This window comes from Coptis chinensis, chromosome 5 (assembly GCF_015680905.1).
Source record: "Coptis chinensis isolate HL-2020 chromosome 5, ASM1568090v1, whole genome shotgun sequence".
NCBI classification, from domain to species: Eukaryota; Viridiplantae; Streptophyta; class Magnoliopsida; order Ranunculales; family Ranunculaceae; genus Coptis; species Coptis chinensis.
In genome coordinates, this window is record NC_141460.1 from 47,720,973 (window position 1) to 47,865,151 (window position 144,179).

General features: G+C 36.4%; 7 protein-coding genes, 5 long non-coding RNA genes and 1 pseudogene across 21 annotated transcripts in view; 6 read left to right on the forward strand and 7 right to left on the reverse strand.

Moving 5' to 3' along the window:
• The window catches only part of LOC147497718 (peroxisome biogenesis factor 10-like), a 4,547-nt pseudogene extending 3,305 nt beyond the window's left edge, over positions 1–1,242 (reverse strand). The window contains exons 1-4 of the transcript XR_015195221.1: positions 1,044–1,242; positions 869–900; positions 248–336; positions 1–61 (exon numbers count right to left, since the gene is read on the reverse strand). The exon at positions 1–61 is cut by the window's left edge and continues 34 nt beyond it. The product of XR_015195221.1 is annotated as a peroxisome biogenesis factor 10-like (transcript). The remainder of the gene's footprint in view (positions 62–247; positions 337–868; positions 901–1,043) is intronic.
• Positions 1,243–8,556: 7,314 nt separating this feature from the next.
• On the forward strand, positions 8,557–9,614 carry LOC147497719 (uncharacterized). The gene is made up of 3 exons (XM_086562987.1): positions 8,557–8,640; positions 8,814–8,855; positions 8,931–9,614. Exons 1-3 carry the CDS (start codon positions 8,557–8,559, stop codon positions 9,240–9,242), a joined length of 438 nt encoding a protein of 145 aa, XP_086419113.1. The 3' UTR covers positions 9,243–9,614.
• A 371-nt stretch (positions 9,615–9,985) lies between these two features.
• LOC147497720 (long chain base biosynthesis protein 1a-like) lies at positions 9,986–14,403 on the reverse strand. 4 transcript variants are annotated; one of them, XM_086560063.1, is made up of 7 exons: positions 12,732–13,287; positions 12,586–12,658; positions 12,362–12,483; positions 12,114–12,178; positions 10,923–11,064; positions 10,744–10,839; positions 9,986–10,493 (listed from the first exon to the last, which is right to left on the reverse strand). In XM_086560063.1, exons 5-7 carry the CDS (start codon positions 10,989–10,991, stop codon positions 10,428–10,430), a joined length of 231 nt encoding a protein of 76 aa, XP_086416189.1. In that variant the 5' UTR covers positions 10,992–11,064; positions 12,114–12,178; positions 12,362–12,483; positions 12,586–12,658; positions 12,732–13,287; the 3' UTR covers positions 9,986–10,427. The 4 variants fall into 4 exon arrangements, with proteins under 4 accessions (XP_086416189.1, XP_086416192.1, XP_086416191.1 ...); XM_086560066.1 differs by lacking the exons at positions 12,114–12,178; positions 12,362–12,483; positions 12,586–12,658; positions 12,732–13,287 and adding an exon at positions 13,294–14,403; XM_086560065.1 differs by lacking the exons at positions 12,114–12,178; positions 12,362–12,483; positions 12,586–12,658; positions 12,732–13,287 and adding an exon at positions 11,684–12,015.
• A 3,074-nt stretch (positions 14,404–17,477) lies between these two features.
• Positions 17,478–28,546, reverse strand: LOC147497721 (uncharacterized). 4 transcript variants are annotated; one of them, XR_015195223.1, is made up of 7 exons: positions 27,898–28,546; positions 23,537–23,680; positions 23,349–23,413; positions 20,467–20,519; positions 20,343–20,377; positions 18,280–18,435; positions 17,478–18,174 (listed from the first exon to the last, which is right to left on the reverse strand). It is a non-coding gene; the product is annotated as an uncharacterized LOC147497721 (long non-coding RNA). The 4 variants fall into 4 exon arrangements; XR_015195224.1 differs by lacking the exon at positions 27,898–28,546 and adding an exon at positions 24,216–25,353; XR_015195225.1 differs by lacking the exon at positions 23,537–23,680.
• On the forward strand, positions 25,447–30,143 carry LOC147497722 (replication factor A protein 1-like). 2 transcript variants are annotated; one of them, XM_086560067.1, is made up of 6 exons: positions 25,447–27,519; positions 27,613–27,646; positions 29,264–29,423; positions 29,488–29,764; positions 29,841–29,916; positions 29,993–30,143. In XM_086560067.1, exons 1-6 carry the CDS (start codon positions 27,435–27,437, stop codon positions 30,126–30,128), a joined length of 768 nt encoding a protein of 255 aa, XP_086416193.1. In that variant the 5' UTR covers positions 25,447–27,434; the 3' UTR covers positions 30,129–30,143. The 2 variants fall into 2 exon arrangements, with proteins under 2 accessions (XP_086416193.1, XP_086416194.1); XM_086560068.1 differs by lacking the exons at positions 25,447–27,519; positions 27,613–27,646 and adding an exon at positions 28,657–28,933.
• An 871-nt stretch (positions 30,144–31,014) lies between these two features.
• Positions 31,015–33,773, forward strand: LOC147497723 (uncharacterized). The gene is made up of 3 exons (XR_015197184.1): positions 31,015–31,184; positions 32,015–32,194; positions 33,294–33,773. It is a non-coding gene; the product is annotated as an uncharacterized LOC147497723 (long non-coding RNA).
• Positions 33,774–41,014: 7,241 nt separating this feature from the next.
• Positions 41,015–44,423, forward strand: LOC147497724 (uncharacterized). The gene is made up of 7 exons (XM_086563726.1): positions 41,015–41,666; positions 41,741–41,813; positions 41,916–42,037; positions 42,221–42,285; positions 43,410–43,478; positions 43,562–43,657; positions 43,916–44,423. Exons 3-7 carry the CDS (start codon positions 41,959–41,961, stop codon positions 43,979–43,981), a joined length of 375 nt encoding a protein of 124 aa, XP_086419852.1. The 5' UTR covers positions 41,015–41,666; positions 41,741–41,813; positions 41,916–41,958; the 3' UTR covers positions 43,982–44,423.
• A 413-nt stretch (positions 44,424–44,836) lies between these two features.
• On the reverse strand, positions 44,837–52,813 carry LOC147497725 (uncharacterized). 2 transcript variants are annotated; one of them, XM_086560069.1, is made up of 6 exons: positions 52,730–52,813; positions 52,241–52,323; positions 51,379–51,502; positions 45,777–45,956; positions 45,562–45,603; positions 44,837–45,486 (listed from the first exon to the last, which is right to left on the reverse strand). In XM_086560069.1, the coding sequence occupies exons 4-6, from the start codon at positions 45,912–45,914 to the stop codon at positions 45,163–45,165; spliced, it is 504 nt and encodes a 167-aa protein (XP_086416195.1). In that variant the 5' UTR covers positions 45,915–45,956; positions 51,379–51,502; positions 52,241–52,323; positions 52,730–52,813; the 3' UTR covers positions 44,837–45,162. The 2 variants fall into 2 exon arrangements, with proteins under 2 accessions (XP_086416195.1, XP_086416196.1); XM_086560070.1 differs by having other exon boundaries at positions 52,241–52,343.
• A 2,913-nt stretch (positions 52,814–55,726) lies between these two features.
• Positions 55,727–56,405, reverse strand: LOC147497726 (uncharacterized). The gene is made up of 2 exons (XR_015195227.1): positions 56,287–56,405; positions 55,727–55,960 (listed from the first exon to the last, which is right to left on the reverse strand). It is a non-coding gene; the product is annotated as an uncharacterized LOC147497726 (long non-coding RNA).
• Positions 56,406–57,616: 1,211 nt separating this feature from the next.
• LOC147497727 (uncharacterized) lies at positions 57,617–60,153 on the reverse strand. Its single transcript, XR_015195228.1, has 3 exons — positions 60,077–60,153; positions 59,896–59,965; positions 57,617–57,762 (listed from the first exon to the last, which is right to left on the reverse strand). It is a non-coding gene; the product is annotated as an uncharacterized LOC147497727 (long non-coding RNA).
• Positions 60,154–66,969: 6,816 nt separating this feature from the next.
• Positions 66,970–70,757, reverse strand: LOC147497728 (protein NO VEIN-like). Its single transcript, XM_086560072.1, has 6 exons — positions 70,560–70,757; positions 70,228–70,340; positions 69,661–69,942; positions 69,266–69,581; positions 68,707–68,967; positions 66,970–67,429 (listed from the first exon to the last, which is right to left on the reverse strand). The coding sequence occupies exons 1-5, from the start codon at positions 70,644–70,646 to the stop codon at positions 68,737–68,739; spliced, it is 1,029 nt and encodes a 342-aa protein (XP_086416198.1). The 5' UTR covers positions 70,647–70,757; the 3' UTR covers positions 66,970–67,429; positions 68,707–68,736.
• A 25,891-nt stretch (positions 70,758–96,648) lies between these two features.
• On the forward strand, positions 96,649–97,337 carry LOC147497729 (uncharacterized). Its single transcript, XR_015197186.1, has 3 exons — positions 96,649–96,736; positions 96,832–96,960; positions 97,234–97,337. It is a non-coding gene; the product is annotated as an uncharacterized LOC147497729 (long non-coding RNA).
• Positions 97,338–97,358: 21 nt separating this feature from the next.
• LOC147497730 (uncharacterized) lies at positions 97,359–103,030 on the forward strand. Its single transcript, XM_086563727.1, has 8 exons — positions 97,359–97,547; positions 101,404–101,469; positions 101,566–101,820; positions 101,901–102,124; positions 102,203–102,364; positions 102,488–102,595; positions 102,680–102,749; positions 102,828–103,030. Exons 1-8 carry the CDS (start codon positions 97,362–97,364, stop codon positions 102,990–102,992), a joined length of 1,236 nt encoding a protein of 411 aa, XP_086419853.1. The 5' UTR covers positions 97,359–97,361; the 3' UTR covers positions 102,993–103,030.
• The last annotated feature ends 41,149 nt before the right edge of the window (positions 103,031–144,179 follow it).

A 144,179-nucleotide genomic window follows, 5' to 3' on the forward strand; every position in this document is an offset into this window, starting at 1 on the left:
GGTATATAATGAAAAGAGCACGCCTTGCTGGTGTAGGAGGAAGCCCATAAGGACCTGCAACCTGCCAAATCAATTACAAACATAAAAATAAAGTTCAATTGCTAGGCAAACACACCCTTACTGGAAGCAGGTTTTAAGACACACGCTTAGATAGAGGAATTAAAAAAAAATGGTAATTTTTCTTAATTTCAACAGCAAATGAATGGTAAAACTCAGATACAGATAGTATGAAATTCAGACTATGTACCTGAGTTATATCACAGTATTCTTCTCAAGTGTTTGCTGTCCTGAACCAGTTGTTATAACATAATAAAGCATCTGACCTAATAATTTTGTCTGCAAGAAAATGAAGTACATCAAACAACAATACCAGTATGCAATGTCTGTAACACTTAATTTGAGTATCACATGCAGCTCTCAACTAGAAGCGGAAGAAATCAACCCCGCAAATCAGGGCATGAAGTAAAGGTCAAATCCAATGAAATATTTCTAGCATTCTAGAAGCAGGGCCAGTTTTTAAGTTTTGGTCATCTTCAAACCTAGGTTACATGGACCGCCATATTTTGAAATAAATCCGTGTCGGATAATGATCCATCGTGTCCGTGTCCGTGTCGGACACATATTGTATATAATTTACCTCAAATTTTGATATTTTGCCGTGTCCGACAATTCATTATCCGTGTCCGATACGGCGTGTCAATGTAACCTAGCTTCAAACAATGTCAATTTGTACCACGATACTATGGAAGCAATTGAAACACTTTTCTAACCAAAACTGTCCTGCAAACTTTTTTCCAATACTAAGCACTACTATAAATGCAAAAGAATCACAATGCACTATTGCACTGTAAGCGTTTAAAAGGCTAACCTCATTCTGGTATGCTACAGAAACACGTGTACCTGAAATGAATAAGCAAGTGCACAGAGTTAATGAAGTAATAAAGTTAAGCCATTGCAATTGGTTAGTTAACACTTATAAAACATAAAGAAACATAATTTCAACATCAGTTCAAATAGAAATTCTAAAGAATTCAAATTCCAACCAAATATATGGCGAAAGGCGTCACGACAAGCATCGTAGATGTAAGACGCGTATTGGTCATCTTTCTCGGCAGCTCTCATGACTTCTGGTTGTGCAGCTAGAGGAAATCTCCTTCCTTCTGGTGGATTTGAGGATGAGGAAGAAGTGGAGGCATGTAATACATCTTCATGACCATGTCTTCCCATATCTCCCAATAAGTATTTTTAGGTGCAGTCTCTTTTTTAACGTTTCAATTCACTTCAACAAAACAGACGACCTCTCTCTCACTCTCTCTGTCTCCGGCATGAACTGCTGTTCTTTTGCTGAGGATAAAAGTTAGGCTGGGCTGGGACTATTTATATTTGGACCATTTAAGAGTTGGGCTTAGAGAGTCGAGCTTATTGGGCTTGTTTGAGAGCCATAAGCCCTGACCATGTCATTTGGGCTTCGTGTGGGTTTCTGTTACGACTGTTCTAAAAATCGGTCTAGGCGGTGCCAACCCACTGACTCCCCGGCCCTAATCGTTTAAAAATCGATTGGGTGGACTGGTGGCTAGGGCGGCCTAGACGGTCTTTTTTTTTTTTTTTTTTTTTGAATGATTAAATGCCGAAAAATAAAGACCCGTTTCGACTTAAGATTTGAACGAGTTTAAAAGACTTAAGTCTAATCTTTATATATATATAATAGCAGTCCCTTTTCCTGCTCTCTGAGGGTGTCCACGTAGGCTAATTTTAAGTACCCTTTTACTCACGAAAAAAACGGAGAAAATATTAGCGAACAACTTATAAAAAGTAAAGTGTCCAACTTAAAAGCGTATTAGAGAAAAAAAAGAGTCCCAATTAATTAAAAACACTAAAAAAACCCATTCTTCTCGCCTCAAATCTCTCCTTCCTGCACATCCGAAATCCTATCTTCTCCTTTCTCTCAAAATCACATCACCCATTTTCACATTTTGTTTTCAAAGCACAAAAAGCTATGTTGCTTTTGATTGAGGGAAGTTTTTATCATCTACACAAATAGAAACTAACTCTTCTACCAATCCTTCAGTTTTACAAGGTTTTTGGAGAGTTCCCTTAAACCCCGTATCTAAAATTGCTCTAAGTAGAAAGAATGTGAAGGAAAACCGAGTTTTCTGTGCAGTAGTAGCCAATGGTTTGGCTGATAGTGGAAAGTTTATTGAGAAACAGTTTGAGTTCAAACCTACTTTTGATGATTATTTGAAGGCTATGGAGTCTGTTAAGACTGGTAGGGAGACAAAACCTGTTGGAAAAGACGTTAGGAGGGTGTCGGAGGCGTTTGAAGAGGGCAAAGAGAGAGTGGAATCAGGTTCTGAGGGGTATTCACATCGAATGGGGAATAGAAAGCGAGAAGGGTCGTATGAAAATGGTGCTGAAAACTCCATGTGATGCACCATCTCTCAATTTCATTGCTGTTCTGTGGAATGCTCAGACACAATAGGCTCCTCAGTCATGGATTCCTGCTCCACCAGGAGATATGCATGCTCTTCCGGCACTGCCTCACTATCTAGGTTTGACTCCTGGCTTATCTCAGTGGCTGGAACAACCTTCTGGTCCATACCATGATTTTCCAACTGTTGGGTAGAAGTAGCACCCTCCCTTGAATTGGCCAGGGTGGACTTTTGAGACGGCAATTTGGGGAGAGATTTTCGAAGTGGGTTCTTAAAATGTTGAGGGGATGGTCCTTGCGTGGTGCCGTTTTGGGAAGCTTTCTCATCAAGACTCAAGCGACCTGATCGAAATCCACGACTGCCATTTCCTTCAGAGTTGGGGTTTGGGGAGGCCTTATTGCGGAGTGTGCCCAGTTGCCCGTTACCTTCAGCTTGCCATATCTGCTATGTGCCACGATAGCAGTAAGAATGAAGTACTATATCTAATATGGATATTAGTTGCTATGTTGCTATTCTCCACCACCACCCTCAGTGTTAAAACCTTTATCGACTGTCTCTGTTGTGGCGTCTTCGGTCCATTCTGCTTTTGATTGAGGGAAAAGAGCAGTGGCATCGCCTTATGAGTTGAGTGTGGAATTGACTTCAGTAGTTGGAAGTGGACCGTTGGGGAGAGCTATTGCGAAAGATGTCGAGGCGGCTGCTGCTGCTCCTGCCCCTGTAATGGAAGTTCGAAACCAACTCTTTCTTTGAATGTGGAATTGGGTTTTGTTGTTCGACTATGCCTGAGTGTGGTGAGTGTGGTGAGTATTGGCACAGTACTGTATTTCTCGGATTTGATTGTCCTCCAACTTCACACAATCCACAGGTGAGATCACTCTCAATGCATTTCATTTTGTATTTAGTTATTCTCTGATGCATATTGTTATATATGTATATATGGAGAAGGACTCTCTATGAACTATTTGGTAGAAGCTTTAATTTTTTTTGGCAATAGCTTTAATTGCTAAGGTTGTATGTATATTTTCTTTTAGTGACGAAATGGGGGATGCCATGCATGAAATCTTTGGATATTTGGGCACTCTTTATTTCTCTGTATTAAAAGTGGGTTTCTTAATCTTGGCCAATATGCTTTTTATGTGTGACAAAGTGATTATAATTCAAGTTGGATAGTCTTTATTTTGCAAGAATAGAACTTGGTATTGCTTAATTTTTAAAGATATGCAAATTATCTTTCAAACCATTGATTCTTGGCATGGGAAAGACAAGGCTTGATGAAGATGATAAGAGAATATCGATTCGATCATAGAATGAATGGGCGTCCATTTCTTTCTTCACTTCTAATTCCGTGTATTCATTATTCTTACTTCATATTGAATTATATTCTTAAAAGATTGTTAAGTTTTGAATGTTAAATTGTTATGTTTATGTACTTTTGACTAATTTCAATTTGTTTATTTAAGTTTATTTGATCTCATCATTTTTATGCTATTGAATTTATACAATTAATTACTCAGAAGTTTAATGTTTGAATGGATGGATGTAGACCAAGCCTCTGTAAAGAAAAATTTGTTAATCACCATGAGGAAACTTTCGACATCTTCCCACTTAACGAAATTTTGATTTGTGAGGTTTTCTTATTCCACAAACCCATGCATGGGGCATCTTGTTCTCCTTCTCTTTTTTGTGTTTTCACCACCTCTATAATTTTTTACTTTGTTGGTTTGTTTAACTTCTCATATGAACACATTGTGTTACAAAATCAAGTAGTTTAACTTCTCTTATTGAATTGTTGTTTAAATTTGTGAAATATTTTCTCTGACGTTCAAATTTCCTTAACTCGATGCCTATTATTACTTCACAGTTCCCTCAAATGGAACGGATGTACCCTAACTATTTATTCACTCATCCATAGTGTCTTTCTTTTTCTTTTATTCAATCATCCGTTACATAAATAATTTAGAATGCCTCTCATGGTCATTATGGGATTGTATGTACAAAAAATTCATTGGATGTGGGCTGATGCTCAACATGGATTTGATCATTGTTTGATCGTTTATTCTATGATTCTATCTTTTAATTTTGCGTTGAAATATAATATGACTCTGTCACCTCTCCCCTATCTCTCTCGCTGCGATTTTGTTTTTAAAATACGACAATTGGGGATTGTGAAGGCATCTAGGACCGTTAACAAGATTCTATTTCGACCAATTGGTAATAATTTCTTTTTAATTAATTATTCTATTATCATTTTAGTGTTGTTTATTACATATAGTGTTCTAAGTGGATGCTTTTTTCTTGCCCACCTTATAATTTAGTAATGCAATAGATTTTAGACGCACAAAATATGGATAATGAGAGGTTCTAATGTGATTTTGACCTCGATCAACTAGATGAGCCCTTCATGCGGTGTCTCTTTTAGTTTGATTAATGTCGAAGTAATAGATGGTGGGTTGAATAGTGAAATTGTAGATGAGGTTGGGCATATGATGAATAGGGCGAGAAGATATAAGTAACAGTTTTAAACTTTAAACAATTTTGATTATACGTTTTATTAAGAAGGTGATAAATGGGATGTTTAACAAAGAGTCGAGGTTATAATGGTTGGTATTTATAGGTATTGGTGATAACAAACTTGGCAAATAATAACATTCTATAAACCGAAGATGGGATATGAGAAAACTAATTGTATGTAATAGCTATGTTCATGCATATTGCTTCAAAGTTTAAGTTTTGGAAGTTTAGTGTTTTGGTTTACTTACCAAGAGTTGGGGATTCAACCTACTTGGACCGGTTGGATGTGCGAGGCGAGTAGTGTAACATAACATCACGCCACAAGATCTCAACCCAACTTGGAGATTGGAGTTCCATTTTGGCGACCAAGAGTTGGGGATTCAACCTACTTGGACCGGTTGGATGTCTTAGGCGAGTAGTAGTGTAACATGACGCCACAAGATCTCAACCCAACTTGAGATTTGGAGTTCCAATTTTTGGCGACCAAGAGTTGGGGATTCAACCTACTTGGACCGGTTGGATGTGCGAGGCTTGAGTAGTGTAACATGACGCCAAGATCTCAACCCAACTTGGAGGTTGAAGTTCCAATCTTTCTTTGACGAACACTTTCCAAGCTTATAATTATTTTGTATAATTAATCATTAGTTAATTAGTTAAGTGTACCACTCCCCTCATATCCTCTGCTCTCATAAACAACGTAAGACACCAATTGAATTGTAGAATTCTTAGAATGTATAAAGCCCGCACAAAGTTTAAGTTTTGGAAGTTTAGTGTTTTGGTTTACTTACCAAGAGTTGGGGATTCAACCTACTTGGACCGGTTGGATGTGCGAGGCGTAGTAGTGTAACATGACGCCACAAGATCTCAACCCAACTTGGAGATTGAAGTTCCAATTTTGGACGACCAAGAGTTGGGATTCAACCTACTTGGACCGGTTGGATGTCTTGGCGAGTAGTGTAACATCATGCTCACAAGATCTCAACCCAACTTGGAGGTTGAAGTTCCAATCTTTCTTTGATCGAACACTTTCCAAGCTTATAACGTACTTTGTATAATTAATCATTAGTTAATTAGTTAAGTGTACCACTCCCCTATCATATCCTCTGCTCTCATAAACAACGTAGGACACCAATTGAATTGTAGAATTCTTAGAATGTATAAAGCCCGCACAAAGTTTAAGTTTTGGAAGTTTAGTGTTTTGGTTTACTTACCAAGAGTTGGGATTCAACCTACTTGGACCCGGTTGGATGTGCGAGGCGAGTAGTGTAACATCACGCCACAAGATCTCAACCCAACTTGGAGATTGGAGTTCAATTTTTGGCGACCAAGAGTTGGGGATTCAACCTACTTGGACCCGGTTGGATGTGCGAGGCGAGTAGTGTAACATGGCGCCAAGATCTCAACCCAACTTGGAGATTGAAGTTCCAATTTTTGACGACCAAGAGTTGGGGATTCAACCTACTTGGACCGGTTGGATGTCTTGGGCGAGTAGTGTAACATCATGCTCTCAAGATCTCAACCCAACTTGGAGGTTGAAGTTCCAATCTTTCTTTGACTAACACTTTCCAAGCTTATAATGATTTTGTATAATTAATCATTAGTTAATTAGTTAAGTGTACCACTCCCCTCATATCCTCTCTCTCTCATAAACAACGTAGGACACCAATTGAATTGTAGAATTCTTAGAATGTATAAAGCCCGACAAAGTTTAGGTTTTGGAAGTTTAGTGTTTTGGTTTACTTACCAAGAGTTGGATATTCAACCTACTTGGACCGGTTGGATGTCGCGGTGCGTAGTGTAACATCACGCCACAAGATCTCAACCCAACTTGGAGATTGGAGTTCCAATTTTTGACGATCCAAGAGTTGGGGATTCAACCTACTTGGACCCATGTTGGATGTGCGAGGCGCAGTAGTGTAACATGACGCCTTCAAGATCTCAACCCAACTTGGAGATTGAAGTTCCAATTTTTGGCGACCAAAGAGTTGGGGATTCAACCTACTTGGACCGGTTGGATGTCGAGGCGAGTAGTGTAACATCATGCTCACAAGATCTCAACCCAACTTGAGGTTGAAGTTCCAATCTTTCTTTGACGAACACTTTCCAAGCTTATCATTATTTTGTATAATTAATCATTAGTTAATTAGTTAAGTGTACCACTCCCCCATATCCTCTGCTCTCATAAACAACGTAGGACACCAATTGAATTGTAGAATTCTTAGAATGTATAAAGCCCGGAAAAGTTTAAGTTTTGGAAGTTTAGTGTTTTGGTTTACTTACCAAGAGTTGGGGATTCAACCTACTTGGACCGGTTGGATGTGCGAGGCGAGTAGTGTAACATCACGCTCGCGCATCTCAACCCAACTTGGAGATTGAAGTTCCAATTTTTGACGACCAAGAGTTGGGGATTCAACCTACTTGGACCGGTTGGATGTGCGAGGCGAGTAGTGTAACATCATGCTCGCGCATCTCAACCCAACTTGGAGGTTGAAGTTCCAATCTTTCTTTGACGAACACTTTCCAAGCTTATACGTATTTTGTATAATTAATCATTAGTTAATTAGTTAAGTGTACCACTCCCCTCATATCCTCTGCTCTCATAAACAACGTAGGACACCAATTGAATTGTAGAATTCTTAGAATGTATAAAGCCCAGACAAAGTTTAAGTTTTGGAAGTTTAGTGTTTTGGTTTACTTACCAAGAGTTGGGGATTCAACCTACTTGGACCGGTTGGATGTGCGAGGCGAGTAGTGTAACATCACGCTCGCGCATCTCAACCCAACTTGGAGATTGAAGTTCCAATTTTTGACGACCAAGAGTTGGGGATTCAACCTACTTGGACCGGTTGGATGTGCGAGGCGAGTAGTGTAACATCATGCTCGCGCATCTCAACCCAACTTGGAGGTTGAAGTTCCAATCTTTCTTTGACGAACACTTTCCAAGCTTATACGTATTTTGTATAATTAATCATTAGTTAATTAGTTAAGTGTACCACTCCCCTCATATCCTCTGTTCTCAAAGGTATGTGTGTGGTGTGAGCATTTAAAGTGGTAAATATGTTTCCCTATCTGAATTCAGAATGCTGCCCAAAATCCTAATTCCTGTCAAAGGGCCAAATACTAATTATGATTTGTTCTGTTTTTGGTTATGTTCCAATAATTGTTGTTCCCTTTTTTACCATTTATCTTTTGAATAAGAATTAAACGTGGTATCTTAATTTTGAGAATTGAATATGACAGTAATGGTTTGGAGAATTCCTGAATCTATAATCTCGAAAAATTTAGTTCGAACTTTGACAGAAGGGGTTTAGAATTCATGAATCTACAATATAGAGAACGTACAAAAAAGACACACACATACTTACATTGGGGCAAATACAAAAATCAGCAAGATACAACCTATACAACATCATTGATCTGAGAGAGCTAGACTATTGCAATACAGAGTGTAGATTTTCACTTCCTCAAGTTCCACCTCGAGCTGCATGCCATGTATGTCTAAAAGAAACTTATTAAGATTTCCCTTTCATCTTTTTGATCCTGCAGGCATTGGTATTTGCTGATGCTAATGTAATAAAGCAAAATAGCATGAAATTGGGTGCTGGAGAAGATCTCTATGAGGCCATGGAATAGGGTCATTGACCCAGCTGCTGATCAGTTAGTTATAAAAGGCAATGACAGTGACCGTTCAGAACTCCAGGTTATTTGCTACTGCTACTATTCTTTATCAATTAAGTTTTTGGCTTTGAACTATTTAAATTACTATATCAAGCATGTACACTGGAACGAGAGTTTTGAGTTTTCACACTGTGACCTTGATAATAAGTTACATTGTACACCTTATTACTGAATACGGTTATCCTACCCATGCAGGAAGTTCGGGAAGGCCATCCTACATTGTGTTACCAGGTTGAGGTACATGTACATCCTTAGTTGAGTCAGTTATTAACAATTGAGCGCTATTTCATGTCTTTTTTTTCATCTTAATAGATTGACATGAATCCAGAAACGGAAGAAGAATATTGGATAGACAACATGCCATTGCAGAGCATATTTGATTATGTGAAAATCTTTGAGATTGGAGAACTAAGAATGTGTACGGATCCCCTAGCATTTATGGAGGTTTTGCTTAAGAGAGCCATAGTTTTGAAGAAACTGATTATCAAAAGGGTAACTAGAAAAAGATGTGGCATGGACATGGAAGAATTCAAAAGGAAGCTGGTAGAGCTCCCGCAAGCCTCTTCAGGTGCCTCTTCAGGTTCATTGAAAGTGAAGACAAAAGAACTATATACTCCAAGCTAACGTAATTATGAAAAAAAGTCATCGTAGTGGTTGGTGAAGTCTTCTTCTTATTATGCAACATCAAGCCGGTGTGTACCTGTTCCAAACTCCAAAGCTTTCAACTCATGAACTGATAAGCTCCAAAGAAACTATGACACAGTCATCACACGTTCTATTGACCCCTCAGGTGTCCTGTTATTATTTCCAAATCTGATAATGGATTTCTTAAATTCAAAGTGAATACTATCAAATCCATTATCTTGCTGATTTTTGTAGTCGACGTAAAGGCAGTTATGTAATACCGTTGAGAAGAGACAAATAAACACAGACGACTATTTCTATTGCAATTTTCAAATAGACAACTATTGGACAAAAGAGATTAAAAATATATAATGACTCACTCCATGATGAAAACTTTCAATCTCTATAGTGCAAAGTACAAGAAGTTGGATTCCAATTCATCTAATGGAACTTAATTAATTTGGTCACATCAACTGTTTTGAGAAATGTTATAGGAGGGTGGGTGCACCAAGAGAATGAAACTGCACTGCGTCAAACTTACACTATAGTGCATTTCTGAGAAGATTTTTGTGGTGATTATACAGACTAGAAGCTCAGTGCCATGCTGCTTTATCTGTGTCACGAGACAGATAACAATTGCATCTATAACAGCTTTTGACAATGTTAAGAAAAACGGAAGTCGAAAAATAGTTAAGGAAATCACTGTATTTTTCCTGAAAAAGTACCAATTAAAGAGTAAGATATAGGCAATGGATGGCTTTCCGAAAGATACTAGATTACAACAAGAGATAGACATTGGTCACTGAAAAGAATTATACAACAAAATAAGTTATAGCACGAAATACAATTAACTTAGTGACATCTACAAGTGCTCCCACTGCAATGTGTTCCACAAGTTGCAGATACATTAAAGCACCTCAAGACCTTGAATAAGGTGGGTTAATATCTTGGATACCAGAACATGCCTTTAATGCCTTCTGGATCTGGTTGGAATCCTAAATTTCTATAGAATTCCACAACTGCAATGATAATGGAACATGCAAAGTTAATGACGGTGCATCTAAAGAACTAAGGTTATGTCCCCAGTGTAGAATTAGTGTTACATCATAAGAGCTATCAACAATTTATTTAGCAATACAGAAATAAAAAGGACTGCAAATCTTTGACAGCCTTGGTGGATGGCTTTCACAGAAAGAGGAATAGCTGGTCTAGAATGATCACTGGTTTGCAACAAGGAATCTCAAGAGAATCCTGCCAAAGACAATGAAACTTCATAACATCAAAGAAAAAAAATTATTCATAGACCAATAGATAGGAAAGTCGGGGAAATGACAATAACAACTTCAAAAGAGACAATGGACAACCAGAAACCGCAATCACACCCTCTATAAGACAAAACCTAAATAGAGGAAAGTTTTGAATAGCGATAAAAAATTCTAAGAAGATTCAAAGTTCCATTTCCTGTTTGCTAGACGTTAATCAAAACTAAATCAGCACATACTTGATGATCAACCACTCTAACACTTCCAGTACAAAATCCACCATCCGTAGCCAGTGCATATCCCATGGAAGCGGTTATAATATCAATCTTATCAACCTACAATAACAAAACAATAAATATACTAAGAGCACCATTGAGATATCAGCTTATCAATTGAACCAAGTGAATTTCAAACTTACTGGAACACCGTAATGTTCAGTCAAGATCTCTACCAAAACTTCCAAGCACCCCAAATGAGTTGCTCTCATCTAGCAAGACACGAAAACGAAATTTCTCCTTCAGTCTGATAATCACATCCAAAGGAGCTATCTGTCCAGAGTTCTGTAATCATTTGCAAACAAAAAAAAGGCATGTTCATATCGTGAACCACCTAAAAGTACAAACCCTCAAGAACATAACACCATGTTGTTTAAAATAAGATATGACTTGCAAGGTTATGTTTTATTAATAGTTTTCAAAAGAAAGCATTTGCAAGATCAGGAACTTGCACCATTTGCAAGATCTGTATGACGTCAGTGGTGAGAAACAGATGTCGTGAAAGAGATTAACCCCTTTTGAGACTACTACTAAAAGTTATTGACTTATTTATATATTTTCCCACAGGTAGTTGTAAGTTTTTGGAGAAGATATCATTAATAACAAATTTAACATATCAAGTCTTATTTCAGCGAGTTCTCTTAACAACTTTACATTAACGATTAACAGCCTTATCTCTTTCACACCAACATGATTTTGAGTTCTTCTTACTACGTAGCTATGTCTACAAGAAAGCGATGGTCAACCAAAACACAAACGGGGTGTCAATCAACCCCTCCCACAAATTCAACCAAAACAAACACAATTCCTTTATAAGACACTAGAATCACTGGACACCCAATCAGGTCAAGAATAAAAAGAATTTTTTACACCTTATTCAACATGTTTGCTTTATTACACTTACGTATGGCATATAAGACAAGATGTATCTGCCAAGGTCTCTCTCTTTCTCAATCTACGATAGTGTGAGTGGGATGACAGCCATGAGGATGAGGGAGGTGGTTATTTCTTTAGCAAGAGGAAAGAGGAGTTAATTGACTCAACCCAAAAACCTTAAGCCACTAGGTGCCAAAAAGTGCAGAGGCACAGTTGATAAGCTCGGAAAAGGAGAAAAGACTTTAAATTTTCATCACAAAGTTATGGGCTCAACTCACTCAGATTCGAGGTTAGTTAAATCAAGAAGTGGAAAGAATCTTTTTCAGAAGTTGGATCAAAAGCTGAACCCTGAGTAAGCCAATGCCCCTTGCTTAACAATTTAAGGAAATGGTAAAACTAATTTCTAAGATACATGGACCACATAGAAGATATAAGTAAAGAAGGAAAATGGATGTTACCTGTGCCAAATTCGAAAACATCCTCTTCTGAATAGCAGAACCCTCCCCTTGCTGTGTAACAGAATCTGATAGGTACCAGAAAAAAGAAAGAAGATGGAATGTAAATGAAATCAGTAAGCCAAAAATCAGTGACAGCGTATCATGCTCTCCCCCGATAAGGTCATGTCACTATCTACAATGAAAACAGCCCTTCCAGAAAAATGTTGCTTACTGCAAGTAACTGAACCCCTAACTCATGGTGGTCTTACCCGCTGTATACAAGATGCATATGAATTTTTGCAAGTGCATATGCCGCAGCAGGCAAGATAGCTTCAACTTCCTCATCATTCACCTATAAAGATGTTCGTAATTCTTCAAGATCTGAACAGACCTGCATGAGTAAAGTCATCGATTACAATTTACATAAAAAAGAAGTGGCATAGCTGCTCTAGAAACAAAACTACTTATGTATCAACTGGGCACAACAACATACAGTCATCCCCTTGAGAACTTCTGAACACTCTCCTTATTACACACTCCAATGGCAAATTGTTTGTAGAGTCAACCTGCCAATAGTAGCTTATGTATTAATCAGTAACTACGAAACTTATATATTTAAAAAAAAAGAAAAAAACTTACAATGGTAACTATCCGCTTCGACGACACCAAAACAACCTTTCCATTGGGGTCCAAAACAAAGCCAGCAGGTGGGTTTGGTAAAGAAGCAGGATGGTAAGATTGGGAATGAGTAATTAAACCACCAGAACTCTCATCATCCTCATCATGATTTAGGGTATATATGATTTAGAGTAGTAGTAAAAAAAAAATTACGATATTATGGAATTCAATTGTCAAAAAGGGGGGCGGGGTTTAAAAGATCTTTTTCCTAAGATTTAATTTGGTCCATTTCTGTCATACTACCTCCAATAATATATTTCTTTTTGTTCACCCAGCACATTCTACACAAAGATTCCAAAAGAATAGATGGGCAAGCAAAGTGTGAAAAACAGAATGGCTTAAGCACGCAAAGATCATTATCAATTAAATATGCCCCAAGGCAGCACATTCGAGCAAACAAAAGCAATCTTTTTAAGACAAAATCAAGATAATAGAGTTCGCATTGTATTAGACTTCTAAGACAAAAACACTTCATGTATATATGTCCATATATAATAGAATTTCCATTATATTAGACTTCTACCTTGCTTGACAATTTCCCTAATTTAATTTTTCAATGCCTTAATTTGTTAGATGACGACAAAAAAACGTTGGAGTCCTACAACGATGCAGATTCAAATACTGGAGCAGACCTTCAATCATTTCAATCAACCTACTAAACTGCAAATCCAAGATATCACAAATCAGTTGAAAGAACATAGTGAGGTTACAGAAACAAATGTGCATAAGTGGTTTTATAACAAACGGGAGAGATCCAGAAAGAATGGACCAGTGGAAGGTCTTCCATTATAATTTTGTCAACATATGTTAAGACATTCTTTATTGTTAATTGTTACTTAAGTTATAGTTGTTTACTTAATATGTTTTATTCTTATACAGTGGATGACCATATTGAAGTTGAAGTTTCTTATGAGAAACGTTGGTCCGCAACAGCGATGCAGCTTCAGATACTTGAAAGTGCATTTAATAAAAAAAAATCATATTATACTAAGGAAGAAATCAAACTCTTGACAACTGAACTGTCAATACATGGTCAAATTTCAGAAGATAATATAAAGAATTGGTTCAGGAATCGTCGAGTCAAATACAAAAAAGATAAACACAGTTCCCAGTCGTTTCCTAATGAACCTGGTAAGACATTCTTCATTGCACCAAAGTTTCATGGCAATCAAATAAGTATAAGTCTTTTCTTTACAATGTTTTTTAATTTTGTCAACAGATGCTACATCCACTAAATATCAACTTGATGGTTTTTTTCCTTCACCGTCTTTTTCTAATGAACTTGGTAAGACATTCTTCATTGTTCATTTTTACTTGGCTTTAAGTTGTATTTAACATGTTTTATTCTTATACAGAGGATGGACAGCAATCGAATAATGAAAAAGCAAAAAATAGCCGATATAAAAGGAGACGTATATTGAGTAATAGAGAAATCCACCCAGTTGAAACTCATGGTTATGTTAATTGTGATGGTGAAACAAGCGATGACAACCATTATTCCCGAAAAAATCACTTATATCAACCGGCGGTGTTGGAGAAAGTGACGATGACTACGATTCTCAAATCGGTGGGAATGATTCGGAAGTAGAAGATGAAAACGATACAAATGACCATATGGAAATTGCAGTTTCCCATGAGAAACCAAGTGAAGTTTTGCATGAAAGTAAGTAATATATTAGTTATACTATTAGTTATAGTTTTAATATTATTTTATTTTTTATATTATTAGTTATAGTTTTTAACATTCATTTTAATTCAGTATGTTGTTTCCAACCATTGGATTTTGGAGAACCAACATTAGTGTGTCCTTATTGTGATGCCATTGTTTGGTATGAAGAAAGGAATGACCGAACGAAAAATCCTAAAAATCCAAAGTTCTCTATATGTTGCGGTGGAGGGAAAGTTCAGCTACCTTTTTTTTTGAAAGATACACCTGATTTTTAAATGAGCTTATGGACTGCAATTAAAACCGGATCCAAAAAGTTTATGAAAAATATCAGAGTATATAACAGCATGTTTGCTTTCACATCAACAGGAGGTGATGTTCAAGAATCAATAAACAATGGTCATGGTCCTTACGTCTACAAGATAAAAGGGCAAAACCACCACAAAATTGGCACCTTGCTTCCACCTGAAGGTTTACCCCCTAAGTTTTCCCAACTTTACATATATGATACTGATAATGAAGTTGTGAACAGAATGAACTCTCTTAGTAAGAAAATTTTGACAAACGGGTCCGAAGAAGAGTTGGATTCAAATATTGTGAAGGGACTGATAGATATGTTAAACAATACAAACAAACTTACTTGAGACTTATAGAATGGCAAGGGGACGAGTTTAAAGAGTCCGGCGTAGGTGATTTCAAGATAAAAGCTTATTAGTACAAGACAAAAGGATGGAAGACTTTATAACATGCCGACATCATCCGGTTGCTTGCACTAATTGTTGAGGAAGAGAGTGAATTTGGTAATTACCGTGATATTGTGGTGGACAAAAAGGATATGGCCTGAAAAGAATAAATGAATTGCACCCAAGTTTCATGGCCATGCAATATCCTTTTTGTTTCCTCATCTTCAAGACAGTGCAGGATTGATATCCCTTATCGGAATAATGTCAAAGTTGGGAAAAGGACAAACATAAGCATGAGGGAGTTCTATGCTTCCAGGTTGCAAATGAGACTACAAGAAGGAAAAACAATTGTTCTTGGTGGGCGCTTGAAACAACAACTTATTGTTGATTCTTACCGTCTTCAGAGAACAGATTAGAGTTGATTGGGTTAGAAATAACCAGCCAGACTATTCGTCTTGAGCTTTATCAAGGATTAGTTGATCAAGATTTTACGGAGATTCAAAACCAGGTTTTGTTGGAAGGCTAATAGTTTTACCATCTTCTTTCACGGAGGTCCACGTTATATCTTTGCAAAAACTACCAAGACGCTATTGCGATTTGTCGATGGGCTGGATCTCGATCTATTCATAACTTTTACTTGCAATCCTAAATGGCACGAAGTTCAAAAATGTATTGACAAGATTGCTCCCGATATTCACACGCCGATTTCCCCTGAAATTGTCTCTAGAGTTTTTGAGATCAAGCCGCATGAACTTATGACGGATTTGCAAAAACGTAAAAGGTTCGGAAAAAGCTTGGGCAGGTAAGTAATTTACTAATTTAGTTGTTTTTATAACTTATTCTTTCGTAATTTTTAATTTACTAATTTAGTTGTTTTTATAACTTATTCTTTCGTAATTTTTAACTTTTTAGTTAATTTGTAGACTTTATGACTATCATATTGCTAAGAAAAAAATATCTCCCCCTTCAAATATATAATTAATCTATAAATAGATGCTAAATATTGAAAAAAAAAATATGCCTAAATGATCCAAACAAGAAACCTATGAGGGTGTCCACGTAGGCAAATTTTAAGTACCCTATTTACTCACGAGAAATCAGGATGGATTAAGAAAAAAAAAACAGAGAAAAAACACTGGCGAACAACTTAAAAAGTCTGCAAAACCAACCGAATCTTTGTTTCGTTTTAAAACACCGAAAGAATGTCTCCGTTATCAAAATAAAGTACGAGTCAATGTCTTTTTAGCCATGGTTGTGCGCTTTTCCTTCTCAAGGCTTTCAAGCCACTTATAAAGTTCGACTGTTAGAACAAACTTTTCATCCTGCATGAAAAGCAAAAAAGAGACAAAAAAAAAAGCAGGTTCCAAACGATTAGATTAACTCAGCATAAAGATATAACATACAAGCTACAATTAAGGACATCCACTTGAGTAAATGGTAAATGACCTGAAGCCGTTTAAGTATCATCTTTTCCCTTTGAGAACTCTCTGTAACCAAGCTGAGGCATGGGTGCCTTGGATAGGATTGACGCTTTAATTGATTTGATGGAGTGGTGGTTGGTGTTTCTGATGGAACACTAATTGATTCAGTAACCATATTCACCAAATCATGCTCTTCACTGCCATCTGTAGCATCACAACCTAAACCATGTGGGTTGCTTCCACAAATTAATAATTGGCAGCTCGCACCATCTCCAGGAGAAGTGTAGGTAAGTTCTAATCCCCTTTGTCCATATTCTGTTTCTTCAGATTATCTAAATTCGTCTTTGGAAGCTCGAGATTCTAAGAGGTGGATTGTTTGATCTTCTCTTTCACCTATATCATTCACACTTCTCATAGAAAGCATATCTCCAGATTTACCAGGAAGAATGTCATTCACTTTCTGAAACTCAAGTCTGATGTCCCTCAAATATTAAAACACAAAAAAGTTGGAACGAGAATTACACTGATCGAAGCTTACCTTGGTACAACTTCAAAAGTTCAGGAGCTCTGCCCTCATACTTGGCCACATATTTCTGGATGAACTTGGCATCAGTCAGAAATAATGGACTAACAATGTGCATGTCTTTCTCAAGTAAGCACTTTGATATAAGAAATTCAATAACATTTAACTTCGGAATAATCCTCTTCTCCATGCTAAGACCAAGTATGTTTGGAGCTTTGGCAAGACATGCAGGCTCCCACTTCTTTATGTTGAAAAAATCCAATCCAATCCTAACCTTTTCCTCCAAAATAGCTAAGCAAATGGGCTGACGTCTGAAGGCCAAAAGGATTTCCTCATCCAACCATCCAAAACTCTTATAAATTCCCATCATCTCGCTACCAAAGCTTAGCCTTAGTCATCCCTAACAGGCTGACACTATACAAAGTGCATGTGCAAACCCCTTGCTTGATGGACCGATTCCCATTGCAATAACTTCCTTAACCACGTCATTAAAATCATTGTTCTTTACACCCAAGTGTTGAAATTCAATTGAAATGAATCTAGAGATATTTGAGTCAAGTACACCATGATCCCGCAAGATTTGAATTTTGGTTTCTAGAAACTTATGAGGTTCCAAACGTAGAATATTCACACCATTGCTAGCCTTGATTGCCGAAACGACATTCTTTTCTATTTGAAGTAACATCTTAAGCGAATTGAAAGACGGGATTATATTGTGTTCTAAACTGGCAAAGAGATAGGTATTGCTTTTCGAAAGGAGCTTACCTATGTCAGTGTCAGAAAAACCAACCTCTTTGAGAAACTGAAGTTTGGGTTCAAGGGTTTTGTTAGGATCAGACAAGAGAAGCAACGGTAATTAACTGATCATGGTTGATATTTGAGTATTGGTGAATCCGTGTTGTTGAAAAAACTTCAAAACTGAGTCAGGATTAGTTTCGTTCTCAAAGTGAACTCTTTTAGAAGCTTTAAGAGCTGCTTCATGAAATTGGTATTAAGAATTCTACATAACAAACAAATAAATCTTTATTACAGCACAAAGTACCTGTAGTCATAAGGGCAGACTTGATTGCTGAAGGTGACCAATCAGGGTGGAAAGTCTTCACGTAAACACCTGCACCACTAACATAGGGACATGACATAGAAGTCCCAGATATGATGTTATACTAGAAAAGCTACAAACAATACTCGAAAAGCCATACAAGAGATTAGTTCTTGCCTGTTTAATTTTAGTTACTTTTTCAGACCAGGAAAGATTAACCATGATCCTTGCCTCAGTAGTGCTCTTACGTCTCACAATGTCACCCATTTAGAGTCCCCAACAAAGAGCAATATTTGCAGAAGTCTCTTTTTATTCATTATGAACTAGGAGAACCTAATAGTAAACATCACAGTGAACATCAAACAAACAGATCAAGAGAGGAAAAAATAAGTCATGAACACATTAAAATACATTCAAGATATCATCAAGCATAAGAGTATAAGTTTTCTCCTTACAACTGAATCAGAATTTTTATGTTATTACCTTTCAAGTCATCATATGAAAGACTATTGACACCTATGATCCAGAAGTCTCGCGCATCTGGATGTGTGTACCTTTCAATATAGATACACACAAATTCATCCTAATAAGTTTACAAATTGTTTTTGTTCTAATGTACTTCGTATATGGCTATGTGGAATAGCATCCTAGGTTTCCATCCCCTTAAAAGTCCTATATACCAAAAGGAACAGTCAATCAAAGAGTGGTGAAGTGGTCCACTTTTTAGTTTATTTCCATTGCTTCTGTTAGTTTGCAACTTCTTTACATAGCATCTGTAAACAATTTGTTGGAAAGTCTTTATATTTACTGTTAAGTTTTAGTAAATATTATATTATTAAAGTATGAAAATCTGATACTAACTTCCAATTAATTGCAGCTCTATACACAATAGAGTTCCAAAAGAGAGGCTTGCCCCATGCTCATATCTTGCTGTTTTTGGAGAACTCAGCAAAGCCTTCCACCCCTTCGCAAGTCAACAGAGTTATATCTGCCGAATTGCCTGACCCTGCTGACAAAGTTGCGTATAATGCAGTTGTGGAATTCATGATTCACGGTCCATGTGGCCAGTCTAAACCAGATTCTCCTTGCATGGTAAAAACTGATGATGGGAATCAAAAATGCTCTAGGCACTATCCGAAACCATTCTGTAGCGAGACAACGATTGACGAAAATGACTTCACAGTCTATATGAGGAGAGACAATGGTCGAACTGCACAAAAAGACGGAATAACTCTTGATAACAAATGGGTCATTCCACACAATGTGGACTTGATTGTGAAGTTTCAAGCCCACATAAATGTTGAACACTGCAACAAAGCAAGGTCAATCAAGTACCTATTCAAGTATATTAACAAGGGAAAGGATAGAGCATCTGCAATGATTGTTGAGAATGTAGTAACTGACAGTAACAGTAAGGAACAAATTGTCAGGGATGTTGATGAAATATCAAACTTCTTAGACTGTCGATTTCTTTCTTCTTCTGAAGGAGTTTGGAGGCTTTTAAATTTTGATATCTGATCTGAGAAATCCGAAAGTGTCGAAGGTTGCCATTCCATCTTGAAGGTCAGAATATGGTATACTACAAATGAAAAGATGATCCAAAAGTAGTAGTCGTCGTGAAAAAGCGTCCGAACAAAGTTCTGAGAATGGTTCAAGGCAAATGAAGAGTATGAATTAGCCAGGACACTTACGTATGTTGATTTCCCAACTAAATTTGTTTGGAAAAAAAAGTATAATAAGTGGACTCTACGAAAACGGGGAATATCAGTTGGACGAGTTTACTACGCACATCCTACATCAGGTGAAAGGTTCTACTTAAGAATGTTGCTTAATATTGTTAAAGGACCTAGGAGTTATGAAGATATTCGTACAGTTAATGGAACCCCACATCCAACTTTTAAAGCAGCATGTCAGGTAATCTTTCAACTACTTCAATTGTCCATCTACTACTAACAGCTTTTTTGTAATATATTAAAGTCTAGGAGATTGATAGCACCTGTAAACAGTTGAGATCGAGGCCTCTCTATATTTCACATATAGTATGGACAATCTATGCCTAATCCTCTAGAGAGTACTAAAATCCTACTAGAACCTTTAAGGAACGATTTCGTACCAGCTAAACTCATGCAAACCTCAACAAAAGCTGTTAACTTAACAAATCAGTAGTAACATCACAGATTTAGTATGCAAGTTCAATACCAGACCATGAGGTTGAATGAAGAAAGGATGAAGTGGCCAACCTCCATAACTGTCCTTTGTCAATGAGGCTGTTAATCTGTAGACATAAATACATAATATACTTATGAATCTTAGTGAGTACATAGAAAGGAAATTATAAATGCAAACCAATTTTCTTATTCAAACCTTAGCTCCCCAAAGCACCAGCTTTCCATGGCTTGCAAGTTGTGCGACATATGCTTTGACCAAAGAAAACCATCAAATAAGGTACTGTTCTTATTGCCCGTAAAATAAAGGGTACACCTAAATGATCATTACTTAATAAAAAATTTATATCAATAACACTATCCGGATTAACACATAGGACCTATTTGATTCAATACATTCCTGTGGATAATATAGGTTTTCTGAGAATACACCATTTATTCATTCATGTGTGGTTGAACGAAAGTAAGGTAGGAAATATTCTCAATTTTTTTTTAAGACATCCCAAGTTAAAGCCAAGTGCACTTCAATTTTTATTGGCATTCCTGAAGAGTCTACTTTAAGTCCTGTTAATTTATTTCTTAATATCAAGTTTTTCATTTTATATTATGTAATCCTTCATTTTTGGATTACAGGCATACGGTTTGCTAGAGGACGATAGTGAATGGAATGATGCTATGAAGCAAGCAAGCGAGTGGGCAAATCCAGCTTCTTTAAGAGAACTTTTTGTCACTTTAATCTTGCTGTGTGAGGTTACATCTCCAGAAATACTTTTTGAAAATCATCAGAAAAGCCTTGGTGAAGATATTTTGTTTCGTTACAGAAAAACCAACCACAACCAAAGTCTCCAGCTAAGTGATGACCAGATAAAGAATGATACTCTTTGCGAGATTGAGAATATCATGGTTCGTAGGGGGAAAACACTTACAGATATTGAAGGTTTTCCTAAATTCAATATTTCTTCACAAGCATCCTATGGTAACAAATTGATTGCTGAAGAATTGGATTACAACTGCTTAGAGTTGCACAACGAACATATCAAACTCTATAACGGTCTCAACAATGAACAGAAAAATGTTTACAACTGTGTAACTGATGCAGTTGAGGCCTTGTCTGGAGGTGTTTTTTTTGTCTACGGAAGTGGGGGAACTGGGAAAACATATCTCTACAAGACTATCATTTCAAAACTCCGTTCTGAAAGTAAAATTGTTCTTGCAGTTGCTTCTTCGGGAATAGCATCACTTCTTTTACCAGGTGGACGAACAACGACATTCAAGGTTTAAAATTATGATACCTACAGATGAGACCACAAGTTGTGACATTTCTCATGGTTCAAAACTACACAAGCTTATTTCAAAAGCTGACCTTATTGTGTGGGACGAAGCTCCAATGACTCATAGGCACGGCTTTGAGGCCGTTGACCGTACTCTGAAAGACTTATTGAAACCAAATACTAGAGATTTTGGTGGAAAGACATTTCTCATGGGTGGAGATTTCAGACAAATTTTGCCAGTCATACCAAGAGGTAAAAGAATTGATGTTGTTAAAGCTTCGATTAACAAATCAAAACTTTGGAAAAAACTGCCAAGTTTTTCACTTGAGTGAAAACATGAGACTCAAGAGTGACGTGATGGACTATGACAATCATTAGTTACGTAGATGAGTTTAGCAAATGGGTTCTAGATTTAGGAGATGGGAACCTACCTGCAAAGGCGATGAACGAAGAAATAGAGCCGACTTGGATCAAAATACCTGATGACTTACTCATTTCAGAAAGTGACAACTCAGTTGAAGATATCATCGGTACCATTTATCCAGATTTGGTGAATAAGTATACAGAAGTTAAGTACTTGAAAGAGAGGAGTATTCTAGCAATCAAGAATGAATGACCGCGGTAGACGAAATAAATTCTGCAGTTGTTTCAAAAATTCCTGGAGATTTAAAAAGCTACTTAAGTGCAGACTCTCTATGTCCAATCCCAGGAAAGTGCGCAGAACAAGATGTTCTGTATCCAACAGAATTTTTAAACAGCTTGGAATTTTCCGGAGTACCAAACCACAATCTGAAGCTTAAGCATGGAGTCCCTATTATGCTGATGCGAAACATGAATCAAAGTGAAGGACTGTGTAATGGTACTAGACTCACAGTGACAAATATTGCTCCAAAAGTCATAGAAGCAACAATTATTACTGGAACAAAGATAGGAGAACCAGTTTTTATTCCCAGAATGATTATGTCTCCAAGTGACACAAAATGGCCTTTCGTCTTCAGGAGGAAACAGTTTCCTGTCAAAGTTTGTTTCGCTATGACTATAAACAAAAGTCAAGGTCAGACTTTTGATAAGGTTGGTGTTTATTTACCAAGACCAATTTTCACACATGGCCAGTTATATGTTGTTTGTCTCGCGAACCACCTCAAGAAAGGGATTGAAATTCCTAATAAAAAGGCGGAAAATGAACCCGGCGGTGCACAAAGAACATCGTGTATAAAGAAGTTTTCAATTCAATATGAACATATCAACTCAAGGTATGTCCTAATATAGCTATTTTACATTCAAGATGAATCACATACAAGATTAAAATAAAAACAAGTTAAATAAATATATATTAATTTCTTGCATAATACAATGGCATGGCAGCAGATCTCCTGGGAATTAGATTGATTGTCTCTTCTGTAGGTCTAGGATACAATTTGTAAAAAAGTGTTTACTTTAATCTAAACAGGTCTACTGGCGTTGGATATGGTGGTGCTGCAAGCGACCATCTAGGTGAAGTTGTCTTGGCTTTTTGTGGTGGTTCTGGAAGGAATTATGTTATTTTTCAGGAGCTAGAAGCTATAGAGAAAGGGTTGCAAAGATGTCAACTACATGGCTTTTGGAGAGTTGAAGTTAGTTCTAACTATTTGTTCAGAGAATATCAGTAGTTTGAATAGTTAATTTTTCCAGTCAATTATATTGTAAACCCTTATTGTAGCTGTTGTATTATTATAACGATTTGTTATTTCAAGTTGGAAGCCAATGCCCCTTGCTTAACAATTTAAGGAAATGTTAGAAGATATAAGTAAAGATGGAAAATGGATGTTACCTGTGCCAAATTCGAAAACATTCTCTTCTGAATAGTAGAACCCTCCCCTTGCTGTGTAACAGAATCTAATAGGTACCAGAAAAAAGAAAGAAGATGGAATGTAAATGAAATCAGTAAACCAAAATCAGTGACAACGTATCATGCTCTCTCCCGATAAGGTCATGTCACTATCTACAATGAAAACAGACCTTCCAGAAAAGTGTTGCCTACTGCAAGTAACTGAAAACCCCTAACTCATGGTGGTCTTAACCGCTGTATACAAGATGCATATGAATTTTTGCAAGTGCATATGACGCAGCAAGCAGGATGGCTTCAACTTCCTCATCATTGACCTACAAAGATGTACCACCACTAATTTAACTTCTACAAAGTGCATATGCCGCAGCAGGCAGTATTAGTGGTACTTTTACACTTCTTTACTGAACGTAACAGTGAATTCTGCTCTAATTGAATTAATAACAAGCAGATGATTACATAAGGTCGAACTCAACAACCTCCAGCTTCTTATTCAACTGGCAGCGAAACCAAAATGGTTCCACTACTTTTTGTTTTATTATTTTCTCCCTTTCATGTTGCAGTGGATAAAAGCACAGTTCTAAAGCAAAGAGCAAGAAAACATTCTAATCAACTTACTTTTTATAGCTCCGAAAGATAGTTAAGGACAGGGCCAGGTTATTATGGTTTCTAGATAATCAAAGAACTCAAAAGAGTATTTCAATAACATGACCAGGTACTCAACTGAGCCTTGCCTAATCCAATTTAGACATCAAGAACTGTGTTTTCAAGGTGCTATGCATATCCAAATAAAGAAACTTAAATTTAACTGGGTAATGAGAAAAATTTCTAAACTAATCTACTTGGTTTTACCTTCCAGGTCTCAGAATCTTGAATTTCCCTGGCACTGACAGGACCACAAGAGTTGGTCCAGTACGTCCCAAAGGTAGCAAACCACCATCATACACACATGCACAGTGCTCCCAAAGGTTTACGAAATCTCGGATGCATACACTAGCTGACCACTTACATTCGCACCGGTAAGGACTAATGCACTCCTCGAACCACGGGCAATGGCTCAAAAAAATTTAGAATCTGGGACACAAACTCCTATGCTGTCCAATCCTGGGTTCAATGATTTCTCAACTATACTAGATTAATGGTAAACCTTAAGTAATTACTAAGTAGAGTCTTTCCACACACTATGAGCAAAATATTAGTGTGCCATGTAGTGACACACTCTTATTAGAGTAGCAACTGACAAGTACATGAGGCAGATATACAGACGTGAAAACCGACCAGAGCTGACAAATTACTGAGTTTTCACGTGTGGTCAAAATGATGGGTTCGCACAATTGCTCAATTTTAGTTACATTTACAGCGATAGTCCAAGTTTACCATCTTATACAAGGTTACCATATTTTTCCTTAAATCATAGCTCTGCTGACAGCAAATGATCTATCCTCTGATTGTAACTTCGCAGCAACAACTACTTTTCGCTGTCGAACAGCCAAGTAGCGGGTCTAAGGCAAGAAACATTACACTCAATACAGTATATACTGTATATAAAGGGACTCAGTGAACATCATATATATACTGTATATATATGATGCATCAGATATTGTATTTAATGTGACATAATGTTGAGTTTGCCGAAATCGGTACTTACTGTTTTTCATGTCCACACATATTAGTTCTGATGATTTTCTGTTGTGTAAGATTATTCTCAAGCTTGAAACACTCCCAAAATTTAGAACACCGAACACAGGCAATATCACAATATACATGCTAAGAATTAAGAACAGCGTATGCATATATGTTAGATAATCTTAAGAATAGTTCCATAAGCTTCCTCCATCCAAAATTTCTACGCAGTCTTCAGATAGAAACAAGTTATTTCTTGGAGGGCTGAGCAGCATTCCTAGGGCCATATCCTCCAGTAGCATTGGCATGTCAAACAATGCCTCTTCATCCACAAATGCCTCTCCATGACCACCAACACCGAAGTCATTTCTTGACCCACTCTGTACTAAATATGATTCGGTACTAGAAGTTGTGTGCAGTCTCATTGCTGCAGCTGCAGAGTGCTGCTTTATCTGATATCTGAGGGCGATCTAGATTTGGCGACTGGATATTGAGGAATCAGTTCAGGGAAGTTGAGAACAGCATCTTTATCTCGCTCACTTGATTTTTTAATGTTTGTTTATTTTATAGCTCCGAAAGATAGTTAAGGACAGGGCCAGGTTATTATGGTTTCTAGATAATCAAAGAACTCAAAAGAGTACTTCAATAACTTGACCAGGTACTCAACTGAGCCTTGCCCAATCCAATTTAGACATCAAGAACTGTGTTTTCAAGGTGCTATGCATATCCAAATAAAGAAACTTAAATTTAACTGGGTAATGAGACAAATTTCTAAACTAATCTACTTGGTTTTACCTTCCAGGTCTCAGAATCTTGAATTTCCCTGGCACTGACAGGACCACAAGAGTTGGTCCAGTACGTCCCAAAGGTAGCAAACCACCATCAAATATCGGATGCATACACTAGCTGACCACTTACATTCGCACCGGTAAGGACTAATGCACTCCTCAAACCACGGGCAATGGCTCAAAAAAATTTAGAATCTGGGACACAACCTCCTATGCTGTCCAATCCTGGGTTCAATGATTTCTCAAGTATAATAGATTAATGGTAAACCTTAAGTAATTACTAAGTAGAGTCTTTTCACACACTATGAGCAAAATATTAGTGTGCCATGTAGTGACACACTCTTATTAGACTAGCAACTGACAAGTACATGAGGCAGATATACAGACGTGAAAACCGACCAGAGCTGACAAATTACTGAGTTTTCACGTGTGGTCAAAATGATGGGTTCGCACAATTGCTCAATTTTAGTTACATTTACAGCGATAGTCCAAGTTTACCATCTTATACAAGGTTACCATATTTTTCCTTAATTCATAGCTCTGCTGACAGCAAATGATCTATCCTCTGATTGTAACTTCGCAGCAAGAACTACTCTTCGCTGTCGAACAGCCAAGTAGCGGGTCTAAGGCAAGAAACATTACACTCAATACAGTATATACTGTATATAAAGGGACTCAGTGAACATCATATATATACTGTATATATATGATGCATCAGATATTGTATTTAATGTGACATAATGTTGAGTTTGCCGAAATCGGTACTTACTGTTTTTGCGCGCTTCTTTATCTCGCTCACTTGATTTTTTAATGTTTGTTTATTTTATCAGTTACTCTAACCAATAACCTAGCTCTCTAATCGTAATAAATTTGTTCATCTTAAACAAGTTAGTCAACAATGCACATCACTCCTGTAAGTGAGTTTTTATTTAAATTTCTTATCAGTATTTGGAATTTTTAGCCCAATGCAATGCTAGAAAAGCCAAGGAATCCAACCCAGCCTGTCAACTTCAAGTGCAAAGATGAACCGATGACCATCCACCAGAAATCAAAGTCACATTTGTTAACGGAGTTGAGCAAGTTTTTGATGCTGCCAACACATCTACACAGAGCATTAGATAGATGATTTTGGAGAAGGGGCAGTATTTAGAGACTGAGCAAATGTATCGTGATAATAATGAGACTTGGCCTGTTATGATTCCTGAAGAAAAGATTAATCAGAGCTTTCCTCGAATCATAATTGTTAGGCACTTATTTGTTACATAGGGCTTAGGCATCAATTCAGGTATCTGGTCTGTTGGTTGTAATACAATTTACTCTCATGTTCACATTATGTTTGAAATACTGATAACCGATTAATTAAGCATAATTTATACTAATTGTTCAGTTCCAGTGTTGGCCCTTTTATTTTGGACATAATGTCTTTATTATCGGTTCTAGGTCTTTTACTATGCCTTGGAATGATTTCTTTAGGTATTACAATTGTAAGCTGTCCTAAATTACAATTGAATCGTGAGTTTTTCCAGATATCTATCGCTCAGTTTTCCAGATATCTATCGCTCAGTTCTTAGACAATTAGAAGTCTTAAACAATTAAAACTCTAAAACTAACACAACACTTCACAGTCTTAGAAGTATTAGAACTCTATTACTACCTACGGATGTTTATCCAAAAAACAACTATAAATCACAACCAAAAACCATACTCCACTAATCTACAAAGCTTCTCTCCTCAAATTAACAAAGGTATTATTAGAAAAAACAAGAACTATAAATATAAATCCTACGATTAATCAAAATATTTTGTCAGTTTCTAAATTCTTCTATTGTATATTGCAGGTTATTCTATAATTCAAGTTAAGCAATCATACAGGTACAACATATTCCTCTAATTAACAAAATTTATAAAGTAACATGTTCCTCTTTTGTTTCTTCAACTTTTGTTTATGTAACTTCTATGTAACTTTTTTTATTTAGGATAACATATGTAACTTATTTTAAATTTCTAATAGACTTTGTATCATACCTAGATTTAATTACACGCTACAGCCACAATTGCAAGTGTAGATTGTAGTAAAAATAATATCTCATAACTAGAAAATAACAAGGATAAATTTTACATACCCGTTCAAAGCATCGAATTCGTAATCCTTTGGGAGAGACACACTTGCTACCTCCCCACAGGACGCAAAGTGCCCCTGCAATGTGCTCTCAAACTGCCAATAAAGGATAGGTGAGAATAGTATCAAATTAAGCCCTATAACTTTCTTACCCTCAGGAAGAGGAACCAGATCCCGGGTCTGTGTCCACTATAACGCTGATCACTTTTCTGCCATTGCTTGCTGCCAATGAGGTATAATGGATGCCTCACAATCACCATTGCTAATTTTACATTTGCATTGTTTAGAGTATTTGTGCTCACAAGCCGTACGCAGCTGACTATTGTCTTACTATATTAAAAGCATTAGTTGGATTTCGTAGTCATGTTGTTATTGTGGTTTTTCTATTTTGCCCTATTGTGCCATCATTTTTTTGTTTTTACCGATGCCTCAAAATGTAGTTTATAGACTTCAGGTAACCTCCCTACTCAGGCCAAACACCCTAACCATAACATTTGTTTTACTACTCTAAGTGGTCATTTTTGAGTTACTTGGCTATATCACAGTAGATAAAAAAAAATGACTAGACCGCCTAGAGGTCGTCTAGACCCGCCTAATCAGTCGACCTAGACCCGTCGAATCGGTCCACAAATTTTTTAAATAATTTGGGCATAGGCAAGTCGGTTGGACACCGCTAGCGCCAAGAGACCACCTAGACCAATTTTAAGAACAGTGACCTTAGTAGTTTGCGTCACTCTTACAAACTGTGTGTGGGCGTAAAAAAGAAATATCAAATTAAGGCCCAATCGAACGTGTCAGATCCAGTTGTAATATGACAGCTGTAAAAAGCTTACTAGCTTCGCTTCAAAGCAAAACCGTGAAACACATATAAATACCCGTGTTAGAACTGACTGTATACTGGGTGGCACATCAGATGCAGTCTTTGAAGGTACATCAGGTGTAAAAGGAGTCACATCAATCCCAGTTGCAGTTCTGGAAGCAGTGAGTTTTATCACAAGACTGTGGCAAGCAAGACACAGTCAGTTCCAGTACCACGCTGGGTAAACTCCTACTCCTGCCTTCCCCATACCTCTGCCACTGATGATGATTCAAATATAATTAGCTCAATCTCTTCTGGTGATGCGACCCTGCATCTCAATCCAGTTTGACTACTTTCCCTATGGTCAAGCTGTTTAACTCCTTAGCACAAGCACTAAACAATAATAATACCTTTTTGAACTGGACGTGAATCTTATGCCAGTCATCAAACTTCAAGATGGCGGTGCCCAAGTGTCTATTTGTGATTTATTACGCAATAATTTCTCAATCAATATATATTGATATTTTTTTGTTAAGGAACTAATTCACAATGTTATAATATTGTTTCGCAGGCATTACACTATGGAAAATAAATACACAGGACTTGCCGAGCTCAACCAAAAAACAGACAAGTGTATAGTGAAAGCACGTGTCAGCAGATTGTGGTTCCCTTTTAATCCGTTGAACAGAAAACAAACTTTTGGAATAGACATGCTTCTCATTGATGAAAAGGTCAAATATACATTTAATTAATAATCACTTTTTTTTACTTAATAATTTAATTTTGTAATCATAGGGAGATCAAATCCATGCCAAGGTACATGACAGCCTAAAAGACAAATTTAGAGAAAAACTGGAAGAGGGAAAAATTTATACTTTTGAGAAATTTGAAGTGGACAAAGAAGACAAGAGTTACCGTCCTGTACGATTTAACTGCAAAATTTTGTTTACAAAAGCAACTATAGTAACTCCTACCAATGAAGATGACAAGAGTATTGAAAATTACAAGTTCACTTTTGTTGAATTCGAAAAATTCCTTGCAACAGAAGATGCCTCAGCATGTGACTTGAAAGGTATTTTATAAACTTATTATCTGTTGTATATTTTAATAATGCATATTCGAATGATCTAACAATATTTGTAATACAGATATCATAACAATTTTGAAAAAAATTGGTAATAAAAAACCACAAGGTTTTAGAGAAATTACTTTGGTAGACGAAAGGTAAACATTAATTCATAAGTACACAATTTTTTCTTCTATTATTAAATTGTATTTGACAATTTGAGATAATTAACAGGGGTTATGAGAAGACCGTGGCTTTATGGGGAGAAATGTCTGATACAATTGCTAATATAAGCAATAAGGAAGAAAATGTTATTGTCATTCTGACATCCCTATTTCTCAAAAAGATTGGAAGTAAGTTTAAGCTTTAACATCATCTTTGTATTAGTTTCCAAAATAATTCTTATCATACTAAACTATTTCCAATTTAATAGTGCAATTCCAAGTATGTGTCTCATCAAAGAACAAAAGCTTTACATAAATTTGGATTTAAAATATGTTCATGAAATGAGAAAAAAGGTAATTTATGATCAGTTTTATTTACAAAATTTTCAATTATTCATATTTTCTATAATGATTCTCTTTTTCAATTGTGAAGATTTGAAGACCCTGATAAAAAAATTGGAATAGAAGAAACAGACAACGAAGAACCAATTTCATTAGAGGAAAAAAAATGAGCAAGGACAGGGATAACAATAGAAGAACTCATAAGATATGGGATGGAACCAACAAATCAGGTTAGCCATTTACTATTACATTATTTGTCATATATTTTCAATATCATATGATTTATATAGTTAGTTTTGTAATCTATGACTTTTACAGGGGAAAAGGTCTTCACATGCAGAGGAAAATTTGTTAAGTTGTTAGGGACCAACTGGTACTACTGAAACTTTATGTTAAATGTACTATAAAACACGTTGATAGTGGTTCGAAACATACATGCACAGATTGTGGAGCCAAATATTTAAGACCAAAAAAAGGTAAGTCTTCCAACAAATGTCTAATAAAAAGGATATTGAGTACAAATATTCTAAATGTTTTAATTCTACGATACCTTTTAAAACTACGGGTTGAGGATGAAACCTGAAATGATCAAGCTTTAAGTAGCTTTTGGTAACAAAGCGGAAGATATTGTGAAAGTACCAATTGCAAAAGTTCTTGATTTAGAGAAAAAGGCAAGTAAAGCATAAACACATTTAATTTTATTTCAATATTAAATTATTATTAACTATTTATTATATAATTTGCAGGGTCAAGATTTTGATGACATTCGAAAAGAACTTGAAAAAAATACTGGTAGTCATTGGATATTTCAAGTCAAACTCAATAAATATAGTATGCATGAAAAGTTTCCATCATTTACCATAACAAATATGGTATCTGAAGATAATAAAGATGTTGAATCAATGACAGAAAATGCAAAGGTATGTTCAAATTTTATTAGAATTCCTCTTCTAATATTTTATTTACTATTTTTAAGAAAATAAATAACCAATATATTGTTATGTTAAAATGAAGCGTGATTTCCAAAGAAATTACTTGAAGAAATTCGACCATCAAAGAAAGCTAAAAAAATAAAGAGTAAAGTGATGAGGACACAGAGAGTATCAAGCAAATGAAGAATCTTTTGGAGAGGAATAAATAATTCTCAGTAGTTGAATAATTGTTTTTCTTTTATTAGGATTTTATCTTAATCATTAAGATATTATAATACATTCATTACTTTTTTGATAATAATGTCAGAGTCGAGATCATTATATAGAATGAAGATAATGCAGTTCAGACTCCGATCCCATTATGATAAGTAGCATACATCTTTGACAATAAAGATGTGTTATCTATCACACATAAACCTTGGAAAATTATGATATAAATATTCAATATCAAATAATCCAAAAAATAATCCAAACAATGCTCAAACAATATTTAGCTTTTTTATTGTTAAATCTATCTTTTACCAATTGATAACCTCTAATTTTGATATCTATCTAATTTAGATTAGTATTAATTAATAAGACTTCTAATCAAAGTGAAATATCTAATTTTGATATCTATCTAATTTAGATAAGTATTAATTAATAAAACTTCTAATCAAAGTACAAGTCCAACCAAAAATAAAAGCTACAAAGCAAAGGTACCAAGATTTTTTTTTTTTTTTTTTCGTGAATTAATAATTATTATTGTACTAAGATTATAGTATTATAAGATTATAATTTTCTATCAATAGCTACTAAGATTATTTAAAATACTGCAGGTAAACCACATGGATACCATAGATGTGGACGCAACTAATTGCGGATCAATAAATGCTGGAATGATGATTAGTGAAACATTAAATGATGCGTGGAATACAATTGAGCAAAATAGACTCTGTTACTACAAGAAAAACCAGAATACTATTTCTTATGAAGACTACATGGGATTGACAGATAAGGTAAGTTGACGTGTGGTATAAGGATTTCAAATAAATAATTAAGTTAGTCTATAAATTATGATTAAAATTGGCAAGAAATAATGCAGGTCAATACACCACTACGACATTATTCAATGATACTTGAACAAGAAAAAATCGATATTGACTTCCCAAATCATTATATTTGGAACAAGAAAACAAAGATATGTCAAATGTTTTTTAAACAATTTTTTTTTATATAGTTTAATTTTTATATAAAAGATAAGTTACTTGCCGTAGTATTCTAAGGATGGCTTCTTCATCGGGGATAACTCATAAGTGAGTCCCCTATTGGGGTACAGGTCAACTATGAAAGATAAGAAATTCATTCCTCTTATAGATGCAGTTGCCTCTTATAAACATGCATGTACAGTAAAAGTCTTATTCAGTTCACCAGTTAAACATAATGACAGAACAAAATTACCGCATTAGCATTATGTTTGTCAATCCCAGGTATGGAAGTCACCACTCTGAGAAATGAATCCATCCTCTTGCTCCCTCTTTTGAAACAACATATCACATTTTTCAGATACTCCTTATACAGTAAGAAAAACGAAAAATTAGGTTAACCCACTAACCTCAACTTTCAATTTAGAGATAGCATCCTGCCGCTTACAAACTGCAATACAAGTTTTCATTTGGGAATTTTTAGGTGAATAATTAGTAATAAAGATTCATTTACAATAAAAACATCAAGGGACACCATCTTACATGTATATAATAACTGGAATGAGATAATAATTGAAAGCTAGCAACTTATAATTGGATGCAGAGCAACTAATGCAAAAACAAACACAAAAATCAGAGTCATTGAGATAAAGAAGATTTTGAGTCTCAAGCCCTGCTATACAAGTTTCCTAATAAATTATTTATCAAGCGGAATAAACTCTCTAATTCCAACATGTTTACATGCTTGGGATTTTCAAAACTACAAACCATGTCCACAGATCTGCACCATTCCTGTTATATGGCTTCACAAATGACAAATCCTATAGTTTGTACGAAACTGTTGACTGCATTGTAAGTTTTTATAAGAAACTAGCATTTTTCCTATATTTCCTAATGAATGCATCCTTTTCAGGTTTGATGCTTCCTTAACAATGGGAACTGGATGGGCTGCTGCTGGGAGCATAGTAGGGAACAGTGGAGACAAATGAGTAGGGGCAGCAGTTAGGACGTTTAGAGTTACAAATGCTAAAGAAGTAGAAACGTAAGCAGCCAGAAGTGGTAGTAAAGCTAGCTAGACAGTTCGGAGGAACAAAATTTGCTTTTGAGGGAGTGCGTGGAGGTCATTACGGCTTTTAATGAACCAAGATGTAAATGGGCACTGGAAGCCCTTAAAAACTCCATTCAGTATTTAGTTTCAATAATTTTAGTCTTTTTAGATGCGTGAGTAGAGACTTTAATAGGGACGCTACTCTGGCTGACTGGGCGAACCATCAGCTAGGGAGAGATGATCTTTCAAAGTGTATGCTTGAAGTGAGTCTAATTTATAGGATTAACTATTATTACACCTTAATTAGATGAGCTATAATAACTTAAGAATCAAGCAGAATTAAAACGTTTTATGGTTTATAGACATATCAACAGTATAAAGAAACTCCACTAACCAGAATTGCTCATCTTTTTTAACCCATGCGTCGTTCCATCCGTGAACGAAATCCAACAAGAGAACAACTTGAACAAGCAAAAACATTCCTGAGCCAAATTTCGATCCCGATTCTGCATTTATAAAAACTAACAGTAAGCCACAATCCAAGCAATATAACATACTTGAATACATACTCTAACTAAAGTGGTAACAGAAAAGTCAATTTGTAATAGAATATATGTAAGAGAAATAGAGGTTGTCTCATGTAATTCCTGCCACAAGTTTTTAGTGTGCAACTTCTAACAAATGTTTGTTCTTATCGAAACTTACAATTCAAATGCTTGATTTAGTCTGACTCATTGTAAGGTCATTAGTGTGCAGTAAGAAATGCTATTTTGAAAGTAAAGTTAAGGGATGCTTTAAGAAGTGATATGCAATTCAAACTAAAAGAGGGTGCCCTGGTGGAGGTTGCACAGGTAAGATCACACGTCTTACTGTCAAACTGTATATTATCATATTTATGACAGAATGCCATTTTGCAATACAATCCTCCATTTACACGTCGCAATGCGATTGCACTGGAAGTTGAACGGAAGCAAGACTAGGGGCCTCACCTGTACAAATATCAAGTGCCTCATCCCCAATTCAACGCACTGAATATACATATGAAAATGCATACGACACACTTAGACTCAATTAGCTGGGATGTATCTATGTACATAAGTACCATGCCCCAGGGCTGGGGGTGAACTGAAGGAGCTCTTTACTATAGCTGGCATGTTTATGTTTCTTATATGTTTAGAATTTTTGTGATTGTGATTCATAAGTCTTCATAGAGCATGCATTGAGCCGTAAGACAATTCCTATTTCAGATATTGATGGGACTAGGATTTCAATTTTTCCAAAAACATTTCATCTGGGAGTGCAATGTGTGAAGCTTGGTATAACTCTAGAACACCACCTGTGTCCTTTTGATATCCTTCAAGTGTATTCTTAAATACCATCACTTTCCAGTTTATTTCTCACACGAATTTGAAATACTTCTGGATCCTCTGTGAGCAAAGGAACACCAGGAAGCATTTTATAAATCAACGCTGAAAAAAGGTTCTTGCAGGCAAAAATGTGAATGACTGTAACACTGGTTCTATTACAGGTTAGTCAACTTCCCCTGTACATGGTTGTTCAACCAAGTAAGGCCGTATCCTCTTTTTCTCTCTTTTATCACCAACCTTCTTCACCATTAACAACTATATAATATTAGTGTGGTTACATAAACAACGTAGTTAACTCTTCAGTTAAGAGCATGGCATCTAAATCATTTTTGAAGACAGGTAGCTCTATGTGCGTATGAATATTTGAGATATTTTTTTTTATGAAAGTACAGAATCAGCATAATAGCGATCAGTACCAGGTATGCCATCCAAGCACCCTTCCCAGAGATCAAGCATAGTGCCATGAAAGGGTGTCTGGGTGACTCAGTGTTTGTAGGGAAACAAGTTACGATCTATCATAGATTATTATTAGTCATAGACTTATATCCATAAAAAAGATATAGTTATTGGTTTATAGCACTTTTCAAGGATAACCCAACAAAAAGAGAGTGAGAGTTTAATGCAAACCTTAAGGAGAAAATAGAGCGATGTTGGAACTAACAATTCCCACAAGCAATTCATGACATCCACTTGCCTAGAAACCAATATCTACAAAAGCCCAGTATCAGTTCACAAAAAATACAAAGGAAATCTACAAGAGAGACAAAAATTAGAAATAATCACTTCAGTGGCTTAATTTCAATGCAAGTCATCTCCATGCCATACCTTACCAAACCAACATATCCAAGTTCCTCAAAAACATAATTTTGTCATGTAAAAACCAGTTTGATAACAGGTGATTGGCAACTCACTTGAAATAAGAACGAACAAAGGAATCATTTTGCTCTGTGGTCGGGGGCGCGATAATCACATAGAGATTTCCGAATTGCCCTTTCAGCTTCTGTACCTTGAGTAACATCATGATGTCAGACCGAGCTCAAGGAAAAACGGTTAGAATAAAAGAAATAAACATATTACCTGCTAAAGATGGAGAACATGCAGTCAGAATCCCAGTACGTCACAAAAACAAATGCTACTGATAGTCTACCACAATTGAATATGAAATCCTGTAATCTTAATTTCCACAACTATAAATGAAAAACAAATTTGACATATGTGAAGAGAAAAAAGAAAAAGCACTTACTGGCGATATAGGGACGATGTTAAGTCGGAATGAATTTTCCCTGAGAAAGGAGAATATCATAAAGAAATCCTTTTCGCAACAAAGAATCCTATATGACCTTTAAATACTGTGAGGAAGAGCTTACCTTGACATAATGAGCAATCTTAACACAATAAACAGGAAATTCAGTGTAACATTTTAAGGCTCCTCCTGCTTTCCAAGTTTTAAGGACAAAGTCCAAAGAGCCGCTGTAAGGGTACTTTCCAGTCGCATTTTACTGCATCTTTTGTATTTGACTTTTAACGTAATCAAAGGGCAGACTGCAAGCCGAAGCGAAGAATCCCAAAACAGCACTTGCTCCTAGAGAAGCAAATGAAACAGGAACAGTTCAGCAAACAAAAAAGCGTTATGCATGAATATCGACTTGAAGTCAAGCAATTGTTTGACACCGGTGTCTCGCAAGTAAGACTTTGTTTCAAATTTGCATGTAGTTATATTTCTTTGGTTTATGACCTGTTTTGTCAAGTTAAATTGTTGTACATTTACTACACTTGGTATTAAGGATATTGATTTGGAAGATGAATCTATAGATGTCGAGATACTTATACAATGAGCAAACTGACAGAAAATTTGATGATGTTTCTTACGAGTTTGATAATCTTATCAAATGTGCAAAACAGAAACTTGACTGAGTAATAAATTATTATTAGCAGACATATATTTTCTATTTATACTACCATACATTGAGAGTGAAATCCCACCTTTCTGCCAGAAAGTTCACTTATCAGACAATCGATGCGCTTTTGGACCTCTGGAAGTGCAATACGTTTAATGAATCGATCAGGATCTATCCCAATAGGAAACTGAAGAACAAAAGCAAAACAACCAAGGAAAATAAGAGCTGGGAATAAATAAGTAGATATTCCATATACCATTTGAAATTCTTGAAAAATGTTAGTTCCTTTATAAGTAGAACGGCTATTAAAAAGAAATTTGATCATAAGAATCATAAACAATCGAGGAAAAATGTATACTGAACTTACTGCTGCCACCCGAGTCAGTTTCACACAATCGTCTACTCCTTCAGGTGTGCCTTCAAGCCCAAGAATACGATTACAAGCACTTACAAAGTGTCTTGCATAATCATATGTCTGGAAGCTGGAATAATATTTATGAGTTAGAATCATTGATGCCCTACAAGCTTGAGTATAAGGAAACTAGATAGAGTAACACATTCATCCACATAACTCACGTTATGAAGAATAGATCTAAATGGAAGCATGAGATGCAGTGAAAATTAGAGCAAGGAACTCTACGTTAAGGGCCTTCTGCCAATATAACTATATATTAGAAAACTATATTTATATGAACACATAAAATGAGATGCAATTATGCTATAAAGTTTATAGATATTTTACATATCTATCCCAAAAATGGACACTTCTCATCTTGGAACAAAAAAAAGTTATCCATGCAAAGGCATTTCTAATCAAAATTAGAGCATTGTCGTTGAATATACCAAACAGAGTACATTAAATTAAACAGTACAAACAAGGTTTAACAAACTTTGAAGTTCGTGTGAAAAAAAAAATCATGACATACCCAACCAAATCAGCGTGGAGAACAGCATAAAGCAGCTCTTTTCAATGCGGAAGTATTATATAGACTTCTGAAGAAGGAAACGAAGTATGAATAAACCAACCAACTTTCATTTCACTGTTGTGCTTCTTCAGGTATTCAGGAAGAAACATGAGATGGTAATCATGGCACCAAACAATGTCCCCTGCTTTATAGTTTTCAATTACCACTTCAGCAAAAAATTTATTTGCAGTCTCATATGCCTCAAATTGAGACTGGATTGTGTCAAGACGAAAGTTCTCACTTGAAATTTCTTACTCCCTCTGCTCTGCGCGAGACGGTTGTTGAAGTGCCTAACGTAACCTACAAGGATACGCATTTAGAAAATTTTGAAATGGACGAATTTAGAAAACAAGCGAACAAGTTCAAAGAGATAGTAATACATATATAAACATATTTCTTCTACACAATTTATGGATCACTTGGATGTTTTTTTTTTTATTATTCAGGAGTTTCAAAGAGATATAGTGCGAGCTACTGAAGCATTTACTACACTTGGTATTAAGGATATTGATTTGGAAGATGAATCTATAGATGTCGAGATGCTTAATTCTATGGATGTTACAGGGATAAGGCCTCAAGAACTCTCCCATTCCCGCATAGACCTTCTATAAGAGTGTTGTTTTATAGATTAATCATATATTTGAAGTGGGATATTTTTTCTTAGCAATATGATAGTCATAAAGTCTACAAATTAACTACAAAAAGTTAAAAATTACGAAAGAATAAGTTATTATAAAAACAACTTAAATTAGTAAATTAAAAATTACTTAAAAGAATAAGTTATAAAAACAACTAAATTAGTAAATTACTTACCTGCCCAAGCTTTTTCCGAACCTTTTACGCCTTTTGGCAACCGTCATAAGTTCATGCAGCTTTGATCTCAAAAACCCTAGAGACAATTTCAGTGGAAATCGACGCGGTGAATATCCGAGATAACCTTGTCGTCGCCATTTTGAACTTCAGGCCATTTAGGATTGCAAGTTATGAATAGATCAGAGATCCAGCCCATCGACAAATCGCAATAGCCTTTGGTAGTTTTCGGCAAAGATATAACGTGGACCTCCGTGAAAGAAGATGGTAAAACTATTCGCTTCCAACAAAACCTGGTTTGAATTCAAAGTAATCGTATCAACTAATCCTTGATAAAGCCCAAAGACGATTAGTCCGCCGGGTTATTTCTAACCCATCAACTCTAATCGGGTTTTTACAAAGACAAGAAGAATCAACAATAAGTTGTTGTTTCAAGCGCCCACCAAGAACAATTGTTTTTCCTTCTTGTAGTCTCATTTGCAACCTGAAGCATAGAACTCCCCTCATGCTTATGTTTGTCCTTTTCCCAACTTTGACATTATTCCGATAAGGGATATCAATCCCTGCACTCGCTTCAAGATGAGGGAAACAAAAGGATATTGTAATGGCCATGAAACTTGGGTGCAATTCATTTATTCTTTTCAGGCCATATCCTTTTTTGTCCACCACAATATCACGGTAATTACCAAATTCACTCTCTTTCCTCAACAATTAGTCAAAAGAACTTCGGATGATGTCGGCATGTTATAAAGTCTTCCATCCTTTTGTCTTGTACTAATAAGCTTTATACTGAAATCACCTACTTCAGACTCTTTAAACCTCGGTCCTTTGCCATTCTATAAGTCTCAGTGAAGTTTGTTTGTATTGTTTAACATATCTATCAGTCCCTTCACAATATTTGAATCCAACTCTTCTTCGGATTGTTGTCAAAATTTTCTTACTAAGAGAGTTCATTCTATTCACAACTTCATTATCGCGATCATATATGTAAAGTTGGGAAAACTTAGGGGTAAACCTTCGGTGGAAGCAAGGTGCCAATTTTGTGGTGGTTTTGCCCCTTTTATCTTGTAGACGTAAGGACCATGACCATTGTTTATTGATTCTTGAACATCACCTCCTCGTTGATGTGAAAGCAAACATGTCATTATATACTCGATATTTTTCATAAACTTTTTGATCCGGGAGCCTTAATTGCAGTCCATAAGCTCATTTAAAAAATCAGGTGTATCTTTCAAAAAGGTAGTGAACTTTCCTCCTCTCCGCAAAAACATATATAGAGAACTTTGGATTTTTAGGATTTTTCGCTCGGTCATTCCTTTCTTCATACCAAACAATGGCATCATCACAATAAGGACACACTAATGTTGGTTCTCCAAAATCCAATGGTTGGAAACAACGCCTGAATTAAAATGAATGTTAAAAACTATAACTAATAATATAAAAAATAAAATAATATTAAAAACTATAACTAATAGTATAACTAATATATTACTTACTTTCATGCAAAACTTCACTTGGTTTCTCATGGGAAACTGCAATTTCCATATGGTCATTTGTATCGTTTTCATCTTCTACTTCTGAATCATTCCTAATCGATTTGAGAATCGTAGTCATCGTCACTTTTCCAACACCGCCCGGGTTGATATAAGTGATTTTTCGGGAATAATGGTTGTCATCGCTTGTTTCACCATCACAATTAACATAACCATGAGTTTCAACTGGGTGGATTTCTCTATTACTCAATATACGTCTCCTTTTATATCGGCTATTTTTTGCTTTTTCATTATTCGATTGCTGTCCATCCTCTGTATAAGAATAAAACATGTTAAATACAACTTAAAGCCAAGTAAAAATGAACAATGAAGAATGTCTTACCAAGTTCATTAGAAAAAAAAGACGGTGAAAAAAAACCATCAAGTTGATATTTAGTGGATGTAGCATCTGTTGACAAAATAAAAAAACATTGTAAAGAAAAGACTTATACTTATTTGATTGCCATGAAACTTTGGTGCAATGAAGAATGTCTTACCGTGTTCATTAGGAAACGATGGGAACTGTGTTTATCTTTTGTATTTGACTTCGACGATTCCCCGAACCAATTCTTTATATTATCTTCTGAAATTTGACCATGTATTGACAATTCGGTTGTCAAGAGTTTGATTTCTTCCTTAGTATAATATGATTTTTTATTAAATGCACTTTCAAGTATCTGAAGTCGTGATCATTTGCCAAGGACCAACGTTTCTCATAAGAAACTTCAACTTCAATATGGTCATCCACTGTATAAGAATAAAACATATTAAGTAAAACAACTATAACTTAAGTAACAATTAACAATAAAGAATGTCTTAACATATGTTGACAAAATTATAATGGAAGACCTTCCACTGGTCCATTCTTTCTGGATCTCTCCCGTTTGTTATAAAACCACTTATGCACATTTGTTTCTGTAACCTCACTATGTTCTTTCAACTGATTTGTGATATCTTGGATTTGCAGTTTAGTAGGTTGATTGAAATGATTGAAGGTCTGCTCAAAGATTTGAATCTGCATCGTTGTAGGACTCCAACGTTTTTTTGTCGTCATCTAACAAATTAAGGCATTGAAAAATTAAATTAGGGAAATTGTCAAGCAAGGTAGAAGTCTAATATAATGGAAATTCTATTATATATGGACATATATACATGAAGTGTTTTTGTCTTAGAAGTCTAATACAATGCGAACTCTATTATCTTGATTTTGTCTTAAAAAGATTGCTTTTGTTTGCTCGAATGTGCTGCCTTGGGGCATATTTAATTGATAATGATCTTTGCGTGCTTAAGCCATTCTGTTTTTCACACTTTGCTTGCCCATCTATTCTTTTGGAATCTTTGTGTAGAATGTGCTGGGTGAACAAAAAGAAATATATTATTGGAGGTAGTATGACAGAAATGGACCAAATTAAATCTTAGGAAAAAGATCTTTTAAACCCCGCCCCCCTTTTTGACAATTGAATTCCATAATATCGTAATTTTTTTTTTACTACTACTCTAAATCATATATACCCTAAATCATGATGAGGATGATGAGAGTTCTGGTGGTTTAATTACTCATTCCCAATCTTACCATCCTGCTTCTTTACCAAACCCACCTGCTGGCTTTGTTTTGGACCCCAATGGAAAGGTTGTTTTGGTGTCGTCGAAGCGGATAGTTACCATTGTAAGTTTTTTTCTTTGTTTTTAAAATATATAAGTTTCGTAGTTACTGATTAATACATAAGCTACTATTGGCAGGTTGACTCTACAAACAATTTGCCATTGGAGTGTGTAATAAGGAGAGTGTTCAGAAGTTCTCAAGGGGATGACTGTATGTTGTTGTGCCCAGTTGATACATAAGTAGTTTTGTTTCTAGAGCAGCTATGCCACTTCTTTTTTATGTAAATTGTAATCGATGACTTTACTCATGCAGGTCTGTTCAGATCTTGAAGAATTACGAACATCTTTATAGGTGAATGATGAGGAAGTTGAAGCTATCTTGCCTGCTGCGGCATATGCACTTGCAAAAATTCATATGCATCTTGTATACAGCGGGTAAGACCACCATGAGTTAGGGGTTCAGTTACTTGCAGTAAGCAACATTTTTCTGGAAGGGCTGTTTTCATTGTAGATAGTGACATGACCTTATCGGGGAGAGCATGATACGCTGTCACTGATTTTTGGCTTTACTGATTTCATTTTACATTCCATCTTCTTTCTTTTTCTGGTATCTATCAGATTCTGTTACACAGCAAGGGGAGGGTTCTGCTATTCAGAAGAGGATGTTTTCGAATTTGGCACAGGTAACATCCATTTTCCTTCTTTACTTATATCTTCTATGTGGTCCATGTATCTTAGAAATTAGTTTTACCATTTCCTTAAATTGTTAAGCAAGGGGCATTGGCTTACTCAGGGTTCAGCTTTTGATCCAACTTCTGAAAAAGATTCTTTCCACTTCTTGATTTAACTAACCTCGAATCTGAGTGAGTTGAGCCCATAACTTTGTGATGAAAATTTAAAGTCTTTTCTCCTTTTCCGAGCTTATCAACTGTGCCTCTGCACTTTTTGGCACCTAGTGGCTTAAGGTTTTTGGGTTGAGTCAATTAACTCCTCTTTCCTCTTGCTAAAGAAATAACCACCTCCCTCATCCTCATGGCTGTCATCCCACTCACACTATCGTAGATTGAGAAAGAGAGAGACCTTGGCAGATACATCTTGTCTTATATGCCATACGTAAGTGTAATAAAGCAAACATGTTGAATAAGGTGTAAAAAAATTCTTTTATTCTTGACCTGATTGGGTGTCCAGTGATTCTAGTGTCTTATAAAGGAATTGTGTTTGTTTTGGTTGAATTTGTGGGAGGGGTTGATTGACACCCCGTTTGTGTTTTGGTTGACCATCGCTTTCTTGTAGACATAGCTACGTAGTAAGAAGAACTCAAAATCATGTTGGTGTGAAAGAGATAAGGCTGTTAATCGTTAATGTAAAGTTGTTAAGAGAACTCGCTGAAATAAGACTTGATATGTTAAATTTGTTATTAATGATATCTTCTCCCAAAAACTTACAACTACCTGTGGGAAAATATATAAATAAGTCAATAACTTTTAGTAGTAGTCTCAAAAGGGGTTAATCTCTTTCACGACATCTGTTTCTCACCACTGACGTCATACAGATCTTGCAAATGGTGCAAGTTCCTGATCTTGCAAATGCTTTCTTTTGAAAACTATTAATAAAACATAACCTTGCAAGTCATATCTTATTTTAAACAATATGGTGTTATGTTCTTGAGGGTTTGTACTTTTAGGTGGTTCACGATATGAACATGCCTTTTTTTTGTTTGCAAATGATTACAGAACTCTGGACAGATAGCTCCTTTGGATGTGATTATCAGACTGAAGGAGAAATTTCGTTTCGTGTGTCTTGCTAGATGAGAGCAACTCATTTGGGGTGCTTGGAAGTTTTGGTAGAGATCTTGACTGAACATTACGGTGTTCCAGTAAGTTTGAAATTCACTTGGTTCAATTGATAAGCTGATATCTCAATGGTGCTCTTAGTATATTTATTGTTTTGTTATTGTAGGTTGATAAGATTGATATTATAACCGCTTCCATGGGATATGCACTGGCTACGGATGGTGGATTTTGTACTGGAAGTGTTAGAGTGGTTGATCATCAAGTATGTGCTGATTTAGTTTTTGATTAACGTCTAGCAAACAGGAAATGGAACTTTGAATCTTCTTAGAATTTTTATCGCTATTCAAAACTTTCCTCTATTTAGGTTTTGTCTTATAGAGGGTGTGATTGCGGTTTCTGGTTGTCCATTGTCTCTTTTGAAGTTGTTATTGTCATTTCCCCGACTTTTTCCTATCTATTGGTTTATGAATAATTTTTTTTTTTTTTCTTTGATGTTATGAAGTTTCATTGTCTTTGGCAGGATTCTCTTGAGATTCCTTGTTGCAAACCAGTGATCATTCTAGACCAGCTATTCCTCTTTCTGTGAAAGCCATCTACCAAGGCTGTCAAAGATTTGCAGTCCTTTTTATTTCTGTATTGCTAAATAAATTGTTGATAGCTCTTATGATGTAACACTAATTCTACACTGGGGACATAACCTTAGTTCTTTAGATGCACCGTCATTAACTTTGCATGTTCCATTATCATTGCAGTTGTGGAATTCTATAGAAATTTAGGATTCCAACCAGATCCAGAAGGCATTAAAGGCATGTTCTGGTATCCAAGATATTAACCCACCTTATTCAAGGTCTTGAGGTGCTTTAATGTATCTGCAACTTGTGGAACACATTGCAGTGGGAGCACTTGTAGATGTCACTAAGTTAATTGTATTTCGTGCTATAACTTATTTTGTTGTATAATTCTTTTCAGTGACCAATGTCTATCTCTTGTTGTAATCTAGTATCTTTCGGAAAGCCATCCATTGCCTATATCTTACTCTTTAATTGGTACTTTTCAGGAAAAATACAGTGATTTCCTTAACTATTTTTCGACTTCCGTTTTTCTTAACATTGTCAAAAGCTGTTATAGATGCAATTGTTATCTGTCTCGTGACACAGATAAAGCAGCATGGCACTGAGCTTCTAGTCTGTATAATCACCACAAAAATCTTCTCAGAAATGCACTATAGTGTAAGTTTGACGCAGTGCAGTTTCATTCTCTTGGTGCACCCACCCTCCTATAACATTTCTCAAAACAGTTGATGTGACCAAATTAATTAAGTTCCATTAGATGAATTGGAATCCAACTTCTTGTACTTTGCACTATAGAGATTGAAAGTTTTCATCATGGAGTGAGTCATATATTTTTAATCTCTTTTGTCCAATAGTTGTCTATTTGAAAATTGCAATAGAAATAGTCGTCTGTGTTTATTTGTCTCTTCTCAACGGTATTACATAACTGCCTTTACGTCGACTACAAAAATCAGCAAGATAATGGATTTGATAGTATTCACTTTGAATTTAAGAAATCCATTATCAGATTTGGAAATAATAACAGGACACCTGAGGGGTCAATAGAACGTGTGATGACTGTGTCATAGTTTCTTTGGAGCTTATCAGTTCATGAGTTGAAAGCTTTGGAGTTTGGAACAGGTACACACCGGCTTGATGTTGCATAATAAGAAGAAGACTTCACCAACCACTACGATGACTTTTTTTCATAATTACGTTAGCTTGGAGTATATAGTTCTTTTGTCTTCACTTTCAATGAACCTGAAGAGGCACCTGAAGAGGCACCTGAAGAGGCTTGCGGGAGCTCTACCAGCTTCCTTTTGAATTCTTCCATGTCCATGCCACATCTTTTTCTAGTTACCCTTTTGATAATCAGTTTCTTCAAAACTATGGCTCTCTTAAGCAAAACCTCCATAAATGCTAGGGGATCCGTACACATTCTTAGTTCTCCAATCTCAAAGATTTTCACATAATCAAATATGCTCTGCAATGGCATGTTGTCTATCCAATATTCTTCTTCCGTTTCTGGATTCATGTCAATCTATTAAGATGAAAAAAAAGACATGAAATAGCGCTCAATTGTTAATAACTGACTCAACTAAGGATGTACATGTACCTCAACCTGGTAACACAATGTAGGATGGCCTTCCCGAACTTCCTGCATGGGTAGGATAACCGTATTCAGTAATAAGGTGTACAATGTAACTTATTATCAAGGTCACAGTGTGAAAACTCAAAACTCTCGTTCCAGTGTACATGCTTGATATAGTAATTTAAATAGTTCAAAGCCAAAAACTTAATTGATAAAGAATAGTAGCAGTAGCAAATAACCTGGAGTTCTGAACGGTCACTGTCATTGCCTTTTATAACTAACTGATCAGCAGCTGGGTCAATGACCCTATTCCATGGCCTTATAGTGAGAATCCCAGCAAACAGCGCATACAGATCTTCTCCAGCACCCAATTTCATGCTATTTTGCTTTATTACATTAGCATCAGCAAATACCAATGCCTGCAGGATCAAAAAGATGAAAGGGAAATCTTAATAAGTTTCTTTTAGACATACATGGCATGCAGCTCGAGGTGGAACTTGAGGAAGTGAAAATCTACACTCTGTATTGCAATAGTCTAGCTCTCTCAGATCAATGATGTTGTATAGGTTGTATCTTGCTGATTTTTGTATTTGCCCCAATGTAAGTATGTGTGTCTTTTGTACGTTCTCTATATTGTAGATTCATGAATTCTCGAAACCCCTTCTGTCAAAGTTCGAACTAAATTTTTCGAGATTATAGATTCAGGAATTCTCCAAACCATTACTGTCATATTCAATTCTCAAAATTAAGATACCACGTTTAATTGTTATTCAAAAGATAAATGGTAAAAAAGGGAACAACAATTATTGGAACATAACCAAAAACAGAACAAATCATAATTAGTATTTGGCCCTTTGACAGGAATTAGGATTTTGGGCAGCATTCTGAATTCAGATAGGGAAACATATTTACCACTTTAAATGCTCACACCACACACATACCTTTGAGAACAGAGGAGGATATGGGGAGTGGTACACTTAACTAATTAACTAATGATTAATTATACAAAATAATTATAAGCTTGGAAAGTGTTATCAAAGAAAGATTGGAACTTCAACCTCCAAGTTGGGTTGAGATCTTGCTTGAGCATGATGTTACACTACTCGGCCAAGACATCCAACCTGGTCCAAGTAGGTTGAATCCCCAACTCTTGGTCGCCAAAAATTGGAACTTCAATCTCCAAGTTGGGTTGAGATCTTGAGGATAAGCGTCATGTTACACTACGCCGCCGCACATCCAACCGGGTCCAAGTAGGTTGAATCCCCAACTCTTGGTAAGTAAAACCAAAACACTAAACTTCCAAAACTTAAACTTTGTCCGGGCTTTATACATTCTAAGAATTCTACAATTCAATTGGTGTCCTACGTTGTTTATGAGAGCGAGGATATGAGGGGAGTGGTACACTTAACTAATTAACTAATGATTAATTATACAAAATACGTATAAGCTTGGAAAGTGTTTCAAAGAAAGATTGGAACTTCAACCTCCAAGTTGGGTTGAGATCTTGAGCATGATGTTACACTACTACTACTCGCACATCCAACGGTCCAAGTAGGTTGAATCCCCAACTCTTGGTCGTCAAAAAATGGAACTTCAATCTCCAAGTTGGGTTGAGATCTTGTGGCGTCATGTTACACTACTCGCCTCGCACATCCAACCGGGTCCAAGTAGGTTGAATCCCCAACTCTTGGTAAGTAAACCAAAACACTAAACTTCCAAAACTTAAACTTTGTCGGGCTTTATACATTCTAAGAATTCTACAATTCAATTGGTGTCCTACGTTGTTTATGAGAGCAGAGGATATGAGGGAGTGGTACACTTAACTAATTAACTAATGATTAATTATACAAAAACATTATAAGCTTGGAAAGTGTTTCGTCAAAGAAAGATTGGAACTTCAACCTCCAAGTTGGGTTGAGATCGAAAGCATGATGTTACACTACCGCCTCGACATCCAACCGGTCCAAGTAGGTTGAATCCCCAACTCTTGGTCGCCAAAAATTGGAACTTCAATCTCCAAGTTGGGTTGAGATGCTGAATGGCCATGTTACACTACTTCGCCAAGACATCCAACCGGTCCAAGTAGGTTGAATCCCCAACTCTTGGTAAGTAAACCAAAACACTAAACTTCCAAAACTTAAACTTTGCGGGCTTTATACATTCTAAGAATTCTACAATTCAATTGGTGTCCTACGTTGTTTATGAGAGCAGAGAGGATATGAGGGGAGTCGTACACTTAACTAATTAACTAATGATTAATTATACAAAATACATATAAGCTTGGAAAGTGTTCGTCAAAGAAAGATTGGAACTTCAACCTCCAAGTTGGGTTGAGATGCGCGAGCATGATGTTACACTACTCGCCTCGCACATCCAACCGGTCCAAGTAGGTTGAATCCCCAACTCTTGGTCGTCAAAAATTGGAACTTCAATCTCCAAGTTGGGTTGAGATGCGCGAGCGCGAGCTTCATGTTACACTACTCGCCTCGCACATCCAACCGGTCCAAGTAGGTTGAATCCCCAACTCTTGGTAAGTAAACCAAAACACTAAACTTCCAAAACTTAAACTTTGTCTGGGCTTTATACATTCTAAGAATTCTACAATTCAATTGGTGTCCTACGTTGTTTATGAGAGCAGAGGATATGAGGGGAGTGGTACACTTTAACTAATTAACTAATGATTAATTATACAAAATACGATAAGCTTGGAAAGTGTTAGTCAAAGAAAGATTGGAACTTCAACCTCCAAGTTGGGTTGAGATCTTGTGAGCATGATGTTACACTACTCGCCTCGACATCCAACCGGTCCAAGTAGGTTGAATCCCCAACTCTTGGTCGCCAAAAATTGGAACTTCAATCTCAAGTTGGGTTGAGATCTTGTGAGCGTCATGTTACACTACTACCTCGCACATCCAACCGGTCCAAGTAGGTTGAATCCCCAACTCTTGGTAAGTAAACCAAAACACTAAACTTCCAAAACTTAAACTTTGTCCGGGCTTTATACATTCTAAGAATTCTACAATTCAATTGGTGTCCTACGTTGTTTATGAGAGCAGAGGATATGAGGGAGTGGTACACTTAACTAATTAACTAATGATTAATTATACAAAATAACGATAAGCTTGGAAAGTGTTCGATCAAAGAAAGATTGAACTTCAACCTCAAGTTGGGTTGAGATCTTGCGAAAGCATGATGTTACACTACCTCGCACATCCAACCGGTCCAAGTAGGTTGAATCCCCAACTCTTGGTCGCCAAAAATGGAACTTCAATCTCCAAGTTGGGTTGAGATCTTGTGGCGTCATGTTACACTACTAGCCTCGCACATCCAACCGGTCCAAGTAGGTTGAATCCCCAACTCTTGGCCGTCAAAAATGGAACTCAATCTCAAGTTGGGTTGAGATGCTGGCGTCATGTTACACTACTGCGCCTCGCGACATCCAACCGGGTCCAAGTAGGTTGAATCCCCAACTCTTGGTAAGTAAACCAAAACACTAAACTTCCAAAACTTAAACTTTGTCCAGGGCTTTATACATTCTAAGAATTCTACAATTCAATTGGTGTCCACGTTGTTTATGAGAGCAGAGGATATGAGGGGAGTGGTACACTTAACTAATTAACTAATGATTAATTATACACAAAGCATTATAAGCTTGGAAAGTGTTCGTCAAAGAAAGATTGGAACTTCAACCTCCAAGTTGGGTTGAGATCTTGTGAGCATGATGTTACACTACTCGCCGCGACATCCAACCGGTCCAAGTAGGTTGAATCCCCAACTCTTGGTCGCCAAAAATGGAACTTCAATCTCCAAGTTGGGTTGAGATCTTGCGCGTGATGTTACACTAGCCTCGCCGCACATCCAACCGGTCCAAGTAGGTTGAATCTCCAACTCTTGGTAAGTAAACCAAAACACTAAACTTCCAAAACTTAAACTTTGTCCGGGCTTTATACATTCTAAGAATTCTACAATTCAATTGGTGTCCTACGTTGTTTATGAGAGCAGAGGATATGGGGAGTGGTACACTTTAACTAATTAACTAATGATTAATTATACAAAATAATGATAAGCTTGGAAAGTGTTAGTCAAAGAAAGATTGGAACTTCAACCTCCAAGTTGGGTTGAGATCTTGTGGCGTCATGTTACACTACTAGCCCCGCACATCCAACCGGTCCAAGTAGGTTGAATCGAACTCTTGGTCGCAAAAAATGGAACTCCAATCTCCAAGTTGGGTTGAGATGCGCGAGCGTCATGTTACACTACTCGCCTCGCACATCCAACCGGTCCAAGTAGGTTGAATCCCCAACTCTTGGTCGTCAAAAATTGGAACTCCAATCTCCAAGTTGGGTTGAGATGCGCGAGCGTGATGTTACACTACTCGCCTCGCACATCCAACCGGTCCAAGTAGGTTGAATCCCCAACTCTTGGTAAGTAAACCAAAACACTAAACTTCCAAAACTTAAACTTTGTCTGGGCTTTATACATTCTAAGAATTCTACAATTCAATTGGTGTCCTACGTTGTTTATGAGAGCAGAGGATATGAGGGGAGTGGTACACTTAACTAATTAACTAATGATTAATTATACAAAATACGTATAAGCTTGGAAAGTGTTCGTCAAAGAAAGATTGGAACTTCAACCTCCAAGTTGGGTTGAGATGCGCGAGCATGATGTTACACTACTACTTCGCGACATCCAACCGGTCCAAGTAGGTTGAATCCCCAACTCTTGGTCGTCAAAAATTGGAACTCCAATCTCCAAGTTGGGTTGAGATGCGCGAGCGTCATGTTACACTACTCGCCTCACACATCCAACCGGTCCAAGTAGGTTGAATCCCCAACTCTTGGTAAGTAAACCAAAACACTAAACTTCCAAAACTTAAACTTTGTCTGGGCTTTATACATTCTAAGAATTCTACAATTCAATTGGTGTCCTACGTTGTTTATGAGAGCAGAGGATATGAGGGGAGTGGTACACTTAACTAATTAACTAATAATTAATTATACAAAATACGTATGAGCTTGGAAAGTGTTAGATCAAAGAAAGATTGGAACTTCAACCTCCAAGTTGGGTTGAGATCTTGGCGTGATGTTACACTACTCGCCTCAGCACATCCAACCCGGTCCAAGTAGGTTGAATCCCCAACTCTTGGTCGTCAAAAATTGGAACTTCAATCTCAAGTTGGGTTGAGATGCACGAGTGATGTTACACTACCAAGACATCCAACCGGTCCAAGTAGGTTGAATCCCCAACTCTTGGTAAGTAAACCAAAACACTAAACTTCCAAAACTTAAACTTTGTCTAATAAATTAGTAGTAACCAATAGATTATGAGCAAGAAAGCAATATGCATGAACATAGCTATTACATACAATTAGTTTTCTCATATCCCATCTTCGGTTTATAGAATGTTATTATTTGCCAAGTTTGTTATCACCAATACCTATAAATACCAACCATTATAACCTCAGCTCTTTGTTAAACATCCCATTTATCACCTTCTTAATAAAACGTATAATCAAAATTGTTTAAAGTTTAAACTGTTACTTATATCTTCTCGTCCTATTCATCATATGCCCAACCTCATCTACAATTTCACTATTCAACCCACCATCTATTACTCGACACTGAAACTAAAAAGAGACACTGCATGAAGGGCTCATCTAGTTGATCGAGGTCAAAATCACATTAGAACCTCTCATTATCCATATTTTGTCTGTCTAAAATCTATTGCACGCCCCTAAATTATAAGGTGGGCAAGAAAAAAGCATCCACTTAGAACACTATATGTAATAAACAACACTAAAATGATAATAGAATAATTAATTAAAAAAGAAATTATTACCAATTGGTCGAAATAGAATCTTGTTAACAGTCTAGATGCATTCACAATCCCCAATTGTCGTAGCTTAAACAAAATCGCAGCGAGAGAGATAGGGGGAGAGGTGACAGAGTCATATTATATTTCACTGCAAAATTAAAAGATAGAATCATAGAATAAACGATCAAACAATGATCAAATCCATGTTGAGCATCAACCACAAATCCAATGAATTTTGACTGTACATACAATCCCATAATGACCATGAGAGGCATTCTAAATTATTTATGTACGGATGATTGAATAAATAGAAAGAAAGACACTATGGATGAGTGAATAAATAGTTAGGGTACATCCGTTCCATTTGAGGGAACTGTGAAGTAATAATAGGCATCAGTCAAGGAAATTTGAACTGTAGAAAATATTTCACAAATTTAAACAACAATTCAATAAAAGTTAAACTACTTGATTTTGTAACACAATGTGTTCATATGAGAAGTTAAACAAACCAACAAAGTAAAAAATTATAGAGGTGGTGAAAACACAAAAAAAGAGAAGGAGAACAGTATGCCCCATGCATGGGTTTGTGGAATAAGAAAACCTCACAAATCAAAATTTACGTTAAGTGGGAAGATGTCGAAAGTTTCCTCATGACTGATTAACAAATTTTCTTTACAGAGGCTTGGTCTACATCCATCCATTCAAACATTAAACTTCCTGAGTAATTAATTGTATAAATTCAATAGCGCATAAAAATGATGAGATCAAATAAACTTAAATAAACAAATTGAAATTAGTCAAAAGTACATAAACATAACAATTTAACATTCAAAACTTAACAATCTTTTAAGAATATAATTCAATATGAAGTAAGAATAATGAATACCTGGAATTAGAAGTGAAGAAAGAAATGGACGCCCATTCATTCTATGATCGAATCTGATATTCTCTTATCATCTTCATCAAGCCCTTGTCTTTCCCATACGCCGCTTCAGTAATCAATGGTTTGAAAGATAATTTGCATATCTTTAAAAATTAAGCAATACCAAGTTCTATTCTTGCAAAATAAAGACTATCCAACTTGAATTATAATCACTTTGTCACACATAAAAAGCATATTGGCCAAGATTAAGAAACCCACTTTTAATACAGAGAAATAAAGAGTGCCCAAATATCCAAAGATTTCATGCATGGCATCCCCATTTCGATCACTAAAAGAAAAATATACATACAACCTTAGCAATTAAAGCTATTGCCAAAAAATTAAAGCTTCTACCAAATAGTTCATAGAGAGTCCTTCTCCATATATACATATATAACAATATGCATCGAGAATAACTAAATACAAAATGAAATGCATTGAGAGTGATCTCACCTGTGGATTGTGTGAAGTTGGAGGACAATCAAATCCGAGAAATACAAGATCTTTGTGCCAATACTCACCACACTCACCACACTCGAGGGCATAGTCGAACAACAAAACCCAATTCCACATTCAAAGAAAGAGTTGGTTTGAACTTCCATTACAGGGGGCAGGAGCAGCAGCAGCCTCGACATCTTCGCAGAATAGCTCTCCCCAACGGTCCACTTCCAACTACTGAAGTCAATTCCACACTCAACTCATAAAAGCGATGCCACTGCTCTTTTCCCTCAATCAAAAGCAGAATGGACCGAAGACGCATACAACAGAGACAAATCGATAAAGGTTTTAACACCGAGGGTGGTGGTGGAGAATAGCAACATAGCAACTAATATCCATATTAGATATAGTACTTCATTCTTCTGCTATCGTGGCACATAGCAGATATGGCAAGCTGAAGGTAACGGGCAACTGGGCACACTCCGCAATAAGGCCTCCCCAAACTCCAACTCTGAAGGAAATGGCAGTCGTGGATTTCGATCAGGTCGCTTGAGTCTTGATGAGAAAGCTTCCCAAAACGGCACCACGCAAAAGGACCATCCCTCAACATTTTAAGAACCCACGAAAAAATCTCCCCAAATTGCCGTCTCAAAAGTCCACCCCGCCAATTCAAGGGAGGGTGCTACTTCTACCCAACAGGTTGGAAAATCATGGTATGGACTGTAGAAGGTTGTTCCAGCCACTCGAGGCAAGCCCGGGAGTCAAACCTAGATAGTGGGGAAAGATCTTGGGAAGAGCATGCATATCTCCTGGTGGAGCAGGAATCCATGACTGAGGAGCCTATTGTGTCCGAGCATTCCACGTAACAGCAATGAAATTGAGAGATGGTGCATCACATGGAGTTTTCAGCACCATTTTCATACGACCCTTCTCGCTTTCTATTCCCATTCGATGTGAATACCCCTCAGAACCTGATTCCACTCTCTTTGCCCTCTTCAAACGCCTCCGACACCCTCCTAACGTCTTTTCCAACGAGGTTTTGTCTCCCTACCGGTCTTAACAGACTCCATAGCCTTCAAATAATCATCAAAAGTAGGTTTGAACTCAAACTGTTTCTCAATAAACTTTCCACTATCAGCCAAACCATTGGCTACTACCGCATTTAAAACTTCGGTTTTCCTTCACATTCTTTCTACTTAGAGCAATTTTAGATACGGGGTTTAAGGGAACTCTCCAAAAACCTTGTAAAACTGAAGGATTGGTAGAAGAGTTAGTTTCTATTTGTGTAGATGATAAAAACTTCCCTCAATCAAAAGCAACATAGCAAGTAATATCCATATTAGATATAGTACTTCATTCTTACTGCTATCGTGGGATGTAATCAATTCTTTCAATCTATTTCTTCCTGCCTGCTCTTCTTTTTCTCTTGCAATAGGTCTTCTTTCAAATATGGCAAGCTGAAGGTAAGATTGCGGGGCACACTCGCGATTTTTTTTGTGCTTTGAAAACAAAATGTGAAAATGGGTGATGTGATTTTGAGAGAAAGGAGAAGATAGGATTTCGGATGTGCAGGAAGGAGAGATTTGAGGCGAGAAGAATGGGTTTTTTTAGTGTTTTTAATTAATTGGGACTCTTTTTTTTCTCTAATACGCTTTTAAGTTGGACACTTTACTTTTTATAAGTTGTTCGCCAATATTTTCTCCGTTTTTTTCGTGAGTAAAAGGGCACTTAAAATTAGCCTACGTGGACACCCTCAGAGAGCAGGAAAAGGGACTGCTATTATATATATATAAAGATGAGCACTTCATGTCTTCGAAAGCATGGCTACCTTTAAAATAACTATGAACTCTTCATGTCTTTTTTTTTTTCTTTTGCTTGGTGAACACTTCTTGTCTTGGTATATGTAGTTCAACGAGATGATAAGTTGGTGTCTGGTTGACATGAAAAGCTAGACATAATTTAGAATTTGTTCTTCAAAAGAGTATGGAATACTTCCTTAAACTTTAATAGCACAGGATCACGGTAGGGGTGTGCACGGGTCGGTTTTGGAGTAAAACCGACCACCAAACCAACCCTATCGGTTTATATGCTACAACAACCGATCCGAACCGATATTGTACACTTAACCGATCCGAAACCGAACCGACCAACTTCCAACCTACCCGATATCCGATCCGAACCGATTGTTTTAAGGTTTTAACCGTTTTTGATCGAACCAATTCCCTCAACTTGTGGATGAAACGATGAATTCCAAAAAAAAATTAAGGGCTGTATAAAAAATACAAAAAGCAAACACAATTAAAATGAGATGATGAGAAAAATAAAGCAAAAGAGATGGAGTAGAGAAGAGAATAAGATATAAAGGAAATTATAGACTGGTGGCGGCATGGTGGTGTACCGGTGGTGCAAATTGAATGAGAAATGGAGGACTGGTGGCAGGTGGTGGCTATGCCCTAACTAAAAAGTCAAAGCTCAAAAGCAATAAGGACATTAGGGTTGGACGTTTCTTTATGTTATTTATTAGTTCATTTATTTATCATATTAAAGGTCGGGTTACACACTTAAACGTGGGGGTTTATAGATCTATTGGAAACAGATGAAATTACATACACGTGTATGCTATATTATTCTGGTCGGTTCGGTTATTTTCGGTTTTGCAAATATTAACCGACGTCGAACCGAACCGACATAGTCGGTTATGCAAATTAACTATCCGATATTCCCAATCCAAACCGATTCTAAATGGATAACCGACCGCATGATTTCGGTTTGGGTCGGTCGGTCGTTATGTCGGTTAAGGCGGATTTTTGCACACCCTAGATCACGGTGATAATTCCTCATTATCTCAAAGATCTTTCTTTATATAGATTTTACAAAATCACAGAGTGGTCTGCACCCAACACATACAAAGAAAACCACTAAGTACGCACCCGAGTTTAGATCTCATTGGAACAATATATTAATTCTAATCGAGAGGAAGAAGCTTTCTAGATTCAAAGGAAGTAAACCAGATAATAAAGTTCGATGATTTAGAATTAAGAACTAAAAGATGGTGCCTATCAACATAGAAAAAAAATCTTAAAGTAAAGGAACAGACATTATGGCACTTTAATTTTAATATCTGCCATTAAACAAATGTCTCAGAAAACTGGAAACCATGACATATACATTACCTCCTGTAGAACTCAGTTGCAGATCGCGATCCATTGTAGCACACAAAATACAGCAAGACCAAAATCAATATGTCTACCATAGTTAAGAAACCTTCCAATTTACAAAGCTATATTGAAAATGGATATATATTTCACAGAGCACCGGAGAAAAAAAAACAGCTTTATTCAACACTTTCAGTGTTCTCATACCAATGAAGTTTGCTCATTAAAGGGGGGGAAATGACAGGTAATCTACAGAACTACAACTCGTAAAGATGAGTTTGAAGACCTTTAAAGCACAATAAAATTAAGTTTCTAAACATATATGCCGAACTACAAATTATCCATTTAATGTTGGAAATTAGGGTTAACATAACAGATAGTAAAACACGTCAAATCCGATAATACATAAAAGGATACTAAAAATATAGCGCTCCCACCAATCCAACATGTAAAGCCCAAAAGTGACATTGTAAAGGTAGATCTTGCGCTGAACCCAGTTCATTGCTTTAAAATTAAACAGAAAAGTGAATAATCACTTGACCTGTCAAAGAAAAAGGATTACATGAGTATTTGAGTTGGCATAGTAGCCATGTGAGTGGAATATGTTTGTGGACAAGTTCGCATAAGGAAAAACCGTGTGTGTGTGGAATATGTTTGTGACTGGGAAAAGAAAATCAGTCAAACTTTAAATAAATCATGAGACCAAAAGATAAAATATGATACGCACTAACAATGCACAACAGGGGTAGAATTTCACAACCAAACATTAGTTATTTTAAGATCACATTCACGGTGATTGTATAAAGATCGAACTTGCTGCTGATTGATGAAATAATGGAAGGGATAAAACAATATCCCCCTAAATAAGCCAAGGAGTCAACTAAAACATTGTTATAAACTTAAAATGACCATTAGTTAGACATCCTGAGTAACCTCATAATTCCGCAAAATATCAATGTGTAGTAATTGTTGATACATAGCATCTTCGAGCCACCCATCATCAAGAAACAGTGAAAGCTAGTACACTAGATAAATTTCTTTGAAGGCATCTGATCAGACAATGAGCTAGCGTGCTCAATACTGCAGACCTAATTTTACAACCCAGTTTAAAGGATGACGGCATGAACTTGTCACCTGAATCAGGACCAATGATGAGAGATGAACTTTAATTGGTGTCAAGTTCAATTAAGAAAGGAAAATAAAATAAGGAAGAAGAACTGGGATTCGTGAGAAGAAGAAGAAGAATCGTAACTGCGTCAAACTGTGAAGGGAGAAGAAGAAGAAGAATCGTAACTGCGTCAAACTGTGAGGGGAGAAGAAGTTGTGGGACAGAGAGAATGGAGACACACAGTAAAATACCTTTTAGCCTCCTACCCAAAACTCCTAAAGTTGGTCAACAAACATCACACGGGTGCTTATAAATTTTATCTTTTTGGCTCTGTAAAATTATTTCATTAGTAATATAAAGCAGGATAAGAAGGCCTACAAGAGAAACAGGAAAACAAAACAACCCTACGAATCCCAGAAATACAATCACAGTGCTTAGAATCACTACGGTACCATAAACAGTAACAATGAAAAATATGTGTGGGTGTATGCTTAGTATGTTTGTGCTGATTAATTCTTCAGGTTTGCAAACTATGGGCAGTTCTATTTGCTCATTGCATATCAGTGTGCTAGTATAGTGATTTAATCTAGTCACTTACTTATTGTTTCAAATATTAAAAAAAGATGAGCCTAGTCACCTTTAAACAAACAGTCCTCGTTTTGCTTGATCGAGTAACCCTTCTTAAAATGCTTTGTAGTTTCTGCTTCTGTTCCTGGTTACAGACCATAGGGTGGCTGCAAGGCACAAGGGCCTGAAGATTGACCACTCGATGCCATTAAACTATCCTGCAAATAGTGGCAACTAGATGCATATAGTAGGTACAACACATGTTAATCTTTAAGTGAAATCACTACACCTTCAAAACGTAAAACAAATTAAATCACATTCAACTTTGAAGCACAACCATCAAATTACAGCATCCAATCATCAAATTTGCAGCACAAAATCATGTAACTCACGCAATATAAAACGAAACACAAATGGATGCATCCATAGTAAAAAGTTATATTAACAGATTAGACAATAAGTTAGCGTCATCTTTCTAGCAAGGGTTTCAAATTGGGTTGGTCTTCAAGAGGGATCTATACCGTTTAGGTTCAAATAATCTTCGACCACATCATATGTCAATCGGAACCTATTCGTACGTACAGTTTTTACATGGGCAAGGACAAGCAGACCCGCCCAACTTTGATTGGGCAAACAAAACAAACTGCTTAGCCCCATCATACTAAAGTGTGGACCTCGTGTTTTTTTCGTCCATCCAATCTTTCTTAATTCGCTCAGACATTCTACATTACAACAAAGCACTTATGGTATGTTTATAGTTAAGGAATTTAAGACAAAAATAAACATAAAAGTTAACCTACCCATGAGGAGGGAGGGGGCTTCTAATTTTTATACCCTTGCAAACAATCCTGAACTGGACAACTCAAGTTCCAATCATCTAGATTGGTCCTCAAACAGGCACATGGATTACGTCAATGAGCTGATCATATGATTAGTACATCAACCGAGCTCTTGTCAATAGAGACAACATTATCTCAAGCACTTGGATATGCAATTTGTAATTGCATATCAAATACACAGACTAGAAAAATTACCTATCAAATACATACACTAGAAAAAAATAGTTCCTAATAAATTAAGTATGCAAGGCATGACAGATTGCTCGATTGCTACGAGTTAACAATAAACCAGTTTCAGTTCATAGCATAAAAAATATCTACAGTAACATGGTGTTAGTGAATCGATTTGGAGAATAAGGTTTGACGAGGTATTTCTATATATCATTTGTAGCCTTTGACATGAGGTCACCAAATAAATCATGCAATAAAGCCAAAAAAAATTAACTAGAGAATACACCCGACATGGTATCTTACATGATGATCCTAAGTTATTGTGAATGGTGAGATTCCATTTGACCCTTACCAACACCTCATGAATGACAAAAGGCATAAACCAAAAAAAAAAACCCTCATATACCATTCCTTTTTTTAGTTATTCGATCACTAGGTGAACATTTCTCAAAAGCAAGTAGACATAAAAGACCTTAAATAAATAAACTTTATACAAAACTTCAGTATGCCATACAAAGCAAAGCAAGCAATAATCTTAAACACAATTAAATCTGCAAAACTCGTCACTAAACTCAACAAATCATATAAGATGAAAATCCAAACAGTAAATAATAATGAATAAATGGAAGAGAGAGAGAGAGAGTATGTAGTACTCCACTCAAATCCCTAAAAACAGTTAAAGTAATAAGAGCACAACACAAGTGGGACACATTCACTAAGAACAAAGATAATAAAACTCATACACCATCACATACACAAAAAATAGTCCTGAACTATATGCTATCAAGATACGGATTAGTTGAAAACAGAACAAAACAGTCCACCGCAGAGTTTAAAGGGTGTTGCTATTCTCTAGGTGGGAAAAAATTGGATTCCAGACTTGTTCGGATCTCTACTCATTTTAAGGTAGTTGAATGAAAAATTCGAAGCTGTTAAAACGTTATCTCTTTACTAAACAAAAAGTCATGGAAAGTTTTTTTAGACTTATAGCTTGAAATTAAAGAGGAAATGAAAAAGTGAAATCACGAGATATTCATGCTTTTTTATTAACAAACATCACCAACTAACATCACTATTAAAAACAGAGATCGGTCAGTCAATGAAATCACTTTATGAATCTAAATGCTTACTATAACAGATTTTGACTTTGAATCAATCAAATCAAAAAAGAAAACACAGACAGACATAATTTTCATCATCGTCATCAAGTTTATTACTAATAATCAAATCAAACAACTAATATATCCATAAAAGATGCATCTTTGACCCAATAATTCAAAGTGTAACCAACCCCACGACCTAAAACCCAAACTTGCAATAAATCATACATAAATTTGCTACCTTGAGCAAATTGAACCCTCAATCCGCAAAGCTTGTTTGATATTTGAGGCGAATTTATACCAAATTGCACCTTAGAAATCAAAAACCAAATAACTAAGAGTTAAAATCACAACCAAAGACAGATTGTTGAAAATGAGATAAGAGAAGGCGGAGAACAAAGGAGTGAGAGAGGACGACTTACCAAGAGCAATCAAAACCCTAGCGGCGGCAGCGAAAACACCACTCTTTTTCCCTCTTCACTCGTTTCTGTTTTCTTTTCCTTTCTTCCTTTTAAGGCGGGAAGGCATGCACGCGCTATTGGCACCCCATAAAATAGGATTAGCACCCGTTTTAGATGTTATATAGACATATAGTGTCTTGAGGAATCACTGTTTTTACACGGCTGTTAGCTGTAGAAACTAGTAACTCGGGGCTGCGAGATTATGCGCACCCACCCACTCAAAAAATATTCTATTTTTATATATATAATTTTATTCTATTTTTTTATTTTTTTTATTTTTTTGTCAGGTGATTTAAACAATAAAAATTAATAAAATTATGCATTTATTTTAATTTACAAAACTAAAATTTAACTACTTAAGCAATTAATCCATTAATTGATACTACTATGTCTATATATATCTACATAATTTAGTCCACAAGTCTACAACAATTTAATAAATTGTTAACTTTCTATAATACTATAAGTCTATATAACCCTACTATCATGTGGAGAAAACTATAAAATATTAACATTAAAAGTAAAAAATTATCTTATTTTGTTTTATTTTATTTTTTTTAAGTGAAATTTTTATTGATAATAATAACGAGTTTTACAAATAATTATGATCGGACAAGCATGCAACAAGGTTTCTTACATAAAGTCCTTTATAAATTTGTTTTTGTGTTTTTTGTTTTTTTGGGGTTAAGGCCTGACGGCTTGTTTAAAAATTGAAAGTGAAAGAAATAAGGGCTACAACAATTTAACAAATTGTTAACTTCCTATAATGTTATAAGTTTATATAACTCTACTATCATATGGATAAAACTATAAAATATTCACATTTAAAGTTAAAAATTACCTTATTTTGTTTTGTTTTATTTTTTTTAAGTAAAACTTTTATTAATAATGATAACGAATTTTACAAATAATTAAGATCGGACAAACATGCAACAAGCTGTGCCGCAAGTTCTTTCTGAATTTGTTTTTTTGTTTTTTGTGTTTTTTGCTTTTTTGCTTTTTTGTTTTTTTTGGGTTAAGGTTTGACGACTTGTTTAAGAATTGAGAGGGAAAGAAATGAGGGAGAGTAAGGGTTTGTTATAAGTGATTATAATTATACAAAATGACTGGTTGGGTTTTGGATTTTTGGCTATTTGTTTTAGTCTCGTAAACTCATTAAACATTCAAATACACATTTGTACCTCTTTAATGATTTTGGATTCAAAATAACTGATAAATGATAATTTTATAAGGGCAAAGAGAAATAAACGTTGGTTTATTTGAATGTTTTTTATTAGTCTTTTTTCATACTTTTTTTTTTTTTTTTGTTGATTATATTCTCACTATGAAAATTTTAGGAGTGCGGTAGTGAAAATTTGTTAAAATAATTGGGTTGCGAGTCCTTATAGTTTGAAGATTTTTTTGGTAATTAGTTATGTGGTAGTGAAGTTTTTTTAATTTCAGGTGGTGGCACCCCCACACGCGCACCTCCCTTATATCCCATCTATGCTAGTAGCACAATCAAAAAAAGCGATGTCGAGAAAATGTAAACCCCTACAGCGGAACAACATAAATCATGGTGAAATTTTCCACCCTAAAGCGACTCACGAATAATGCTTGGCGTTGAAAGAAGTGGTGTGTTGCGGCCGAGCGAAAATATCAATATATCGGCAATATATTTCTCGGGTTTCGAGGTACATGATATGGAGATATTAATATATTTCGGATTGATATATTAATACAATTTCAACCCGATATATATGATATATATTGTTGACTTAGACCGTCTTTGACTGAATTTTTATAAAATCTCGATATTACCGATATATATCGGTATATATCGATGATATTTTCGATATATCAACTTATCCAAAAAAATTGACTAATCAACAAAAACACTATATATCAACCGATATATCGATATATCCGATATATTTTGGTTTTTAACCCCTCTTATATATTGACTACGGCAACAAGGGAATCCTCGAATCAGCTTCATTAGCTGGAGAGTTGTACGCCTTTTGGGAGTCCTCTTCTGGGCCTGGGACCTCTTTCTTCAAACTCTCGTGTCTTCCGTTACTACTTTTGCATGTTCTGCCGCCAAGTAGTTCAACTTCAGGAAAGTCATGATCCCAAATAGAGTAATGCCAGCTAAGCTCCTAATCGTAACAATCTTCTGTCAATGTCTTGCACTTTATCGTGGGCCAACAAACACACAAAAACGATGCTCCTAACAGCAAAATGTTAATTGAACCCTCCGCTTTCTTTTCGATATTCTCGACCTCTTTTATGAGGCCGTCCTTTCTGAGACGTAAATCATTTATGTTCTCTTTCTTTTGTTTTCCATTTCTGTTCTCTTTCTTTTGTTTTCTATTGAATTTATTTTCTTAGTCTACCAGTTGGCCCTATGCTAGCAGCATAATCTATGCTGAAACAACCAATAAAACTACATCAACCTTTTGCTAGCGTTTACAGTACATACGACAATAGGTGTTAATTTTAGGGAAAGTTCACCAATAAACCAAGATAGATAAATGACAATCTCTTATTTGCATAGGTGTTAATTTCAGTCACAATATTACACATGGCTATCGGACCCTGAACCACTTTGTCCGAAGGATTATCCTACAGTAAGAGATATAGATTTGTAACTTGCATAGATACATCATACATGAAATTGGCAAACCTGAAATTGGCAAACCACTGTTACATCCTTAATTCAAATATACATAGCGTTGGAAGAAAATGCATCAACCGCTTATTTGAAATAGTTAAATTAACAAAAGTCTGTAATATTGTGGATCAACTCTTGTTAGGAGATGCAAAGACAGAAAAAATGACACTTGCCTTCATTTCCATGTGATTATACTCATACAGTTCAACCAAAAGATACAATTTCCAATCGAGAGATGAAATCCACCCTTGTATTAAATCCTTCTACAAAAACAATTTGGAGCAATTATGATAAGTTATTGCGAAGGCTTCTTTGGGAGCCTCATTTTGTTCTCGTTTTGATCCACGAAATCGCCAAGAAGATCATAGCGGTATTCTTTGCACCCACCTTTAACACTACGGCGAGCTTTCATTACACCACCACTTTGGCAAATACAACTATTCCACTGCAAATATAGCCCTCGAGCAACTGTTGGTTTTACCTCCATTTTTCTTCTAATACCTATGACCACAAATCTTCAGAGGGGTTAGGATGGCATATGACATGGACCCAGTTCACTGAGAACAAAATAGACTTGAAAGCATGAATGTAAATCAATATCAATATCAGTCTAAACTTTTTTACCCATTATTTTCTGAAAAAGAAGATCACATGTTCACTAATTTTGAATGACATGCACAATGGGAATCACCCCGGTGAACAAACATCATATGCCTCCTGCATCTTAGTCACATTCTCTAAACTCAACATAGCAATTACAACTCTAACAGATTCCTAGCTAGAATTCCGTTTTATACCAATATACTTTAGACTTTGGAGCTTGGCAAATCCCAGGCAGATTTCCCACCTTCACCCAATACATCCTCAATGCACAACCAGTGATGAATGGAACGAAGACTATTGAAGCTTGAGATCATACACGGTGGTTAAAACATTGCAGCAAAAGGACTTCTTTTATCGGTATCACTAATCTTATTTTCTTGAAAAGAGTTCATCTCCATGCATCGTTATCTTCCAGCAATCAACTTGAAATATAAAAACACAAGCCTGTTTGGGCACCACTCTAAATTTATCATCACATGTCACTATTCCGAAAGTCTCTGCCGTTTCTCGAACCATTATACCACTTACTCCCAAGAAAGAACTTATTTTATACCGCAGAACTAGAAAAATCGCACCATGTAGGTGTGTGGAGAAGACATCGAGCTATTTGTTGTGTGTTCTGGGACTTTTAAAATTTTCGGACATAGAGTTTCCATGTATCATGCGATTGGCTTGAAAATGTCAAACCTCGGTAACTCTTGAGGCAAATCAAATGAACCACCGCTCCTATATTGTTTCAAGGACATGTGTCTTCTACAACGCTTTAAATGACTCACGAAGACCTAAAACATGCAACCGATGCACCACGTCCTTGTATAAAACCATCGATTATAATCCTATTTTCAATCGACATGCTTCTAGACCCACGCATGTACTACAGTGCTACATCGCCATTTTGGAAAAGCTCATGCAGAACATTATCAACCATTTCAAGCGCTTTAACCCCAACTATTAACAAATTTTCATCAACTGGTTGACTGATCGAGAATATGTAAGATCATTTGCTTCATCTGGTTTCCCAGAACTTCCCACCCCTGGCATATAACCAACAAAAGCAACGCACCCTTTCTTTGAGACTGGAGTTTTGGAGGTCTCTTCTTGCAGAGGAAAGCTCAAGGCATCAGTATCACATGCCAGAAGAGTAAGTGAATCAAAATTCTGTTTTTGGTCTCGGTCATGTTTGCGAAGTCTCTTTTTCATCTTCTGTTCTTGTTGTTGGAGAACCTCAGTTTTCGCAAGTGTGAATCTTCACTCTAATGCCTCTATAGTGCGTGTATTTTGGTCACTAGTCATGAGCTTTCCTTGCAGCTCACTTGTGTACGTGGGAAGAATTTTAAATATGGATAAACGTTTGAATCTAATAAAATGCATTTGGCAATCAGTTTTCTGCTCCACATCATACATAAACTAATTCCTAGCAGCTGTAAACTAAATGTGCCCACTCTAATGTCCAAAGGTCATACTAACATAGACACATATCACAGGTGCAAAAATTTATCAAAATAATGATATGCCCAAAGAGCTATAAGTAAATCACTAACTTCTGAATCAATATAGCTAGCTATGAAATACAATATTAATCAAATTGAAATGCAAATAGAAAGGATAATAAAATTCAAAGTAGAAGAAATACGCCATTATGAGCTTGAACCTTAGTTTGTTACTTAATTGTAAGGGAGAAGAGAAGAAAATGTTTTTTACTTTTATTACACAAGATTCAAAGTCCCAACTCGAACGGAATTACCGGACTGCCCTTGTTCTTTTCTTCCCTTTAGCATCGGAACTGATATTTTTTGATATATATGCAGCCCGTTTTTCCACCTGTGAAGTGGACCTTGAATTAAGGTGGTGCATAATTTGGCGGTGATAGAGAATACTGTGCTAATAAAATTGATATGCTTGAGAATGAATATCAATTTTTTGGTTGAAAAATAATTTTACCAAAATTTTGTATCCCTTCAAACTTGTGTAAACAGAAAGTGTTCGATACAGTTACACATCTATAATGCTATATGTGATGAACAACGAGTAGCCAATCAAACCTTAGATAAACCTTTTAAACAAATCACTGACAAAAAAGTATTTCTGAAAGTAAAGTTGGAAATCAGTAAAATTGGATTAAATTTCTTCTGTGTTTCTCAAATGAAGCTACAACATGTCAGCATAATAGCACAGAGTGCGTGAAAAAACTGTTTGAATACCTGCTTTCAGAAGATGTTCTGGGAAAGTAGGATGATTGAACCACCACTCCCCACTCCCCGTCTTCCATTAATAAAGTGATCCCCCTTCAAGACGGATCAATGATGCTTCAGGTTGCCTTGTACACCCATCTGTATCCAAAACAACAAGTGACCGTTCCATCAAGAACTCAATCACCTTCTGATTCAAGGCGCTTTGAACTAGTACTCTGCGTGTTTACGATGCTTTCACCCACTTTAAAGGATACATGATAATTGAAACTTATGCAGACTATAGCAGGTATGGTATTGAGTTAGACTGACCGAAAGTGTCTTTGATCCGAAAGCGGACTATGATTATATCCTTGTTTGAATGATCAAGCCACCAAGCAAAAGAACAGTATTTAACCCTTCACCATTAACTCTCACCAAACATGTTCACGTAAGCCCATTTAGCGGATAATGGTGAGATGCTTGGTATGATACCACCGGGGCAAGGGTTAGTGAAATTACCCATAGATTGAGACATTGTTACGCTTTCGCCCGTACATCCATTAAGGGCATTTTATTACACCCATGACTCACCACCGGACCACTCTTCTGATTAGGGAGCGTGGTTCAAGTGAAAGGTACAGTCTTGAATATTTTCCCATTGTTTGGGAACTACTTTCATGTTACACATTGTGAGATAGCCAGTACAAGAGGAGAGTACCTTCGATATAGCCAGTTGCATTAGCATACAAAGAAGAAAAATAGGGTCATTAACATTAGCATATCCTGACAAGTTTCAACTCTTTGGCATCAAAATAGCCAATCGAAGCATGCCTTGCTGGCAGAGTCTCAGAGGATTCTTAAAAACTGTAACCTTTGCAATATTTGGACCCACTAGTACAACATGTGCAATGCTAAAAGATTCACCTTTCTCAACAGCAAATTGCCATCCCCGTGTAGATATTGCAAACCAATCCTTCTTTGCAGATTTGGTCGCTTTAACTTCAATATATTCACTTCTTTCTGTGCTCTCCCTAATAACAATATCATAGGGTAAACCTGTTTCTGTTTCTTCATTGACCCATTTCACACTTGCCTCACCAACCTTGTCAGTGAAGTACTTGAAAGCCACAAACTCTCCCGTTCTCCCGTGAATGGCTGCCCTGGTACTCATTAAATTGCCAAAAGAGAGCAGCTCTCTCCCATCAAATTGGCTCCTTTCCAGGTTTTCTAAATCAACAAATGCATTAGTATTATTTAATTCTTTGGAACTAGAAGCAACTTTTCCAAATATGAAACCAGAACTCGAGATAGCGGTTTGTCTTCCCTTTCTCCCAAATCTGTAAAGCTAAAGCGGTGGTAGTATCTCTGAGTCATCTTGAATGATCCAAATCAACACCGGCTCAACAGAGGCTGCTTTGTGATCTTACGTGCAAGTGATGCCTTCGACTTGATTCTTTATCTCTAACATATCACTTGGTGGCGGGACCCGTAGTTTTTTCCTAAAACAGTTTTCGAGAAAAGTTAAATCACAGTGCGATCTTCCAATCGGGCGGGGAGGCCAATTAGTATTGACACTTGATTTCTTCTTAGACTTCAACCAGTTTTGGTTATCGGTTGTGGGACGAAACAAAAGTGGGCTGGTAATTACCATCATCTATCTTCGAGATAATAAAGATGAAATGAACCAAACAAGTTCTTCATCCGGAAGCTTTGAAAATTTCGACTATTTACAATGAAGAACTCGTGCGCTCCTCCGTGACTCTGCCATGGTTGTAATCATGTGGAGGAAATTTGCCAAGTGTAGTTCGGAGCTCCATTGAAAAAAGGCGGAAAGCTCCATGAATATCGATGTGGATTTGAGGCACGATCTACGTATAAGTTGTTATCCTCCGCAACAAGTTTTAGCAAAGAAAATTGTTGAGTAGAGGATTAAGAAGCTAAACAATTCAAATCTATTCGGACTTACGCTTGCTAAATTGTAAGATAAAAAGAAAAAAACAAAAAGACCGGGTTCTACTGACTATATGCTAGCGACATTTGTTAAACCATATGTAATGCACAATTTTCAGAAGTAACTTATTGCAAAATCATCCGAACAAAAAAGTATAGGAGAGCTGTTAGGTTCTTTACACACTTGACAAAACCAAAAGGCAAAACAGTGACCCTAAGAAAAACAATGTTTAGTCTAACGAGAACTAGAACATGGTTTTCGTGATAATCCGAAGTTCGGATCGCGATATTACCCGGTAGGAAAGCACTTGCGGGATAGTCGTATTCCTATGAACCCGAAATCATATTTGAATTGACTATATACATAGTGAAAAAAATGTTTCAACCAATGAGAACAAAAACATAGTTTTGCATACTTTCGAGTTTAGGATACACATATTACCACGAGGAGAGCACATTCAACTTGTGCAGTCCACTATATGATCCATCGTAGAGTGGAAAGAGAGAATGTAGATTTGTTTTCCCTCCATTAATTTGATTCATAGTAGAAGTGGATCAAATATTTCCCGCTTTATTGTAGTTAACTCATTATTTCAAATTAGGATAAGATTCATCACAACCAAATATTTGCTATGTTACATTGACACGGACACATATGTCCGAATCTGACACAGATACAAAGTGTCTGACACGCCAAAATATAAAGAATTGAGGTATATTACATATGATATGTGTCCATGAGTGTCCGACACGGACACATGGATACGTATCTGACACAGATACTGGACACATGAATGAATCCTTCTAAACGTCCCAAGTACATTTGGGCCTTGCATTATGCCACTAATGGTTTTTTGCAGACATATTGGGCGTCACACATCAGCTCATTAATCCTTCTATTGTGGGCACAAGTATGGATGGCCTTTGGGTCACATAGGTCTATACAGCTTCCCTATAAAATTTTATTACCATACCTGGGCTTGATCGTCTTGGTTAAGGTTTCTTACAACTGACTGCAGTTTTGAACAACAAACGGTGCTTACCAAAACAAAGAAAATAACATGCAAGTTAAAACCAATTACATTTTCGGGAAAATGTTTTTACATACGTACATTGCGCAAGTATTCAGTTTCACCAAAACCATATCCGATAAGATTAGCACAAATTCACAATACACACAATAAAAAATAATTAAGAATCATTTAATTGCATACTGCAGAAAAGGCAAAACTTTCGGTTAAGCTTTATTTGATGCCTTTGTCACATCCTTTAAAAGTATGGCGATAAAACAAATTTTCGACAACCACAATCCATAGGTCGCATACGTTGGAAAATCCAGACTGCTTTAGTTGAATATACTTATCAGGGTGTAATTTGTAGATATAACGCTGTGCATATGGAAGAACCCAGTTTACCAATAAAAGCTTTTTCTCTACAGTCAACCGTACCATAGAATATGCTTCACGAGTAATGACCTGACAAAGCAACAAAATATGTGTATAGATCAAGCTCAAGTACGAAAGATTTCTTCAACAAAGTTTTTCATAATTGAAAAGTAAGCAGCCTGCATGAATAGAATATACTAAGACAACCAATGACTACACTATTTTAAAATGACACTACACGATTAAAAGTTCATCTGAACATGTCAAATCCAAGAGTAAATGGACTTCCCAGAAGAGACACATTGGAGATGCAGCCACCACTACCTATCCTACATTTTCGGCCATCGAAGGTTATCCAAGTTTACCATTTTAAAAAAGAAAATATTACCTCTGACAGAGAGGGAACTCCTAATTCTTTCATTAGCCGTGATATTTCTGCTGGAAGCACCTCTTTTTCATCACGACTAAGTTCCCCAAAGTATAAGACATAGATATTGTCAGAATGTTTAAATTGCGTCCATAGTTCCATGTTATCGCACCAACATACGAGTCCAAAAGTTGGATGGAGTGAAACCCATTTATCCTGCTTTGTAGGAAGCTCTGCAGTCTCCCGTTTAAGAAGGCATTCTCTCAGGTAAACAACATCTTTCGGCTCCAGTAATCCAGACTTGAGATCATTAGCCCACTTCATAAGAACGTGTAAAACTTGAAACATGTGATAAGTCACTCAAGTGTGCCAACCTGAAACGTGATACAATCTTAATTGTCATAGAAAGCATACTTACAACACTAGCCGCCTGTGAAGGCAACACAACTTTTGACATCTGCACCAAGATCTGCATGTAGCTCCAAGAAGGAGGGATCTCGCACACCTTGCACTCAGTCACAAAGAAGTCGTGAAGGCCTTCATAAACATGAGAAATCGTCTTGCTTGAGGAATAATTGGTCTCATCTAATAAGCCACATTGAAGAAGCATCTCTTTTGTCAAGTCCACAGAACCAGTTGGATCATGCCAGTACACTTCATTTGTTGATAAAAGTTTACCAGATATTTCATCCCCATGCCTAGATTTATTTGCAAATGGGACAAATATATTATTATTATTTTTATTTTTTTATTTTTTTTCGATATTAGAAATGGGACGAATATAGAGGGTCTGAAGTAAACTCTTTTGCAATTTATGCTTTTGCATAACCCATTCCATTCCAGATGAAAGCATAAAATTTGGACATTTGGCCAATGTTGCCACAAGTGAGACAGTGCCCTTATAAGTGAAAATTGTAGAAAAGCAGATGCAGAGATGACCAAAACAATTGTAGATTAAATAAATAAAAAAGTTGTTTAGGTACCTGACAATAACAGGTGCCTCAAAGCTATGCAAGACTCGAAGAACTTCTAAAGCATCATCAATGGTAACTCGAGTCTTCAATCCTATGTCACTTAAAAAAAATCTGTTTCTCACCTGCCACGACAAAAGAAGATTCTATAAGATATAGGTCATGATTCTTGAAACCAAAGGGACTTTCATTGGTTGTCAAACTATAATAATGAATAGGAGATTTGTTAGATATGATTCACCAAAAAACTGAACCTATCACTATAAATAAATAAAAGAAAGGAAAAATAAAATAAACAAAAAAACTTGAGTATTATGTGTTCCTATTAAGTACAATTCACACACTCTTCTTCTCCACTTTCTTTTCCCTATATTTGACCTTGTTGCTTTTCTACTTTCTCTTTCATTCCAACTTATAAATCTTTCATCCATGTCACTGGTTATTTTTCATCAAATGGACAGCATAGCTTGCGCCAGTATAAAATTGTAGCAGGAAACTTGCACAAGTTTATATGGATTTGTGGCTGCTGATCTGCTAGCCAAACTTACGCCTTATCAGCTAAAGTGAAAGGAAACAATCTAAGCAAGACTTGTTTGGTAGAGACTATGGATGGTGAAATGTGGTGCTACTTGCTGAATCCTACGGAGGTGATTGTAAGGTTTCTCATTGTCTAGACCATGATAAACACGTAACAATCCAAAAACATTAGGCTGGATTGAAAATCGCCAACAATATCTTCGAGTTTGATACAGGAAGAAAGTCCTTCTTGTAAGGCCGTATAAAAATCTGAAATGGGCTTCTCAGTAAGATTGTGAATGTCATATAGAGAGCAGCTTCACCCCGAAGGATTTAGAAACAACTTACCCGACTCATATTTTAACCCTGGTTGGAATGTTCTCATCTTTCATGACAAAATCAACTTATTAAACAAGACATTTTACTCATAAGTATATAAATGTTAAACATGTAACAACAACCACTTATTATATATATATATATATATATATATATATATATATATATATATATATATATATATATATATATATATTAACAGACGTATTCACATGATTCATACATATTTCTAACATAATACGCAAATAATAGTCCATTAGCTACGACATAATAGATAACACATGTGAATCATACAATAGTTTATTAATATTAGAACTTGTTAACGCCCCGTAAGTCCGCCAAAGAAATGAAATGGTCGTTTCAACCCATGGACGTCCCGAACTCCAGAAGATATTTGAAGTATCTTTTACACAGGTGCAAAGAACTAGGCCTAGTACTGGAACGGGATAGAACAGGAGGTGCTTGCATTGAAAAATGATCAAAAATAGAGATAAATCACCAGCGCACGCGATCCTCAACTCGTGCACGCAATACAAAATGTGTACAGTCGACTCAAATTTTTACAGGAGTCTTAGATTATGTTGGAGACTAGTTTCCAGGTCCTAGTATTTGGAACCTGTAAGTGCAACCAAAAAAATAGGAGACGGATCAATAACGAAATGCGGGAAAAAAAAACAAAAACGAAATAATGGAAGGGTAGGAGATGGGGGGTTTTCCCCTTAGAGCAATTCCAACTTGTAATCAATGGTCCTTTGGTCTTTAGAATAGTAGTGGCGCCATTTGATGTTAGCTCTTTTGCGGGATTTAGAATTGAAGGTTCTCTATATCTATTTTCGTACCAACACTCAAGTTCTTTACTCACATTCTTCGTGTATATTGTTAAAATAAAGGTTTCGTTCCAACTTAAGACAATGATGGCATTACAACTAGAGTTGTTTGAGGGAAACTAGTGAGAAATGATTTTTGATGATTTAGTTATACTAAAACTACTTAGATTACTTTTAGATTCTTAAATTAAGGTTATGTAAACATGCAGGACTTAAAAAGGAAATAGATAGATAGAAAGGTGTGGAGAGTTAATTCCACCTCGTTGTGAAGACAAACTTCTAATACTTGAATCTAGTTTATTGCATCTTTAATCTTTCTTATAATTCATAGACAAATTTTAATAAATATTAGAGTTTTGATCCCTAACAATATAACTCATATTTAATATCATATTGCTAGCATGAGAAACAAAAGCAATGACTTATCTCTAAGAAATCATTTCAATTCCTAACTAGACTCTACACCAACTACCATTTTGGGGTAGGATATAAAGTCTAGCTTATTGTCCTAAACAACTAACTAGAAAATCAATAACAAAAGTTGTTCCTCACATGAGCTTCATTAACCATCCACAAATGAAGGTTTCTATAACACCCCGTCTTTTTATTTTATTTTCCTATAACAATAACAATAACAATAACAATAACAATAACAATAACAATAACAATAATGATAATAGGTTAAACTAAGTATATGATACCTCGATGTATACGTGTATTAACTACCATGTGAATTTCAGTCTTTTATGATATATAACGTTATGACACTTAGACATCCATATAATTAATAACACGTAAACCAAAAATATAAGAAACAATATACTCCTTCGTTCTCTGAAATAATATATGCAATAAAATTCAATAATGCGTAAACAAATTTACCGCACCCTTTTAGAACTCTCCACGCCTCAAGTTTTGGAAATGAGTTTTATGACTAATGATGTCATATGCTAGGTGGGCATTTATTGAGTGTGCCATAAATGGCCCGTTAGCATTATAAACAGGTATTCATTGAATGTGCCATGAATGACTCGGGTATTCATTAAATGTGCCATGAATGATCAGATTGTTTGGACTGCCCTAGAGAGGAACTAAGGTATTCGCCTTGCAGGTTAGTTGTATTTCTTGAGTGTACGGAAATGTAGGGTTGGGTATTCTTTGAATGCAGCAAGAATGACTCAAGGCATTCATTGAATGTGCCATGAATGGCCCGTTAGTGATATGATAGGTATTCCTTGAATGTGGCGGGAATGACCTAAGGTATTCATTGAATATGTCATGAATGACCTGAGTTTTATGCCCTAAGAGACTGTAAAATATGTGTATGAAAGCCCAAAGATGGCTATGATATTGTGGTATTCGGTAGGAGAGAGGCACACAGAAATGTGTGATTTGGCAAATGTGTGGAGTGAAAATCGTGGAGTAGGTACTAAAGGGTGGGTGTATAAGAAAAGTAATTAATTAATTGATAAGAGAAATTGATTTGATTATGCGAGTGTGTTTGGGCTTACATTTGAATACCTATAGGATATCTACCTGTGTTATATAAAATTTCTAACTTTCTTTTGCAGGAAGGTAGGACTTAATAATATTTTGTGCAGAGACGCAGTCCTACCCTTATACAGCAGTGGATATAGGTAAGTTTTAATTCAATTACTTAGTTATTAAAACAAGTTATTATAACGAGTTAATAAAATAGAAGTCTTGCTTGGGAAGAAACTATGCCGGTTGAAATGACGGAATTACCTGTCTTCAAAGCTGAGAATGATTAAATTATGATATATTTAAAGTGTTAGTTGGATAAGTAAAGATTGGAAATATTTATATGTGATTAGTCTACTCATACCAAAGCAAATTTCATTTTCTTGACCTATGTTTGCTTTGTTTTGTAGCGTGGGTGTGTTCTTGGGAACATAGGTGGAAGGCGGTGGAACCACGGTGTGTGATTTGGATTCTTGCACAGAGCAGTCCATTAGTTTATTTTATTAGGTCCGATTCTTATTGGAAGGATGCAATAACGTAGTTTACTTTTTTTAGTATGACATGAGAACATGGTAGTGAGGAATTTTATTCTTAGAGTTTGGTTGATGTTTTGTTTGGATGGGAGATAGCTAAATAAAGTGATGGTGGAAACTTATAGGGTTTATTTATTTTTAAGTTGTTTCTTTTATGATGTGGGTTTTAGATTTTGACATATGTTGTATCCACCTGGCCATAGCTTTGGGTTTTAGACAATTGAATCGAAAGTGATGTTTGAGATATTTATATTTCAAATATTTACTTTGTAATTGTTTAGAAATTTGGGTTGTGATGATTTTAGCTCATGATCATGGGATTAATAGAATACTTCAAGTTTATCTATGCTAAGGTAAGAGGGGAGGAAGAAGAAAAAGAATAAATACCAATTTACCTAAAGGAATGCTGAATTTTATTCAAGAACTAAAGTTTTCTTAATTGTTACAAGAGAAGAGCTCTAAAGCTTAGAAAATAAAAAATGCATGAACTTCCAAATAAAATTAGATAATGAAAAGTGAGTGTGTATCAAATGTGGTATAAGGAGTTTACTCCCAAATCAGCCCACACTTAAGCTTTATCTCTTTTCTCCCACGTGAATCACCTCCCACATTTATTACATTAATTACAATCCTATCTTCTCAAACCAAAACATGCCAAATTAAATACTATTTTGGATAACAATGCATTTAACCACATGCAAGGTGTCAATTTGTGCCAATAATTTGGCATTTTTGTCTTGACTTGCTCCATGATTGATGACTCATCTCTTTTTGTGGACCCACAAGGTGGGTCCATGTGTTAATGTCCATTGGTGGGGGGGACGTCGATTTCGCAAATTATAGCCTAAGGTAGAGCTAGTCGTACTAATCGTCTAGATAACTTAACTGCGAAACCGAGTCCATGTTCAAGAGATCTGAGCTCACGAAAGTTGACGTTTTTCTTCACATAGTCCCATTCGACATTTCGATTCTGGTCATGTTTGAGTCCCAGACTTTAATCTGTCTTTGTTTAGCTTCACATGGCTGATTTGGAAAACCTGCAAAGTCCTTGAGGTTTAACCAATATTTTCAACGATAAGCTGCGAAAATCTACAAAAAATACTGAAAATATAATTATTTCATGATTATTAAACACATAATTAACCAATTTGCTATGTACATATGAGTTTAATATTACAGTTTTGGTGCTTATCAATAGTGTTAGCGGAAAACCACATATGTTACTTCTTTTAAAGACACTACAACATTTGTGTCTCATTTATATTGAGATATCCTTTGATAAGTTTTTTTAAGATACCCCCTAGAAACATACCCCCCAACTAATGTCTCCTATCAGTGAAGTATATTACGAATAATGCAATCAAGTTGCTTAGTATGTTGTGAGCGTAAAAACTTTGATTTGTCTACACTACCATGACGTTGCTTTTTTATGTTCGTGACGGTGGTATGCATAGATATTTCAATAATATGTTGCTATAAGTCACATATTCAATAATAATATGATACTTTGAGTTACATATATTTCAATGATATGATACTCTAACTCACATATTCAATAATATGATACTCTGAAAGTTACATATACTTCAATAATATGATATTGATGTTATATATTCAATAATATAATACTCTTAATGACATACTAATCTTTTTTAACCTATAAATGTTGTTTCAAGAATTTCTTATGCTCCTTAGAGTAACATATTATACCAATGTGATAAAATTACAACATATTATACCATGTTGTAGAAACTTCTCTATTATGTCATTTCCATCAAATGTTAATTACCACTAAGAAAACAATACAAGTTTACAAGTTGATATTATGAAGGTCACCTATACAAAAATTAGAAAGTTGATTTGTCAGAAGTTGAAAAACACTTGGAGAGGCCAAATGGAACTTGCATTGTGACAAAGTATTGACAACTTAGATGGACTTTGGACTTTCGCACTAGTACAATGCATGCTCAATACACTTCTTCCAATAGTTGTTGGCTGAAAGAAACACTAACTTGGATAGCCGTTTGATAAACGTAAAATGAATAGTTTTACTCATGAATAATAAACGATGAAACTCAAACGCCAAGTAAAACTAAAACTATTTTCATGTTTAATTTATCAAAGTTTCTCTACTCTTGATTTTATCAAAATAGATTTGGAGTAAAAGATTCGTTCCACTCTTAGTTTTTTAGTATTGGCGTTTTCTATTATTATCAATCCTACCAAAGTCAATGAGAGTTTTACGAATATATACTACAATGCAAATTATACCAAAATACTTAACTATGATAATTCAACTACGACAATACTAAATTGATACTATGATAAGGAATTAGGGGGGGATTAATTCCACCTTAACTCGATTTAATTTACTAACGAAGAATGGTCAGTAATTTGAATTGAATCGCTGCGATAACAATTGGTTATTTCTAATCCCTAGTTGTTTATGGTAATCTCTACTAACTAACATCTAGCATGTGAAACAATCAAACCCATTCTCATGGCGAACTAATCGTTTTCTATAATGGAATGGAAATTACGACTACTCTACGCTAACACAAATCAAGCTTCATCAAGGTTTCTTGACCCCTCTAATGGAGGTTTAGCCTAGAATCATTATGCTATCATTTCCCAATGAAATTAAACAAGACATGGTATAAAGATTCTAACTTTGCTTATTTGAGTTCAAATGGAAACTACTCATGCAAGAATTGATTAAAACTAATAATGACAAATGACTAAATCTAGGAATTGAAATACAATGATTAATGAAATGAAACTATATTACGAAGAACAAACTACTTTATTGATCTAATAAATAAATAACAATTGATTCAAATACTAGATTAAAATAAGATAATAAAAACTAATTAATAAACTAATTAATGAATTCTCAAAATTAGATATAGATTACTCTCTAATGGCTACTTGCTACATAAACTAATTGATGCTTAAGAGTTAAGTCTTGTGTCTTGAAATAGAGGAGACCAGATCCACATTTTCGTGCATGGGCTGAGGAGCCATGTTTTGGGCAGGAAAATCGAGTCCAAAGCCCAATTTCTTTAGTCCATAGACCCATTTCCAGTTGGATTTGGCTGCAGTAGATTTTTTGTCTACTTTTGCTCCTCTGATTGGGTCAAGTCTTGGACCATTGGAAAGTTCTTTCGAGGACGGTCGTTTTAACATAAGGTAGCTTTGGTCTCGGTGGCGAGTCTAAAGATATGGCTTCGGAAGTTCTGCGACTTTTATGTGATGTTTTTGCGTTGACTTTGACTTTTCAGCTTTGTTTGGGCTTTATAAAGGCTTTTCTCCTTGAATCTTGGCCTTTAATCACAGAACTCTTAGCAACCAACCTTTGCTCCTTTATCTGCCAAAGTGACACATTTCTGCGACATAATGACTTCAATACTGAAATACATAAAACACGTAATCATTATATACTCTTATTTATTACTCGCGATAATTGGTCTAAAAGCATTATTGTTAAGGGGTTAAAACTACAGTTTTGAGTTCTTATCACCGTTTATTCAAATTCAAGCGATCCACAGATTGGAAACCAAAAGGCGCCATCGATTGTGTTTTTCTAAATAAATTTACCATCAACATGTTCTTTGAATCTCCTAAGTCTCTTTATTATAAAGTAGTTTTAGAACCCCAATTCCTCCTTTTAAACCCATAGGATAGCGGTATGATAATTTGAATCTATCCATTTTTCAAAATCTGCATCAAAAGATAATTAATTATTGCCATTTATTGTTACCAATTAATCATAACAAAACAATATATAATGCAAACCCCAAGGATGGACATAAGAGATTGGAAGTATTACATAAACATGTGAGGTGGAAAGAGGAGAAAGAAAAAGGGGAGTGAACTCTGGCGAAATTTTGATCCCTCGACAAAGGGGCATTGATGCAACCTAAAGTTTGTAGTATTTTAGCCCGATCAAAACAAGTGTCTTCTTCCATAAACACTATGTACATTCAACAAATTATTCAACTTCTTAAGTTCATTGACTATGACTAAAAGGGGTGCTGATACATGCGAGATTGGTAGTAGGTATTTTAGGCCGGCGGTTTTACCTTTAGTTTATCTATTTCTAGGAGAGAAAAGATTGAGAAGTTGTGCATTAGACCATGAAGTTTAACTAAACTCAATCATTTACTTACACTGGTTAAACACTTAAACGACACTTGAACTTCATTTAGTATGTGACATGTTAAGGTGGTCCGATAATATTTAAGTTGAAAAGGCTGGAATAAGAAAAAGAAAATACACTCCACACTTCAAAGTTCAAACTCCAAACCAACTATTATCTGAGGGAAAAAAAAACAATAACAACGAGAACAACAACTCCAAACCAATTTTAGTTCATTTGATGCACATTTTCATCATGAGAATAAAACATCTCGGCAGACGACCTTTCAAAAAGAAGATGTAAGACTTCAAGACCAACATCCTCGTTTATGGGAAGACAAACCAAATTATGTAAAATGATGGGAAGTCCCTTATGGTACTTTCTATAGTTTACTTGAGTGATTTGTAGTGAGCATCTAACGTTGAAACTTAGGAATTGAAGGCATCAATGATCCTCCCAAAACCATTGTATTTTCCCTATTTTTTAATCTAAGTTCTAGATCGGTTTAAAATCTCAAACATACCGGGGTCTTTAATGTTGAAGAAGAACTAGGCGAAGGGAGTAATCGTCACTACCCCAATTATTATTTAAGCAGTTTAGTTTGGTCTTCTAAAATTTATAAGCCTCCCTCGGGGCTCCTTTACTTAGGAAACTACCCCATTCATTATGTCAAGGACTTCTTTATGGTGGTGTAGAAGACCTTTGAAAAAAGGCAACGAACTAACGCGGTCTTTAGCTAAGTTATGATGTGGACACTCTATAAGGAGATCGGTGAAACGATTCCATGCCTCGAGAAAATGATTCATGAGGATTACGCCGGAAAAAATGAATCTTGGAAAGCATTTCATCCGTCTTTAGGGTGGGTAAAAATGTTCCATAAACAAACAAGTTTAGCCCACGAGTCCACGTAATTAGGCTTTGGCAGTTAACTAAGACACCGCCTTATCGGCTAATGTGAAAGGGAATACCCTCGGTTTAATTTGTTCCGCCTCTACCGTAGGATGATGGAATGTTGTAAGGACTTGTTCAATCCCACGTAATCGATAAGGTTTTCATGGTCTAACCCATGAAAAAGCGGTAACAAATTAAATATGTTTGGGGATTCAAAAATCCCAATCGGTCTCGCTAGAACGATGCACGATTTAGGGGCTATCGCTCAAGGCTTTGTAAAAGTCGGAGAGAGAGGAGTCTCTCTTTCTTGGTCATTATGTCGGGTATGGTGTGTGTGATAGTAGTTAGAGGTGTATGCGTGGGTGGTGTACTAGATAGACTTGTTTGTTGTCGTGTAATTACGTTTGTTGTTTTTTTTGACCCGACCTTAATCTCATGCAAGACTAAGTTGAGCTTAACTAAACATGCAACACTCCAAACAATTTCGATATACTAGTAGAAAACCTCTAACTGGAAATGCGAGGTATGGAAGAAAGGAATACCTGATTGCGTCCTTGCTTCGCTTATGAATAGCGTCTTGTTTACGCTTGTTCAGTGTATATAGCAGGTTAGAACACTGAAAAATATGAAAGATTAAAGTTCGAATCAAAACTGTGGAAATCCGGAAATTTTAATCCTTTCCATCGCAGAGAGTTCGGCGCTCAGAGTAATTTTAGATTACGGTGTTTTAGAGCTGGTCGCTTCGGTGTGAAGTCGAAGTTCCAGTGTTTTGAGCGGTTGGCGCTTGGTATGTTGCGTATGGCGCCGATTCGGTAGAGGAAATTCCAAGAACTTAGCGGGTCGCCTCTCGCTGGCTGCCCGTATTTTTTTCGCGAATTTGTCAACGCTGAACTGGGCAACCACAGTATGAAACAAACAAGGGTGGGTGGGTTTAATGGGACTTAAAAATGACTACTTCTATAAGGAAAACAATGCTAAAGTGTAACTAAGATGGCAGCGGCGCTATTTGATAAAAGTAAAATGAATAGTCTACCTACGAAATGAACGATGAATTCAATCCGTAAGTAAACTAAAACTTGACTTTCGCTAGTCTCAATTATCAAATCTTCTACTCTCAATGCGAATTGCACTAAGTGGAGTAGGAAGTTCGTTCCACTCCTAGTTCCCTAGCATGGATTGTCTTCTAAGTCTAAGAAATCAGTCCTAAGTCAATGAGAGCTTTACGAAATGTTATGCTAACAAGACGCGTTATTTTAAATAACTAGATATAATAAATGACAAGATAAAATATAAACTAAAGATAATCTCTGAAGCTACGGGAATACGATTGTTTGACTCTAGATAAAGAAATAGAGGGAATTAAATCCACCTCGAATCCAACTTAATAACCTAGTATAGATTGTCGATCTCGATTCTTACGTTTTTTCGGCAAGAATTTCGAAGTCTAATCCCTAGTGTTCATGGCATTCCTACCGGATACTAACTAGCATGTGAGGTCGTCCACCCATTCTCATGGCGAAACACGACCTTCTAGAGTGGAATAGATTCTACTACCAATTCTATACTAACCACTAAGTTTTCATCAAGGCTTCATCAACCCCTCTAATGGAGGTTTAGCCTTGAGTCATCAAACTAACATTTCCCATTGAATCTAAACTAAACATAATGTAAGAAATTGAGATTTACTTAATTAACAATAATGAATCTAATTTAATGACTGGAATGGAATAAGAACAAGAATTTAAATTAGATCTAGAATGGAAATGACAAGAACGAAATTTAATAATAACTATTTTATTTATCTAATCAATCAAGAACAATCATTCAAGAATTTAATCTAAAACAAGAATTGTAATGGAACTAAAACTTAATTAATTAATTAAAACAGATCTAGAATTCTATATATTAATTTAGGTCTAACTAGCTACCATTAACAAAGAATGAAGCTTTTTTATACATCCAGATCCAAAATCGTGCATGGGCTTGGAGCCATGTTTTGGGCGAGAATCGTGCCCAAAACCCAATTCTTCGGTCCAAAAGGCCTCTTCAGCTGCAGTTCGCTTCAACAGACTTTTCGTCCACTTCTGCTCCTCTGATTGGGTCAAGGATTAGACCATTGGAAAGCTCTTTCCAAGCCGGTCGTTTTGACATAAGGTAGGCCCAATTCGGGGTCCGAGTCTAAAGATATGGTCTTCGGAAGTTCTGTTGACTTTGTGCACTATTTCTCGCGTGCGTGGACTTTGACTTTTCATCTTTTGACCGGGCTTTACAAAGGCTTGGTCTTCTTGAATCTTGGCCTTTAATCACCGAACTCCTTAGTAACCAACCATTGCTCCTTTATCTCATCAAAGTGGCACATTCCCTGCATTATAATTGACTTTGAAGCCCGAAATACATAAAAGCACGTGATCAGTCTTAACTCTTACTTATTACTCACATAATTGGTCTAAAAGTATGACTGCTAAGGGGTTAAAACTACAGTTTTGGGCTCTTATCACCGACATTCCTCAATAGGTGGGTCAAAAGAATCACTGGGATAGAGGGTGAAAAATTCATCTTCCATCATAGCGTCAAGGGATAAATAGATGTTGGCAGGGTGGGACTCGCAAGGTGGCAGGGAAAAGTTGCAAAAGAGTTGAAGGAACTCTTCCTCAATTTCATCTACGTCCAAGGAGTATTTGTCGAAGTTGGAACTTCCAAAGGAAAGGAATTTGTGCATCTGATCATTCGGAAATGTGGTTTTGAAATAATCATGAGCTAAGTGATAAGTGCTCAAAAAGTGCAATTTAACCCTCGATTATGCCTCTTGTTTAACCATCTTAGTGGACTAATAGTGTTTGTAAGTTATGTTTTAAGATTCTACAGGTGAGAAAGAGAGTTTTGTAGAATATTAGAGAAAAAGGGATAAAATGGAGCAATTCGGAGAATTAAGGATCACATGGGAAGCCCGTGGACAATCATGGAGAAGGCCAAGGAATTGAAGCTATTAAAGATGCGACTTGGACCTATTTTAAAGCCTATTTGGAAGCCCAAGGCCAAAGGATTCGTTGCTTGGACCAAAGCCCGCAAAAGAGGATAAAAGGATAGAGCAGAAGAGACAAAATAGACTTACACGTCTCGGACGCATGGATCGAGCATCCAGACGCATTGATTAAGTCTGGGACACATGAATAGTGCGTCCGACGGATGCATGAATCGACACTGTAGCCAATTCATTCTCAGTTTTGAAGACGAAGTTGGACTCTGAAGGAAGTCTATTTGTATTAGAAAACAAATGACGGTTTGGAATGCTTCTAGAGCTCATTGTAACCCCTATAAATAGAGGACCTAAGTGCCTCATGTAAATGGCCAATTCACTTATATTCTTGTCTCCAGAACTTGAGGCAGAGAGAGATTAATAATAAAAGATCGGTTTTAACTAGCTGAGTCTTAATAAATTAGTCTTTCTAGTCTTATGTTCTTCGACTCTTCTTCTTCTCATTCTTCGTGTTCTTCCTTCTATATGGAAGGCTAATCTTCTCCTTCAAGGGAGGAGATGAAGCTGGTGCTTAAGGTTTAATGATTCTTCTAGTTTATGGTGTTCTTCAATTAGGTTAGTTCTTTATGTTTTTAGTTATTAGTTCCATTGCCCACACCAGGGGATGGAAGTATAGATTAAGGTTTTTATTTATTACAATTGAATATCATGCTAGCTTAGGGTTTTATTTATTGCAATTGAATATTTGATTGTGACATGCTTTTATTTATTGCAATTGAATATAATGCTAGAATAGGGTTTTATTTATTGTAATTGAATATTATACTATTATTCTCTACTTTTCTTCTAGTTGTGTACTGTTTTAGAGTAAGGGAAGTATTCCTTGTGTTTGCCTAAGATGGTGATTCATTGAATAGCTGCCCAAGCTCACATATAAGGAAAGAAGATACTAGTAACATGAATATAGGAACAACCTTGAGTAGAGTTAATTGTTAACGATGTTTCATCCAAGAGGGCATCGGCACTCGCTCGATTGACCGATTATAGTCTACTTGGAGAACAACATGAAGCAAAAGGTCATTGAATCAAAAGCATTGGTGGATTTGAATCTCTTGAATCTATCTCTCTCATATTCTCTCCATATTTCCAATTCTTAGCTTTAGTATAAGTTTAGTTTAGTTTGGCATTAGTATCTAAAATCTCTACAATTATAGTTTTTAATCCTTCAAACCCCCTTTCCAGTCCTGTCCTTCATATAAACATACACTTAAAAGTGGAACGATACCCAACTCATCCTTTACTTATTGAGGGATAATTAGGTTTTGATACGCTTCTATTTGTTCAACGACCATCATCTATCTACATCATCCATACACCATCTACACACAAAAAGGAGTGAGTGTCAAATGGCGCCGCTGCCGTTTTAAGTTGTTTATGTTTAACATTTTCTTTCAAGATTAGAAGTTTGGATCTTGACGTAATTTTTAGCCGCATCATCCATCCTTTTAAGAAAGAGATAAGCTTGAAGGACATCTCGAAGACAAGATCTACCATCCAGGTTAGTCGAATCTTCATTCTTTTTATTTTTCTAATGATAGTTGCATCATAGTTTAGTTTTATTACTTTCTAGTATAATTGCATTTAGGATCTTTTCAACAATTGAAGTTGTAAGTCAACACAGCAAAATATCAAACTCTAGTGTTTCTTGTCTGAATCTTGACAAACGGACTATCGTCTATGGGCTATGGTACTTAAGCAATCCAAGCAATTCACCATAACCCTAGAAGAGACAGCTTTAGACAACGGGCGAGATACTAGCTGCAAAGCCCAACCCAGTTGAAGGAAATTAGTTTTACATTTTAGTATAATTTAGAATAGTTGCATATTATTCAAGCATTGTAAGATAGATTTTCGTCATTTTCGCATAGCATTTTCTAGTGTATGCCCCGTCGTCCATATCATCGTCCGGTAAGAACACAATAGTAGACAAGGTTTAACAACCGACTCACAAGAATACTAGACGAGATTGAAACAATGGTCGCAAGCAATGATGGAGGTGTTATGAACCCAAATAATCCCGGTTATCCCACCCATGCAAGCAATAACAGGGAAGAAGCCGAAAGTGATTTCTATTCACCAATCATTAGAGACCCACCCCCCAGCATTATTGTTTTTCCGCAACGTATTAATCGGTTTGAACTTAGAGCATCGGTAATCTCTATGCTTCCAAAGTTTAATGGTTCGCATAATGTTCAAATTTTATGTTCACATGAACAAATTTCTATCACCCCTCGAGAACTTTCAAGAACCGAATATCAGGGATGAGAGTATCAAGTTAATTCTTTTCCCACTCTCACTCGAAGGTAAAGCATTCGAATGGTTAACTGCACAACCGATCAATTCAATCAACAACTGGGAGAAGTTGAGAACAAAGTTTATAAACAAGTTCTACCCACCACAGAAGACAGATGCCATGAAGCAAGCCATCAGCAATTTCAAAGGGAAGGTGACTGAAGAATATCATCAAAGCTGGGAGAAATTCAATAATCTGCTAGTCTCATGTCCACATCATGGTTATGATAAGAGCAACAATCGGCTCATTTTTCTTTCGAGAACTTTCTACTATGAACAAGCGGATGATACTGCATAATGCATCAAGGTAAGTTTACATCATTGGATGGAGAGGAAGCCTACAACTTTCTCTAGGATTTAGCTGAAGACACTCAACAATGGAGAGTACTAGCAACGAGGACGAGCTAGAGTGGAGGGTGCCGGGCAATTTGGCAACCAAATTCAAGAAGACCCAAATCAAGCAATGCTATCAATTATGGCAAGCCTATCAACAGACTTGAAAATCCAACAAGAAGTTTGATCGGTTCTCCATGAATCCTCCAAAAGCAAACAATTTCCAAGCTAAACCTCACCCATCCAAGCCTTGTTATGCAATTTGTGAGCTATGTTCTCGATGAAGGCCACACCACCAAGAGTGTTCAGATTATCTAGATACTAATGCAGAGGCATGTAGTATCAACTCTTTAGGAAGAAATAACTAGTTCAATCGGGACATAATTATTGGAAGCCACAAAATACAAATCGAGGAATTTTCCTCCGTGATTCCGAATCACCAAATCGGTTCGAATAACCAAGACGGTTCAAAACCGCCCGTAACCATACGTAAATCAACAAATATACCGTAACCAACATTACCAAGCCAACACAAATAGAGAGTTAGTACCAGATCTTATGAGGGATATATTGACCCTACGCCTCCGAAAGGCAAAGGCGCTTACCCCACATCCGAAGATGCTATCACCACCATTGTCAATGAAATAAAACGGACAAATCAAAGAACCCAGAAGTTGGAGAATAACTTTAGTGTCATTCAAGGCCAGATAGGGCAAATCGCTGCCGCCTTAACGGAAAGATCGAAAGGAACATTACCAAGCTAGTCGGAGCCAAATCCAAAAGGAAGAGGTGTCCTACAGGTGGATAACCTGGAGATTACTCATGAACAAGTTAATGCTGTCACCACTCTGAGGTCAGGCAAGAAAGTTAATAACAAGATTGTCTATGAACTAGGAAAAGATTCTATGGAGCCTAAGGTAACTTATGTCCCTACCATCCCACCCAGTTCTAACATTCCAGATATATCTAGTGTTGTGCCACCCACTGAATTAACTGTTGAGAGAGAAGCTGAAGGAACTACTGTGAAAGTAATTAAGAAGAAGCCATCACGAGTGACTCCACCTTTCACTCCACTATTTGTTACCAAGCCAACCGAAGCCGAAAGAAGAGAACCGATATTGAATAATCCACCAGCACCGTTTCCTTCGAAACTAGTGAATACCAGAAAAGATGGCCAGTACAAGGAGATTTGAGATGTATTTCAGAATTTATAGATTAATATCCCATTTCTAACTGCCATCAAGCAAGTTGCCTCGTATGCCAAGTTCCTGAAAGATCTAGTGAAGAAGAAGACCAACATTCCAAAAAGCTTTTATCGCTCAACGATGTTCATCATACCTACAAAATCTATCGGTTGTGAAACTGAAAGATCCTGGAAGTCCAACTGTTACATGCAGAATTGGAGATTCTTTGGAGGAGCAAGCTTTATTAGATTTGGGTGCTAGTGTGAATCTTCTACCATATTTCGTCTACGATAAGTTGGGCTTGAAGGATCTAAAACTGACTGATGTTACTTTACAGTTGGCAGATAGATCAGTGGAGATACCTAGAGGACTAATTGAAGACGTCATAGTCAAGATCGAAGATTTATATTATCCGGTTGATTTCATAGTACTCCACACAGAACCTACATCTGGTAGGCAGATACCAATCATTCTAGGCAGACCATTCTTGGCCACTGCAAATGCACTCATCAACTGTCGAAACGATAATATGACGTTATCCTTTGGTAATATGAAAGTCGAGACCAATATTTTCCATACGTTACAGCAACCACAGGAGGTGTGTGCTGTGAATGAGGTTTGTATGATTGAAGCATTAGCACAGGATTATCTGACTCATTCATATCCTACTGACGAGTTGTTGAAAGCTCTGACAGACTCAGACTGTGAGGAACTTAGTGTTGAGGCAATGCCTGATGGACCATATAAAGAGCTTAAGAAGGAGCCGCCTAAGCTAGAATTGAAGCCTTTGCCGTCTACACTCAAGTATGTTTTCTTGGGAGATTTGTGAACCTACCCAGTAGTCATTGCATCAGATTTGACTAAGGAGCAGGAATCGAGGTTAGTAGCACTTTTAAAGGAACACAAGTCAGCAATAGGTTGGACAATTGATGATATCAAGGGGATCAGCCCTATGATAGTTCAACATAGGATTCATTTGGAAGAGGATTCCAAGACTTCTAAGCAAGAGGTTGTCAAACTCCTTGACGCCGACATTATCTACCCTATTTCTGATAGTTGATGGGTTAGTCCAGTTCAAGTTGTGCCGAAGAAGTCCCAACCACAAAGAATCGAGAATGAGAACAATGAGTTGATTCCAACCAGGATTCAGACTGGATGGAGAGTTTGCATCGATTATGGGAAGTTGAATAGCGCATTGAGGAAAGATCATTTTCCATTACCTTTCATCGATCAGATATTAGAAAGATTAGCTGGACAAGCTTACTACTACTTTCTTGATGGTTACTCAGGATACTTTCAGATCCATATTCACCCTGAGGACCAAGAGAAGACATTCACATGTCCTTTTGAGGATTGTCTACATCATCTCCTTTTAGTTTAAACGCGTTGTTGCGATACCAACTTAGTTCTGAACTGGGAAAAGTGTCACTTCATGGTAAAAGAAGGGATACTGCTGGAAGGAATTCTAGTAGATTGAGCGAAAATGTCTACAGGAAGTAAGCATGTTGTCGAAAGATCAGTTTTGAGATGGAAACCTAAATATTCCCCACCTATTAGTTTATGGGATTTACTCCCTGTTGACCTTCAAAGGAAGATTATTTCTATGGCTCGTGTAGGGTTCAGTAAAAGTCCATTTGCACATAACAGGAGAGTGTGTAAGCTAGGTTGCTATAAGAATTGCCATTCTGAAACTTGTCCTGGGTTACAGCCATTAAGAGAAAATTGTTGGTGCAAGGTATACTTTTGTCAATCACATGCTGAGAGAGATCAGAAGAATTCCTACAAAGTGGAACCTAGTGGGTTGGAGTACTAGTCTTGAGGATCTGACTATAAAGGACTCACATTATGCCTTGGGGATCTAACGTAAAAAGACCTAAAAATTTGTTTCTTGAACTAATTCTGATATTCGGCATCAATGGTAATATCCTACCTTTTTCTCATCCATTTCATTTACTTCTTTATACATTGAGGTCAATGCATGCATAAGTAGGGGGAGGGTGTACTTGAGAAATGAATTTCAAAAATTAGTTTTCAAAAAAAAAAACAAAAATATTTTTGGTTTCTATATCAATAGCATGAGAAAAATGAATTTTAATGATGAGTCTGGGATATATTCTATACTGCTTAGTGTTGAGTTTGATAAATAGTTGATATTATTGATTTCATTACCGCTTAGACTATTTATTATGCTCGGACATAGTTCTTATTGATAGAATTCTTGACCAAGGCACCACCATAGTAATTGGTCAGTTTTGTGTACTTTTGCTAGAAGAGAGATTTAAACCCCTAGTAAACTGGAAGTTGAATTTTTAGACTTAGCCCATAAGACTTGAGCTTTATACCCATTCTTTGGAGAGTTCTTACAAAAAATCCGAGTCTTAGTGACTCAACATCTTTCAGTTCTTTATGTCATTGTAATATAGTCTCATTATTCGTTGATTTGGCTAATCACGAAGTGACATCAACTGGGGAGATAGCCATTAGGTCTTGTAGTCTATTCGAAACAGAGTATCATACTGATAAGTCAAGTAGTGAACCCATTCAGCCTTTATCCCACCTGGTAGGACCATCATGTTAAACCCTTTTGAGCCTTACAATAAGCCATTTTCTTTCATAAAACCCTTTACCTGTCACCTAACTCCAGACAAGGAGTATAGCCAAAATTTTTATCAGCCATACCCATATGTTTCTGAGAATACGAGGGGCACAAAGAGGAAGAAAGACCACAAAAGGAAGATTACAAGGAAATATCAGAGAGATACAATGAAGTCCATCATTCTGTTCAAAGTGAAAGAAGCTAGTGGAAAACAAGCATATCTAGTACTAATCAAGGATATACCACTGAGCTTTAACTAAAAAAAAAAGTTGAACAGAATGGATGGAAAAGCTAAGACAAAGGAAGAATTTTCTCTGCAATACAGAATTTGAAGAAATCTTCCAAAGAAAGAAGCAAAACCCTTAGTGTTTTTCAGAAACAACCTTAGAATCTTTTTTACCTTTCCTTCATAAACCAATACCCATGCCAAGTTACAACCCATGACTTATCACTACAGTATGGTACGAAGTTTAGAATAGGTGAGAGGATGCTAAAGTGAAGGACCCGACACTTCATATGTGATTGACATTGTTTCCATGAGACTACTTTTATTCAGAAGTTTGTTTTTCAAGGTAGTATGTGGGATGTTCGTATGCATTATTTTTTTCCTCACATACATGAGGTAAAATAGTAGACCATCTTCTGAGAGATTCTTTTCTGAGAGTATGACCGGTGAGGATTGAAAGTCGAGATTATCTACCTATGGTAAACTAGGGATTCCGTTTCTTGGATAGGAGAGTATAGGAGATTGACTAAGTACACACATAAGCCTTGATTGAGAATTTTGTCAATTTTTACTATCTCCCATCATAATCTATGAGTCTTTGCAGCAATGTAGTTCGCAATGGATACCGTGTGTTGGAGTAAGCACTAAGTGGGTAAGGAATTTCTCTCTCTGAAAAATACTATTATTCTTGAACATGCTATTGATTGATTTTGTGGGTATATCACCTGAAAACCCTCACGAGACTATAACTCGTCCTTTTTGGGGAACTTAAAGGTTTAAAACCTTCACTACTAAAAAACAGTGATTTTATATCGGTTATAAAATCTCTTAATATCGGTTGTAAGTAAAACCGATATAATAATCCCCTCCAAAATATCCGATATCGGTTCCAGTTTTGTAATATCGGTTTCAAATTTCAAATATCGGGCGATCAGAATCGATATATTAATTTTGCAATTTCTTATCACAAAATTGAAACCGATACAATTAGTTTGTTATATTTAATATCGGGCCGACTCATGTGCTATGATAATAACTTAAAGCCATAACTTAATATATATACTTCGCTAAAAATTAAAGCCCTCTCTCAAATATGTTATATCACTTAAAATCATAGGCGGATACAACGCCGAAAAGTTTTGAGTCTCCCCGCTTAAAACGGAAATTGAAGACATCTTTCTTCTCGCAGCCCACAATACTTCAAACATCAAAATAGAAACTTCTCGCTCAAAGTAGACATCTTTCTTCTCCAAAGTTGCGACTTTCCTTCTTTTCTTTCTTTTGCAGTGCTTTGGTGTATTTCCCTCGTGGTAATTTTTCTTCCTCTTTTGCGGTGTTCTTGTTTTTGTTAATATCTTTGTGTTTATGCGATTGTGCATCCGGCCGGTTGCTAAACATGGTTGGGGTTTGTTTTAGTTTTCAATATAATATGTAAATATTGTGTTTTTTCTCGGTTCTTGCTAGAGTCATAGTTTTGGGTGTGAATCTATTAGTTAATGAAACTTTGAACTTTGATGCTCAGTTGTTTGACTAAATGTTTGTTTAGAATGTAAATTAAAGTGTGGCTTACGTTTTTTGCATCAATTAAATTTAAAGTAGGTAGCTTCATTTCCATTGTCTAGCTTAGAACCACACTAGTTACCAAATCTGCTGGAAACTTAACTTATCTATGATGCATTAAGCTACCTTACTTCCAGTTCTAAACATTTTCTTTGTACTAGCAAAATGGCACGCGCATTGCGCCTGCGAAACAAAATTTTAAATATTTGGAGAACATTTTATTGAAAGACACGAGTTATAATCATTAAAGCACAAAGAAGCATTATCCCTACTGACAAATGAACACGTTAGGAAAAATAGACCAATGTTTTAGAAATTTATGTTCGCAATTGTAGGTGTTGTTTGTGTTATAGCTGGAAGTGCCGGGCAATTATTAAGAGAACAAATCGACGTAGCAGAATGATGGGAACTTTATTTCTCGCTTGACACATACTCTAACATGAAACATCCAACCGGTTACAACACACGATCTACCAAACGATTACCAAATCAGGGACAAAGTGTAATGCAATCTTACGGAAAGCATAAGAACAGGGCTAAATCTTTGGTGTCAACCTGATTAACGATTATATTATACTTCCAACTTCCAATTGTGTACTAACAATTCACAATTTTGTGATAACATAGAAAGTTAACTTGAAATTTGAAAAGGTCGCGTCATACTAAGTTTATTTAGCCGAAACAAAATAGCGATAACATCCTTGTAACAGAGAAATATAAGTATATATCCTGACAATTAGGCTAAACTCAAACTTTTGAACAAGTTTCCATTAAAAAAATGTCACAACGACAAACTTTTACATAATCTAATTCCCATCAAGGCCATGGTAATGACTTTCTAGAATATCATTTACTTAGTTGTTTTGTTGTGATCGACCACGTTTCTTGGTTGTATTGCTGTGATGGACATGTGTGAGGTTACTTGTGGGAGTCATCCGTAGGAGGCAAGGTCACCAAGTCAGCTGCCTAGAAATTTTGAATCAAATTGAACTTTGCTTGGAGCTATATATAAGAGCGACTAATTAATTAGGTCCCTCTCTTGCCATTTTCTTCCACGAATGGTGCACTTAGTTCCCATGATGTGTCCACTTCTAGATGACAATGCAAGAATCATACACCTAGAAACACCAAATAATGAGTAAATTAATAAATAAGAAAAGGACATACTTGAATAAAATTTAAAGTGTAGCAACAGATATCGCCGATGCATAATGCAGATTTTGTTGCTTCACTAAGTATTATCACAATGACTTCAATAAAAACAGACCAATCCAAAGAGATCTATTTCACCTAGCCGACGCCCATATTTCACAATAACGTCAGATATCTTCGGAGAGAATCATGCATTCCAACCGGTATGTTTAATTGATGGGGTGCAAGAAAGCAAATGAACTTGTTGAAAAAAATTTGAGTTGGAGAGTTTCTTTCCGCAATCAAATTTACCAAGTAACACCTTTCGTTGAAAGCAAATACTTGCGTAGCCTCATCAAGAGAGCAAGATATTGCAGGCTAATCGTCATCAACTTTTTCAACCATCAATATATTCACGTTATCAATATGATACTGCTCATCTGTTTAGTAACCCATCCAATTTAGTTTCCCACCCTTTCTAGCAAAGATCAATCCAATGACCGCCGCGTCATACTCAATTCGATAACACTACCAAAGATTAAGAATATTGGGAAAACAACACTCGCGATCTCAACTGAAATGGCTGGCATAACTTGTTCATATATGAAATCTAGCAGAGGGGAAAAAAATTCAGAAAACATAAATGTGGCTTGCACAACTTGAAGTATGTTAAATAATAGTTGCTATGCAATTATGAAAATGATGGTGTTAATACCTGAAATTCTTGGTTACATTGACACGGGTAGGTGTGTCCGTATTGGACACGGATACGAATCTTCAAAGAATCTTATAAAATAATTGATATGCACAAAAGAAAAGAAAACTACCTGCAACCAAAATGATCATTAAGCAAAAGCGATGCAGATCTAATCTTCGAGTGAATGTATAGCTATTGCCTGCGAAAGAAGGTGGGGTGGCTCATAAGGTATTCAAGAAGAATATGAACAGAAGACCATAAACATTAGTTCATAAACAAACAGATAGAAACCAATAAAAAGCAAAAGACAGGACACCAAGACAACAAACTAACTACTATACATCCGAAGCAAGTACAATCAAATAAATTTGGTGAATGAAGCATAGATATCCAAAACAACTAAAAAAAAATGGAAACTCCATTTTATTAGTGAGTCCAACATTAAGAAAGACTGCGTTTTTATTGATGCCCGTAAATAAAACCCGCAAAAATTTGAAATTCTGGAAATTAGTATCACGAATCTCAAACATGCCCGAACAACGTAGTGATATTGATGATTGGAAGCATCCAATTCTATAAGAAAACTAAAAATGACTGAAGCAGAGATCCGTAGACAACACATTGATGATTGAGAAGAATTTAAACAAAAATGGGAAAAAAAAAGATTGAGTAATGCACCTTTGTGGAGGGAGAAGTTATTTAAAATTTGAGTCCACAACTCAAATAAGACAACAGAGCTAACCGGTGCTAACGTTGAGATTAAAAGAGTCATGCATTGTGTGGGAACAAAAACATTAGAAAAATATATGATTGCTCGACCATCGCACGGTTTCGATGTCACGATAACAATGTTGTCCGGAGTAAGTTTGCAAGATAGGATCATATTTTTTAGCCAAACTTGTTGAACAAAAAAATGGTTATTTTGGGAGTTAAACTTTCTTATTAGAATAGATTTTAATAGGAATGATTTAAAACAAATCTTGAAGTAGACTTTATTATTTTCCAGTTTTGTTTTGTGTATTTGCTTAAATATACCGATTTTTATAAGTTGTACATGTGTTTTTTACATAATATTGGCATTGTTAGGAAAATTCTTAGCTAATTAGGCAATGTCTTTCCGATTATTTCTTGTCTCTAGCATTTTATTGTGCTATCCGAAATGGAGAAGTCTTGGATGTCGTTGAATCGGGTTTACTAATCGCATACGAGAAAGGGGTTGAAAGTTTTATGACGCTTTGCCAAAAAGAAGTTTGGTGAACATAATCCCATGCCATGTCCATGCAAAACATGTGGGAATCTCAATAAATTTGTGGCTAAGGATGTTGAGTTCCATCTGTTTTACCATGGTGTTGATGGAAGTTATACCAAATGGATATGGCATGGAGAAAAATCTCCTGGTCAAGCTCCCTCGAGTGTGCCTTTAGATAGGCCCACCCATCACCATTTTGGGAGTGAAGCCCTAGGTGATGATGCACTCGCAGATGATACCACACCCCCCAGATGATGCTGCAAGCACAATAAAATTGGCTCAGACCGCTTGTGACCAGTATTCATCTAATCCCGAAAAGTTTCAGAAAATTCTTGAAGAGGCCGAGGAACCTTTATACAAAGGTTGCCCAAAGTTCACCAAATTATCTCGCGGGTTGTTACATTGTTTAATGAGAAAGCAAGGAGTGGGTGGTCCGACATAAGCTTTTCACGGTTGCTGAAAAATCATTGGAGATATGCTACCCGATGATGATAATTTACTACCCGGCGCATGAGAGGTAAAAAGACATTGTCCGTGTATGGGATGAGCTATGAGAAAATAGATGCCCGTCCGAATGATTGTGTGCTTTTATAGAAAGGGATCCGATAATGAGAATAAAACTAATTGCCCTACTTGTGGTGAGTCAAGATACAAAGTGAATAAGAACCTGACTGAGCAACATAAGGGGGTGCCGCAAAAGTTCTCGTGGGTATTTTCCACCTATCCCTAGGTTTAAGAAATTGTTTCAAATCGGTACGACATCAAAACATATGACTTGGCACAATCGACAAAGAGAGGTTGATGATAAGTTACGCCACCCAAATTGACTCCCATGGAAGTTGGTAGATGATAAATGGCCAGAGTTTGGCCAAGAGCCAAGAAATTTGCGCTTGGCACTTTCAGCCCGCATGGCTCAATGAGCAGCAAGTATAGTTGTTGGCCAGTAATGTTAGTCACTTACAATCTCCCACCTTGGTTGTACATGAAAAGAAAGTTTGTTATGTTAACGATGTTGATTTCAGGTCCACGACAACCTGGAAACGACATTGATGTTTACTTACAACCACTAATTGATGACTTAAGAACACCGGGGATACAGGGGTTAAAGCTTATGATGCTTATCGACAAGAGGCTTTTACATTAAGAGCTGTATTGTTGTGGACTATTAATGATCTCCCTGCATATGGTAATTTATCTGGTTGTGTTGTAAAAGGCTATCATGCTTGTCCCGTATGTGGTGAAGAGACACAATCGTGTAGATTAAAACATTCAAGGAAGAATGTATACATGGCCCATAGAATGTACCTTCCAGAAGATCATCCCTTTCGGAAACAGAAAAAAGCATTCAATGGTGAGCAAGAGCTTCGATCAAGACCTATTCCTTTGACCGGGTGAGAAAGTGGCGTAAAAAGGTTGATGGAATCAAAACCTTGTGGGGGAAACCAATACAAAAAGAGAAGCCCAAGAAAAAGAAAAATAAATCAAAAAGGTCAACTCCATTAAAGAGGAAGCGGATGGAAGATGTTAGTGATGATGGTGCTAGAATTTGTTGGAAGAAGAAGTCAATTTTCTTTAACCTCATCTACTCGAGTACTTGCTTTCTTCGGCACAACTTGGATGTGATGCACATAGAGAAAAATGTTTGTGAGAGTCTTATTGAACCTTTGCTGAATATTCCGAGGCAAAACAAAGGATGGACTGAATAGTCGCCTTGATTTGCGGAGATGGGTTTAAGGGATGAATTGGTACCGATGTAAGTGAAAAGAAAGCGTACTTACCACCAGCTTGTTACTCATTATCCAAAGAAGAGAAATTTAGTGTGTGTGAAACATTGCATAAGTTAAAAGTTCCAGATGGATACTCATCGAATTTTAGAGCATTGGTTTCTATGCAAGACTTGAAGTTGGGGGGTATGAAATCTCATGATTGTCATGTGTTGATGCAGCAATTACTTCCCGTGGCTATACGATCGGTGTTACCAAAACATGTGAGGATTGTACTTATCAAATTCTGCTCATTTTTCCATGAATTATGTGCGAAGGTAGTAGATGTTCTTAGATTGCTTGAAGTTCAGAAGAATCTGGTGGTCACCTTGTGTTTGCTAGAAAAATATTTCCCACCGTCATTCTTTGATGTTATGGTTCATTTAACCGGCCCATCTTGTTCGAGAAGTCCAGCTTGGTGGTCCCGTTTGCTTTCGATGGATGTATGGATTTGAGAGGTATTAAGAACATTAAATATTCTTCTAATATTATTACTAATATAAATTATTTAAAGTAAAGAGTGGTTTCTGTGTTTTAGGTATATGTCGGTGTTAAAAGGTCAAGTAAGAAATCGTTACCGGCCCGTATATTGCATGGCGGAATGTTATATTGCCGAGGAAGCGGTTGAGTTTTGTAGTGAGTTCTTCTCCTCGATTGGATGCAGTTGAATTTCTCCCATTGAAAATAACACACTATCTGAAATTGTGACTGGAAAGAATCCTCCAGGAGGTGATTTTATTGCAGCTGATGTTAAGTCCTTGGAGCAAGCACATTGCTATGTATTGCACAATACAAGTGTTGTTCAGCCATATATTGAGTAATTATACTTTAACTATTTGACTTACAAAATTTACGCTTTACTCTAATTCTTTATGGAAATTTTAGAGCTAACCATGCGGTTCGTATGGAAAATTATTAGGAGACACATGAACCACCTAAAGAAAACATTTCCCCGACAGTCCAAAGTTCATAAATGGTTACAAGATGAACATAATCGTTCTTTTAGTTCTTGGCTCAAAAACGAGGTAACAATTGTCAATAGTAAAACATGTTTTGTGTCTATTTAATAAATGTAGCTAACATTTTTAAGGACAGGTTTTTGAAGATCGGCGCGTCTCTGGTAACAAAATCTCAGAAATCTTGAGATGGGTATCACAAGGTCCCCGTATACATGTAATGAAATATCATGGTTACACAATTAAAAGATTTTTGGGGAGGGCAATTGGAAAAAGATTTATGGGCTACAATGCAGGTAAAGAAATATGCGCTTTCTGGCCTGTTATTTATATATTTTAGAATGAATTTTCTGCGGGCTTACCATTTAATTCATTTGATATAGACGAGATTTGTGTTGGATCCAAATACGAGGGGTCAAGTTATATCTGATATTGGCCTCAAGTGGAGGACATTTAAGACAACTCTGACTACTAAGTACATACTTCCATTCAAAGATGATCTCGAACTACTTGTGGCGCCACCTACAAAGTATAAATATCTTGACATAATGGTTTGGACTGCATTTGTGCAATCAAGGTTGACCCCGAGTTCCGTATATATCTCTACTTTTTTGTCTGTTAATGTATTTTAGATATATATACATATGTTAATGTCTTTTCTTCTTTGGAATTTTTAAGGAGTTAAACTTGCTACAATCTGAAAGGCAATCCAATAATGTGTATACACACCGACTGAGCAGATCAGGCTATGTGGGTCTTGAAGAAGATATTGTAAGTACATTTAGTAAATACTATTTTAAGTAGTTTCTTACGTTCAAACTAAACTAACTTAGATGTCTAATTGTGTTGTTATGGTTCATGTGTAGAAAAAAAAATCCATAGAGACAGGCATTTTTGTTGATCATGAAGATAGGAGTGTCAAATGGAAATTGGCTCGTCAAAACAAAAACGGCGAATATTCAAATGACGCCACAAGGGAAGTAATAGGAAAAATTGTAAGTTTCCATTGTCAACTGTTTTGGACTTTTTGTAAGATTTCCCAAGGTTGTGACGTATCAAACGCCTTAACTATAGCTTGCAGGTCCGGAATTCTTCCCAACTGTTCCATCAGTGTTAATTTTTATGGTTTGAGCAGTAGGTGGTTTCCACTGATTGCTCTTAATTTGCGGGGCAGTAGGAAGACTGCCTTGCATGCCCATACATCAAGCTATTTTTATATCACCTGTATACATATGGCTCGGGATTCACTGGTTTCATTATTATTGTAGGATGATCTGAAAAAGCAAGTAGATGAGGGGATTGTAGTGACTGAGGGAAGCAATGATGTTCTTGCTATGGCTTTGGGTACCCCGGAGCACCGTAGCGAAGTTAGAGGCGGGGGAAGCATGTCACGCCAATGGCCTATTTCAAAATACCAAAACGAGGAACAAAGAAGTATAATGCGGAGCTGTTGGCCCAATTACATGAATCTCAGGAAAGGGTGAGAGTTTTAGAACATATTGTGAAGGAAAAAGAGACAAATAACTCCCACCATTCAGAAAATGTTGCATCCAATAGTAGCGGCATCTCAAGAGGTCGACAGGTAGTTTGCCAAACCTTAGCTTTTTTTTTTTTTTTTTTTTTTTAAAGATAAGGCACTAAGACATTAACATGCTCTTCCATAAGCTCCCCTGACAACCTCTCCCTGTTCTCAGAATGGTATAAGATATCTTATATATAGTTAATGGAACTATGTTATACAGTTATAGATCACTTATATGCAGCAGGAAGCGGTACTCTTTTGAAATCCTTCTTTCGGTAAGAAAGTCAGTGCCTCTGTTAGCTGGGCCTACAGATATATAGTTGTAGGAAGGGGGGTGTAGCTGCAGGAAACAAAACTCTTTAATAATAGACCGATCTTAGTTTCAATAGATCGCGAAGTTTACACTCGCCAGGTGTAGGAGCCTAAAGAAATTAAGTTCTTACAATAAATGCTCACTAAGTAGGAAAAACCATTTTATCATGATAAAATGCTTTATTGTAGGCCATTAGCATTCATTATTGCAACTAGTGATGAAGCTGATTTGGGCCAGACGGGACATTCTTTAGTAATCACCTTGTCTTGAACATCCGGTGGGGACGCTTAGTATGTGGATTGCGTGAGTAGATCTTTGATCGACTCCTACCCATAATCCTAAAGAGGCTTTTAAAAAAGAAACAAATGGAAACCCCCCGTGGATGAAATTTCATGACTCCGTGCGTTCATAAACAAGTCTGGAGATATAAGGGAAGAAATCGATACACGACACGAGCAAAAAGCGCTACAAGGGCGCTATAATGTGTTTTAACAGCTCGCGAACGACTATAGAGCGGGGTGGCCATAATAGGCCCTTTTTTCTTGATCTGAGATCTGACATACGATCCATGGATTGGGCGGGTTACTGACTTTACTTACCTTTCGATCTAAGCTGTAAACCCTAATTCCGCAAAGACATAGGGGTGGTTGATCCAGCGGATTGTGCGGAGTTGTTTACCCGATCCGGTCGAGAACCCAACAGTAGTATAGTAGCGGAGGAAGCAATGGTAGAGCTAGTTTATGAAGTAAAAATGAAGCAGATCCTGCTGCTCATACATCTCGAGATCGACATAGATACAGGAAGGGAAGTAGAGTCCAGTCCCTTGCCGCAAGCTGTGATGATCAAACTTATGGAAGTATGGTGAAGTGGTTATGGCAAACCTTTTCCGTGGTAACCTAGTTTCAGGAACACCCTCCTTCCTTTGCCAGCGCAACGACCTAAGCAGTTGAGTCCGGATATTCAGTTGTTCGACCAGCCCCATCTTCTTCCTCTTCCTCCTCTGCAGTGGAATGAAAAAAAAAATGGCAGATGAGGGAACCATACACGAGACTTTCAAGAGTGACTCCAAGTGCAGAACACTGGTTGGGTGCTTGAGCTTCATTAGTGCTTTCACTTCATGCTTCCTAACCATCTCTCTAGAGATATTAAGGTTACCAGCTATCTCTCCCAACGTTCTATCACCTTTGCCGTCAAGCCCATACCTCTGTGACTCTGTCTGATCACCAGGCTCTCCTTAGGCTTTAGTGAATCAAGCTGGAGAAAGCATAACAAAGTAGGTTGTTTTCGAAAATTAGGATCAAACTATCAATACTAGAGGCTGAAAATTTGGAATTTATACACATTCAGATACACTTTATGCATATCTACATGCAAATCTAAGAAGGGATAGATAGTTCAAACTTCAAAGCATGTTTCATCATGTTTAAATCTGACAAGGTATTTAGAAATGGCATTGATAAAAATGTAAAACTAAACCAAGAAATATAGATGTAAAACTAAACCAAGAAACTAAACCAGTATTTAAACATGTTTCATCATGTTTAAATCCACCACTCCGTCTTGCTCCTCAGACTATCACAGCCCCTCGCTTCGACCGCCCTCAATTGATCCCCCAGAACCACCTCATTGCTCCCGTACTTGTTCTCCTGTTACCACTATAGCACTGCTGTTACCATAAATAACTGGATTTTTCCTCTCTGGCACAAAACAAAGAAGAAACTGAGGGGCTTCTTTAAGTTTTCCTTTCATTTGTTCAAACATGTTTTCCACCCTAGCATCTGGAGATTCAGTTCTAACTGAAGGATTCTCTTCATTTACCACACAAGGATCCTTTACCAACTGCGCAAACCACCAAACTTGTGAGTAACCAAAACACTATCAAGACTAGCACACATATAAATACTGAAACTCACGATACCTTTCTGTTCTCCGCATTTAACTAGATCTTTCCATAACAATTGTACATCACAGCTAACCGAGAAATTTACAATAGCCCAATGCTCGATCTTTGTAGGCTGTGCTAGTTTCTACATAAAAAGTATTTCAGTTAGGACAACAAACTAAGCGCAGCAACAAAATGAAGTAGTTATTATAACAGTTTGATAAAGACCACAAATTTGTCAATAAGAACAGTACACACTAACCAAATAAATATACCTTCCTCCAATTTAAGTGAACTCGGAATCTCTTGAAACTCCGTATGATAAATAAGCGTTGGTCATTCACTCTAAATCTCTTGGACCGACCAAGATTTGTTGGAGTGGAATTTGTGGTTTAATTTGACTAGTCCAAGAAATTCGTTTGAGGTTCAGTTTTGTTCATTCCTTTTTTTAAGAAACAAGGCCGAGCATACCTCTCAAACTCACAATACTATAGAAAGTGAAAGAAAAACGGTTTTTTCAATACACACAATATTTTGATATCATTCCATAGGTAAATTCTGACTCCTCTCCTGTTACCACTATAGCACTGCTGACCAGAATCTCTGCCTCTAGCCGATTGACTGCACTAGCAACTGTATCGAGAACTCCTTCTGGCCTCTCTATCTCACCTCTCCTGTCCCTGTTTTCCTCAGACTCACTATACTCTACTGCTGATGCTTCTGCCACTACCTCCGACCGAATCACAAGCTCTCTTACTGCTATCGATTCTGCACTACTACCTGAGACAACATCTCTTCCTGAACTTCTTATGCCCACTTCCTCATAAGAGTTTCTGCCTAGCAGCTCCTCTCTCTCAACTTGTTCCTCTCTTTCTGACACAACCTCAATCCGGCGCACTTCCTCCCTTACTGCCATAGAGCCTACACTGTTACCTGAGACAACTGCTCTCTCCAAAAGCCCCGTGTCCACTTCCTCATTAATGTTACCTGACTGCTCCTCTACCTCAGCTGGTACCTCTCTCTCAGCTGATTCCTCTCTCTCTCCTGCATCAACTGCTCCACTCTCTCATTTTGGGTTTGTTCCGTTGTAGCTTCAGGAAGACTGGTGATTTCTTCCCCTATTTCATTTCTAAACATGCTACTCTCAGGTATGGTTACAGAGTTTTCTACATGCACCTCCTTTTGACCTGGAACAGCTCGTTCCAATTTCTTGTTTGAGCTCCTGGATTTACTGCATTCACTCCTTGCATATGGTGACTATCCACCATGTTGTGTGTTTGTTCTTGTACGTTGGAATGTAAGGATTGGAGAGGTGGGAAGTTCTGAACATTCACAAACTGGGAACTCATGGTTCTTCAAAAGATTTGTTTTACCACTGTTGAACTCACACTGTGTTCAATGTAGGATTTTAACAAAGGATGACTAAAACCATACACAAGGATTGGATGAGTAGGATGATGAACGGTGTTCTTCCACAACGAGAGGGATGTTTTGCCGAAAAGGAATAGAATAGCTAAGGTTTTGGATAAGAAACAAGGAACTTCATGTATTTTTAACTAAACGCGGCAAAAAAAGGATTACTAGATCATTGATACGACTTAAGTTATGTCGCATCTTGTCGCCCAAGAAATGGTCCCTATTGTTAGCTTTTTGGTTTAGTAGAAATTTATGCAATGTTGCTTTGTCTTTATTTATTAACTTTCACTATCTCTTACATGTAGTTTGAAGATGGTGGTACTTCAAAAGTGGACAAGGCAGCGTCAAATATTGAGTTTAGTATCCCGCAAGTATGTTTTATGGGCTAAATTGTGAAATTATATCCAACATTAGTTTCATTCTATCATATACATTATTATTTAATACTTGTATGTATTATTTGATAGATGCAGAATTGTAGATTGACTTTGGGATCAAAGGACAAGATTGTTGCCAAAGGAAAGGTTTATGAGAAGACGGGACCATTAGAAAAAATTCACAATCTTCCTTTAGGGGAGCACAATGTAAAAGTGTCGATTGATTGTGTATTGTGTCCTGATTCCCCTCTCCCTATACCTGTACGTGGTGTTTTGACCTCTATTTTAGATGCACACAACTCATTTGTGGCTTGGCCTGAAAAGTGGGTGATAGTAGGTGATAAGGTAAAATATATTTTCCAAATTTTATTAGTTATGCTTTTAGAACTATCGTAACTAACTTTAACGTTTTTACTTGATTGTAGGATATGGTTGATGATTCTTCTGCAGCTAATGGTGAAGTGGCAAGTCAGCTCCAAAAGTTTGGCAAGATTATAGAAAAAATGATGAAATCAAGTCAAATAAGTATTCCACTTGAGAAGGGGGTGTTTGAAGAAGAGATAGCATTCAATTATTTCTTAAAATCTGATTTGTTAGATGTTTGTAACATGAAGAAGCTTGAGGTTAACTCAATGACTGCATACTTAAGGTAAACTATTTGTCTCAAGAGGAATCTTTTATACATTGGGTGGTATTGCCATTTAATTTACTATACTTATTTTTTTAGGTTTCTCTACGACCGATTTGAAAGTTCTCGAGCAAAATATGGATTCTTCCATCCTTCACATTTCAATGATTTTGGAGATAGAGAAGAGATGAAACGCAACCTGATAAAGAGAATGAAAGTTGTGAGAAAGGATCAATTGATTTTTGTGCCATACTCCACCATGTAAGTGTGTATGTATTGTATATTCATGTGTGTTCAATGTATCTTACTAGTTATTTAATTTTAACCACTTGCATGTAATTAAATCTTACTTGTCATTTAATCCGTCCACTTTTGTGGCTTTAGGGGTCATTGGCTTTTGTTAGTCATTGATATGACATCAATGGTAGTGTTTTGGTTGGACTCCATGGTACGAAAGGCTATTGATTTGGATGTAAAGTTCATAGTGAATGAGTGAGTAGTTCATTTTTCTTGTTTGTTTTTTTTCAAGGCTTCATTTTTAAAATACTAAGTCGTAATGGATACCGTTGTGTGAAGTGCGATGAAAGTGGCAGCTATGGAAATGGGAAAAAGAACTAAAGGAAATCCGACTTGGGAATTGGTGAAGGTGAGGAATGAATAGTTGTGTTGATGATATACCACATAGTTTAATCCTCTGTGTGTGACTTTTTTCATCTCTATGTAGTGCCCTAAACAAACAGGGAATAAGGAATGCGGCGTTTATGGAATGAAATTTATGAAGCACCTTATGGAAGATCCTCTCGTGTCGACAAAATCTAAGTTGAAAGAACTTGGGGAAGTAGCGACATCTGAGAAGACGAGGAGCTTAATGATATTCGTTTGGAGTTAGTTGAATACATTTTGGATTTTATCAACCATGGAGAATAGGTACTTCCTATGCTTTTGGCTCTTAATTAGCATGAATGCATGTTTGTCTTTCTTGATGGCATGAAACCTATTCCCTTTATGACCTAAAACAAGCTTACCTCCGCATTTGTATTCCTATTAAGGACAAGAGTTAGACTTGTCTATTCCTACTACACTTACACTTAAGTAAACACTTACACTTACACTACTACACTTATTTGCCATGTGTGAAATAGTGTAAAATAATATTCAATGTTAGGTTGGCGATTTATCTTGGAGTTTAGTAGTTACATGTTTAATTTCTTGGTGTACGTGCTTGGTATTATTTTGTTAGGCTTCTCTTGCAAAGTATTGATGAAGTGCTTGATTTATGCCGTGTAGGTAAATTTTTCATTGGAGAACTAATGGGGGAAGCTTTACATGGAGACATCATGTGCTACTTTTGGTTTTTTGTTTAGTTTTAATTTTTTTTTTGTACATGCATGGAATGGAAGTTAGAGAACTAATTGAGGAAGCTTTACATGGAGGCATCCTGTGTTACTTTTGATTTTTTGTTTTGTTTTAACTTTTTGTACATGAAAGTGCAACACATACTTTTTCAGTGGAAAATTGTCTATAGCAAGCTTTCTTATGCAAGTCTTATTTTGTTAGCTTACTACAAGGATGTTGTTGGTATATTGTGAGATTGGAGGTTATTTTGTGGTGCTGCAATTGGTTTTAATATTAAAAAATAATAATAATAATAATATTATTTCGGTTACAAAACAACCGATATTAAACAATTTTACAAAAAAAACGATATAATTGGACAAATATCAAAACCGATATAACAAACAATATAAAACCCGATATAATAACTTTTTTATATCGGTTTTCTCTTAGTTATATCAATTTTTAATGAATTTATGTTATAAATACATAAGATTATTACATCAGTTCATGTTTAACCGATCTAGAAAGAGACACTTATTATATCGGTTATGGTTATCTGTTATATCGGGGGTACTTATATCGGTTTGAAGTTTATTGAAAAACCGATATAATAAGTCTTTTATATCACTTTTTAGCCGATATAAAACCATTTTTTTTTAGTAGTGCTTGTTGCATATGGTAAATGCAATCGCGATGCCTGCGAAAGTGAGTTAGGATTTTATTTTTGTTATTAGAATGTGATTTTGATCACTTATCTATTTTTATCTTATTTGCTAAGAGACTAGCAAAAGGCTAGTTCGGAGTTGTAATAAGTGCTCAAAAAGTGCAATTTAACCCTCGATTATGCCTATTGTTTAGCCATCTTAGTGGACTAATAGTGTGTGTAAGTTATGTTTTAAGATTCTACATGTGAGAAAGAGAGTTTTGTAGAATATTAGAGAAAAAGGGATAAAATTGAGCAATTCGGAGCATTAAGGATCACATGGGAAGCCCGTGGACAATCATGGAGAAGGCCAAGGAATTGAAGTTATTAAAGATGCAACTTGGACCTATTTTAAAGCCTATTTGGAAGCCCAAGGCCAAAGGATTCGTTGCTTGGACCAAAGCCCACAAAAGAGGATAAAAGGATAGAGCAGAAGAGACAAAATAGGCTTACGCGTCTGGGATTCATAGATCAGTGTCCAGACGCATTGATTAAGTCTGGGACATATAAATAGTGCCTCCAGACGCATGAATCGACACTGTAGCCAATTCATTCTCAGTTTTGAAGACGAAGTTGGACTCTGAAAGAAGTCTATTTGTATTAGGAAACAAATGACGGTTTGGAAAGCTTCTAGAGCTCATTGTAACCCCTATAAATAGAGGACCTAAGTGCCTCATGTAAATGGCCAATTCACTTATATTCTTGTCTCCTTAACTTGGAGGCGAGAGAGATTAATAATAAAAGATCGGTTTTAACTAGCTGAGTCTTAATAAATTAGTCTTTCTAGTCTTATGTTCTTCGACTCTTCTTCTTCTCGTTCTTCGTGTTCTTCCTTCTATATGGAAGGCTAATCTTCTCCTTCAAGGGAGGAGATGAAGCCGGTGCTTAAGGTTTAATGATTCTTCTGGTTTATGTTGTTCTTCAATCAGGTTAGTTCTTTATGTTTTTAGTTATTAGTTCCATTGCCCACACCAAGGGATGGAAGTATAGATTAATGTTTTTATTTATTACAATTGAATATCATGCTAGCTTAGGGTTTGATTTATTGCAATTGAATATTTGATAGTGACATGCTTTTATTTATTGCAATTGAATATAATGCTAGAATATGGTTTTATTTATTGTAATTGAATATTATACTATTATTCTCTACTTTTCTTCTAGTTGTGTACTATTTTAGAGTAAGGGAAGTATTCCTTGTGTTTGCCTTAGATGGTGATTCATTGAATAGCTGCCCAAGCTTACATAAAAGAAAAGAAGGCACTAGTAACATGAACATAGGAATAACCTTGAGTAGAGTTAATTGTTAATGATGTTTCATCCAAGAGGGCATCAGCACTCGCCCGATTGACCGATTGTAGTCTACTTGGAGAACAACATGAAGCAAAAGGTCATTGAATCAAAAGCATTGGTGGATTTGAATCTCTTGAATCTATCTCTCTCATATTCTCTCCATATTTCTAATTCTTAGCTTTAGTATAAGTTTAGTTAGTTTAGTTTAGTTTAGCATTAGAATCTAAAATCTCTACAATTATAGTTTTTAATCCCTCAAACCCCCTTTCCAGTCCTGTCCTTCATATAAACATACACTTAAAAGTGGAACGATACCCTACTCATCCTTTACTTATTGAGGGATAATTAGGTTTTGATACGCTTCTATTTGTTCAGCGGCCATCATCTATCTACATCATCCATACACCATCTACACACAAAAAAGAGTGAGTGTCACTAAGCTCTCGATCATGCTAACCTCTCCATTGATATTCATATAAGGCAACTATTTGATCGTTTGAAAAACGTTAACCGCAACGGAAAGATGGCCAAAGGACAAGGACATCGAACCATCGTGGCAGTTTATAAGCACGTTGGTAGTTGCTAAGAAAGGGCGCCCTAAAATGATCGGAACAGAATGGTTAGCGACTTCTGTATCGAGGATAACAAAATCCGCAGGATAGTAGAAATCCTGAACTTTAACCACCATGTTTTCCACTACACCCTTAGGATACTTGATAGACCTATCAGCTAATTGCAACGTCATTGTTGTAGGTTGCATTTCCTGTAGACCTATTTGTTTATATAAATAATAAGGGAGTAAGTTAACACTCGCCCCGAGGTCTAATAAAGTAGTGGTCTTGTGAGTATCCCCTAAGGTGCATTGTACAGTAGGACGACCAGGGTCCTTGTACTTAACGATTCCATTGTGTTCCGTTAAAGTTGGAAAATGTTCAGTTAAAAAGGCGTCTTTAGGAATCTTTGTCTTACGCCTAGTAGTGCACAACTCTTTAAGAAACTTAGCATGGTGAGGTAACTTTTTAATCGCTTCAAGAAAAGCTAAGTTTATCGTTAAATTTTTAAAAACTTCCCTAATCTCATCAAAATTTGTATCCTTGTTTAACATAGTAATTTATGAGGAAACGATGGTTTATCTCTATATTTAGCATATGGATCAACAGGATGGTTAACCTTGCTTTTTTGTTTCTTAAGCTGTGGTTTAACTGGTACCTCTACAGGGGTAGGCTCTTCAGTTTCTATTATAGTATCTAGTTCAATCTCGGGTGTAGGGACAACTGGTGGGGTAACTATAGGCATAGTTACTTTGTTATCAACCACTTTCCCAGAACGGAGAGTGGTGATGGCATTTAGCTCACCTACGTTTGCATTTTCCGTACTAGTATTACCATTCATCTCAAAGGCTGTGTTTATTGTTATAGGATTAGCTATCGCTTGACCTGGAAACACACCTTTGGGTTGTACTTTCTCTTGAGCTAACTGCTATAAGAAAAGTTAGTTGGCTTGTAAAATCTATTGTTGAGATTGCATAAAGGTATCGAAACGATCCGGTTGTGGAGGAGTGCTAGCTATAGGTTGTGTGACAGGAACTATGTCACATTGATTATTAATTGGTGGATTTTGATAGTTATTATTTACCGAACGATACCTCTATTAGTATTATAATTATTATTGTTATAATTATTATAATTACCTTGACCGTGTCCTTGTTGTGGTTGAGCTTGGTTGCTATAATTATAATTACCCTGACCTTGTCGTGGTGGGCCTTGGTTATAATTGTTTGCTGGCCTAATATTTTGATTATTAAACCCTAGAGGTGTTACTTGTTGATTATTTCTCCAACTGAAGTTGGGATGTTGTCTCCAAGGGGCTTAGGAATAGGAAAACTATTAATCGAGCAAACATTATCTTGTTATGATTGTTGTTGTTCATAGGCGAGAGGACAATAGGAGTTGGGATGCTCTTGACTCAAACAGAAATTACATGGATTGGAGTTGACATTCATGATGGGGATAGGCATTTGTTGAACATAAATAGCCTCTACCTTTTTCGTTAGAGATTCGATTAAATTTTTAAGTTCCGGATCGGGTTGCATCTCAAACATACCGGCGGCTTTAACTGTTGTAGAAGAACTAGCGGAACGGGAGAAATCGTCATTACCCCCCTCCCCCCAGTTATTATTACACTTAGTTTGATCTTCTAAAAATTTATAAGCCTCTGAGGCTCCCTAACTTAGAAAACTACCCCCATTCATTATGTCAAGGACTTCTTTATGGTGGTGTAGAAGTCTTTTGAAAAGGCACGAACTAGTGTGCCTTTCGCGAGGTTATGGTGTGGACACTCTATAAGAAGATCGGTGAAACGATTCCAAACCTCTGAAAATGATTCATGAGGATTCTGTCGAAAGAAATGAATCTTGGAAAGCATTTCATCGGTCTTCAGTGGTGAGTAAAAATGTTCCATAAATAGTTGAACAAGTTTAGCCCACGAGTCCACAAAATTAGGCGCTTGGGCAATTAACCAAGACGCTGCCTTATCGGCTAAAGTGAAAGGAAATACCCTTAGTTTAATTTGTTCAGCACCAACTATAGGATGGTGGAATGTAGTAAGGACTTGGTCAATCCTATGCATGTGCTAATAAGGCTTTTCATGGTCTAACCCATGAAAAACTGGTAACAAATTAAATATATTTGGGGGGATTCGGAAATCCCCCGCTGGGTCTGATAGAACGATGCAAGATTTAGGGCTATCGTTTAAGGCTTTGTAAAAGTCAGAGAGAGGAGACTCTCTTTCTTCAGCCATTACTTCAGGTGGTGTGTGTGGTATATTAGCTAGAGGTGTAGTGAATAGTATACTAGAAAGGCGTGTTTGTTGACGTTGTCGGTTGATTACGTTAGGCGTTTTTCTTCGGCCTAACCTTAATCTCATGCAAGGCTAAGCCAATCTTAACGAAACACAACAACACTCCAAACAATCATGATATGCTAGTATGAACCTCTAACAGGAGATGCAAGATGTGGAAGAAAAGAGTACCTAAATGCCTCCTTGCTTCGCTTATGAATAACGTCTTGTTTACGCTTGCTCAATGTGTATAACAAGTTAGAACACTGAGAACTATGAAAGAAATGGAAGTTTGAAACAAACCTGTGGAAATTGGGCAGTTTCAACAGAGGGCGCAGGTCGCACTCAGAATAGGCCTAGGTAGGGCGCAGGTGGCGCTCAGGTAAAGCTGGAGTTCCAGGCCGGTTGAGCTGCGCTTCGGGTTAGCCTTAGTAGAGGTGGTCGCTCTTCGGGGAAAACCTCAAGGTCCAGGCGCTTCAACATGGGGGACGTTCGTGTTTTGCCTTGGCAAGGCGCGGGTATCGCTCAGGCAAAAAGTGGAGTTCCAGTCGTTTGGGCACGGGTGGCGCTCCAATTTAGCTTGCCTAGAAGCTGGTCGCGCTTTAGTGTCATTCTCATGAGGAAAATTTTCGATCTTTGAAATGGACAACCACAGTGAGAATCAAACAAGGGTGAGTGGGTTATGGGACTTTGGAAAACTAACAATTCTAAAGAAAACAATACTAAAGTGAACTAAGATGGCAGCGGCGCTATTTGATAATAGGATAAAATTGAATATAACTCTACTCCGAATAAACAATGAAGTCTAAACGAAGGTAAAACTAAAAATTTATCGTAACAGTTCTTATCAAAGATTTCTACTCTCGATACTATTGAAGTAGAGTTGGAATAGAAGATTCGTTCCACTCCTAGTTCTTTAGCATTCAAGTTTTCTACGACTATCAATCCTACCAAAGTCAATGAGATTTTTACGAAGGAATTATACTACGATGTGAATTCTAAGAACAAGATACTAACTATAATGATTCAACTACAAAATGCTACGGAATACTAAAGTTTGAATCTAAAATAAGAATTAGGGGGGAATTGAATCCACCTTGAATCCAACTTAATAAACTAGCATAGATTGTTGTAATCCAATTCTTACGTTCTTACGGTAAAAATTAGTCATTTTAATCCCTAATTATACATGGCATCTCTACCAATTCATAACTAGCATGTGAGGAAGTCCAACCCTTTCTCATGGCAAATCAACGACCTTCTAGAGTGGAATAGACTCTTACAACGATTCTACACTACACAATCAAGTTTTCATCAAGGTTTCATCAAACCCCTCTAATGGAGGTTTAGCCTTGAATCATCAAACTATCATATCCATATGAATTAAAACTAGACATCATGAAAAGATTGGAACTTTGCTTATTTAAACTCAAATGGAAACTACTCATGCAATAATTGATTTAAACTAATAATGACAAATAAGTAAATCTAAGAATTGAAGCTAATAATTAATGGAAAACGAAATTAGATTATCAAGAACTAAATATTTTATTGATCTAACAACTAAATAACAATCATTCAATACTGAAATTAAAACAAGAATAACAACTAATTAATTAATTGAAAAACTAGATCTATAACTAAGTTTTAATGGCTACTTGCTATCCTCCCTAATTGATACTTCAGAGCTAAGTCTTGTGTGTGTAAATGGAGAAGACCAGATACACATTTTTGTGCATGGGCTGAGGGTCCATGTTTTGGGCTGGAAAATCGAGCCCAAAGCCAAATCTCTTCAGTCCACAGGGCCCTTTTCAATTAGCTTTGACTTTAACAGGCTTTTCGTCCACTTTTGCTCCTCTGATTGGGTCAAGGTTTGGACCATTGGAAATCCGTTTCCGAGCCGGTCGTTTTGAGATAAGGTACGCCCAATTCTGAGATCTGAGTCCAAAGATACGGTCTTCGGAAATTCTGCTGACTTTTGTGTGTTGTTTCTGCCCGTCTTGGCCTTTAATCACAGAACTTCTTAGCAACCAACCCTTGATCCTTTATATCGCTAAAGTGGTATATTTCTACACATAATTGATTTCAATGCCTGAAATACATAAAAGCACGTAATTAGCATTAACTCTTATTTATTACTCGCATAATTGGTCTAAAAGTATTATTGTTAAGGGGTTAAAACTACAGTTTTGGGCTCTTATCAAATACTATCATTCTTGAACATGCTAATGATTGATTTTGTGGGTATATCACCTGAAAACCCTCACGAGACTATAACTCATCCTTTTTGGAGAACTTAAAGGTTTAAAGTCTTGTTGCATATGGTAAATCCAATCGCGATGCCTACGAAAGTGAGTTAGGATTTTATTTTTATTATTAGGATGTGATTTTGATCACTCATCTATTTTTTTATCTTATTTGCTAAGAGACTAGCAAAAGGCTAGTTGGGAGTTGTGATAATTCCTCAAAAAATGCAATTTAACCCTCTATTATGCCTCTTGTTTAGCCATCCTAGTGGACTAATAGTGTTTGTAAGTTATGTTTTATGATTCTACAGGTGAAAAAGAGAGTTTTGTAGAATATTTGAGAAAAAAGGGTAAAACGGAGCAATTCGGAGTATTAAGGATCACATGGGAAGCCCGTGGACAATCATGGAGAAGGCCAAGGAATTAAAACTATTAAAGATGTGACTTGGACCTATTTTAAAGCCTATTTAGAAGCCCAAGGCAAAATGATTTGTTTCTTGGACCAAAGCCTGCAAAAGAGGATAGAAGGATAGAGCAAAAGAGGGAAAATAAACTTCCGCGTCCGAGACGCATGGATCGTGCATCCAGACGCATGAAATGACACTATAGCCAATTCCTTCTCAATTTTGGAGACGAAGTTGGACTTTGAAAGAAGTTGATTTGTATTAGGAAACAAATGGCGGTTTGGAATGCTTGTAGAACTCATTGTAACCTCTATAAATCGAGGACCTAAAGGCCTCATGTAATTTGCCAATTCACTTACACTCTTGTCTCTAGAACTTGAGGTAGAGAGAGTTTAATAATAAAAGATTCAGTTTTAACTAGTCGAGTCTTCATAAATTAGTCTTTCTAGTCTTATGTTCTTCGACTCTTCTTCTTCTCGTTCTTCGTGTTCTTCCTTCTTTATGGAAGGCTAATATTTTCCTTCAAGGGAGGAGAAGAAACCAGTGCTTAAGGTTTAATGATTCTTATGGTTCATGGTGTTCTTCAATCAGGTTAGTTCTTTATGTTTTTAGTTATTAGTTCCATTGCCCACACCAGGGGATGGAAATATAGATTAAGATTTTTATTTATTGCAATCGAATATCATGCTAGTTTAGGGTTTTATTTATTGCTAGTGACATGCTTTTATTTATTGCAATTGAATATAGCGCTAGAATAGGGTTTTATTTATTCTAATTGAATATTATACTATTATTCTCTACTTTTCTTCTAGTTGTGTAGTGTTGTAGAGTAAGGGAAGTATTCTTTGTGTTTACTTTAGATGGTGATTCATTGAATAGCAGCCCAAGCTCACATAAAAAGAAAGAAGATATTAATAGCATAAACATAGGAACAACATTAAGTAGAGAATAACCTTAGATGGTTATTCGTTAACGATGTTTCATCCAAGAGGGCATCGGCACTCGCTCGATTGCCTAATTGTAGTCTACTTGTGAGAACAACCATGAAGCAAAAGGTCATTGAATCAAAAGTATTGGTGGATTCTAATCTCTTGAAATTCTTCTCTTATAAATTCTTAATAGTTTAGTTTAGTTTAGCATTAGAATCTACAATATCTATAATAATAGCTTTTAATCCCTCAAACCCCCTTTCCAGTCATGTCCTTCATGTAAACATACACTTAAAAGTGGAACGATATCCTATTCATCCTTTACTTATTGAGGGATAATTAGGTTTTGATACGCTTCTATTTTGTTCAACGACCATCATCTATCTACATCATCCACATACCATCTCACACACAAAAAGGAGCGCGTGTCATCGGGCTCTTGCAGCATTGAGAACTCCTCCTCTTCCATGCCCTAACTAGCAACCTCACATGGAAAATTAGCCAAGAAGTTGACCAGTACCCGACTTTTCCTCCGATACTCGGTTTTGGCATTCGACACCAAATTTGTTTATTAGTACTGACCATTTCGACATTCTTCTTGATTTGGCAGTTTTCACCAGAGTCTGCTTTAAAGGTAGATTCTTCATAACGATCACAGAGTGTGATTGAAAATACGGCTTCAGCCTCTGAGATGAGAATAAAAGGGCCAAAGCATATTTCTTTAGTGTCAAATATTGTGTCTCTACCTCGAGCATTGTTATACTTTGAAAATACACCGGTCTTTCAACTCCCTTTTTAACTTTTACAAATACCAGACTTATAGCAAATTCTGACATAGCCAAATAGAGAAGCAAACTTTCTCCCTCATTTGGCTTTGTAAGCATCGGCATTTCTTGTAGATATTTCTTTAATTCAGAAAATGCTTCTTCACATTCTTCATTCCAACAGAATTTAGTATTCTTTTTAAGCAACTTGAAAAGCGGCTTACATCGATCAGAAGTTCTGGATACGAATCTATTCAGCACAGCTATTCTTCCAGTCAGCCTTTGTATCTGCTTTCTAGTTGTTAGAGATGACATTTGCTGAAGTGCTCGTATCTGATCAGGATTAGCATCGATGCCTTGCTCGGTAACAATATACCCCAAAAATTTTCCAGAACTGACCCCAAAATACACTTCTCTGGGTTATGTTTCATGTTAAATTCTCACAATATTTGAAATATAGTATCGAGGTCCTTCACATGATCTTCAGCTTTCAAGGACTTTATAACCATATCGTTGATATAAACCTCGACAATTCATTTTATGAGCTTCTTAAACATTTTCTCCACTAACCTTTGATAAGTAGCTCCAACATTTTTCAACCCAAATGGCATTCTGATGAAACAGTATATACCTCCATTAACGATGAACGCCGTTTTGAGGTAATCTATAATTGCCATTAGAATTTGGAAATATCCCGATATCCATCGTAGAAATTGATTAATTCAAAACCAGTTGTTCGATCAACCAACTTATCTATCATGGGCATTAGATAATGATCTTTAGGACACTTGTTATTTACATCGGTAAAGTCGATGCAAATTCGAACTCTACCATCCTTCTTGGGCACTACTACTATGTTCGTCACCCATTGAGAATGATCCACTTCTCTAATTATGCCATTATTTAACATCTTTTGTATCTTGGCTTGCACCGCTTCTTCGTATATTGGTTTAACCTTTCGATGCTTTTGACGGACCAGAGTTGCATTTTCTTCCATATTCAGCTTGTGTGAACAAGTAGCTGGTTCGATACTGATGAGGTCCGACATTGACCATGCAAAAACATCCTGATTCTCTTTCAAAAAGACCATCAACTCATTTCTTATAGTGGCAGAAATTTATGTACCAATGACCGTATGATGCTCACTTTCTCCTGTACCAATATCAATTTTTTCCACCGCCTCTATTGTTTTTTCTTTCCCAGGATTCTGCATTTTGCTTTAGCTCTTGTGTAAACTTTATCTGCTCATGTATCTGCATATCGATGTCGGTAAGTAAAGCTTGTTGTAACTGTTACTTAGAGCTTTTCAAGACCCCCCCCCCCCCAGTGTCTTGGCTTTTTCCCTTCATCATCCCCTTTACAGTGATGAAATTATACTTTTCTGACTCCGACTGATCCCCCCTAATTTTGTGCAAGCCATACATTGTGGGAAATCTGATTACTTGGTAGAATGTACTTGGGACAGCACGCATATCGTGTATCCACTTTCTACCAAGTATTGCATTATGATCGGAGTGATGTTTTATGACCACAAATTCGTCATCACTGTCTGAGGTCCCGCTCGAACTGACAATTTTATTTTTCCCACGGGCTTGGTAGAGCTTCCATTAAACCCAAATAAACTGAATTGTGGTGGCTTTAGATGAGTCTCATCGAGACCAATGCATGTGAATGGTTTCCAAAATAAAATATTCATAGAACTACCACAATCCATGAGTACCTTTTGCACATCATATCCAGAGATACGCAAAGTGATTAATAATGCATTATCATGCGGCAACATCACCTTAGACAGGTCATCTGGTATGAACATAATTGCTCCTGGGATGCTAGCCGATACCAGACTCTGACTTACTGGAACAGGCTCGACATTGACCTTGAGCATTTCTTTTACCGTTGAAATCTTTCTTATTTTATCTCTCATGATTTTCTTCTATGGTATTTCCCCTTTGTAGATCATATTTATTACTCCAAGGGGTTTATCGTGTATTGTTGCAGTTTTTGCAGGTCTAACATCAGCCCTGAATTCTCGCAACTTCCCATCTTTCATTAGTCTATCAATTTCTTTTAATTACTACAAGCATCTATTTGTCTCATGGTTCTCAATCTTGTGGAATTTATAGTAAGGTTTGCCCTTCATCTCCCTGAGAGTGTATTTTGGCCAGGTCACAAAATTTTCTTTTGCGATCCTCCTTAATATATCTTCCGGTGTGGTATTAATGGCAATAAAATTATTGGGATCTAGCTCTTCTTTCAGTGTCCTCTCATATTTCCTTCTGATAAACTCAAAATGACTAGCTTTACCTACGAGATATTCGATGAATTCTCAACGTAAGTAAACTAAACTTTTTACTTGATGCTCTCTTGTTTATCAAAGAATTATTTCTACTCTCAACCAATTGAGATATAGTGGAGTAGATAGAGTTCGTTCCACTCCTAGTTCCCTAGCACGGATTGTTTTCTAAGTCTAACTAGTCGCTCTTAAGTCAATGAGAGTTTTACGAAGGGGAAATTATACTACGATGCAATATGAAACGCAATATGTTGAATTTAAACTATGAATTGAATGCTATGAAAATATGATTGTTTCAGAATCTAGATAAGGATTAGAGGGGAATTGAATCCACCTCGAATCCAACTCAATAACCTAGTATAGATTGTCGTATCTCGATTCTTACGTTTTCACGGCAAGAAATTCGAGTCTAATCCCTAGTGTTCATGGCATTTCTACCAAGTACTAACTAGCATGTGAGGTCGCCACCCATTCTCATGGCGAAACACGACCTTCTAGAGTGGAATAGAATCTACAAACAATTCTACACTAACAACTAAGTTTTCCTCAAAGCTTCATCAACCCCTCTAATGGAGGTTTTAGCCTTGATTCATTCCATGATCATTTCCCATTGAATCTAAACTAAACATAATGAAAAGATTCTAACTTTATGCGATTTCACTAAACAATAATCTCTAATTAATAACTATGAAATGATAACAAACAATAATGGAATTTAGATCTATAAATCAAATTGACAAAATAACTATTTTTATTATCTAATCAATCAAGAACAATAATTTGAGAGTTTAATCTAAAACAAGAATTGAAATGAAATTAAACTTAATTAATCTAATGAAAACTAGATCTAGAATTAAGGTTTAATGGAGGCTAACTAATCTAATTTATTTTCTAACCTAACTATCTACCCTATCTACCATTAACAATGAACTAAGCTTTTGTTTTTATACATTCAGATCCAAAAATCGTGCATGGGCTTGGAGCCATGGGTTGGGCCAGAGAATCAGGCCCAAAACCCAATTCTTTCAGTCCAAAAAGGCCTCTTCAGCTGCAGTTTGCTTCCACAGACTTTTCGTCCACTTCTGCTCCTCTGATTGGGTCAAGGCTTGGACCATTGCAAAGCTCTTTCCGAGCCGGTCGTTTTGACATAAGGTATGCCCAATTCCGAGGTCTGAGTCCAAAGATACGGCTTTCGGAAGTTCTGCTGACTTTTGCTCCTTTATCTCGCTAAAGTGGTACATTTCTGCACATAATGGACTTTGAAGCCTGAAATGCATAAAAACGCGTAATCAGTGTTAACTCTTACTTATTATTCACATAATTGGTCTAACAGTATGATTATTAAGGGGTTAAAACTACAGTTTTGGGCTCTTATCAAACCACCCCCAAACAGCATTTTGCTTGTCCTCAAGCAAATATGAGAAATTAGAATAAGTGACCAAAAATGGAGTTCTATCTACTCTCTCGTTTATTTGAGTGCGATTGCATTGACCATATGCAACAAGGCCTTAAACCACTAGGAATTCCCTAGTGGACGAGTTATAGCCTCGTGAGAGTTTCCAGTGAAGGTACTCACAAACTTCATCTATACTACAACGACTAAGAAAATAAAACTATTGTTTCCTTATTCATGCTCAACTATCTATACATCTCTCTAGCAATTACATAAGAATAACCAGTCAAAACCCTAAGTTAATATATGCATAATAATCAATCATCTACAATAAACATATATACAATGAGTAGTACTATCAAATGTTTAGCGGTTTGTTTTAGAGAACTTCGGAATAAGCGTCCTTAAATAGGTTCTCACAATAATAGTCAAGAAACAACACTCGATTTTTGCACTCAAGTTTCGCTACTCCAAAGTACAAGTGGGGCACACTTTACCTTACAATCTCAATGACAACAAGGAAGCCGGGTCGATCAAACACATCTGCCACTTACTATCACACTAACCTATTCCTAATTGAGCTAGAGGTCTTTATTAGGTGTTACGGGGATTAGGAGATGGTTTAAGAAGGAAGGAAATGGATATTCAAAAGGACAAGTCCGAGATAATAGAGTCTTCAGATTATGTAACTTAGAGAAAACCTTTGTTATTTTCTTTTGCTTCTATACTTTGTTTCCATCCCAGCCATATTTTTCTTTTTCTTTTCTTTGGCTTTTGACTCCCTTTTATTCTATTTTTTTTTTTTTGAGTTTTTATTTTATTTCTATTTTTCTTTTCTTTGGATGGAAACTTCTTTTCTTTATTTTCTGAAGCAACTAACAATTTTTTGTTTACCGCGGGTTTTTTTCTTCTTCTTTCTTCACTCATTATATTCTCGGACTTATTCTAAATTGGGTAGGTTGATTTATTCTCTTTTTTTTTTGTTTTGTTTTTTTTAACAGGGTAAAGGAATTGTGGTTTATGGAAGGGGCTAATGAAAGGCTCGAGTGGCGACTAGCGGAAAATAATTCATAGGTTTGAATTTCTGGCTATATCGATCCAAAGAGCGGCCTAAATTCTCACTTAGGATATGGTTTAGTGATCAAGCAAGTGGACGTGTGATTTCTCTATCCGATTTTACTTCTCTCTTGTGTCATTTCTCAAATGTTTAAACTCATATAAGGCTTTAGGCTATATTCTCACAGGATTTGTAGAATAAGTACTCTAGCCTAGATTTTAAACTTCATCGCTAACAATCATAGATACTCATGTAATATATTTATAGATAGATGCAAAGATTATTACCTACGATTAACCTAAGTTTCTAACAATTATTCCGATGCAACAACTATGTGAGACTTCTAGATTGTTAAGAGCATGGAGAAAGAAAACAATACCAATATTCCTAAGTGTATAGCATAAACTTATTTATTTATATTTTTAAATTTTTGAAATTTTAACTAGAAAACAAATGCATATTATATATATCTATATCCTAACAGATGTCTTAATTACACGGATTCTATGCCCCCCAAAAAAAGCATGCTTTGTCCTCAAAGCATTTAAATAAAGAGGGTAGGAAAAATACCATTGAAGGCCGTGAAATTCAGAAACATCCGCAAAACAAGGTTAGAACGCACTAATATAGGAAATAAAACCGACGCAACGCTTATACGAGTTCCACCCATTATGGGGTTAATGAATGAAATTGCTTGGGACATAAGCAGACACTAACAGAAACTAAAACTTACCTCCACTCCCGGACATGCATATTATCTACCCAATAGCATCATGGGTCTTGTATTTCAGCGGGCATGGCAAGTCCAAGAACAATTTCTAGCAAGACCCATAAGCGGTTCCTAGCCTACGTGTGTGATCACCTCGCGAAACCAAGCACCATAAGTAGTGCTTTGGAACAAATCTTTGAAAGACTGTTTCGGTATTATTATAGGAGATGTCATCTCAAAATTACGCCTGGAATAGCTATGAATGATCCGAAACTACCCGTAGAAAACTGGAATTTTTCTGGTCCACGGAAGTCGAGCGCTGGCCATATAAAGCGAGTCGCCCTCAAATTTTAGAATTCCAGTGTTTTAGCTGGTCGCTCAACATGAAGCGTGGCTGCCGCCTAGGTCCAGTAGATGAGGGCGGTCGCGCCAGCTTGAGGCGCCGCCCGGAAAGCAAAATTCAGAACAAAATATCTGAGGCCGCGACTTCGGCGCTTGCGAGAAAAGGCCGGAGTTGGAGTTGAAAATTGAAAATTGAGACGAAACGCGGGAGTGAAAGGTGAGTGATGGAAGTTAGGTGTAGTGTAGGTTGTGAGTGTAGAATGAATGAAGTTTATATAAAATCATCTTTGGAATAGATAACACCACCCCCAAACAGTTTGGGAAGGTGGGATCAACATTAACTAATCACGACAATGAAAAATAACGACATTATATTCATATTGTCATTCAAACAACATTTCACTACAAAAGTCAAAATTAACTACGAATTTAACAACGTAACATCCTATCTACTAAAAATAATAAAAGACAACATCAAAACAACAAACAAGTAGAAATCTAGCTACTCTTCAAGGGAGCGAGGTGGGGTAAGAATAGGAATTTAAGTGATCAAGAATGGAAAAACCAAACACCCACCCCCAAACAAATTTTTGAAAACAGTTTGTAAAATTTGTTTTAAAACGGGGTCTTTTAAAGTCGATTCCCGAGACTTGCTAGATTACTATTTTTATAGCTTTAAACTTTTTTACTTTTATGAATTAGGTTTAATATAAAGGAAAACAATAAGCGAAAAGACATAATTCACACCATAGAGAAAACATGACTCAAAACCGAGAAAACATGCAAGAGTGGAAAACGCGGAATTATGTGAAACGTGGACTTAGGATCCGTACTTACAGCCACACACTCCATAGGGAGGGTCCGGTTACCTGAATGGTGCATTCACCAATATAAGGAAATGAAAGGAAATGCACCAAACACAAGAATTGAGTCGCTTTATAGTCGATACTCGAGACTTTATCTAAACATATGTATGAATATGTAGTTTATCATATATCAACAACCGAAATAGTTGTGGATCGCTCCATAAATAAATATCAAAGAAAACATATCCAAACACAATCAAGCACCAAGATTTCCTACGACCTAGTGGAATGGAATGAAAAGTCGGATAGACCTATAACATAACCGAAACCGAGGCACCTTATGTTTCATCTTTGAATGAGAGGGTGTCCTAGTGAATAAGTGTGGAAAAGTGAATGGTTGTGGAAGATATGGTGGATTGGGATAAGTTTTAAAGGGAAAGCATGGAAAAAATGAGGATGTGGGTTTAGCACAAAACTCATTCATGGTGTAGTTAGGGACTGTCTCAAGTCTAAAAATGAAGGTGTCTAGTGGTTTATCCTTGGGAAGTATTTGTTTAATAGGTGGATTTAAAAAATCATGAAGCACAGGAGAAACTAAAGGATCGAGTGCAAACTCGAGGTTCCTTTGAAAAGGTGGAGGGTGGGGAATATTGGTGAGGGAAGGTGAATGATTCTCAGCTAGAGCTCTCAAGTCCATATCATCAGAAATCTTGATATGTGCAAGACATTCCTCAATAGTTGGGTCAAAAGGATCACTGGGATAGAGATTGAAAAATTCATCTTCCGTCATAGCATCAAAGGATGTATGGTTGTTGGCAAGGGGGACTCGCCGAAGTGGTAAAGAAGCGGTGCAAAAGAGTTGCAGGAATTCTTCTTCTATTTCGTCTACTACCAGGGAGTCATTGTTAAAGTCGGAATTTCCGAAGGAAAGGAATTTGTTAATCTGTTTCTCTGGAAACATGTTTTTGAAGTAATCTTGAGCTAAGCTCTCGATCATGCTAACCTCTCCATTTGTAGATGAATCGGATATCGCGGTCCTAGTTTTGAAAACATTTACCTCAACGTAAAGATGGCCAAAGGACAAGGACATCGAACCATCGCCGCGTTTATAAAGCCGCCGTTGGCGGTAAGCCAAGAAGGACGCCCTAATATGATCGGTACAGAGTCATTAGCGACTTCTGTATCGAGGATAACAAAATCAGCAGGATAGTAGAAATCCTGAACCTTAACAAGCACGTTTTCCACTACACCCTTAGGATACTTAATAGACCGATCAGCTAATTGCAATGTCATTTTAGTAGGTTGCATCTCCTCTAGACCTATTTGTTTATACAAATAAAACGGGAGTAAGTTAACACTAGCCCCGTGTCTAGTAAGCCGTCGTTGGTGAGAATCTCCTAAGGTGCATTATCTGATAGGGACGACCAGGGTCCTTGTACTTAACAATTCCATTATTTTCAGATAAGCGTTGGGAATTGTTCGTTAAAAAGTCTTTTGGTATATTGGTCTTCGCCTAGTAAGTACACAACTCCTTAAGAAACTTAGCATGGTGTGGTAGCTTTTAATAGCCGGAGAAAGGGAAGGTTTATAGTTAGATTTTTGAAAACGTTCCTAATCTCCTCATAATTTGTATCCCTAGTTAACATGGCTAATTTTTGGGAAACGTGTTTTTTCTCTATAATTAGCATATGGATCAACAGGATGTTTAACCTTGGCTTTTTGTTTCTTAGGTTGTGGTTTAACTGGTACCTCTACAGTTGGTAGGCTCTTCAGTTTCTATTTCGGTATCTAGTTCGATATCCGTTGTAGGGAGTCTGATGGGGTAACTATAGGCATAGTTACTTTGTTATCAACCACTCTTCCAGAACGGAGAGTGGTGATGGCATTTAGCTCACCTACGTTTGTAGTTTCGTTACTAGTATTACCGCTTACCTCAAAGGTCGTGTGTTTGTTGTTCTAGGGTTGGGTATCGCCGCACGAAACACGCCTTTTGGTTGGGCTTTCTCTTGGGCTAACTGTTGGTTTAAATTATTAACAGATTGTAGAATGTGTTGGTTAGATTGAGCCATGGTTTGGAAAAGTTGTTGGCTCACTTGTATGAAGGTGTCAAGACGATCCGGTTGTGTGGGTGTAATAGTCACGGGTGGTGTGACTGGAACTATGTCGCGTTGATTATTTATAGCGGATTGTGATAGTTATTATTTACCTAACGATACCTCTATTAGCATTATAATTATTATAACTATATTGACCTTGTGCTTGACCTTGTCGAGGTTGTGCTTGGTTGTTATAATTATTATAATTACCCTGACCCTGTCCTTGTCCCAGAGGAGCTTGGTTATAACTGTGTGTTGGCCTAACATATTGATTATTGTACCACGGAGGTGTGACTTGTTGGTTATTTCTCCAACCGAAGTTGGGATTTTGTCTCCAAGGGCGTTAGGTTCACTATTAATAGAACAAGAATGTTCATAGGCTATAGGGACGATGGGAGTCGGGATGCTTTCGGGACTCAAATGAAAACTACATGGATTTGAATTTACATTCATGACGGGGATAGGCTTTTGTTGTACAAAATGGCCTCAACCTTTTTAGTTAGAGATTCGATTAAATTTTTAAGTTCTAGATCGGGTTTAACCTCAAACATACCGGGTAGCCTTAATCTGGAAGAAGAACTAGCGGAGCGGAGTAATCGTCCACTACCCCCCCTTGTTATTTCGCTTAGTTTGATCCTCTAAAATTTGTAAGCCTCATTGGCTCCTTTACTTAGGAAACTACCCCCATTCATTATGTCAAGGACTTCTTTATGGTGGTGTAGAAGTCCTTTGAAAAGGCACGAACTAACGTGTCTTTAGCTAAGTTATGGTGTGGACACTCTATAAGCGGTCGGTGAAACGATTCCAAGCCTCGAAAATGATTCATGAGGATTTTGTCGGAAAAATGAATCTTGGAAAGCATCTCATCCGTCCTTTAGGGGTGGGTAAAAATGTTCCATAAACAAATTGAACAAGTTTGGCCCACGAAGTCCATTGAAATTAAGCGCTTGGGCGTTAACCAAGACGCCTTTATCGCCTAAGGTGAAGGGAAATACCCTCGGTTTAATCTGTTCCGTACCAACGGTAGGATGATGGAATGTTGTAAGGACTTGTTCAATCCTACGCATGTGTTGGTAAGGTTTTTCATGGTCTAGACCATGGAAAACGGGTAACAGATTAAATATGTTTGGGGGAATTCGAAAATCCCCCGTTGGGTCTGCTAGAACGATGCAAGATTTAGGGCTATCGCTCAAAGCTTTATAAAAGTCAGAGAGAGGAGTCTCTCTTTGCTTCAGCCCATAATATCGGGTGTAGTGTGTGAAATTCTAGATAGGCGTGTTATATTTATTTCTCTTAGCCCGATTATACTAGAATTAAAACTCCTCGGCGAGAAGATGCGAGGAGTGGAAGAAAGGAATACCGATAAGCGTCCTTGCTTGCTTTTATGAATAAGCGTCTTGTTTACGCTGCGTGTTCAGTGTAAATAAGAGATTAGAACACTGAAAAACTTGACAACTCGAAGTTCGAATCAAACCTGGGGAAATCCAGAAATTTCAGCTAAGGCGCGGCGCTGGACTTGAAGCGTAGGGCCGATGTAAATTCGAAGTTCCAAGAACTTAGCTGGTCGCGCTTCATTGAAGCGGGCGCTTCGATTGTAAGAAGAAAATTCCAGTAACTTAGCGCGGGTCGCTCTCTTTTGAAGGCGGCGATGTATTGTTGAAATTCGGAACATAAGCGGTCGTCGCTCTCTTTGGTAGCGCCGGCCTCGCCATATTTTTTTCCGGAATTTTTCGACGCTGAAACGAATAACCACAGTATGAATCAAACAAGGGTGGGTGGGTTTAATGGGACTTAAAAATGACTACTTCTACAAAGAAAACAATGCTAAAGTGCAACTAAGATGGCAGCGGCGCCATTTGATAAACGTAAAATGAGTAGTTTACCTACGAAATGAACGATGAATCCAAACGTAAGTAAACTAATCTTGAACTTTTACGTGTCTAATTATCAAAGCTTCTACTCTCAATGCGAAATGCACTAAATGGAGTACGAAGTTCGTTCCACTCCTAGTTCCCTAGCATGGATGTTTTCTAATCTAACTAGTCGTTTTTAAGTCTATGAGAGTTTTACGAAGGGGAAATTATACTACGATGCAATATGAAACGCAATATGTTGAATTTAAACTATGAATTGAATGCTATGAAAATATGATTGTTTCAGAATCTAGATAAGGATTAGAGGGGAATTGAATCCACCTCGAATCCAACTCAATAACCTAGTATAGATTGTCGTATCTCGATTCTTACGCTTTTCCGCAAAGAAATTCGAAGTCTAATCCCTAGTGTTCATGGCATTTCTACCAAGTACTAACTAGCATGTGAGGTCGTCCACCCATTCTCATGGCGAAACACGACCTTCTAGAGTGGAATAGAATCTACAAACAATTCTACACTAACAACTAAGTTTTCCTCAAAGCTTCATCAACCCCTCTAATGGAGGTTTTAGCCTTGATTCATTCCGCAATCATTTCCCATTGAATCTAAACTAAACATAATGAAAAGATTCTAACTTTATGCGATTTCACTAAACAATAATCGAAATCTAATTAATAACTATGAAATGATAACAAACAATAATGGAATTTAGATCTATAAATCGAAATTGACAAAATAACTATTTTTATTATCTAATCAATCAAGAACAATAATTTGAGAGTTTAATCTAAAACAAGAATTGAAATGAAATTAAACTTAATTAATCTAATGAAAACTAGATCTAGAATTAAGGTTTAATGGAGGCTAACTAATCTAATTTATTTTCTAACCTAACTATCTACCCTATCTACCATTAACAATGAACTAAGCTTTTGTTTTTATACATTCAGATCCAAAAATCGTGCATGGGCTTGGAGCCATGGGTTGGGCCAGAGAATCAGGCCCAAAACCCAATTCTTTTCAAATCCAAAAGGCCTCTTCAGCTGCAGTTTGCTTCCACAGACTTTTCGTCCACTTCTGCTCCTCTGATTGGGTCAAGGCTTGGACCATTGCAAAGCTCTTTCCGAGCCGGTCGTTTTGACATAAGGTATGCCCAATTCCGAGGTCTGAGTCCAAAGATACGGCTTTCGGAAGTTCTCACGACTTTTGCTCCTTTATCTCGTTAAAGTGGTACATTTCTGCACATAATGGACTTTGAAGCCCGAAATGCATAAAAACGCGTGATCAGTGTTAACTCTTACTTATTATTCACATAATTGGTCTAACAGTATGATTATTAAGGGGTTAAAACTACAGTTTTGGGCTCTTATCACCTTCTTTGTTAAGGTTGATTATCCTGATTTGTATAATGCTCCTAAGGTCTTTTGTTATCTGACCTTAAGGGTCTCGACTCTCGTGTCGATCTCCATTATCTTTGTCTCTCTTTCCTATCTCTGACACTTGCAATACAGTTTGCATAGTGGTTGCATTTATCCTTTCTTCCACTCTAATATCTCTGTCAGCTTTGTCATGCAACTCTTGTAGACTTATAACTTCTTTGTCAAGCCTTTCGAACGATTGAGTTTTGGCCTTAAAACTCGCCAAGAAATCTTTCAATGACTCCTTCTTCCCTTGTTTCAATTGGAATAGGACCGACACCTGTTTCGGCTTCACTCTTTGATGACCATAATTGCTGAGGAATCTTTCTTCGATTTCACGAAAACATGAAATGGTCCCCTCAGGTATTATACAGAACCACTTAAATGCTTTTCCTTTAAGGCTCGAAGAAAATGATCGATATAGTATGGAATCCCAATACTCCGTTCCATGATATATTGAGAACTGGTGTCGATAGCTAAAGAGATGATCCATGGGATCAGTGGTCCAATCATACTGGGTGAACTTTGGATTTTTGAATTTTGGAGGTAATGGCACCCTCTCTACTTCCTTTTTCAACAGGTTTCTACTTACATCGTCTGCCAATTTACGAATCAAAGCTGATACCTTTTTCCAGGAGCTTGTCCCCAAATTGCCTATGCATCATCTCCTACACCATTTCCTTTGTAATTAGTGCTTCTACCTCTTCCTCTTGCACCACCCTTGGTGTCGATTTCGCTACTGATTGCACCTCTTCGAGGTGGCTTTTTCTCACTTCCTCGAGATGACTCTTTTTCACCATTGGAGTGCTTGAACTCGACTCCTCGCCATCTTTCTCGTACATAGCATCTATTGCACGCTTCTCATTCTCTTCTCTCACAGGTTTGTTTTCAGCCATTAAAACTGTGTTCTTCTTTTCCAATTCTTCCAACCTTCTCAACAAATCTTTTAAAGATACCTCTTCTTCATGTATCTCATCTACTTCTTCCATCAATCTACTTGCCGATTGCCTTGTTATTCATTCCTCATTCTTGGAAGCTGCTTGAGAAGTACTCCCTTCATTAACCATCATCGTTTTACTTGTTGTAGCATGCTTTGGAGGCATCTTGACAAGAAAATGAATACCTCCTTAAATAACTTCACTGATCTCACAGAATTTTCTTGAACACAACCAATTATTCTGTATCTCACAACTTCTACCAATGGATTCGATCTTCAAAGAAAGAAGAAAAGAAACACCTTTTCTTGTCTTTCAATCACGGACGATGCCAATATAGTGATCAAGTGTTTTCTTCTAAGATCATCTATGAATTAAATAGGTTTGGATTGAATTGATAATCAGAAAGAAATGAAACTCAAGCTTTTGTATTCACCATTAATGGTGGTTACAAAGTCGCTCTCTCTTTCTCTCTCTCTCAGTTTTGCTCTAGTTTTACAAGTATTTCTGTAATGAATCAATTATCCTTTCTTTCTTTTCATCATCGCTTTATAGTCTTCCAGCTATAGTGGTGCCCAATCATATCCTGACACGTGTCTATTCTCATTCTTCTCCTTTTTCCCGCTTGTTCCTATAACACAAAGTTATGCACAAGATACCGAGAGTCATGTCGATATTTTGAGTTAGTTACAATATTCGGGCTGGAATATCGGGTTGACGATATTTGCCCACGATAATACCCAACTGAGACAACAAATTCTTCACTGACTCACAATAAGGACAAAATGATTTGCTGCAACCCACAATATTAAAAAATAATAATCAAATCAGAGATAGAAAATAATGGCAGAAGCGTAAATAGGGAAGAATTTATATTGTGTTAAAGAAGAAAAAAATGGGATTTGGGGAACGACCTGAAAACGGCAACTGGATTAGAAGAAATGATCTCATTAGTCTTATAACCCACCATCTATTCTGATTTCTTTGTCGGGGAATGAAACTTGACAAGAGGGTGTGTGGATAATATCTATTTATATTACTTGGTATCATGGTTTGTAACGAGGTACTTATTATGTTGTTTGTGGCATTAATCTTGGTACACCCAAATACTTTTAAATGTGTGGCCTATGTGGGAATTTGTAGAGATTTTATTTTGAAGTGGTTGTTTATTTTGTGGATGCAAACATGTGGTGTAGCCTTTTGATAGGTATCAATTTCACTTTTTCTAAAGGACCTTTTCTAAATGCATCTATTCCTCATTCACTTCTGGTTACAATGCTAAAATCTAATGAACTGAACATTTGAATATTGATATGCAAAATAATTTGATTAGTCGGACATGAGTCGTACTTGGGTACGTAAATTGTACCTAATCAATATTATAGAGTCTATGCAAAATTATTAGAAAAAAAAATGAACAAAAGCAATTTAAAGTCTATTCAAGAAAAAATTGACATGGGCGTCATCCTCTACCACACCTTCAACAAATTTTTGATGAACTTGCTCATAACTTTATATACAGCCTATGAAACATTGTCTAGTACATCAATATTGATTTTCAAGACAATCTTCTAATCTTGAAAATAAAATTACATTAAGTAGTCTGAGCACACTGTGAGCCATAATCTCAAGTAAAATGACAGACTTCACATAACCAAACAATAAATATGAATAAACTACTTGATTAAAGCAAAACCATAGGACAATAAAATGAACCTTGTTTAGTTGTTTTCAAAGATCTTGAGAAGTTTAGAGCGTATGACATGCATCATTTCTTTACATAGTTAAGTAATTTGAATCTCAAACGTTCTTTTGCATGGTCAAGTAAGCCTAAGACTCCAAAGAATATTATCAGACAATGTTTAGATGAAATGCAATAGAGAGAGTGACTGATCAAACTATAACTGAGATTGAGAGGAGCAGAGTACGAAACTATGCATGCAGTTAAAAATGATAAGTTCCATATCATGAGCGACAGTCTTAACCCTTAATACATTAACCTATGTCATAGTTTGAGATTTCGAAATTCTTGGAATTCTGAAAATATGAAAAACCGAAATTAACTATATATCCACTCTATGTTGTATTTCCATTTCGACTATTTCGAAATATACAATATTTCAATGTTTTATTTTCCGATTTTCTCAAAAAATGAAATATTTGGCAGAATTCCAATATTCCGTTTGAAATCATGAACATTGGCCTATGCACAAAATTAAAAAAGAGGGATGCCCAACAAATTAACTTGTTTGTTACTTGCATCTTGGTGTAAACCTCGATCAATCTAGTTAGTGCCCATGCTGAATTTCATAAAGTTATTGTGACATTTTGAAATAATTTGCATTAACATCTGCAAAATTATATTTCATTAATTTTCTTCATTTGTGTTGTTTCTCACAAAGGTAGTTGCAATATGAATTCAACCAAATTCTTACTGAAAAAAAAAATCAGCCAGTAACTCATATTCATTGACACGGTTTTAACCAACATTATATTGGTCTCTTAATGAACTATATCGGTGTCTTAATGGTACTTTGGTCTCTTAATGAATAATTTAGCAATTGCACAACTCGTCTTGGACACATACTTTAATTCATGTGCTTTTACTAATGGAAGAAATTTAGTAGGAAATGAAAAACATTTGTGACATTCATCTCACCAAAATTAATTTCCGTACAATATAGTATACATGAATAGAAGATTATGCTGGTTAATTGTTTGAAGAGATACTCCTGCATGTTCACCCATGCTTTGGAAATACGTATTTGCTTCCAAATCACATCTATTTGGTTTAATGTGTAATTGTGCATGCAACCTCCAAATGAACAATGCAAATTACTATATGAGTTTATAATTTATGGTTGGGTGTGTAATGTTCAAGTTGAAGGCAGAAAAGATTGGCGTTGTATTCTAATCCGAATGAACAATGTAGATTACTCTATGAGTTTATTTATGGTTGGGTGTGTAATGCTCAAGATGAAGGCAGAAAAAATGGTGTTGTCTTCTAAATTAGGACGTCTTCGTTGCTATGTCTAAGCACCCTTGAACAACATGACTCCATGCCTCACTGAAATCTGGCATAACCCCCCATGTTTCATTGACATTATAATATTTTAAATCCTTTTATGAACCCGCATAGGCAAAATTTATCTAAATGGAACAAAACTTCTTTCAAATGAAGCATAAAACAAAAGTTATAACTGGAAATCCCGCACAAAAATTGCACCACTCACAAACGCTACAAAGTTACCATCTAGGTGACATAGTCTATAATGTCATAGAGTTTTGTGCACATATTATCATGTAGAAAACAATGTAATAGAAATATAAATATAATGAAGGTAGCATAAACAAATCCTACCAAGTAACCTCCTATTAAAAATGAAAGAGATCCTTGCTCCACTGCTATCTCAATACCCCAAACGGATAGCCCATCATTCAGCCAAGTAACTTGTACTCTTTGGCAACCTGCACGTAAGTGCTCCCATAACATGTCCCTAGTTCTTCCTATACCCCCTACACCAGCTGGGCCTGGGGTAATGCCCCATCTGAATTCATTTTAACAAAGCGACTTGTTGGTAATGCCTAATTCCAGTGTAGTATTACTATTGAAGTGAAATCACATCATGTTCCTCGAGTTAAAGTCCCAGCATGCTTTATCCACCTCTTATACCCAGTTTGCATTTTGTTTGTAAGCAATGCTTGTCATCAGAAGCAACAACCTGGTTCCTAGTCTTCCATATCTCCCATGTAGTGGCCAAAACCCAACATATTACGGATCCTTAATAATGGAACTTGATACAAAATTTACCTCAACTTAATAGTCTTTACATTTGCATCAAATGACTTTGACCAATTTCCATGCCATACCTGCAAGTACTTACAAGTCGTACGTAACACAACCATTTAGAAAGAATAACACAAGTAACCATTGTAACGTTATCTAAGCTGCTAAACATATTTTTTCACTTTTTGGAAAAAAAAAACCTTATAAAAAAAATAGCTTGAATATTATTTGTTACTTCCTTCTTGACGCAAGGAAAAAAAAACTAAGAAGTCGGGACAATAAACCATTTTGCACAGTGATAATGAAATATAAGTCAAAAATGAAATCTCTACTTCCAAAAATGGCCAAATAACATTTTCTTAGCTGCATCATATGTGTTGATGTTGTCCTAGAGATGGGACACAAATTTGTGCAATGTTGAAGCTGCTGGTGCTTGCCCAGTTGTATGCTCTAAATAAACATTTCTAGTTGCTGAAGTCTAACACAAACTAAAGCATTCTAGAACAAACAAAGCCTTTGACATTGTCCTTTGTATTATTCTTCATGCCATGCCCAAGCTAAATAGACTCAGCATCCACGCTAAACTTCGGCTTTGGTTAATCACATAATTGTAGCTAAAGTCATCTACAATGGTGGTGATATTTGAAATGAAATAGGCATAACTTATGGTGCATCGAATCTCATAGGGGTGTGCACAGGTCGGTTCAGGTCGAGTTTGGGCTAAAACCGACCACCGAACCCCATGGAGTTAAACGACCCGCAACTGACCCGATTAGTTTCTCACCTAACCGATACCTAATCCAAACCGACTGTTTTTCAGTTTAAACGACATTAACCAAACCGACCTGACAATTTCCAGAAAGCTAATTCAATTAAATGATGTAAATGGTCTTTTGTGAGTTATGAGATTCTCAAGTAGCCTGAAGATGGGCCTGAAGAATTCATTTTTCATATTAACTACTTGGGGGCTGATCAACCTACTTTCACCCTCAATTTCTCTAAAGGTTCGAGTCAAGTTATTGCCCAGTACTATCAACTTATTTGTTTGGGTTATGAGGGATACCAAAACATAATGGAAAACTGTAGAGAAAATGCAATGGTACTAAGGAAAGGATTGGAGAAGACAGGGCGATTTAACATAGTTGTTGTGGGCAAATATCGTCAGGCCAATATTTCAGCCCGTGATTTCGTGACTAACTCGAAATATCAATATGATAGTCGATATTTCTATTTGTTAAGTTCATATGTTGCAAAGAGCGGGAAAAAGGAGAAGAAGGTGAAGGAGAAAAAGAATGGACACGCGTCAAGATATAATTGGACAAGACTTCAGCTAGAGGACTACATAAAGTGATGATGAGGAGAGAGAAGATTCATTCTATTTTTGCAAGAAAACTGGTAAAACCAGAGCAATAAAGAGGGAGATTGAGTGATTTGTAACCGTTATTGCTATTCAATACAAAAACTCCATTTTACTTCAACTTAAATTTCTATTCAAGCTCAATCAAACCTTAATTCATTATCAATCACATTGATTTTAGCGAATTTCCTTTGCTACAACATTAGCGTCGTCCGTGAATCAAAGACAAGAAAATTTTTTCTTTTGTTTTTCTTTGAGATCGAATCTGTTTTTAGACATTTGCGGTAAAGAGTAATCGTTCGTGTTCAACGAAGTTCTGTGAGATCAGTGGAGTATTCGTCTGCTTTTCACAATACCTCCGAAGTGTGCTACAACAAGTAAGGCAGTAGTAGCAAATGAAGAAAGTACTTCTCATGTGGCATCTAAAAATGAGGAACGAAGAACAAGACATTCAGTAAGTAGATTATTAGAGGAAGTAGAAGAGATACATGAGGAAGAGATTTCTTTGCAAGTCTTGTTAAAGAAGTTTAAGGACCTGGAAAAACAAAATAAGGCTCTGATAGCAGAAAACAAAGTAGTGATGGAAGAGAATAAGAGGCATGCAGTGGAATATTTATATGAGTCGAGTTCGGGCACTCCAATACTGAGGAAGAGCCATCTCCAGGAAGTGAGGAAAAGCCATCTGGAAGAAGTATAGCCAGTGGCAAAAACGACACCAAAGGTGGTACAAGAGGAAGATGTAAAACAAGCACCCCAGCCGATCACGAAAGAGATGGTGCAAGAAATGATGTAGAGACAATTCGGGGATCAGCTGCTGGAGAAAGTATCAGCCTCAGTTCATAAATTAGCTGATGATGTAGGTCGAAACCCTCTAAAAAAGGAGATAGAGAGGGTGCCATTACCCCTAAAATTCAAAAATCCTAAATTCACTCAATATGATGGGACTACAAACCCAATGAACCATCTTTTCAGCTACCAACACCAGTTCTCGATATATCATGGAACTGAGTATTGGGATTCGGTGTTATGTCGATCTTTTTCTTCAAGCTTAAAAGGCAAAGCATTGAAATGGTTATGTACGATACCTGAAGGGACCATTTCTTGCTTTCGTGAGATTGAGGAGGATTCCTCACAAATTATGGTTATCAAATGGTAAAATCGAAGTAGATATCGGTTTTATTTTAATTGAAAAAAGGAAAGAAGGAATTATTGAAAAAATATTTGGCCCGATTTAAGGCCGAAACTCAATCATTGGAGAAGCTTAACAAGTTGGAGATGATAACTATCACGGCTTTCCAAACGGGTTTTGTTCCAGGATCAGATATGCACAAATATCTCTTGCGCAAGGAAGTTAAAAGTCTGCAAGAACTGTATGACAAAGCTGACAGAGATAGTCGGGTGGAAGAAGGGATACAAGCATCGATGGTGCAAACTATACTACAAGTATCGGAGTCAGGAAAGAAAGTTAGGGATAATCGAGATCGACATGAGAATCGAGACTCCTCGAGATCAGACAAGAAAAAACCTCAAGAAAATTAAACAAGTCAGGATAATCAACTGCAGCAAAGAAGGAGGTATGAAAGAACACTAAAAGAAGAGCTAGATCCCAAAAAAATTATCGCCATCAATACCACACCTAAAGATATTTTAAGGAGGGTGGCGAAAGAAGATTTTGTAATATGGCCACAGTATACTCTCAAGGAAATAAAGGGTAAGCCTTATTGTCACTTTCATAAGGTCGAGAATCATGAGACAAACAGATGTTTGCAATTGTTAAAAAAGGGCAAGTTGCATGAGTTCAGGGCAAATGTCAGACCAGCGGAGACTGCTACCATACATGAAAAACCCTTCGGCGTAATCAATATGATCTATAAGGGGGAGATACCTCAGAAGAAAATTATTCGAGATAAAATAAGAAAGATATCGACGATAAAAAAAGTTCTCAAAGTCAATGTCGAGCCATTCTTGTAAATCAGAGTCTGGTGTCGACCAGTATACTAGGAGCAGTAATGTTCGTACCTAACGATTTGTCAAAGGTTATGGTTCCACATGATAATGCCTTGTTAATCACGATACGAATATTCGAATATGACGTTCAGAAGGTCTTGGTGGATTGCGGTAGCTCGGTTAACATTCTATTCTGGAGAGCTTTTACGAGCATCAGTCTTGTTGAATCGCATCTAAAAGTCCCACAGTTCAATCTGTATGGATTTAACAGAAGCTCCACTAAGCTACTGGGGGAGATCAAATTGCCAGTTCGAGATGGACCTCAAACTGTGATGACAAAGTTCGTAGTCATCAAGCATCATTCTGATCACAATGCAATATTAGGAAAGAAGTGGATTCACGACATGCGTGCCATGCCAAGTATTTTCTATCAAGTCATCCGATTTCCAATAGCATACGGATTACACAAAATCAAGGGAGACCAATCCGAATTTGAGAAATGCAATTTCGTAATTGTTAAAGGTATGATGAAAGAAAAGAGACAATACACTGGGGGGCATCTTGGAAAGTTCTAGCTAGCAGTTACAGGATACTTTACCTGCCGATCACTATACCATAATAGGCTATTACTATCAGTCAAAAACCGTTACAAAAAATATTTGTAACGCTTTTTATCCGTAACAGTTTGGGCGTGGGTAATCTGTTGCAATTTTTTGTAACGGTTTAAAAGCATTACAAAGCATTATTTTGCTAATGGTTATTAAGCGTTTGTAAAAATATTTGTAACGGTTTTTTTGCTATGTTCTTTTGTTAATGTTTTACAAGTCTACCAACGGTTTTGCAAAATTTGTAACGGTTCAGGGGCGTTAGGAAATAATTTATGTTCGAAAAAAATATCACTTTATAACAGTTTATAACCATTACAAAGGGAATTGTATTTGAAAAAAAAAATTCTTATTTTTCTTCATTGCTTGGGGGATTGCTAGACCTGCATAAAAATGCCTTCTCTGCCATTGTATACAAGGGAAATATCACAATATGATTACACAAAATATATTCATTTATGGCTACATATTTCAACTTACTCAGAAATCCCAAGTTTGTACATTTAGCATTTCACACCGGCCAAATAAAGAAAACTTTTAAAATGTGCAACAAGACAAAAATACCATAACAACGGTGCAAGTACAAATAACCATCTAAATCACACTTTTAACATCTAAGATCGACTTCAGTTCACAGATGATGAAGAATTTAGATGGCTGCGCGAAAGCATTCTCCCACAAGCACCGGAAGACCATGCTAGATGACATCTACCTAATTGAGCTTGACTGTTTTGAACAACACCATAGACAGTCTCATCATATCACACAAAATCTTGGGATAAATAAGCAAGAATATATGTAAACAAAAATCCCAGAGAATAAAAGGTTTGTGAGTTAAATTAGTGGTAACCTGAAACAAAAAAAGAAAAAGCAGCGAACGTGCTGTACCATATGTCTAATGAATAATGAGACCAAAGACCAAGTCCATGGCACAAACAGAAATTCAAATAGGTCCCAAGTCGTAAACATTACATTATAACAGTACTACAACCACTAAACTAACTAAAGATTGTGAAGAACAAGTTAAGTGTAAATGCTAACATACGTACAAGATAACGAACATTATATTTACGAGCAACGAATGAAATGAAAGGTAAATATAGTATAAATAAGAAAAGTTAGACTTATATTTCTACGAGGATTATACTTTACAAGAAACAAGAGAAAGACTTTGATGTGTCACGGATCTTAACCATCCACCAATTAATTTTTTTTAAGTCATCATCTTTCACCTGCAACAACCAACAATAAACTTGATCAGTTAATGTTCATTGAAGAAACTATGTTTACTTATTGGTAGTTATAGCCTAAGGGAACAAAGCATGGCAGAGTTTGTTATTAGCCATTTTATGAACTCCATATTTCACAGAAATGCAAAGAAAGCAAAAATAGGCATACAAATGTAAACCATTATGTAGAAAAGGAAACTAAAATATTTGAATGTTATGTCCAAAAGCTAGAAGCATAAACGAAAACCACCAATGCCTCTTTTGTTAGTTACACAACAAGACCTACCAGGCAATCAACAAAAGCCCTCAAGAAGAAATAAATGATGCATAAAATCCTATTTGTTACGCCTTCCATATTATCGAATATCATTGAGTAAGATTATTAGTCTAATGAATGAGGGTGTGAATTGGGGATTTCAAACATCAAGATTTCCTAATCAGATTAGCGCAAAAAATGATAAACACCACATCCACGCTGATTGGGTTCGATGATTCCTTGAAGATCAAAGATCCATTACAATTTACAAGAAAGAGCAAACATGCCGAGTAAGTCATAAGAAAAGGAACACTACATATCGAAATGGAAATAGAAGTCAACCAAAGAAAAAATGGGTATATAAACTTGGTGTACCAAAAAATAGGATGACACCAGTAAACAAAGTAACGGCAGAAAATTAAAACATATCGCTAAAATACAAATGAAAAGCTATAGAACCAATCCAAAGAGTAAGATATTCACCTTCACTTTCCAAGGTATAGAACCAGTCCAAAGAGTAAGATATTCACCTTCAGGTTTGAACACACATGATTATGGATCCAGAATCGAAATCCAATAAAATAATCACACTAAAAAAACTAGTTGTATACCTTATAGAACTTATACACTTTAAGAATATTAAGACCCTTAAAAAAAACACATTCATAAAACAATTCTTGCAATCGTATTCCTGATTGATATATTTTATGTGGGTTATATATAAAATTCTAAGACTACATCTCGGTTCATTCGAAATTCGACATATATCATACCAAACTATTGAAGGCTTTTATCCCTAGTGTACTCAACATTCTAACAAGCCTACAATTAATAAACCATGTATATGAATATATTAGAGTAACCACTTACCTTCCCCTTGTACACCCGTTCAAAGCAAGTAACTTGCTCGACACAAGTGAAGATTGTGCGTATAGCACTTGTTCGCTTGTTACATACCATATTTCATAAAACATAACTTCTCACACATATGTCTAAATACAATGAAACTTGGTGCATTAGAAAACAGACACATTGAACTATCTTTTCTGCATACGTAGAGGATACCTAAATTTGACTCTAACTATGTCTAAATTTAACCCAAAATCAGTCCAGTACACTGAAAATTCAGTTGGAACAGTCCACCTTTCGATAATTGTAACTCCCAACTCAAAAATCCAAATACCATGAAATTAGAGCCGTTAGAAAGTAGATACAAAGCACTAACTTTATTGTCAAGATCACTAAAACACAAATCTAACTCTAACTACTACAAAATTGAGCGCGAATCCGGCCCGCGCAGCTTTCCTGGTAGGCTAGAATGCCATCTTTGGACATGCGTAACTCCTGACTCGGATATCCAAATACTATGAAACTGGAACCTTTAGAAAATAGATTCAGAGAACTAACTTTTCATCCTACGTCACTATATCCTAAAACCCACTCTAACTAAGACAAATTCTAGCGCAAAGTTAGACCAGCAAGTCTGCTTTGAGCAGATTGCAGCACAAGTCCTATATATTTCCAGTTTAGTAACACACCTCATTAATTCAATGTCAAACTTTCGGGAGACAAAGAACACTGGTTTAATGGTGATTCTAACTGAAATGAATCAGTAATAACTTGAAATCTAGATTATATAACCTACCAGATTACAAACTGAAAGATATTATTAATCAAGCTCTTGTACATTCTTACCTTTGGCTCGATTCCTTGTTGTCTTACCTTTTGGAACAAGTCCATGCATGCCTTAAAGGCATTGAGCTGAAGATTAAAAGCCGTGGGTGTTTAACTCTGCATGACAGACCCTCACATAAGTCCCCCACTTTTATTTAATATATATTAGACCAGCAAAAATAATCAAGGATATAGAGAAAAATGAATAAAATACATACACATCCCTTTCTAAGGATATTATTTCTCTTTACCAACTTTAATAAATTATTGTCCAGCTTTAAATAATGAAAGCAATGTATGAATAGAGAAAGTCTAAGTATGAAAGCAATCTTACCTTTTTGTCAATATATGTCCCTCTAGTTTAAGGACTAACAGTGATCTTCTCCCAAAACATCAACAATAACCCAAATTTTATTATCTATCGGGTCTTTACGAGGGATATCCTCTTTCCCTTCAGAAAAGTGAGAGATGCTGAAGCAAAAAGTACCACAAAACATGAACATATTCTAAGTTGGACATGTACAAACAACACAACATTCTTTTTTGACACAAACACGTGGCTCAAGTAACAAGAAACAATGATAAAAGAAAATCAACACTAACAAACCACTAGAATGTATGAATAAGATGCAAATCTAACAGTTTCCTAGTATGTATTCTAGTCAAGGTCCTGATAGCATACTATAAAAACAGTAAATATCTTTCTTCCAAAATAACTAAGTATTTGTGAAAGTATAAGCAATTTTGGAGAAAAACTTCACCCATAGATAAAACAAAACTACATAATACAAGAAACAACAGAAAAATCAAAACTGAAGTAGTGATTTATATTCGTGATATACTTAATCTCTTCCAAATCCCAAACCCTCAGATAAGTTTTCATTGGTCTATACCTGACTGCCTTTCCATTTTGGGTGCACATTATCTTATCAAATACCAACAACAAGCAACACTCCACAAACATTTCGCACCCCGACTTCTGGATAAGTACGGACTCAAACAACTTCACTGGAAAAAATCAATCAGAGAAACAACCAAATAGGAACATTATACACTAAACGGAAAACACTTGATGTGTCAATTAATAGTTGCAAATTTATAGTGAATTCCTGGCTAAGCAACATTTGATTACCATGGAAGAAAGGATGGATACTTTGATACACACAAACAGAAAACCCACAATGGCATACTCTAACAGTTGATTGAATTTATAACTGAATTAAAAGACTCAAGACCACACAAAATTCAGGAATGGGGATCACACGAATACCATACTGAATATCATAATCTAAAAATTAAAATTAAAATAAAAGATAAAATTACAAAATAAAGAAAGAGCACAACTACAAGCTGGAAATCTACCCATTCGCAGAAAAGACCACCAAATTTACTAGATTTAATTGAAAAATATGATAAAGGGAAAAAAAATCATACCTTTAAAACAAATCGTAGTGTAAACACTGAACCAAGACCAGAAAGCTACTAAAAAATTCGTGGATCGCAGGATTACTACACAATAGTGGAGTAAAGAATTTTGTTTACTAAGAAAAAAAACGAAATTCGTTAGTTTTAACTTTTAAATGGCAGTAGTGAGACAACACGAGTACCCTAGATTATAAGAGATTTCAAAGATGGTTGAGAGAGAGAGAGAGAGAGAGAGAGAGAGAGAGAGAGAGAGAGAGAGAGAGAGAGAGAGAGAGAGAGAGGAGCTTTTATTTTAGTTTGAGAGGAGCTTTTATGTTGTTCCCAGAATTTCCCTCGTTCCCAAATTTATAATTTTCAGTTAATTTTTAATTTTTTTTACACTGTTAACGTTTGCCTAACGATAAAATTTCGCGACCAAATAACATAAAACCGTTAGAAATTAATTCAAATCTCACTGGCAATTAAACTAACGTTTTACTATCATTCCTCACGGTAAAAAGGCAGTAGAAATACACTAACGGTAAAAAACTGTTACAAATTAAAAAAATGTGCATTACAAATATCCTGTTTTGGTGTAGTGGATGTCGATACGTGGCAGATACATGAGCAGGTAAAGGTTACATAAGAGCTAAAACAAGATGAAGAGTGATGGGTAAGAAAAACAATAGAGATAGTGGAAAAGGTTGATATTGGCACGAGAAATAATGAGCGACATACATTCATTGGTACAGAGATGGCTTTGGATATAAGGGATGAATTGATGGTTTTCTTAAAAGAAAATCAAGATGTTTTTGCTTGGTCGATGGCGGATCTCACAGACATCAACCCAGCTATTTGTGCAAATAAGCTCAATATGGAAAAAAAAATGCAACTCTTGTCCGTCAAAAGCATCGGAAAGTTAGACCAATGTACGAAGAAGTGGTGCAAGCTGAAATACAAAAAATGTTAGACAATGGCATAATTAAAAAGGTGGATCACTCTGAATAGGTTGAGAATATAGTCATAATGCCCAAAAAGGATGGTAGAGTGAGAATCTGTGTCGACTTTACCAATGTAAATAAGAAGTGTCCCAAAGATCACTATCTAATGCCAAGGATAGATGAGTTGGTAGATCAAACAACGGAGTTTTAATTAATTAGCTTTTGTGATGGATATTTAGGATATTTCTAACTTCTAATGGCTATTTTAGATCAACTCAAAATGGCGTTCATCGTAAATTGGGGTATGTATTGTTTCATTAGAATGCTATTTGGGTTGAAAAACGCAGGAGTTACTTATCAAAGGTTAGTGGAAAAAATGTTTAAAAAGCTCATTAAATGAATCGTCGAGGTGTATATCGATGATATGGTTATAAAATCTATGAGAGCTAAAGACCATGTGAAAGATCTCGATATCGTATTCTAGATATTGAGAGAATTTAACATGAAGCTTAACCTATAGAAGTGTACTTTTGGTGTTAGTTCTAGAAATTTCTTAGGATATATTGTTACCGAGCGAGGTATCGATGCTAATCTAGATCAGATACGAGTAATTCAACAGATGCCATCGCCAACAACAAGAAAACAGATACAAAGGTTGACTAGAAGAATAGCTGCTCTCAACATATTCATTTCCCGAACCTCAGATCATTGTAAGTCACTTTTCAAGTTGCTTAAGAAAAATACTAAATTTTTCTTGAATGAAGAATGTGAATAGGCATTTTCCGAGTTAAAGAAATATCTGCAAGAAATGCCGACACTTACAAAACCAGATGAGGTAGAAAGTTTGCTTTTCTATTTGGCTGTATCATAATTTGATATAAGTTCAATGTTGGTGAAAGTTGAAAATGGTGTTGAAAGACTGGTGTATTTTCAAAGAAAAACAAAGCTCGAGGCAGAGACACGGTACTCGACACTGGAAAAATACGCTTTAGCACTTTTATTTTCGTCTCAAAGGTTGAAGCCATATTTTCAATCCAACTCTGTGATTGTTATGATGAATCTCCCATTAAAGTAGGCTCTGGAAAAAATGGCTAAGTAAGGAAGGATGTCGAAATGGTCAGTACTGATAAATGAATTTGGTGTCAAATACCGAAATAGGGTATCGGAGAAAAGTCAAGTACTGGCAGACTTCCTTGCCAATTTTCCATACGAAGATGCTAGTTGGGGCATGGAAGAAGAGGAATTCTCAACGTTGCAAGAGCGTGAGGATATTATCGATATAGTTGATCCATGGGATGGAATAAATGGTTGGAGATTATTTGTTGATGGATCATTAGGGAGTAAGGAATGTGGCATCCAGATTGTGTTGGTCACACCCGAAAATCAAAGGCTCGAAATAGCAGTAACATTGGGATTCCATGCATCTAACAACGAGGCTGAGTATGAAGCCTTAATCGCAGGACTGGAGTGGGCAAGTCTCTCAAAGTGAAAGATTTATCAATTTTTAGTGACTCACTGCTAGTCATCAGCCAAATTAATGGAGAATATTCAACAAAATGTGAAAACATGGTGGATTACTTGAGTTTTATAAAAACCAAGCTGAGAGACTTTAATAAAATAAGGCTTCAACAACTTAATAGAAAGGAAAACAGGCATACCGATGCTCCGGCTTATGTTGCAGCGATGTTGGAAAATAGTGAGGGTCCCACCTTGCACATCGGCGTTCAACAGAAGCTAAACATCAATATTGAGAAATCAAATGTTATAGAAATCGACATGTTAGGGACGTCATGGACGAAAGCATATATATCATACTTATCCGATGGTAAATTACCTAAAGATAAAAATGAAGCAAGAAGGATTAAATCAGGCGTTCAAAGATATGTTTTACTCAATAATGAATTATATTGGAAAAATCCAGGAGGCATACATCTGAAATGTTTATCTTCTGTAGACGCGCATTTAATCATTGCTGAACTTCACGAAGGAGAATGTGGAAATCATTCAGCTGGGAGATCATTAACAAATAAAATAACAAGGCAAGGTTATTTTTGGCCTCAGATATGAAGAGATTGTCTTCGATATGCTAATAAGTGTGTTCAATGCCAAATACATGTTCTAACTGAAGAGTTGCACTGTGTATTGAATCTGTGGCCTTTTGCCCTGTAGGGCATGGATATTGTTAGTCCTTTAGTATCAGGAAGAGGTAAAAGATGATTCATGCTCGATGTCATAGACTATTTCACCAAATGGGCAGAAGTCATAGCACTGCAACACATAAAAGAGAAAGATGTGATAAATTTTCTCTTCGAAAGAGTAATATGTCAATACTGATTGCCCTATGCTATCATATTAGATAACGGGCCACAATTCGAAGGTGGAAAAGTAAAAGCTTTCTTGGAATCATACAAGGTAAAGCACTTCACATCTGCACCATATTATCCTCAAGGCAACAAGCAAGCAAAGGCAACGAAAAAAACAATCATGGATAATATCAAGAAGAAGCTGGAAGAGAAGAAAAGTCTATGGGTCGATGAACTCAATAGTGTTCTCTGGGCTTATAGAAAAACTTTCAACAAGAAAGTAAGAAAAAGACGTTTGCAAGAAGGTGATTTGGTCTTGAAAATGTTCACTCAAGCAACTAAAAAGAAAGGGGTAGGCAAACTAGCGGCAAGCTGGGAAGGGCCTTACATCATTCATAAAGTAGGAGTTAATGGGGGTTATTACTTGAAAACTACATAAGGTGAAGTATTAGCAAAGCCTCAAATTGTAAACAATTTGAAAGCATTTTATCAATAAATAATATGTTAATTGTCATGGTGTATTTTCAAAGTTATGCATTCAATAAAGGGATTGAAATTTACAAAAGAAATATCGATATAAATATCGTAAATCATGGTATCTATATAATTATCTTGATAACAAGTCAAAGAAAGCAAATTCCTAGAATGGTGAGCCATCTCAATACCAGGTCAAAGAAGGAAAAATCATGTTCTTGGCAGCAATGTCGAGTTCAGGTAAAAAAATCATGTTCTTGGCAGCAATGTCGAGTTCAGGTCAAAAAATCTTGTTCTTGGCAGCAATGTCGAGTTCAGGTAAAAAAATCCTGTTCTTTGCAACAATGTCGAGTTTAGGTAAAAAAATCATGTTCTTGGCAACAATGTCGAGTTCAGGTAAAAAAATCCTGTTCTTGGTAGCAATGTCAAGTTTAGGTTAAAAAATCCTATTCTTGGCAGCAATGTCAAGTTCAGGTAAAAAATTCTTGTTCTTGGCAACAATGTCGAGTTCAGGTCAAAAAATCCTGTTCTTGGCAGCAATGTCGAGTTCAGGTAAAAAAATCCTGTTCTTGGTAGCAATGTTGAGTTCAGGTAAAAAATTTCGATACTAAATCAAAGAAGCTCACTAAACACTGGCATCTGTAGAGTTATCTGTGATATTTGTGGATTTTCCTCAATATCAAGCAAGAATAATCAAAGGTATGTATTTCAATTGATACTATTTTTAAGTGGAATAGTATCGAAATTCCAAATTTCTTTTCAAATATTTCTAAGTATCAATTGATACTACTTTTAAGAGGAGTAGTATCAAAATTCCAAATTTCTTTTCAAATATTTCTAAGTATTAATTGATACTACTTTTAAGTGGAGTAGTATCGAAATTCCAAATTTCTTTCCAAATATCTCCAAGTATTAATTGCTACTACTTTTAAGTGGAGTAGTATCGAAATTCCAAATTTCTTGACATATATTTCTAAATATCAGTTGATACTATGTTCAACTGGAGTAGTGTCTTCTAGCTTAGTTGGTAAAACCTTTGGGTGATGATACTAAAGGTCTGGGGTTCAAACCCCACTACACACTATTCAATTACATATCTCTTTGAAAATAGGCTTGCCCACACATTTTAGAACGTTCATTGCAAGTCCAATGTTACATTACATTTTGAGAGCGAAAAATAGAGCGACCTTTGAGCGATTCTATTCTTAAGGGTAAACATGTCTTTTCCTACCTTTTCTTTCTCTTTCTAGTTAAAACAAAGAGATAACGCTCAGAGTTTAGAGGGAAACTTTCCATTTTTGTGTGGGTTGATATCCTTGTTCCTCGCTGATTGGGGCACTTCGGCGTTACCCAGCCGTTGAATCACCAAACTATGGATTCTTCAAGAGATGACAAACCAAAAAAGAGTTGCTTTTGCCCTTAGGCATTTTTGGATGGTGTAGATAATTGATAAGAGCTCAAAACTATAGTTTTAACCCCTTAACAATATTACTTTTAGACCAATTATGTGATTAATAAATAAGAGTTAGTACTGTTTACGTGCTTTTATGTATTTCAGGCATTGGAGTCGAATATATGAAGAAATGTGTCCCTTTTGCGAGATAATGGGGAAAAGGTTGGTTGCTAAAAAGTTATATGATTAAAGGCCAAGATTCAAGGACCTGGTCAATGCTGAAAAGTCAAAGTCAATGCGGACAGAAACATTGCATAAAAGTCAACAGAACTTCCGCAAGCCGTATCTTTGGACTCAGACCTCGGAATTGGGCCTACCATATGTCAAAAAGACTAGCTCGGAAAGAGCTTTCTAATGGTCCAAGCCTTGATCCAATCAGAGGAGCAAAAGTGGACAAAAATGGTGTTGAAGTCATTTCTAACTGAAAACCCCTTTGTGGAGTGAAGTAATGAAGTTTTTGGCTCGATTTTCAGGCCCAAAAATATGGCTCCTAAGCCCATACACGAAATTGTAGACCTAGCCTCTTCTATATAAAGAGGACTAAGGCCAAACTCTTAGTTGCTCCTAGATTAGATTCATAATATAGTTTAGACTTAATTAATTAGTCATTACTTAGTTTTATAATTCATTAGTTAGTTATAATTTGATTTTCAATACAGTTGAATCTTTAGACTCTTTCCATTTTCAATTATCAATCCAAGTTATTGTTCTTCATTATGTCTTCTTCTAAATTCTATATCAATGATAGTCTAATGACTTCTAGCTAAACCTCCATTAGAGGGGTTTGAGGAAGCTTGATGAAGACTTGATTGTGTTAGTGTAAAGATATTTGTGATAATCTATTCCACTCTAGAAAATAATTATTTCACTATGAAAATGGGTTTAATTGCTTCACATGTTAATTATTAGTTAGTAGAGATTGCCATGAATAATTAGGGATTAGAAATACCCAACCTTTATGTGAAAACTGTAAAGTTTAGGATTACAACAATTTTATGCTAATTTATTAAGTCAAAATCTAAGTAGAATCAAATCCCCTTAATCTTCTTCACATCTCGTATTTAATTGTCGTAGTTTAAATTATAACATCTTAATTAGTATTTCCACCATCGTAGTATAATTTCCATCATTACTCTCATTGACTTTGATAGAACAAATAAATGTAGTTAACGTTAATTCTAAAGAACTAGGAGTGGAACGAATTCTCT

What these genes read in the sequence shown, in the direction of transcription:
- LOC147497728 (XM_086560072.1), bottom strand. Translation starts at nt 70,646, where the DNA reads ATGGATGAAAGATTTATAAGTTGGAATGAAAGAGAAAGTAGAAAAGCA. An exon ending in GAGGCACCTGTTATTGTCAG is followed by an intron (nt 69,943 to 70,227) that starts GTACCTAAACAA and finishes AAATAAATCTAG; the next exon opens with GCATGGGGATGAAATATCTG. An exon ending in TCACAGGCGGCTAGTGTTGT is followed by an intron (nt 69,582 to 69,660) that starts AAGTATGCTTTC and finishes CATGTTTCAAGT; the next exon opens with TTTACACGTTCTTATGAAGT.
- LOC147497722 (XM_086560067.1), top strand. Translation starts at nt 27,435, where the DNA reads ATGTTTATCCAAAAAACAACTATAAATCACAACCAAAAACCATACTCC. An exon ending in TGCTTCTCATTGATGAAAAG is followed by an intron (nt 29,424 to 29,487) that starts GTCAAATATACA and finishes TTGTAATCATAG; the next exon opens with GGAGATCAAATCCATGCCAA. An exon ending in CTCAGCATGTGACTTGAAAG is followed by an intron (nt 29,765 to 29,840) that starts GTATTTTATAAA and finishes TTTGTAATACAG; the next exon opens with ATATCATAACAATTTTGAAA.
- LOC147497724 (XM_086563726.1), top strand. Translation starts at nt 41,959, where the DNA reads ATGATGAGGAAGTTGAAGCTATCTTGCCTGCTGCGGCATATGCACTTG. An exon ending in TGTTTTCGAATTTGGCACAG is followed by an intron (nt 42,286 to 43,409) that starts GTAACATCCATT and finishes GTGTCTTGCTAG; the next exon opens with ATGAGAGCAACTCATTTGGG. An exon ending in TTAGAGTGGTTGATCATCAA is followed by an intron (nt 43,658 to 43,915) that starts GTATGTGCTGAT and finishes TGTCTTTGGCAG; the next exon opens with GATTCTCTTGAGATTCCTTG.
- LOC147497725 (XM_086560069.1), bottom strand. Translation starts at nt 45,914, where the DNA reads ATGAAATTGGGTGCTGGAGAAGATCTGTATGCGCTGTTTGCTGGGATT. An exon ending in GTGACCGTTCAGAACTCCAG is followed by an intron (nt 45,604 to 45,776) that starts GTTATTTGCTAC and finishes CTACCCATGCAG; the next exon opens with GAAGTTCGGGAAGGCCATCC. An exon ending in CATTGTGTTACCAGGTTGAG is followed by an intron (nt 45,487 to 45,561) that starts GTACATGTACAT and finishes TCATCTTAATAG; the next exon opens with ATTGACATGAATCCAGAAAC.
- LOC147497719 (XM_086562987.1), top strand. Translation starts at nt 8,557, where the DNA reads ATGAGGCCATGGAATAGGGTCATTGACCCAGCTGCTGATCAGTTAGTT. An exon ending in GTGACCGTTCAGAACTCCAG is followed by an intron (nt 8,641 to 8,813) that starts GTTATTTGCTAC and finishes CTACCCATGCAG; the next exon opens with GAAGTTCGGGAAGGCCATCC. An exon ending in CATTGTGTTACCAGGTTGAG is followed by an intron (nt 8,856 to 8,930) that starts GTACATGTACAT and finishes TCATCTTAATAG; the next exon opens with ATTGACATGAATCCAGAAAC.
- LOC147497720 (XM_086560066.1), bottom strand. Translation starts at nt 10,991, where the DNA reads ATGAGAGCAACTCATTTGGGGTGCTTGGAAGTTTTGGTAGAGATCTTG. An exon ending in CTGAACATTACGGTGTTCCA is followed by an intron (nt 10,840 to 10,922) that starts GTAAGTTTGAAA and finishes TTGTTATTGTAG; the next exon opens with GTTGATAAGATTGATATTAT. An exon ending in TTAGAGTGGTTGATCATCAA is followed by an intron (nt 10,494 to 10,743) that starts GTATGTGCTGAT and finishes TGTCTTTGGCAG; the next exon opens with GATTCTCTTGAGATTCCTTG.
- LOC147497730 (XM_086563727.1), top strand. Translation starts at nt 97,362, where the DNA reads ATGGCCTATTTCAAAATACCAAAACGAGGAACAAAGAAGTATAATGCG. An exon ending in GGGTGATAGTAGGTGATAAG is followed by an intron (nt 101,821 to 101,900) that starts GTAAAATATATT and finishes ACTTGATTGTAG; the next exon opens with GATATGGTTGATGATTCTTC. An exon ending in CGACTTGGGAATTGGTGAAG is followed by an intron (nt 102,750 to 102,827) that starts GTGAGGAATGAA and finishes ATCTCTATGTAG; the next exon opens with TGCCCTAAACAAACAGGGAA.